This window comes from Mytilus trossulus, unplaced genomic scaffold (genome assembly GCF_036588685.1).
Source record: "Mytilus trossulus isolate FHL-02 unplaced genomic scaffold, PNRI_Mtr1.1.1.hap1 h1tg000211l__unscaffolded, whole genome shotgun sequence".
Taxonomy (NCBI): domain Eukaryota; kingdom Metazoa; phylum Mollusca; class Bivalvia; order Mytilida; family Mytilidae; genus Mytilus; species Mytilus trossulus.
The window spans coordinates 295,315-424,620 of record NW_026963311.1 but is presented as its reverse complement, the minus strand read 5'-3'; the positions used below and the strand labels follow the sequence as shown (position 1 = coordinate 424,620).

Sequence of the window (129,306 nt, the reverse complement as noted above, 5' to 3'; positions counted from 1 at the left end):
AAATCATAGATCACACATAATTTCCATCGTGTTTTTATTTTTTATTAATTCATCTTTAAATTTATTTAACTCATTTTATTTGGGATCTGTTCATTTATCTGTTGAGTAATGCATGTTTGATTAACATGGTTTTATTATTTAACAAAGCTATATTATTGCCAGTAATAACTTACTTTATCATGGTATTTTAATTTTGGATTGATATGTTAAAGGAAAATTACATTACTTTTCTACATGCTTTGTCTGAAAATTGTATATTGCGTACAACAATCATTGATCATTGCGGTGTTTGTCCTTTCGTACAAGCATAACATCATCGCATTAATATATGTTTTCACAGAACGTTTTGATTTTTTTTTCGAACTATTAACTGCAAATAAAACTAGATTTGTAATTGCTAGCAATAACGGATGGCACCCTTCCCCAATTGCCAGGACAACGGCAGCCATTTTTGAAATTCCAAAGTCAAAGAGCACATCAGCACATGCCATTTATCATTCTTGTAAAGTTTTAGAAAGATTGGAGCATTTTGAAAATTTTGAAAATTTTCACATTTTACCCGTTTCCATGGCAACGGCAGCCATCTTGACCATTCCAAAGTCAGAGGGACAACTTCACATGGTGGTCAACATTATAGCATAGTTCCATCAACTTTGGTCAATTCAATTCCGAGAACTGCTCCGGACAAAAAATAGTGGAAGAAAAATAATAATAAAAATAAAAACAAAAAGAAACGTAGAATAACAATATGTCACCCCAACTTCGTTGAGGGTGCCATAATGAAATTGTTTTCAAACTCAATTCGAATATGAATTCAAATCAGATCTTTAAAATATAATAGGTAATGCAAATGCATTTAACCAGAAGACGAAAAACAGGACAAAGTACATTTGAGGTGGTCATTATCATTACATGGATAAATGTGCTTTATTCATAATAAAATGAGAAATGAAGTTTATCGGTACGTGCATGGCCTATAAATTCAGCCACTATAAAACGTATAAAACATAATTTGTTGATTTTTTACCTTCAATTATTACAAACCTATAGTTTCAATATCAAATTTTCCTGTGGTTTACAAAAACTGGATTCTGAAAGTTTGTAGCATATTACAAAGGCTATGAACCTATTTTTTAGTTGTTTGATCGAAAACAAATTGTGAGTTTAACTCTATAGCTAATTCTGTGTAATGATTTGAGATCAATTTTCGAAATTGGCAAAATTTAAGACCTCAACTAATTTGACTGTGAGACAAGTCTTATTAAACATCATTAGAACTACAGTAAATTACTAAAATGGTGGGAGTTCTTCGTGTTATTGTGAGTGAAGTTTTATTCAAACATTTGCCTGTATTTTTAGTATTTTTGGAAGATATGTAGGAAGACTTACACAATTTTCTGACAGAAATAAGATTATCTATAGATATATAGATATATGAAGCAAAGATTGTACAGTGTATGTCGTCGTGAGTTTGATTGTCAGAAAGACTAAACAAAAAGTATGATATACATGTACTTACTAAACATATGAACTTTCGATTTCTAAACGAGTGTGTACTACATTGTACTATGAAAAACAAGACGAGTGTAACATAGGGAGTAGGTTACTTTTAATATATCGAATTCTGTAAAATTTAAGACCTCAACTTATTTGACTGTGAGACAAAAATGGCCGCAGTTCTTCATGTGTTTGTGAGTGAAGATCTATTCAAACATTTGCCTGCAATTTTGGTATTTTTTTAAAGATATGTACAAATAATTACACAACACAACTTTCTGACAGAAATAAGATTATCGATAGATATATAGATATATTAAGCGCAGTGTATGTCGTCGTGAGTATGATTATCATAAGGGCTAAACAAGACCTTTGAACTAATAAACAAGCTTGTTCTACTATGAGCAACACGAAGAGTGTCACATAGGGATCAGGATACGTTTAACCTTCTGGATTACATGAGATGGGTTTGTGTTGCTCAGTATTTATGTTATCTATGTTATGTTTTGTGTTCAAATATTTGTCTGTTAGTCTATTTCTGTCAGAATTATAAGTATTGTAATGCAAAACATACGTAATGTAAAAACAACAAACAGCCGCTAGTTCGTTTTGCTGTTCTGAAGACAAACAAAAATCAGAAGGATGAAAACTACCAAATAGACATCTCAACTCATTAGTCGAAAATAAACTGACATCATATAGCAAAAAGGAAAAAGATAAAAAGACAAACAAAAGTTCACAAAACAAACAAAAAACAACTGGTAGAAATTCCAGGTTCTCTGCAAGGATAAACAAATCTACTTTACACTCGTGTTGATTGTTAAAATCCAAATGATTTAAAGAAAATTATAACTTTTAAATCGTAGATCACACATAATTTCAATCGTGTTTTTATTTTTGTTTAATTCATCTTTAATTTTATTTAACTCACTTTATTTGAGATCTGTTCATTTATCTGTGGAGTAATGCATGTTTGGTTAACATGGTTTTGTTATTTAACAAAGCTGTATTATTATCATTTATAACGTATTTTATGTCAGAATTTATTTTAGCCATGGTGTGTCGATTTATTTTCGACTTATGAGTTTGCTTGTGCCTCTGGTATCTGTTGCCTCTCTTTTGAAATTGTTTTGGCAAACATTATTAAGTCAGGAGCCTGTAATTCAGTGGTTGTCGTTTGTTTATGTGTAACATATTTGTTTTTAGTTCATTTTTTTTAAATAAATAAGGCCGTTAGTTTTTCGTTTGAATTGTTTTACTTTGTCTTATCGGGACTTTTATAGCTGACTATGCGGTATGGGCTTTGCTCATTGTTGAAGGCCGTACGGTGACCTTTAGTGGTTAATATTTGTGTCATTTTGGTCTATTGTGGATAGTTGTCTCATTGGCAATCATATCACATCTTCTTTTTTATATGTAAATGACACTATCAAACATGCCCAATTAAATGTTAAGAAGTGGAAAATACTTTTGAATTGATTTTTTTCCTGAAAGGTGTTACCTAAAATATGTCAATAAAACTCTCTTGTAAACTGTTCTATCTTTTAATCATGAGGCTGATTTTATTAAAAATAATGTTTTCATGTACACTGAAACCATGATTTAATTTTCTATTAGAGAAAGGAAGTTTTAGTAATAAATGTGACTAGACACCGATTGAGCAATAAATAAGATGAGACTTTCTTTAGATTTACAAAAACGTTTTTAATTTCAAATTATGATCTCTCAATTGTAAGCTTAGTTTTTGCAGATAAGATTGAAAAGTGTCTTATTTTTTTTAACTGGATTCTTCAAGAATGGCAGGCACATACAGAATGTGGCGTGTATATTTTTTCCTTAGTATGTGACAATGGTATAACAGCATTACACAAGAAAACTATAAACATCTGTTTGAAAAGGCATGACTCATTAAAACACCAGAATTCATAATATCAACTCATTAACATTTATAAAAATAAAGTACACATTATTAATGAAATTTGATCAGACATGAATTTTAGTCAGTTCATCTATGAGAATTTATAAGTTTAAAACTTTGTCAACAGCTTAAAATAACGTGCTTCGCTGATTGCAGCTGAATTTGCCACACAGAGGTTTAACCCTGAACAGTCGGGGCAAAAGGCACACAATATTCACGCTTGATAATGGTCTGAATTTGAATTGTAATTACATAGTTGACATAATATAGGTTTCTGTATAAATATAGTCAAAGAATTTGAAATTGGTTATATGAATTGAATTTATATTCCATCAAAAATTTGTTGCTGTTGTGTAATACACTGTGATATTGCGCAATACTTGGTAAATCTGTTGTCAGACTATAAACAAAAACGGGAGTTTAAATCAATAGATTTATACTCGGAAACGTAAAATCAAAAATTTCTAAAATCAAAAAGGAGCTCATGTTTATAGATGTACACAATTCACAAAAATGTCTTGCAAGTTGGTGAAAGCATTCTTGAGGTAATGTCCGGAAAACTGGAAATCCAACAACTCGGAAACGTAAAATCTAAAATTTCTTTAAAACGAAATGGAGCTCAAGTGAATAGATATAAAACATTGATTTTAGCTTTTTTTAAGTGAATATCCGACAGACAAACTGACGGACATACAACGGTATACCACAAAATGTCCCGTAAACGGGAGTATTCATACTAAATGTAGGTTGTCTTAATACATATAAATCTATACTCAAAGTTTAATGAACACTGCTTTAAGTCTACCTCATTTCTTGAATACATCAAATTCTAGAAATTGAGTATTGACAATGAGTGTCGATTGAACACAAAACTTTACGACGTAAGAGATGATTTCAGATTCCAAATTGTGAAAGTTCCATTTCTATGTAGCGACATTTGAGCGGCACCTGCATACGGAGTATATATTTCCCAATGGACACGATATTTCCGGCCTTGTATTTCCAAATATGATTTTCTTGATAGGGTTGCTGCTCACAAGAAAGCTATTAAGCCAAGAGTTCAACAAGGTGTAGTTGAAATCATCCTTTCGTAAATTTTGCGGACGACTTCACGAGTCGGTTGACCGTTTTGGAAAAAAACGTTTTACATATGAAATAACATATGTACCTTATGTCCTTATTACAACCATCTTCTTGAATTTTACCGGATTTATAATATAATTAAAAACCAATTGTTCAAAGAACCATATATGGTCTTTCCACCAGTAACGAATTTTTTATATGAAAATATTAAAATTTGGGTTCAAATGTCAGTTGTAGTGTCAAATGACAGCTTGACGAACGCTGATACAAAAAAATTATGGTTTCTACGGAAAAAAATATGGATAAGGGAGATAACTGTTTTCTTTCGGTTCAAATGATGTTATTTCCGGTGTAGTTTGATAGTTAAATTGACACTGATTCCAAAAATATATGGTTCTACTTACTTTTACATAAATTTAGAACAAAAAATAGCTACTTCCGGTAAACAAAAAGTCACTTCCTGTTGCCTTTTACAAGTTCACATTGCTTACAACCTATTGCAAAAAGTCCCATGTCTGTATCATGTATACATATGAGGTAAAAGCAAAGGTCAAAATCTAGAACGTTTATTTTGTCTATGACCTTGAGCTCAATTTCAAGGTCAACAACCAAGAACCGAAAATCAAAAGACCCCAGTCCTCTTCTTTATATTGCTAATGAGTTATATTACCATAAAACTAATATAAATATAAAAGGGGGGAAAAGTCGCATCAAATGTTTACAAACCCTTTTAACTAAAATTTACGTGTTACGCCATGTCGCAACACACATTGTGTGAAAATATTTTGTCGATATCTTGTATGATTTCTGAAAATAAAAGATAACAAGCCAAAATCATATTTTTGAACATGACCTTGACCTTTGACCTTGACCTTCATAAAATGTAACATCCTGAGGATATAACGAGCAATTTGGAAAAATAAATTTGTCGCTTTCTTTTACGGTTACGGAGGAGATCTGATAACAAGAAAAACAGTGTTTGGGGGGATAACTCTTACAAAGAAAAGTGTTGGGTTAAACAGGGTCAGTTTCAAAGGCGTATAGACTGTATGATATCATATACAAAATAAATAAGAGACATCTTTTGAAACTTTTTTACACCGCAAGTAAAAAATAAGGCGGAAGAAAAAAAAAATAAAAACCAATTGTTCAAAGAACAATTGAAGGTCTTTCCACCAATAAGGATCTATTTTGATATGAAAATATTAAAATTCAGTTGTAATGTCAGTTCCTATGGCTAAATGGTATATAAATATGAATTTCAAGCAAAGGTCAAAATCTAGAACGTCCAATTAACCTATGACCTTGACCTCAATTTCAAGGTCATAAACCAAGGATCCCAAATTAAAAGACCCTAGGTCTGTATAATGTATGGTTCATGAGTAGTATCACTTTACGCATAATTCTAAATATAACGGCGGCAAAAATCCCATTTATTCTCTTCGCACCCTTCCAATCAAAATTTAAAAGTTACGACATGTCGCAACTAACAATTTAGTAAAAATAATATGTTGAAATCTTATAAGGTTAATGAAAAAGAGTGAAAATAAGCCAAAATCAAAATTTGTATTATCTATGGTTCATGAGTAATATGACTTTACGCATAATTCTAAATATAACGGGGGCAAAAATCCCATTTATTCTCTTCGCACCCTTCCAATCAAAATTTCGAAGTTACGACATGTCGCAACTCATAATTTAGTAAAAATAATTTGTTGAAATCTTATAAGGTTAATGAAAAAGAGTGAAAATAAGACAAAATCAAAATTTAGAATCTGACCTTGACCTTTGACCTTGACCTAATTTTCATTTTTTTGGACCAAGGATCTTAAATCAAAAGACCCTAAGCCTTTACTTATATAAGATATAAAAGGGGGAAAAGTCGCATCAAATGTTTACGTACCCTTTTAACTAAAATTTACGTGTTACGCCATGTCTAAACACACATTTTGTGAAAATATTTTGTCGATATCTTATAGGATTTCTGAAAATAAGAGAAAACAAGCCAAAATCATATTTTTGAACATGACCTTGACCTTTGATCTTGACCTCATTTTCATATTTTTGGACCAAGGACCTCAAATCAAAAGAGTCTAGGCCTCTATCACTAATGGTTTTCCAGTAACGCTTCCATGAAAATAAAACGTAACATCCTGAGGATATAACGAGCAATTTGGAAAAATAAATTTGTCGCTTTCTTTTACGTGTGCGAAGGAGATCTGATAACAAGAAAAACAGTGTTTGGGGAGATAACTCTTACAAAGAAAAGTGTTCGGTTAAACAGGGTCAGTTTCAAAATCGTATAGACTGAATGATATCATATACAAAAAAACTAAGCGACATCTTTTGAAACATTTTTACACCGCAAGAAAAAAATTAGGCGGAAGAAAAAAAAATAATCAGAACAAATTCAATAGGTCTTTCCACAAAAAAGGTGGAAAGACCTAATCAGAACAAATTCAATTGGTCCTTCCACAAGAAAGGTGGAAAGATCTAATAACATGATCAACAAAACTGGTGCTACATATAGAGCTAGATCTGCTTGCCCTTCCAGAGCACCTGAGATTACCCCAAGGTTTGGGTTGTGCTCGTATTGTTCAGTCTTTAGTTTCCATGTTGTGTCTTGTGTACTGTTATTTGTCTGTGTGTCTTTTTCTTTTTTAGTCATGGCGTTGTCAGTTCGTTTCGATTTATGAGTTTGACTGTCCCTTTAATATTTTTCTCCTCTCTTCTTTAAGGATATTGTCCAAAAACTGTAAAATCATCCCTTTTTATGAATAAAATCTCATAACTTGGACACGTTAGATATACAATTTATAAAAATCAAAAGGGAGCTAACAACAATACATGTAGATATTGTTACGGTTTAGGGTATAAGATGTAGTTTTGTACATACGACTGTTTCAGGCTACTCAGTAAACACTCTTTTCTATTTTCGCGTTCGTCGTTTACTGTTATCCAACGCGTATACAAAGACATTTGATGAACATTGTGTACACTTATATATTGTTATTGTATGTAAATAAGTTAGGTCTCTGGGAATAATAAAATAGAGTTCGTCTTCACTGTTTGACCATGGGGTCCCCTGACTGAACGACGGTTCCCACCTTCTGTTTAACCTTATTTTACATGTTCCCGCTTTATTACCTTGTCATTTTATTAGCGTAAACCATGAATATTGTAACCGGGGCCTATACATGCTAAGAGTAAGCTTAGATAAGTCCCGTTTGTCCATTTCCCGACCCGACAGAAGGTCATCATTCCAATCGCCGCCAATTGCATCATTATGTTTATTGACATCAGGGACCTAATGACATGAGATCAGCATCCAATCAGCATACCATAATCTGCCCACCATCTCCATAGTGGCACGAGACGTTGGTGGGACAGAGATATAAAAGCAAGTGCATAACAGTCTTCAGGTAGAATGCGGCCCACTACCAGGGCAGTACCTTCTAATACCAAGGTAACTTACCAAAGGCATACATTTGCATCCCCGTTGGATAAATGGACCATACCATAATTGACCTAGATGTTTTACTACACTTACTACGTTGCTGACAAAGGATTAACGTACCAAAAAGGGTAGTCTGTGTGTATTTTATTAAGTGCTCTGGTGGTTTTTCATGGGATTAATGCTTGTAATAGTATTGATTGTTTGTATATAACATGTATAATGAATTGTGAAGCTTAATTAATCTTGTTTTCTGTTGAACACTTAATTAGTGAATCAATGTTAGTGAGTTTCTGTGCTACCATATTTAGATCAGTGCCTTAACCGTTTTGCCTGCTACGCTACCATTTGCATTTACAATTTTGAAAGCTACGCTACCAGTATAACTTAGTTTGTAACTCGGCACCAGAGTAAACAGCTCTATATTAGAATTTACCAAGAATATAGTAACCAAAGTTTCTTGCAAATTGGTGAAATTGTTTTTCAGTTGACAAAATGTCAATTACATTAAAAGCAATACCAAAATGAATTTAGTGAATGAGGGGACATGAAAACGTAACTGGTTTGATAAAGTTAACATATAAACCCCTCCCACGTTATCGCTTTACGTATACTAACCACTATATGTTCTACAGAGTCTGTAAGCCTGATCAACTTCATGGCCATCTTTAATAATGACAACTTTCAATCATTATAGACGAGAATATGATTGTCTTTTTTTTTTATTTCCGCTTTTTATTTTTAGGTTTCAAGAAAATATGCGATAAAATAATAACTATAAAATTGTCTTTAAAACGCCATTATTCCTTCAACTCGTATACATAGTGTTATAATACTTTTGGTAATAAAGAACGGTGGGTAATTCTCATCATTTTGACACTTTCTAATCCTGTCAGAGTTCTAATATCTTTATTGATTTTTCTTAATTAAAGACAGAACTTGTATTTAACCGGTATTTTCTATTTTTTAAGCCTTAACGGCTATGTTGGATAAAAGACTAAACTTCTGTGCCCACTTTTTAAACTAAAATATCCAAGGTAATTGGAGCCCTATTTTGGTTATGGACGACATGTTTTAAAACGTAAACGTACGAAGAACGACGACGAATGACAAGCGACAGAAGATGGAAGACACTTAGTCATAGCAATAACTCGTATTGTTTCTTCGGACCAGGTGAGCAAAAATTACAACATATGTACTGTAATGGAAATAACATTATTGAAGGAAATGATATGAAGTGGTGCATTCGTGATAAAAAAAAAACGCCGTTCTAACTTCATATTACTTTAAGTATGTTAAAAAAGAAATAATAAAAACCTACCACGCCTGAAATCGGATGTAAGATAAGATGTAAACATCACTACCAAATAGTATATGTTTAAACATAAACTTGATGAATTTTATCATAGTCAACCGTTCGCTTAAACTGAATAAAAGTTATAGAAGATCGTGTTTTATTCATGCAGTCTTAAAATAGCATAGTTTCAAATTTGCTTATCCTGAAATAGTTCAAATAAAAAAAAGAAATGTTTTGTATAAACCTAAATGTATAAAAGAGGGACGAAAGATACCAGAGGGATAGTTAAACTAATGGATTGAAAATGTACTGACAACGCCATGGCGAAAAAAGACAAACAAACAAATAATACTACAGAAGACATAACATAGAAAACTATAGACTAAGCAACACGAACCTCACCAAAAAAACAGGAGGTGTTCACAGGTCCTTCGGAAGTTTAAGCAGATCCTGCTCAACATGTGGCACCCGTCGTGTTGATTATGTTATTGCAAATCCGGTAAACAGTCTAATTCGGTAGGTCACATTAGTCAAAGGGAAGAGTATTGAAGTTACGACATAAGAAACATATCAGATATCATCTGTGAAACGGTTATTCCATAAAGGTCAACCAACTCGTGATGGCGTCCGTAAAATTGACGAAGAAATGATTTAAACTTCACTATTAGTATTTGGAACTCTTCATTTACTAGCTTTCTTGTGAGCAGTTATCCTCTATCAAGGAAATCATGATAGAAAATACCAGCTAAGGAATATCGTGTCAATTGGGAGATATACTCCGTATTTTGTAAGCTGAAATCATCTCTTTTGTCTTTTAGTTTTGTTTTTAACCGACACAGTTAATTTCGAAATATAAGTCAAGATATGAGGCAGACGTATCTGTATCTGAAGTAGCCTTTATCTCTAGTTGGATTGGAAAGATTTGTTCAACATAGTCACCAAATGTTGTATTATTTAGTGAGAGAACATCCTCTATACAGCGGAACGTAAAGTTAAAGGACACTGCCAACTTGTTATCATTTTTCCTAAGAAGTTTTTGAATAAAGTCAGCCTCATAATAATAACATAAAATAGTCGCAAGAAAAGGGGCACAATTGGTTCCCAATAGCATTCCGACAGTCTGTTGAAAAGCACATCCTCCAAACGTAACAAATATGTTGTCAATCAAGAAATCAAACATCTTGATTATGTCAATTTCAGAGAATTAGAGTGATTCTTTACAAAGTAGGATGTTTAACTTCTCTTCTACTTGTATCTTCGTCCGCGAATTCTTTCTAATGAAACAAAGAAATACCAACTCTTTCAATGTCTTTTAGTTTTGTAAATCATACAACAAAATATTTTATCTAATCAATTTGCCATTAGCTTTTTGAAGCACAGTGAATTTAACCACAAAACGTCTTGTTAGTTAGTTCTTTTGGAATCGCACAGCACAAGTGCCAGAAAAAAAATAAAAAAATATAGAAGTGAACAAATCTGATCTCTAAAAAAAATCTTATCTTAATATAACCTCAAAAACAGTCCATCTTAATACAAATATAAGGGAAGTCGCTGAAGGATGTCCACATAAACTTAATCACCACGCATTGTGTATCTGTTGCAACAGATACTGAATATGTTTAAATTAATCTCAGTTGTGATAATAACGGATCTATTCCCACTATGAGAGCTTCAGAATATCTAATCAAAGTAGGTCAGGTAGGCGATAATCTAATAACAATTATATGTAAGGCCCTATCATTATTTCATGAAATATTGTTTAGCACATGTCATGTCAAGTCTTTTGTGAATGCCTGCCACAAAAACTACAAAGAAATGCAACATATATAAAACATGTGTCAACTAGGTGTTATAGACATGTCACTTGAAAACTACTAATTTTTAGGACAGTTCTAGAATGTATTTTCCATCTATAACTATTTTTGCGTAATAGGTTTTAGTAATGCTTGACATATGTTGTTTCTTTCTTAGTAATGCTTGACATGTATTGTTTCTTTCTTAGTAATGATTGACATATATTTGTAATGCAGATTTATTAAAAAAATCGGATTAAAATTTTTTAACCGAGTTTTACTGAGCGTATTGTTGTGAAAATAAAACTGAGAATGGCATCCAAGAGACAACAACATGACCAAAGGGCAGATAACAGCCAAAGGTGTGTCTGTATATTCTACATTGGTAAGTGGTACGGATGGAGGGTTGAATTCTAACAAAACATGTTTAAATCCACCGCATCATTTTTGCGCCAGTCCAAAAGTCGGGAGCTTCTTTTCTTTTTTATTCTTGTCTGAATTTTTTTTATTGATGGATTTATATGTTTCAGATTTTAATGTGTTTAAAACAATTTGGCGGTTAGCTGACAGAGGTCTGCATCCAGTGCAGGATTTTCACGCTGTGTTGCAGAACCATTGATAGCATCGGTCTGTTTTCTGATCGTTAGTCAGGTTGTTGTCTTTTCGTTGCCATATTACCGCTTTCCATTCTCATTTTTATTAATTTATTTTTTAGGAAAATCATTTTAAATTAAAAGGATATGTTTTTATTTTCCTTTTTGTAAGGGTCTTTTTAAAATTGGATTTGCTTACATTAAAACACTAAAGGAAATTCAGATTTCACATCTTTGAAATTTTATCGATGTTAATTTTGTCATTTTCTTTTAGTTGAGCACTTAAAATATAATTATATATATAAAGGAATATGATACAAACTTAAGGAAGTCTCTAAAAATATACCGCCCGTTTTATATCATCACACACGGAAGATTGAAAATTCTTCATATTGACACCGGATGCAACATCAGTTTCCTTCACATATACAAATTAGGACATGTTGATTTTATCACCCTTTAACATATTTTGAAGAAGGTAAGATAAATTTTAGTTCTAATAAAAAATGAGCTGGTAATGTAACTAAAAATTCAAAGGGACTTTTATTATCATGGCATCTTAAGATACGGAATATATATATATTTAGCTGATCTGTAACAATAACATCTTCATGCCTTATATATCATGCACTGTAGTACGCCGCTAGATTAAAACTGACGTGGAAAAGTAACACATGGCCAGCGAAAGCTCTTTTTTTTTAGAGCCCAGGTGGTCGTGTGGTCTAGCGGGACGGCTGCAGTGCAGCGAGGGAAGAACCAAAAATTTGCGAAAGCAAATTTACAGATCTAACATTGTTGGGTTGATGTTTAGACGAATTGTATATACATTATGTTCACAGCCATGTATCACCATCATTGATGGCGATCCGATGGATACATCTGTTGTAGGGTTGTCACTGACTCAGACGTACTTATGAATATAATTATTTTCTGTGACTGTATCTTACATTAATTTGTAGGATCCTTTACTATTGATAATTTAGCTGATCTGTAACAATAACATCTTCATGCCTTATATATCATGTACTGTAGTACGCCGCTAGATTAAAACTGACGTGGAAAGGTAACATATGGCCACCGAAAGCTCTTTATTTGAGAGCCCAGGTGGTCGTGTGGTCTAGCGGGACGGCTGCAGTGCAGGCGATTTGGTGTCACGATATCACAGTAGCATGGGTTCGAATCCCGGCGAGGGAAGAACCAAAAATTTGCGAAAGCAAATTTACAGATCTAACATTGTTGGGTTGATGTTTAGACGAATTGTATATATATTACAGATCTAACATTGTTGGGTTGATGTTTAGACGAGTTGTATATACATTATGTACACAGCCATGTATCACCATCATTGATGGCGATCCGATGGATACATCTGTTGTAGGGTTGTCACTGACTCAGACGTACTTATGAATATAATTATTTTCTGTGACTGTATCTTACATTAATTTGTAGGATCCTTTACTATAGATAATTTAGCTGATCTGTAACAATAACATCTTCATGCCTTATATATCATGTACTGTAGTACGCCGCTAGATTAAAACTGACGTGGAAAGGTAACATATGGCCACCGAAAGCTCTTTTTTGAGAGCCCAGGTGGTCGTGTGGTCTAGCGGGACGGCTGCAGTGCAGGCGATTTGGTGTCACGATATCACAGTAGCATGGGTTCGAATCCCGGCGAGGGAAGAACCAAAAATTTGCGAAAGCAAATTTACAGATCTAACATTGTTGGGTTGATGTTTAGACGAGTTGTATATACATTATGTACACAGCCATGTATCACCATCATTGATGGCGATCCGATGGATACATCTGTTGTAGGGTTGTCACTGACTCAGACGTACTTATGAATATAATTATTTTCTGTGACTGTATCTTACATTAATTTGTAGGATCCTTTACTATAGATAATTTAGCTGATCTGTAACAATAACATCTTCATGCCTTATATATCATGTACTGTAGTACGCCGCTAGATTAAAACTGACGTGGAAAGGTAACATATGGCCACCGAAAGCTCTTTTTTGAGAGCCCAGGTGGTCGTGTGGTCTAGCGGGACGGCTGCAGTGCAGGCGATTTGGTGTCACGATATCACAGTAGCATGGGTTCGAATCCCGGCGAGGGAAGAACCAAAAATTTGCGAAAGCAAATTTACAGATCTAACATTGTTGGGTTGATGTTTAGACGAGTTGTATATACATTATGTACACAGCCATGTATCACCATCATTGATGGCGATCCGATGGATACATCTGTTGTAGGGTTGTCACTGACTCAGACGTACTTATGAATATAATTATTTTCTGTGACTGTATCTTACATTAATTTGTAGGATCCTTTACTATAGATAATTTAGCTGATCTGTAACAATAACATCTTCATGCCTTATATATCATGTACTGTAGTACGCCGCTAGATTAAAACTGACGTGGAAAGGTAACATATGGCCACCGAAAGCTCTTTTTTGAGAGCCCAGGTGGTCGTGTGGTCTAGCGGGACGGCTGCAGTGCAGGCGATTTGGTGTCACGATATCACAGTAGCATGGGTTCGAATCCCGGCGAGGGAAGAACCAAAAATTTGCGAAAGCAAATTTACAGATCTAACATTGTTGGGTTGATGTTTAGACGAGTTGTATATACATTATGTACACAGCCATGTATCACCATCATTGATGGCGATCCGATGGATACATCTGTTGTAGGGTTGTCACTGACTCAGACGTACTTATGAATATAATTATTTTCTGTGACTGTATCTTACATTAATTTGTAGGATCCTTTACTATAGATAATTTAGCTGATCTGTAACAATAACATCTTCATGCCTTATATATCATGTACTGTAGTACGCCGCTAGATTAAAACTGACGTGGAAAGGTAACATATGGCCACCGAAAGCTCTTTTTTGAGAGCCCAGGTGGTCGTGTGGTCTAGCGGGACGGCTGCAGTGCAGGCGATTTGGTGTCACGATATCACAGTAGCATGGGTTCGAATCCCGGCGAGGGAAGAACCAAAAATTTGCGAAAGCAAATTTACAGATCTAACATTGTTGGGTTGATGTTTAGACGAGTTGTATATACATTATGTACACAGCCATGTATCACCATCATTGATGGCGATCCGATGGATACATCTGTTGTAGGGTTGTCACTGACTCAGACGTACTTATGAATATAATTATTTTCTGTGACTGTATCTTACATTAATTTGTAGGATCCTTTACTATAGATAATTTAGCTGATCTGTAACAATAACATCTTCATGCCTTATATATCATGTACTGTAGTACGCCGCTAGATTAAAACTGACGTGGAAAGGTAACATATGGCCACCGAAAGCTCTTTTTTGAGAGCCCAGGTGGTCGTGTGGTCTAGCGGGACGGCTGCAGTGCAGGCGATTTGGTGTCACGATATCACAGTAGCATGGGTTCGAATCCCGGCGAGGGAAGAACCAAAAATTTGCGAAAGCAAATTTACAGATCTAACATTGTTGGGTTGATGTTTAGACGAGTTGTATATACATTATGTACACAGCCATGTATCACCATCATTGATGGCGATCCGATGGATACATCTGTTGTAGGGTTGTCACTGACTCAGACGTACTTATGAATATAATTATTTTCTGTGACTGTATCTTACATTAATTTGTAGGATCCTTTACTATAGATAATTTAGCTGATCTGTAACAATAACATCTTCATGCCTTATATATCATGTACTGTAGTACGCCGCTAGATTAAAACTGACGTGGAAAGGTAACATATGGCCACCGAAAGCTCTTTTTTGAGAGCCCAGGTGGTCGTGTGGTCTAGCGGGACGGCTGCAGTGCAGGCGATTTGGTGTCACGATATCACAGTAGCATGGGTTCGAATCCCGGCGAGGGAAGAACCAAAAATTTGCGAAAGCAAATTTACAGATCTAACATTGTTGGGTTGATGTTTAGACGAGTTGTATATACATTATGTACACAGCCATGTATCACCATCATTGATGGCGATCCGATGGATACATCTGTTGTAGGGTTGTCACTGACTCAGACGTACTTATGAATATAATTATTTTCTGTGACTGTATCTTACATTAATTTGTAGGATCCTTTACTATAGATAATTTAGCTGATCTGTAACAATAACATCTTCATGCCTTATATATCATGTACTGTAGTACGCCGCTAGATTAAAACTGACGTGGAAAGGTAACATATGGCCACCGAAAGCTCTTTTTTGAGAGCCCAGGTGGTCGTGTGGTCTAGCGGGACGGCTGCAGTGCAGGCGATTTGGTGTCACGATATCACAGTAGCATGGGTTCGAATCCCGGCGAGGGAAGAACCAAAAATTTGCGAAAGCAAATTTACAGATCTAACATTGTTGGGTTGATGTTTAGACGAGTTGTATATACATTATGTACACAGCCATGTATCACCATCATTGATGGCGATCCGATGGATACATCTGTTGTAGGGTTGTCACTGACTCAGACGTACTTATGAATATAATTATTTTCTGTGACTGTATCTTACATTAATTTGTAGGATCCTTTACTATAGATAATTTAGCTGATCTGTAACAATAACATCTTCATGCCTTATATATCATGTACTGTAGTACGCCGCTAGATTAAAACTGACGTGGAAAGGTAACATATGGCCACCGAAAGCTCTTTTTTGAGAGCCCAGGTGGTCGTGTGGTCTAGCGGGACGGCTGCAGTGCAGGCGATTTGGTGTCACGATATCACAGTAGCATGGGTTCGAATCCCGGCGAGGGAAGAACCAAAAATTTGCGAAAGCAAATTTACAGATCTAACATTGTTGGGTTGATGTTTAGACGAGTTGTATATACATTATGTACACAGCCATGTATCACCATCATTGATGGCGATCCGATGGATACATCTGTTGTAGGGTTGTCACTGACTCAGACGTACTTATGAATATAATTATTTTCTGTGACTGTATCTTACATTAATTTGTAGGATCCTTTACTATAGATAATTTAGCTGATCTGTAACAATAACATCTTCATGCCTTATATATCATGTACTGTAGTACGCCGCTAGATTAAAACTGACGTGGAAAGGTAACATATGGCCACCGAAAGCTCTTTTTTGAGAGCCCAGGTGGTCGTGTGGTCTAGCGGGACGGCTGCAGTGCAGGCGATTTGGTGTCACGATATCACAGTAGCATGGGTTCGAATCCCGGCGAGGGAAGAACCAAAAATTTGCGAAAGCAAATTTACAGATCTAACATTGTTGGGTTGATGTTTAGACGAGTTGTATATACATTATGTACACAGCCATGTATCACCATCATTGATGGCGATCCGATGGATACATCTGTTGTAGGGTTGTCACTGACTCAGACGTACTTATGAATATAATTATTTTCTGTGACTGTATCTTACATTAATTTGTAGGATCCTTTACTATAGATAATTTAGCTGATCTGTAACAATAACATCTTCATGCCTTATATATCATGTACTGTAGTACGCCGCTAGATTAAAACTGACGTGGAAAGGTAACATATGGCCACCGAAAGCTCTTTTTTGAGAGCCCAGGTGGTCGTGTGGTCTAGCGGGACGGCTGCAGTGCAGGCGATTTGGTGTCACGATATCACAGTAGCATGGGTTCGAATCCCGGCGAGGGAAGAACCAAAAATTTGCGAAAGCAAATTTACAGATCTAACATTGTTGGGTTGATGTTTAGACGAGTTGTATATACATTATGTACACAGCCATGTATCACCATCATTGATGGCGATCCGATGGATACATCTGTTGTAGGGTTGTCACTGACTCAGACGTACTTATGAATATAATTATTTTCTGTGACTGTATCTTACATTAATTTGTAGGATCCTTTACTATAGATAATTTAGCTGATCTGTAACAATAACATCTTCATGCCTTATATATCATGTACTGTAGTACGCCGCTAGATTAAAACTGACGTGGAAAGGTAACATATGGCCACCGAAAGCTCTTTTTTGAGAGCCCAGGTGGTCGTGTGGTCTAGCGGGACGGCTGCAGTGCAGGCGATTTGGTGTCACGATATCACAGTAGCATGGGTTCGAATCCCGGCGAGGGAAGAACCAAAAATTTGCGAAAGCAAATTTACAGATCTAACATTGTTGGGTTGATGTTTAGACGAGTTGTATATACATTATGTACACAGCCATGTATCACCATCATTGATGGCGATCCGATGGATACATCTGTTGTAGGGTTGTCACTGACTCAGACGTACTTATGAATATAATTATTTTCTGTGACTGTATCTTACATTAATTTGTAGGATCCTTTACTATAGATAATTTAGCTGATCTGTAACAATAACATCTTCATGCCTTATATATCATGTACTGTAGTACGCCGCTAGATTAAAACTGACGTGGAAAGGTAACATATGGCCACCGAAAGCTCTTTTTTGAGAGCCCAGGTGGTCGTGTGGTCTAGCGGGACGGCTGCAGTGCAGGCGATTTGGTGTCACGATATCACAGTAGCATGGGTTCGAATCCCGGCGAGGGAAGAACCAAAAATTTGCGAAAGCAAATTTACAGATCTAACATTGTTGGGTTGATGTTTAGACGAGTTGTATATACATTATGTACACAGCCATGTATCACCATCATTGATGGCGATCCGATGGATACATCTGTTGTAGGGTTGTCACTGACTCAGACGTACTTATGAATATAATTATTTTCTGTGACTGTATCTTACATTAATTTGTAGGATCCTTTACTATAGATAATTTAGCTGATCTGTAACAATAACATCTTCATGCCTTATATATCATGTACTGTAGTACGCCGCTAGATTAAAACTGACGTGGAAAGGTAACATATGGCCACCGAAAGCTCTTTTTTGAGAGCCCAGGTGGTCGTGTGGTCTAGCGGGACGGCTGCAGTGCAGGCGATTTGGTGTCACGATATCACAGTAGCATGGGTTCGAATCCCGGCGAGGGAAGAACCAAAAATTTGCGAAAGCAAATTTACAGATCTAACATTGTTGGGTTGATGTTTAGACGAGTTGTATATACATTATGTACACAGCCATGTATCACCATCATTGATGGCGATCCGATGGATACATCTGTTGTAGGGTTGTCACTGACTCAGACGTACTTATGAATATAATTATTTTCTGTGACTGTATCTTACATTAATTTGTAGGATCCTTTACTATAGATAATTTAGCTGATCTGTAACAATAACATCTTCATGCCTTATATATCATGTACTGTAGTACGCCGCTAGATTAAAACTGACGTGGAAAGGTAACATATGGCCACCGAAAGCTCTTTTTTGAGAGCCCAGGTGGTCGTGTGGTCTAGCGGGACGGCTGCAGTGCAGGCGATTTGGTGTCACGATATCACAGTAGCATGGGTTCGAATCCCGGCGAGGGAAGAACCAAAAATTTGCGAAAGCAAATTTACAGATCTAACATTGTTGGGTTGATGTTTAGACGAGTTGTATATACATTATGTACACAGCCATGTATCACCATCATTGATGGCGATCCGATGGATACATCTGTTGTAGGGTTGTCACTGACTCAGACGTACTTATGAATATAATTATTTTCTGTGACTGTATCTTACATTAATTTGTAGGATCCTTTACTATAGATAATTTAGCTGATCTGTAACAATAACATCTTCATGCCTTATATATCATGTACTGTAGTACGCCGCTAGATTAAAACTGACGTGGAAAGGTAACATATGGCCACCGAAAGCTCTTTTTTGAGAGCCCAGGTGGTCGTGTGGTCTAGCGGGACGGCTGCAGTGCAGGCGATTTGGTGTCACGATATCACAGTAGCATGGGTTCGAATCCCGGCGAGGGAAGAACCAAAAATTTGCGAAAGCAAATTTACAGATCTAACATTGTTGGGTTGATGTTTAGACGAGTTGTATATACATTATGTACACAGCCATGTATCACCATCATTGATGGCGATCCGATGGATACATCTGTTGTAGGGTTGTCACTGACTCAGACGTACTTATGAATATAATTATTTTCTGTGACTGTATCTTACATTAATTTGTAGGATCCTTTACTATAGATAATTTAGCTGATCTGTAACAATAACATCTTCATGCCTTATATATCATGTACTGTAGTACGCCGCTAGATTAAAACTGACGTGGAAAGGTAACATATGGCCACCGAAAGCTCTTTTTTGAGAGCCCAGGTGGTCGTGTGGTCTAGCGGGACGGCTGCAGTGCAGGCGATTTGGTGTCACGATATCACAGTAGCATGGGTTCGAATCCCGGCGAGGGAAGAACCAAAAATTTGCGAAAGCAAATTTACAGATCTAACATTGTTGGGTTGATGTTTAGACGAGTTGTATATACATTATGTACACAGCCATGTATCACCATCATTGATGGCGATCCGATGGATACATCTGTTGTAGGGTTGTCACTGACTCAGACGTACTTATGAATATAATTATTTTCTGTGACTGTATCTTACATTAATTTGTAGGATCCTTTACTATAGATAATTTAGCTGATCTGTAACAATAACATCTTCATGCCTTATATATCATGTACTGTAGTACGCCGCTAGATTAAAACTGACGTGGAAAGGTAACATATGGCCACCGAAGGCTCTTTTTTGAGAGCCCAGGTGGTCGTGTGGTCTAGCGGGACGGCTGCAGTGCAGGCGATTTGGTGTCACGATATCACAGTAGCATGGGTTCGAATCCCGGCGAGGGAAGAACCAAAAATTTGCGAAAGCAAATTTACAGATCTAACATTGTTGGGTTGATGTTTAGACGAGTTGTATATACATTATGTACACAGCCATGTATCACCATCATTGATGGCGATCCGATGGATACATCTGTTGTAGGGTTGTCACTGACTCAGACGTACTTATGAATATAATTATTTTCTGTGACTGTATCTTACATTAATTTGTAGGATCCTTTACTATAGATAATTTAGCTGATCTGTAACAATAACATCTTCATGCCTTATATATCATGTACTGTAGTACGCCGCTAGATTAAAACTGACGTGGAAAGGTAACATATGGCCACCGAAAGCTCTTTTTTGAGAGCCCAGGTGGTCGTGTGGTCTAGCGGGACGGCTGCAGTGCAGGCGATTTGGTGTCACGATATCACAGTAGCATGGGTTCGAATCCCGGCGAGGGAAGAACCAAAAATTTGCGAAAGCAAATTTACAGATCTAACATTGTTGGGTTGATGTTTAGACGAGTTGTATATATATATATATATATATAAACATAAAAGTTTGTATTTTTTATTTCATTAGTGATACTAGATTATATGTGCACACAATATTTTCTGTTTATACATTAGGTGTTGTAAAAATATTTCGTTATCCTAACAACAAAAGTATATAGTTGTGTGTACGTTATTCAACTTGACGCCGTTTTGTCCTACGTAATAGTTTTTTTTCGTAGTTTTACATCCCTCTTTTTTATTAATACTAAATTTATATTGCGTCTTAGATAAGATTTATACATTCAGTTTATGTTTACTTGAGTTTGTAAGCATGTATTTTTGATGAGTCAAGCAATTTCAATTGAAGTTTTATTGTTTGTCTTTTTATGTTTTAATGTTACGACTGATTCAGTTAAGGGTGAAGGTTGGCGTCTGTTAATGGCATACGATACAGTTTTGATCCCGTATTTACAAGTTCATAACAATTTGCATATAAACTATTGTTTTCATGATTAAATCAAATATGTAATAAAAAATGTACCTTCATGTGCTGTTTTTTTTTATTTTAAATGAGGTCTAAATTTTGTAAATTTGCTAAAAATTCGGATTTCTGGCGGTATTTTCCCTTACGAAAAAGACATAACTTTTTTGTTTTAAAAGATAAACACAAATTGTTTTTGGTAAACAATTTGTAATATCTGTATTGTATTAGAATTCTAAAAATTTATGATTTTTTGTTCAGAAAAAACTCATATTTATCAAATAGTCAAGAATTGATAAAAATGTCATTTTTTGCTGTGTATTTTCCAAAATTAAAAAAATTGCACTATTTACAGTTTTATAAAATTTGGTCCACATAATCTCCCTACAAAATGAAACAAAATGTCGTTTCAAAAAATGGGGGTATATGCATTTGTTTTCAAATTAAACAAGTTTGAATGATAAAAAACAGTCGAAAAATGCATCTTTTCCCGATATGTCACAGTTTGACGTCGCGAAAATAACATTTTACGTTAGCGACGTCATTACCTCCCCCTGTAACTGTATGCCCGTTAAACGTTAACACCTGTTACATTATTTTGTTCCTGCCTAAGTCCTAAGTCAGGACCCTGTTGTTCAGTGATTCTTTTTTATTTATATGATTAAAATGTGTTTATATTTTCTCGTTTTCTATATGGATTAGACTGTTGGTTCCCTGTTTGCATCGTTTTTCAATAGTCATTTTTGGCCCTTTAAAGCTTGCTGATCAGTTTGATCCAAAGCTCGAGTTGAAGGCGGTACTTTGACCCATAATTGTTTACTTTTTACACATTGTGACGTTGATGGAGAGTTGTCTTATTGGCACTCATACCACATCGTCCGATATCCATTTGTATCAGTGCTGTGTTCATGTATAATACTGTACAATGGAGTTATGACCTTTTATAATGATAAACTACATGTGCATGAGAATAAATGTTCCTGCGTTTTCCATTCATATAAAGAGGTTCTGGTTACTTGAACAACAATTTGCGTTTCATCTACAAAAGACTTATCGCGACGCTCGAATATAAAAAACCCAAAATAAAATATGATTTTAGGATTATTGAGGACCAACAATTCGTTATTTATTGTATGTGTGCGCACGACACATCAAGCCTTTTGAACAAAACGTGATCAGTTTTAATTAAGTGATTAAACAACTTGGCTGCGCAATATGGCTTTACATTTATGTTAGCTTTTTTATAGACGAAATAACTTTAATACATCATTCAAACAAATCTGCTTCAATGTATGGCATTCGAAACAAAATTCATGCTTAAATAGTTTTTCAATTACTATGGCAAATAAACCGATATAAAGATACATTTTTCCATTAACATTCTAATTTATATGACATTTATGCACTATGAAGTGGTATCTAATGAGTACATGTGATTGTTTTCATATGATTAGGTACGTATGTAAGTATTTGTTTCCTCACTTTTAATGTATATATTACAAGTGTTTATTTGTTTCCTCTTTATTATGAAATGCCTCTTCGTTTTGCTTAGATTCATTAGATATTATTAGTATCATAAACACGACTTTTTACTTCCTTTGTAATCAAATGGTATCCATATATTTCCTCCCTTGCATATGATATATAAATGTTCTTTTCTTAACATTTTAGCACAGATGACACTATCTATACTACTGGTTTTAATTATTCAAACCACTGTGTTGTTGATAGTTGCAGCACAAAGTAAGTTTTTCAATGTTTGCAATAAAAACAATATAAAAAGCAATCCTATTTTTTAAGACATACGATTGGTTTGAACAATTCTACATCATAATCGTTTTCTACCGATTGATATATGATATTGAATTTAAATAATTTTAAAAGTAACTAAAGTTTCGACTTCTGTGGATATATAGACAATTAAATCCCTCATAGGAAATGCTAAGGCTGTATCAATTTTTATATGAAGCTTTGTTAAAAATATTTCCTAGAACAGAAAGTTGATATGGACTATTATTTTTTTTCTAATGTCTAAACATAGGGCAGTGTGGCATAATTTCTACAATTATATGTCTTAAAATTCTAAGAATTTAAACTTATACCTAAACATTCTGTACTATCCCTCCCTTCACTAAGGACCTTTTCATAATTCAGTTTGGCCGCTATGCATGTGCAGTTATACTCGTTTGGTAGCTCTTGATATGTGTGAGTTAAATCATATAGATGATATCTGGGAACCAGTGTGTTAACAAAACAAAAGAAAATATCTAATAATAGTAAATTTTCTTTTCTAAAGATGTGTGGTTTGCGACACAGTTGTAAAAGGCGAGTGTCTTATTTCAAAAGAACGCTTAGTTAACGACTTTAATGCACCCACCTAACACACGGCTGTATTATATATCAATCGAAAGCAAATAATCTGTACTTTCTGTTTTGCCCGGTCGTTAAAAAATCTTACGTTGCATTTTGTGTTAAATCAAGGTCAAAGGTCATGAATAAACATACCAACTTTTAGTGATTATTAAACAAAATGCCATTTTCTTATTCTTGTACCAGAAAATGTTCCAAAAGATCATATGAACGTTATATAACATAATACATTATTTAAAATCGAACAAAAAATAAGAGGTAAGATTGCAATATTTCCGGAAAATCGAAATTCATCACACACCTAAAAAAAATGAAAAATTGTTCCAAAAGCAAAATGAGTCTTGGGGGATCGTTATTTGTATGCTAAAAAAATAGATTATTGTATATGTTTTGGTCAAGGAATATTTGTTTCGTAATCTTAAGATGCAATTATTAATTATTGTTCATAGCTATATAGAACAACCTTATATTGAAGTGTTTACTACAGTTGCCCAACAATCTGTTATCTGCAAATAGCGGTCATTTTGTTTTTCTATGTTAAGATATAGCACATCGCTAATTGTCAATATCAGGCAGGAGAATGATTTTCCATAATTAAAGAAAGGATATTTAAAGTTCGAAAAGAATATATACGAGCTAATTGAGGTAAAAATATGGTTTTTACGAAGTCAAACTTATTTTCTTTATGTAATCATGTTTAAATGCAATGCTTGACTTTGCGACTAAATCGTAGGCAACTTTGAAATAAGTAACCTTGTTTAGAAACATTTGGTTGTCTAAACGGGATCTAAACGAACAAAATATAATGCTGCTGCTTCTTCTTGCGTTTTAAATCGTGTTTGACATATTAAATGTGTTTAGAAGTTTATTTTTTTAATTATTTGAATAAAAGGTACGTTTTTTGATTTAGTTAAGCCTGCCAATTGATAATTTACCGTGAGTTTTTCTATGTAGTGATGTTATGCTATTGCTTCAGAAAGAAGGAGAAGGTTTGGTACCTTTAAAACGTTTAATCCCGCTGCAAATGTTTGCACCTGTCCTAGCTCAGGAATCTGATGTACATTTGTTGTCTTTTGTTTATGTAATTTATACATGTTTCTCGTTTTTCGTGTTTTATATAGATTATACCGTTGGTTTCCCAGATTGAATGGTTTTACACTATTACTTTTGGGGCCCTTAATAGCTTTTTGTTCGGTGTTAGCCAAGGCTCCGTGTTGAAGGCCGTACATTGACCTATGATGGTTTACTTTTATAAATTTTTATTTGGATGAAGAGTTGTCTCATTGGCACTCACACCACATCTTCCTATATATCTATTGAAAATTTCAAACATAAGCTTGTAAAATACAAATGCAGGTTCTTGTGTATGTAAAACACTATAAGCAGTTTTGAAATAAAAAAAAAAATGAAAAAATGACATACCCTTCCTGCCTCATAGGATCATTCGCTGTTTTAGGCAGTGATTGTTTTCATACTGTACTGTGTTTTGTGAACTGATGTTTGTCTCTTGGACTTTAATTTTATTTTGTTCATGGTTTTAATTAAGTTTGTTTGATTCATGATTTAAGATGTAGATTGTCCCTTTGGTATTATTCATCTTTTAAGACATTAACTTGCAGTAATGAAAATCGGCAAAAAATCGCCTCGAAGTATATTGAAGGAGACTAACGCAATAAGACAAATATCTGCGAAAATGACTTTAAAATTTGCTCTCGGTGATATATATATAGAACCAAATTGTCATCATGATATATTTAACTACATTGATCTACTTTTTTTTTAAAACTTTCACTACTTGAAGAGTGACGAAACATATCAAAGGGACATCAACTAATAATTGAAAACAAAATGACAAAGCCGGGCAACAACAAAAATAGCAACAATATACAACACACAACATTTAAAACTACAGATTGAGTAATACAAACCCCAAAAATATTTAGGGTGAACTCAGGGGCTTCACACCCGTCTTGTGGCTCATGTTATTCCTAACTCTCATTCGGTAGGTGACATTCAAGTCGAAGATGACGATACTACATTACGTCAATAAGAATTTATCAGTTGTCATCTGGCGAAAAAGATATTCATGTTTATCAACCAACTCGTATTGGCGTCCATAAAATTTTAAAAGGGATGATTCTTACTTTGCATTTGAACTCTAGGTTAATCCATGTTCATGCAAACCACCATTTGTCTTCAAGGCATATGGCAGTTGGTTTCGAATAATCTGTTCCTTTGTATGTTAGCGGGTTTTTTATAGTAGTTCAGTGTTTTTTGTTGTTCCGTTACGTTCCTCTTATAGATGATTCGTTTACCTATGTTTTGGTTTGTGACCAAGATTTGTATCATTTAATTGTAAATCGGTTGATGACTATTAAATAGTGGTATACCATAGTTGTCTTTATTTAATATCTCCATTGTGAGCAGTTACGCACTATCACCAAAATCGTGAAAGTAAATACAAGCTCTGGAATCTTGTTTAAAGTGTGAGATGTATATTTTGTCGTAAAACTTATTCTCAACCAACTCTCATCGTCGATTTTAAAATACGTGATAGAGTATACTATGTGTGTTGAGTCTTTTATTTTCAATTCCAAAAGAAAAATTACGAGTCCAACATTGTCGCCAATTTGTCACTATTCATGTAATGAGATAAAATAATGTTTATAATGGAAAGTGAACTTGCAAGATACTTGTAGCTTCTTTTTAGTTGTCACCAGACGCTCTTGCATGAAGTCATCCTCGTATGAAAAATGAACTAGTCATTCAAGCTATTCAGGAAGTCTAGTTGTAGCTAGAATCGTTGCGTATTAATGGATTTTTTTTCTTTAAAATTATTCTTATTTGATGAATTAATGCATTTAAACTTTGAACTACGCAGTTTAAGCAAAAAAGAAGTCAAGTTAGATAATAAATTTACTGTTTTTTAAGTCTCTAAATTTTCAATTTTCATCAATATATTCTTCATTTTTTTTTTGGTCTAAATTTTCAATTTCTTTTTTTTTTATGGTTCACATCACATAAATACTAGGTCTTTTCACTTCATGAATATTTATAATGAAGCTACAAATCAAACAATTAGAAAAGTCGAAAGATGGTAATTTCAGTCTGGTAGTTACAATGCGGATTGCAATCTCTTAGTTTTCCCTCTTTATTTCAAGCCATAGTATTATTCGTTGATATTTTTTTTACTGTACATATTTCAGATTCTTAAGGAATAGTTTATTAATTCTTATAATGACCACTTAAAATGTTTGAATAGGAAGAAAAAATGCTTAAAAGCTGTTTTTCGCAGATGGCGGTATTTTGGGCAACTGTATGAGTTGTTATGTTTAGCTGATTGATCAGAAGTAAACATAATGTTCGAAAATTTATTTTGGCAAAAACTTTTTTGACAGTTATTACAGTGTTTTACTTAGTTTTGAGTAGTTACATGTACATCAAAAAGAAAAAAATAGGTTTTCACCCATTTTGTTAACTTTTACTCGGATATCAGTAAACAAGTGCTGTCTATCAAAAACAAGCTTTAGATATTTAAAAATGCATTTGATTGAAGACTGTTAATCTCTCTGCTATAAGTTTAAATTGTTTAAAGATTTGAATATAGTATATAAAAGTCATATTATGCACTCAAACTGAAATCTTAGAAAATATGAATTTATTCGTCCTTGAGCTTTGATCTTGATTTGACGGAAATTGCACCATACGATTTTTTTACGACCGGGCAAAACATATAGTACAGGTGTGTAGTTTTCAAATGATATATAATTTAGCTGTGTGTTAGGTGGGTACATTAAAAATTGAATTTTATGGTTAGAGTCACTCGCCTATAATAACAAAGTGCAATCTATAATGATTTTATCGTAAATATTCTGCAAACAGTACCTAAAAAGAAGACCACATCGAATATCATTAAACGGAGATCGTCAAATTATTTACAGTTATTGAACTAAGCTTGATATGCACATTTTTGTAGTTTTCTATTGTGAAACTGTCTCGCTGGCAATCATACAACTTGTTCTTATTTTTAAATTATAGTAATCAAAGTAACCAGGATTATAATTTAGTACGCCAGGCGCGCGTTTCGTCTACAAATCTCATCAGTAACGCTCATATTAAAATATTTATAAAGCCAAACAAATACAAAGATGAAGAGCATTGAGGATTCAAAATTTCAAAAAATTGTGCCAAATACATGTACGGTTAAGGTAATCTATGCCTAAGATAAGAAACTCCTTAGTTATATAATCTCATTATTATATATTTAAATCGACAAGAAACATCCATATTGTACGGCTTTTATAACTATTCGTTGTTTTTTCATGTTTTTATCAGAGGACCTTGGCAATTATGGCATAGCTACACAAATTTCAACGTATTATGAAGGTGGTCAACCAGAAAATGCTGTTAAACCGCCAATATCAAATAGTTTTAGTTTAAAAAACTGTTCACACACAAACATAATTTCGGAATATGCTTGGTGGATGTTTGAATTTTCTTTTGGTACCGCCTTCATCACAGATATAACAATATACTACAGAGAAAACCGTAAGTATACAGATACTGAAGTATTTTCACAAAACTCTAAATATTTCTCATAGTAATATCAAAATATCACAAACAAAGACGAAAAAATGCGTAGAACAATCGTTATTTCTTAAGCTGAAGATAACAAGATTTTGAAACCTAAATTGTACTCCATTGTTTCATTAGCATGATATTGCTGATAGTTTTTTTCACATGATAGACTATTACTGTTTATCAATTTTGACCATTTAATAGATATTAAATAGTGGTCTCACGTTTTATGTGATACTAGTTTGTTATTAGTTAATTTGGATATCACATTGGTTATATATTTGTAAGCATATTGTAAAACCGTTCAACTAATTCCAAATACTCAGGGTTTTCAACGTTCAACATCGGTGGTTTTAGCCATATGTTACCCAATGTTTTATTGTTTGTTTCAATACTTTACAAATTTGTGTTTGATTTGGCTTTCAACATGTCTAAAAAGAAAAATCACAAAAATACTAAATTCCGGGGAAAATTCAAACCGGAAAGTTCTTAATCAAATGTCTAAATTAAAAACTGTTTTACATCGAAAAAATGGACAACAACTTCATATTCCTGACTTGGTACAGGCATATTTAATGTAGAAAATGGTGGGTTAAACCTGGTTTTAAATCTAGCTTAACCTCTCGCTGGTATAATAGTTGCATACAACTCCACAATAATGACAACGATGTGTGAACAAAACAAAGAGACATATTTGGTAAAAATGTCAAAAATATAGGTACAGCAGTCAACATGTGGTGGGGTTCGTGCTGCTTAGTCTTCCGTTGTCTATATTGTGTCTTGTGTACTATTATTTGTCTGTTTGTCTTTTTCATATTTAACCATGGCGTTGTCAGTTTATTTGTTATCTTCGAGTTTGACTGTCCCTCTGGTATCTTTCGCCCCTTTTTTGTGTTATTATCTTAACCAATATGAGAACAAACAAATATGCAATCAAAACATTTACCATGGTGCAATAACACAATGACAGGATGTATAAGTACAAAGCCACGTCAAACAAAGAAACTCAAAAAAGGCATACAGACAAAGCGCATTAGCAAATATGAAAGACAAGAATACAGAAAATATCAAAGAACAGTAATACAATGACGGGATGTATATAAGTACAGAGCCACGTTAAATGGATAAAAGTTGGTATTTTGCTTCTAAGGTGGTGGAAATTGATAATTTCAAAATTTAAATGTTTTGATTTACGGTCATGGATGAGTCATATTCATCTCGTATTAGATTGTAATACTGGTAACTTTGATAAGGTTTTGTGACTGAATTACAGACATTTAGTATTATAAATACCATAAGCATAATAACAAGTAGTTTAAAGGGGTTATATATTGCCTACAATGTATTTGGTACAAGTGTGTCGTTCATTTAACAGTTACTGTTCATTTAAATGTTTTAAAAACAAAAACCTGACAAGTTTTATGCGCAATATATGAACCTAAATACAAAAGTTGCTTATAAGGATTTGGTTTTTGTTATGACAGAATCTTTTCATGCGGTTGATTTTATTTATCATTACCAGCTTTGGCGCCTCTCTATCGAGAACAAATGTCTTCAACGGTATCGAGTGGAGTTTGGTCCATTGTGACAGATGTTTCAAATAAGTTTCAATTGTTGTCCTTTATACATGTATATCCTTTTAATTAATTGATTTGAAAACAACCTTGACATAATTTGTTGATGTTGTTACAGATGCTGATCGTATGCATGGATTTGAGCTATATTTAAGCAATTCATCAAGTATTCCACCAGAAGGACCTAAAGGGTATCTCTGTTATAAAGATCTTGAACCAGGTCCCCCGAACATCAGCCAGACAATCCCTTGTAATCACCTCGGACAATATGTCATTTATTTCGATAGAAAAGGATCTGTAAAAAGAAATGAAAGCTTTAGTGTCATTGAGTTATGTTATGTTGGCATTCATGGTGAGTTTTGATTTAGGGTACAATGTACATGTACAAAAACAATGTACCTTCCCGTTTCTTTTTATTTTATTTAAGTCTACTCTCGCTGATTTTATATCCAATTCATTATAACTTTCACAGGAACACAATATTGATCTTTGAATGCACTTTGTGTAAAGTACAAAAAGAAAACAGGCATATTTAAAGCCCTTCTCATGGTGCCTGATTTTTTTGCTGTGATGAAGAAATAATTGGTCTTGTTGTTTTGTCTCTTTGACAACATCATCATTTCCATAATCAATTTGATTTTAATTCAAAAGTTAATATAGAACTTGCTGATTAGGGAGTTCGCATCATAAAATTTCAGACTGGTCAAACAAATTTGAAATATAAAGAAATTTGAACATAGCTGTTTGTAAAAACGACAACAATCTGCATATACGAAATAACAAATGATTGGAATGTGATTACAAATCAAAGTTAAGACTGATGTTAAAACCAGGCACAGCTTTTGAACAGTAACATTATAAATGCTACCTGGTATATAACTTGCAACGTGACACGCGCACATTAGTGGCGCTCATATGAAGGGAAAAAAGTCAAACCAAACACAAAGAAGAGGAGTATTCCAAACCAAATCTTCTTTCTTGTTTTAATATACACCATTGAACTTTTCATCCTATTTTTTTTTCAATTTTGACTTAATCAAAGCTTTATTTATTTTGGTTATAGGTTGTCAAACGACATTGTGGGGGAGTAATTGTGAGGTCGATTGTGCAGAAAATTGTATACACCAACATTGCTTTCCTGAAAACGGTTCCTGCATTTGGGGATGTAATGAAACGAATTGTTTGAAAGACATCTGCGATTCCGATACAGCAGTTTGCCCCGAAGGGTGTAAAGACGGACGGACGGGACCCTATTGTAACAAATGTTAGTAATTATTTATAAGTACTGTCAGTTCTTAATGCAGTTGTCTATCTGCAAATAGTAAAATAAAAATTAAAGCAACAACTTTTTATTCAATCAACCATAATTGATAACACATCTTTTTTATTTAAGTGATATTCTGCATTCTACTGAAACATGCAAATCAATTTGAATGACAAACATGGCAATATACGTTTTATTTTCACATCTAGGGTGGTATAACATTCAAAAGTCTATAGATATATTATTTTACGGATAATCGACTAATACATGTAGGTATTGATATAAGTTTACTTTTTCATTTCAAAGATATTAGCTTTATATTTTTCTTAAAGAATTATATCATTATTGTCCCATATATTTCCGTTTAATTGAGCTAATTGAAAATAAACATAACTTCAGTAATTGATTAACATGGCACATGTGTACATTGAAACAAATGTCATCATTGCATCACGTATTGCGGTATTACTCCTCTATGCTTTGTTTTATCACTTGATTTTATTAACAGGTACACACATCTCAAAAATAATTTAAGTTATTGGTAGTTCAATATCAGGAAAAACGATTTGCAGTCACTATCCTAAACTATTTGATCAAAACACTGTAATCATTTCTCGAGTCAATATTGACATTTAAACTCTAGAACTGATCAAATATTAAATGCAAGCCGCTTGGAAATTTGTACTAGTTTTGTAATTTAGCCATTTCTTTCGACACTTTTTACTGAAAGTGAGTTAGAAATACATATACACATCTATGAAAAACTCATAATAACACATAAAGCTACAATTCATTGCATATTAAAAAGAACAGCCTCAAATTTCATATTCGAATAGTGTCTTAAATTTAATAGACGTTTGTTTAAATAATCAAGACACAGTTATATTGTTTTGTACATTACAGATAACCTTGCATTTAACGGTTCGGTCATTTTTAATAAAAATGATACACAGCTGGCTAGTTTATCTGTAGATGGCGATAAGACGTCGTGTTTCACAATACCGCGGGCGTCCGAAATATGGGTACAGGTTGACATTAAAGAAATTAGTATCGTGACGGATATTTATCTCAATTTAAGTGGTAAGTGTTTTTTTATTTCTTTTGATTATATCATATTGAAATGATATATTTACAATAATATATGTTAAGCCCGCCTTTTATAATTAAAACTGACCACATCAAAAGTATACATATGGATGATACATGTACGGAGAATGAACATTGGAGTGACGATGAATGCACAGTGAATGATGCACTCATAATGAGTGTTGAGTTAAGAAATAGGATTAATAGATAATGAACAATAAGCGGTTAACTTACACAGACTATGAATGCACGAAGGGGATGAGCTTTACATGGATAATCATCACAACAAACATAGACGGTAAATAATCAGTTAACTACAAAATGCAATTTGAATTATATCACAATGTAACAACACACGAGCATGATACTTACTCAGTTTCAAACATTTGAGATATGTCCTTTTTTGTGATTAAAAAATGCTGTAAAATGATTCCAGTATAGATACTTCTTTGCTGAATTTTTACATTAAATCAGGCTGACAACCTGCTTTGTGACAAAATCTGGGGATTATCGTTACACGTCCCTGTCGTTTGCAAATCAGTTATAAAATGTATGTGTGAAGATATTATTTATGCCACTAATCGTTATACATCATCCAGTTATCATTTCATTCAGATAATTTCAGTTTGAAAAAATGAAATATGAAGCAAAATATTTATACAGTGTACGTCCTTATTCATTATCAGCCAATCCCGACACCTAATGCTATAAATGATATAATTTAGAATACACACATCTGGGCGATATCATCAGAAGCTAATTTAAGGACTTTCAATAAACTCATCATTTATACCAGGACTAAATTTAGTATATACGCCAGACGCGCGGTTCGTCTACAAAAGACTCATCAGTGACACTCGAATCCAAATTGTTAAAAAGGCCAAATAAAGTACGTAGTTGAAGAGCATTGAGGACCAAAATTCCTAAAAGTTTTGCCAAATTCAGCTAAGGTAATCTATGCCTAAGAAAGAAAAGCCTTAGTTTTTCAAAAAATTCAAAAAATTGTAAAAACAGTAAATTTATTAATATAACCATATCAATGAAAATTTATCTCAGCACAAAAAGTGCTGACTATTTGGCTTGGGATACCCTCGGGGAAATAAATTTTCACCAGCAGTGTCATCGACCCAGTGGTTGTAAATAAACTCATCATAGATACTTGGGCTAAATTTAGTATATACGCCAGACGTGCGTTTCGTCTACAAAAGACTCATCAGTGATGCTCGAACCCAAATTGTTAAAAAGGCCAAATAAGGTACAAAGTTGAAGAGCAGTGAGGACCCAAATTCCTAAAAGTTTTGCCAAATACAGCTAAGGTAATCAATGCCTGAGAAGAAAGCCTTAGTATTTAAAAAAAAATTCGAACATTTGTAAACAGTAAATTTATAAATATAACCATATCAATGACAATTCATGTCAGCACAAAAGGACTACTGGGCTTGTGATACTCGGGGAAATCCGAATCCTACTCTTAAAATCGAATTGACAAGGAAATGCAACAAACTGGTATTGTCTTAATGAATGATATCATTCTTTTCAAATAAACATTGAATTTCTATGCTTCTCTGTCGTAAAATTCAGATATTAATATATTTGGGAAACTTTTTGTTTGCGTCTTCATGATTTGATATGAAATAGAAAAGAAGTAAACAACCTTTTTAATATATGACAGATGACTTAATTACAATTTGTTTAGGCTGTTTTGCATGACATATGAATATCTGCAAATAAACGGTTTTTTTAAATTATTTTAGTGAACATTAAAGATGGAGGTAATCATACCATTTCCGTATCAAACGCAAGTGGTGTACAGGAAAATAGAACTATATATAGCAACGTATCGTTACCCTCAAACATCAAAGTCAATGACGTTTTCAGATACTTAACTTATGAATATCTACATACGAGCGAAAATGTTTCACTTGAAGTATGTGAAATTGGAATTGTTGGTGAGTATTTCAATCGGACCAAATTAATAATGAAATCGTAGAAGTCACTCATTTTTATGCAAGTTCGCATCCTCATAAAAAGATACCATATGACTAGCAATCTTCATCGTGTAACAAAATGTGAAAAGGGAAAGTACTTGATTTGGACTTTTTTAAGTCGTCATTTAAAAATTGATAGCAATGTAACTATCTAGCCCATTCTGAAGCTCTGTATCATTTGTTTTTGGGAAGGTTACAATGTAAACGAATTTTTTTTGCAAGGAATAAAATGATTTGCTCGATTTTGATTATATTCTCTTACATTATTTTAGAGGAATTGATTTAACATCTATATCAATTAGGGAGTACAGCACCGCATTATCGTTTAAAAATAGCAAGATTTACACACACAAAACAATTATCATATGAATGGTGAAGAGATTTTATATATATATTTAGATTTCTTAAGTTATTTTTTTAGGTTGTCCTCCTACAAACTATGGACCGCTTTGTAATAAATTGTGCCCAGTTAACTGTAGTGGTCCCTGTGACCTTGAAACAGGACACTGTTCATTTGGATGTGTTAATGGATGGATTGGTAATACATGTGAATTAGGTATGACAAACCTTTCAACTGTTATCATTAAAACAGATCACTTTAATGATGTTTACTTTTAGTGTAGTTTTATAGTTTTCTTATTCACGTATAATCAAAATTGTAAAAAGTCTAAAATAATCAATTTGAAGGATATAGGCTCGCTAATATGTAGTTTCGTTTTGTGTGAATTTTAGTCTAGACGCTGTCTAGTTAACTTTCGAGTTGAACTCAAAATAACTCCGATGTCAATATAAGCAATATACACATACATATAGATATAAATAGTAAACTGAACACGTGCAATTGTATTTGTTTTAGGTCTGCTTAATTTCGTATTACAGACCAAAAAAAAACATATGTTCACCATCGTTTTTTCCTGTATAAAAATCTCTAGGTAAGGGGTTAAATTGACGTTCATACGGATTCCATGAGGTCTAATTATTCACTCACAAGTGAATAAATCGTCATCAATTATTCTTACCCTATTTTTACAAAATTAAACCATACTAGCATGCTAAAAGCGAATAATTATTTCACTATTCCACTTTCAATAATGATTAAACAAAACAGATCGTATACAGAAAGGCAACTGCTGACAAGGTTCTATAGAATAAACATTTATGTATCATTATTTATAGGATAGGACAAACTAAATATTGCATCAACATTTACAAGACATTACTCTTATTGTTTTATTACAGATGCAGAATGTTTCGAAGACTTAGAGACACCAGTCTTGAAGTGTAGGCCAGACATTTATAAGGTATTACCTGATTATATAATTTATATTCATGTATAATTCAAATGTTGAATGAATTGTAGAATGTTTAGTGAACTTACTCATGTACATATCTAGTTTCTTTCCGGTATTTGTAAGATCCTATATAGCTAGGTACGTTTTAACTTTCAAAATATTTCCTTGACATGTGAACTCATTTAAAGTAAAAAGAAATTCGTTATCCCTTTTTTTTCAGTACACATCTGTGCATTGAAAGTTATCAACTAAGGCCGTGTTTATATTGACCTAAAGTCGATGTTGTGTTAGTGTAACTCACACGATAACTAAACATAATGGCGTTCCAATTGATGAAACTCAATGTTTACATGTATTGTCAATCATGTTTTGTCTACATGCAGCCAATAGTCAATGCAGGATTTGAGGGGGTAAAGTGTATACAAAACAATGTATTAAGGACATGAATTTTACCATGTATATTTAAAGAAGAAACGTTTTGAATAAAATTGATATGTATAACTATTATAAATAAAGTAAATTACCGATTTATGTGTGCAAACTCGAAATCAAGACTTAAAGCATCATCATTAACAATCACTTATTTTTTTTTTAAATGTCTTCCAGAATTGACTGCAGATACACATAAATATTTCCCACTGGTCATTTCTCAATTAATATACACTCATAAATGCATCACTAAAAAAAGGAGTGCGTAGTAAATTGTATTGTTGTGCTAGTTTCTCGCCTCTGGTAAAAATAAACGTAGAAATGAAAAACATTTATTTGCAGAGTACAAACTGTTATTTTGAAGCCTAATTTGTAGTTATTAAGACGTATTAGCATGGTATTATTTGGTTATTGCTCTTAGTTCAAACTCGAAACCGTTTTATTCATGCAAAACTGCTGAATTGAAGAAAAAAAGAAAAGAAAACATATTTCACAATATTATCAACTCGCTATAATATACATCTTTATAAACATTACATCTATGCGAATGTATGCGTATATATGCGAAATTTGCCCCACCTACGCAATGTACTTGTGGAAAACTGATTCGTCAAAAATGTCTTATATTTTCAATTAGCCTCTGACCTATTGGTCTAAGTAACAGTATCTACTTTGGCATTGAATGATCCATTATAGTATTTTTTATTGCGTAATCGATACATTTTGAGTATCTTCACAGTACTGCAAATCAACAAAATGGCTTTCATAAGAGAAATTGTTGTTCGAAAAATTTGAATTCGATTCTATGTAATGGACATTTAAATGGCAAGTTTACAAGAGATTGAAAGTGTAGCAAGTTTCATGTACAGGTAACTAAACCAGGTGTAAAGATTTGAACAAATTTAATGTGAAACCAGAGTACATTACGTTAAACTAGTTGTCACCATGTTTTCTGTACATGGTGATTGGTGTGAATACGGCCATATTCAAACATTTTTTCATTGAAATTGTTAACACATAATTCCACGACGCAACTAACATGACTAAGAGGCTAAATGAAAGTTCACTGACAAATTGCTTAGTCATTTTATCTGGAGTAGTAACTACATATTTATTAAAGAACTTTGTAATATCTTCTTTTTCATATTTATCTATTAGGAAGGCGATACAGATAAAACATGTGGTGTTAAGTCATGTTCTCACAAAAAAAACCATTATACCCTTAAATGCTTGCGTTAATTTTCTGTCTGAATTATTTTTTCTCGTATAGGTGTACCCATCTACTGGACCTGTTCAAGGTGGTACATTATTGACAATAACTGGAAAATACCTTGGAAATGTGAATGACAGTATTTCCGTTAGGTTTAACGGAGTAAGATGTGATAATGTAACAGTTCAATCGCCAAATTCTATATATACTAGGTACGGATGACTATTCATACGTAATAAATATAGATGATCTATAAAGAAAGAGTTGTATGAACATTTAGACATGCAATTGTAAAACGATGCTCTCTCATGTTTCAAATAAACCAAAATGAGTCAAACCATTCCAATTTGACTACTGGTTACAAGTTACGAACGCCATCACGAGTTGGTTGACCGTTATGAAATAACCGTTTCACAAATGATATCGGATATGTTCCTTACGTCGTAACTACAATCCCTTCCCTTTCATGAATGTGACCTACCGAATTAGACTATTTACCGGATTTGATATCACATAAGCAACACGACGTGTGCCACATGTGGAGCAGGATCTGCTTACCCTTCCGGAGCACCTGAGATCACCCCTAGTTTTTGGTGGGGTTCGTGTTGTTTATTCTTTGGCTTTCTATGTTATGTCATGTGTATTATTGTTTGTCTGTTTGTCTTTTTTCATTTTTAGCCATGGCGTTGTCGTCAGTTTGTTTTAGATTTATGAGTTTAACTGTCCCTTTGGTATCTTTCGTCCCTATTTACCAGTTAAAACTGTCATAAAAGCAAAAGTTTTTTCACAGGACGACGTTGTGCTTTATTCCATAGCTATAAGTTATTGATATCGTGGTAAATATGAATATCGTAGTACGACTATTGTGAGCAATGAGTGTAATGGGTTATTTGAAACACAAAATTATTTCGCTTGTGGCGTTATACATGTTATATTCATTCTGAAAATACACATGTTATAATTGTGAGACGACTGCAGATAATCGAAGAATACTTTTCAGAGCAACTTTTCCTGTATTAGTTATGTTTTCAATAAATAAATATATATTTTTATCTATCAAGTGTTAAACAATTAGCCGTTTTCACCGATCCAGGTAAATATTCCGACAGGACATATCAAATTATTCAGATTTTGATAAGCAATACCCCTATTTCTGAAAACATATGCAAAATTAAGATAAATAAGTAAACTTATCAAATGAAACAAATTTTGCCGTTGTTGCTATTCCAACTTTTTTTTCCAAGTCTTGGTCTGTTGTGTTGTTGATTGTTTGTATTTTGAATCTATCAGTTTATTTTTGACACTGGCTATTTATGTCATGTTATTCAATTTGGACAAGAAGAAATTGATATCAGGCACCTCGATAAATTGCTGCTGAATTGTAGTTTTTGTCATGAAAGTCAATGAGGCAAGCATATTGTGTTCTATAATGAATGGAAACAGACAACTCGACAAAATTACACTCATATATACGAAGACCTAGAGACATTTTTCTCTTAACATTTTCTTTTCTAGCATGTCATTTTCCCTTTCTTATTTTGTTTGAATTGATAATTATAAACTTAGAACTGATTAATATCAATGTAAAACTGATTAATATCAACTTAGAACAGAATAATATCAACTTAGAACTGATTAATGTCAAATGAATTATTTCAATCAAGTTAGACAATTGCAAATATAAATGAGATAGGTTAAAAATAAAACCTTTCTAAAGATAAGATATATGAGTAAATTTTGAATTGTTTACCACTAACTATTTTTATGATTGTGTGATGACTTCATCATGGAACATTTGTGTCGATCTCACTAAAAGTGCACGACTTCAACTCTGTTTAAATGAAGTAGTACCCATGCTTTGAATGACTGATATTTGAAGTCACCTTTTTGTATCTGTTTGAACAGTTTGACATGTGTAACTGCAAAATACAACGATCTCAAGACGAAGGGGATGATCGTTTCAGTGAATGAAAATAATTTCAGCGACTATAATAGTACACGCTTCAGTTATAAGGTATTTTAACGTATGTGTTTCATCACAAAATAGTCACGAGCTCTTTGAGTTGAAATAATATTCCCAACAATGATTAATGTTGAATGATAATTTTGATTCACACATTTGATATTGAGTGCGATTGACTACAGCTAGTTTTTAAAAGAATGAAATAGATAAAGAATAAGTTAAAGCGATGAGTCATATCGTTTTTCTACAAAGTCAACCATACGAATACTCCTAAGATGCCTACAATGACATTAAGATATTATTCTACTTTTGTTTGAAAATGTTTGAAAATGTTATTTATATTTACTTATAAATAAATGTGATAACAACAACAGAACAAACCACTTACATATTGTATATTGTTATTCACCTATTTGATGTTATCTTCATGAAATAGAAATAGGTCGTTTTGTAAATATTGCTTCAGGAACCGTCAATCTTTGAATTCTCACCAAAGAGAGGGATTGTTTCTGGTGACACAATTATTACAATCAGCGGTGACAATATTGGGTTCGAAGAATCTAATCGATACCATATTTCGTTTTGCGTTGATGGGGATTGTCGTCAACAATGCAGGTATATTAGTAATTTAAGAAGCTAGGAGTACTGTATACGTATCTCTAGTAACCAATTTAATATTTATCAGCATAGGCATATGCCAGAATGAATAATTTTGACACGAGAAAACTCACAGTTCGATTTGTTCAAAAAACAATGAACAAATACAAGGATGATCAAAAGCATTGGAAGTAAAACCACAAATCAGATTCAACAGGTCTGGGTATATTTTAAACACATACGAAAATAACCAATAAAAATACAGCATGCACTATGGTGTCCGCTCTTTTGATGAAAAAAAAACCGGTTTGTTTTTAAAATATAAGCATTTTATGTTTGATGTGATCACCTGTCGAGTGCATAATTTCGTGATAGTAACTGCGAGACAAAACTTGTGTGCCGTATTGGGTTTAATTATTAAAAAAAGACAAGTCATGGGAAGTTTAACTGCAGTTATGGATGACACAGTTATTCTACAACACACTTGAAGGGAGATGTTAAACTACACCGAAACTATTCGCACAAATAAGGACATTTTTTTATTTTTAGTATTGTAGATCTGCAATGGAGAATAAATGTTTCAATTAGATGATACTTAATATTAACAACAGAAAATTTATAAAAGAATGACAAAATGATGACTTAATTGGTGTAAATGCATCATCAAAAGAACCGGGCAAATAAGCGTTATATATCTATAGTCTTTTTACCATTTACAGTCATAAATAAATGACTAAATATGTTTAAAAGTTCTCCAATGATTCTTTGAAATAGGTCATAAAACATATACCAACCAAGCAGCTAAATCTTTCTGCTCATCTGAAAGATAATATTCCCTTCGAGACTTTATTAAAAATCAATAATACATGTGTAGATCTGGACAAAGCGTAATCAATTGTAAGTTGAATATTGCCTCGTATGACTTCAAGTCGCCAGCTGATTAGTGCAAACCTTTCATTTCGGAATTTTAAATGTTTGTGTTTTCAAATTTTCTATAGAAGTAAATTTGCACTGCATATATGATGTATCTCAATTTCATCAATAAACTTTTAATTCTGTATAATAAAATACGTTGTTTTCAATTTATAACAGAGCGTTTCAAAGTTCCTTAAGTACGCAGTATATAAAGTGCAAAACGAAAAAATCGGACCAACCTAGAAATATGACTCGGTTGGAGGTTGTAATTGATGGCTTGACAGTGTTGTCGTTAAACGAAACGTTTCAATATTTACCTGATCCAACATTTAATTTATCCAATAAAGCACGAAAGGCACAACAGAGGTAAGAGTACACAAAACATTTTGAAGAGTTTTCAGAAAGACAATTAAGGGTTGCTTTTAATTTCGTGTAGATTACATAATATTGTTAATTGCTGTTATTTTCAATTATATTTCATTTCTCCTTATTCTTCTATTGTAGAATATAAAATGATTGAACAATGTTATAAATTGTCGATTCCTTTATAGTTGTGGCCTGTTATATATTTCTTACATGTTATATATTTCTCGTATCAAATAATCTTATCATAGATATGAGGACATAATTTAGTATATACGCCAGTCGCGCGTTTCGTCTACAAAAGACTCACCAGTGACGCTCCAATCCAAAAAATGTTATAAAGGCCAAATAAAGTCCGAAGTTTGACGTTCAAAATTCCTAAAAGTTTTGCCAAATGCAGCTAAAGTAATACACGAAAAAGTAATACGAAAATCTGCGTTTATTTCAATGTTTAACCTGGCATCACAAGACGATATAACGGCATTTACATTGGCTATTCGTAAGATCATTGATTATTTTTTAAAGTGAAGACGATGTCTTCAATAATATACAAAACATTCTAACAATTCATCTGACAATCTTCATAAGGTCTTTCCACTACTCTATTGTAAAGCTTAGGCACTTTATTCGGGGTTTAAATTGAACTACGCTAATTAAAGTGATTGCTATTTGAATTATGAAGAATTACACACACTAAAATAAGTATTATTATATAATACTTCAAACGATGACAAACCGTCTAAGAAATTTTGGTCTCAAAATTAATTACTATACATACGATTATATTATAAATTGTAGAATATACCACTTCTTCGATATATTTGTACATTTTGGAATGATAAAATCATGTTATACATTTGTAACTTGTTGAATATTTCATAATTCTGTTTTATTCTTGCATTGGATAATGGTTAATGTTATGAATTAATTTTTAAATCATCATTCAATATGTTTCAGAATGTACTCAGGTGAAACTTAGAAAATTAAGAAATTAAAATTGCTACAGTAACTCCGTTTTGAAAGAGCACTAGTTATGGAACAAAATATGCTAAAAATATTGATAGGTCATAGACCTCCTATTCAAAATGTTCGAGATATTTGAGTTTTTAGGCTAACTCGGACTTTCACCTTACATTTGCATTGGTATAATTTTGGACTATGAAAGAACAAAAATTTAGGAATTGCTTACATTTTGGAAAATGGCCTTTTATGAGCTAATGAAGTCTTTTATACAATTGGAAATGGGTGTTATGGGGCAAAATATTTTACCCTGTATTGATGGGAAAATACCAAGGAGTCCGAACATTTAACACCAATTTCCAAAAAAAACACCTAAGTTCATCCTTTAAATATTTATTTTGTATTGTAAAACTGGCAAGATATTTCTTGTTGAGATTGCTTTTTTATTTAGTGGTGGCGCGACATTTACTATTCATGGCGAAGGTTTTAATAATGTGGGAGAGATAACGGTTGAAAGAGTGGTAAGTTATATATTACAACATTAAGATTATAATAATTTTCTGTTACTTTCAAAGTTAGGAATTTTTCGTTCAGCGAGATTAGGATTACGGTTAAAAGGGTAATTCATGTTGATATTAATTGTATTCTACACTTATTTTTTTTTGTTTTTGGTTTTTGTCATAATAACATTTTAATTGAAAAGTTTGTTTGATTTTTTGTAGTAAATAGTAAGACGTTTAGGTATCAGTGTCCGTATTCATTCTGAAGTTATGTTATTCAACTATATTGATAACAGCATATTCTGCTCCCATTCCCAGTAAAGATATATAACATATTCTGTAAAGAAACAAAAGGAGAAAAGAGACAAAGGCTATGATTTGCCCCACGTAATTAAATATCAAACAGTATGTTTCATCAATCAAATAACGCCGTTCATTTATTGAAAAATAATGTACTTAGACAAAAGTATTTGGAATAACAGTATTTTACTCTATGTTGCTGTAAGCGTTAGCGTGTCTGTATTTCATAAAAAATAAAACTAGAACAATTATCATCATTATTAATTTTGCAAGTTATGCAAGACCTAACATAAGGGCAACTTGTTATTATATGTCTTATACACATACCTTTACCATGTTGACGAAAGCGAGATAGCTTTTGAAGTAAACTATTTATTCTTTTTAGTAAACGTCAATGGGCATTAACATGACAAAATACTCTGGTGGGGTTTTTTTTACCTGTCAGCTATTTTTATATAGTTTTATAATTTAGCTTTTATTCTCAGTAAACCATCATTTTGATAAGATGTAGATAACTTCTTAACTTATTCATGTATCAATAAACTTTTTTTTGTATTCCGCACAAAACTGGGAAAGGTCCGTGTAACCTCGCTCTTCATGCTTCTCCGCCTCATACAAAAAAGGTCATATATTTTTTAATTGACCTAATTTTGTATGTTTATTAGGTCAATCCATGTGATGTTCCAGAAGATACCTCGGCAGTGTGTGAAACGCCTCCAAAACTAAAGAATCAATCTAACAGTCAAACTGTGTATGTTCATTTTGATGGCGTTAAAATTCCAGTCAATTTAGAATATGTGGACGATCCTACATTCGAAAAGTTCCAAGGCGTTTACAAATACGACAAGGAGTCTTCTATTAAAATCAAGGTTAGCATCGTGACGTTTGAAATGAAGTATTTTCTAGTAGATGAAATACTTTCTAAGTTTTCTTTTCAGTACAATCTAATTTAAAACTTTCATATGTTGCAATTAAATCGTTCATGTAGCAACCTTGATACAAATATGTTTTTTTAAAGCTTGTACATGGTAAACAAAATGTCAAAATTTGTTAAATGAAATATGTTAAGAGTCAAACAAGTATGATCCTGGCAAATTAACCAACAAACAACACACAGAAAACTTAAGATTGAGTTACACGAGGGAAATTCGGGTGTTTCGAATAGTAAGAATATGAAATAAAAACTGATACCATTCAAGAAACGACAACAAAGGGTTCAAGGTAGTCAACCTTGTTAATTTGAAAGGAAGGAACTAGTTCCTCAGGTATGGTATAGAAACTAGTCATGAACAACAGCCGATCAAGGTCATTGTTCACCATAATATGAACTATTGATTTGCAAGTATACGAAAACGTTAACTGGACAATTCAAGTCATGCAATTGTTTCGTATGATCTTCTTTATAGGGTAGAAATATTTTGAATGGCGCTCGCCTTGAAAACTACAGGATACATATTGGTTTGGACGGACGTTGTCTCATTGCAGATATCAATATGCAGTTTATCATATGTCTTCCTCCTAATTCAGTGCCTCGAACTAACAACACTGATTTCAACATGGCTCATGTTATTGTAAGTGTAATATATATTGGTATGCGTCCTTTGCATGGGGTAAGAGCAATGCTCGAACCCAAAATGAAATTTTTCTGACCCCGTCTATATCGTATTAGGTCGCTAGCCCACTATATAGCGAATTTATCTCACCGACTATCTTTATTTGTTGAATTCTGACTAGAGTTGCCTTATTTGCAATCATACCGCGTCTATTTATTGTTAAATTAAACTCTTCAATTGCTCAATTATAAGAACCTAATGTCATTGGTCTGCACAAAAAAAAACTAATGTCAAGAATAACAATTTAATATCAACGATCCTGATATAACAATAGTGAACAGTACTTTCATTACATTTAAGTATTCAAATAGTGCCAAAGTCGTAACTCAACTACTAACCGTGTATTGAGATAAGCCCCGCCTTCCTACTAACCTAATATCGAATATACACGGTCTCCACGCCTTCAACCAATCAAATTGCTAGACATTTATAGGAGGTAAGATAAATATTGATATGCGTAAATCTGTCAAAAATTCACTCACTATTATGGGTATATCATTTTTCGGAATATTAATACAACTTTAAAAAACGAGAATGCAATTATAAATGTATAAAAAGACAGCATCTGCTTTCAACATGATCAAAATGGTATTCTAAATAGTTGCTACAAGCCTGTACATCTTGAAGAAGCAATGTTATCACCATTTGACGCTTTCCTGTAACACTCATATTACGTCAAGCTTTTTAGCAGATCGTTTGTCCTGTGTTCGTTGTTTGCATTTTATTATAAACCTACGTCAAAAGAAAACCGATAAATCACAAAAATACTGAACTCCGAGGAAAATTCAAAACGGAAAGTCCATAATCAAATGGCAAAACCTATTAAACGAATGGACGACAACTGTCATTTTCTTGATTTTGTACAGGCAGTTTCAAATGTAGAAAATGGTGGATTGAACCCGTTTTCATAGCGCTAAACCTCTCACTTGTATGACAGTCGCATCAAATGCCATTATATTTAGAACGATGTGTGAAAAAATCCAGACACAATCGGTAGCATTGTCACAATATGGGTAACTTAATATAACTAAAGATAACTTTTAAAATTCAATCTTAATATGAGGTTTATTGACAGATTTCAACTGAAACTAATCATATTATACGTTTTACATGTTATATAGATATTGCGCTCAAATGCAACAGTTTTAAAACTGGAAAATCTATTTTAATTTTGAAACCAAATTAAAGAAATGGTTTTTAATTTTACAAATTTAAAAGATATGAAAACAATTGTCTACTGTAAATTCCTGTTAATCTTAACCTCAACTTATCTTCTTTCTTTTATACTGAAAGACAACCTATATTTTAAACTCTGCCAATTTACTTTTGATTTAGATACTTATGCTCACGGTAAACCAACATTGAAAAAAATTAAGCAACATTATGTTGTCGTTTCAAAGTCTTAATGAGTCCAAAATAATAACTTAACAAATTGGCTACAATTTGATAGGTATGTGGGTTGCATGATCACACTTTCGCCATTCACTTTGCAGTACCACCAGGTGTGTTAATTCATGAAATCTCTTGGGTAATCACATTTAGATATTTAAATAAACTCATCAAAGATGCCAGGGTTGAAATTTTATATTTACGCCAAACGCGAGTTTCTTCTACAAAAGACTCATCAGTGCTCTCGAATCAAAAAAGGTTAAAATGCCAAATAAAGTACGAAGTTGAAGAGCATTGAGGACCAAAAATTCCAAAACATTTTGCAAAATACAGCTACGGTAATCTATTCCTGAGGTAGAAAAGCCTTAGTTTTTCAAAGAATTTTAATTTTGTTAACAGTTAATTTATAATTATGTACAAAAAAGAGAGCAAATAAAATGTAGCATATACATGCATTATTGTGTATCTTGCATAATTCAAAGTAACTAAACATAAAAGATATTTGACTATTCCAACAATAAAGGGATAGGAATTTTTTTTGTAAAACACATATTGTCACGGTCAAAGATCTAGGTTATAGGTGATCATTGACCTTATAACCATTAAGTATACAATGCACCGCAAGGGTATTTCCAATTAAAGTATAAAAAGAAGATATTGGTCCCGTGCTCATAAGTGAAATCACTTGGTTGTTACGTAAAGGTAAAAGTTCCTTAAATATGAATACAGGTTGAAATATTGCTCAAATGTCCATTATGATTTCTAATCCGAGTATCCGAACTTGACATTTGTAATTCAGAACTTGAACATCGAAGTGCGTACTCTAGTATGCTAGTAATCGCTGCTTTTCTATTTGATGCACATCTTTCCTATCTGTTTGAAAATAGGTAACCGTTGGAAATATTGAGGCATACATAGGTGACCTACATTACAAAGAAGACATTAATACATTAGTCATCATAGCTGGTGTATTAGTTGCTGCATTGATTACAGCTATTGTAATTGGCGTATTGGCTGTAGTTATTTTACGAAAGCAAAAGAAGAGAGCCGTCAAAGAATTCAAAATAGAACTTATGACAAGGGAAGAAATGATACGAAAGGCTAGTAGAGAAGGTGAGTTGGTCTTAAACTACAGTGAATCCTGATTAAACCAAACCCTGAATAAACCGGAAACCTGTCTAATCCAAACTTGTTCTGAAGACCAATCATATCACATTTTGTGCATTGTGAACCTGATGAAACCGAATACCTGCCAAAACCGAACAAAATCTCAAGAACCGAAAGGGTTCGGTTTAGTCAGGTTTTAATTAACTGGTATATATTAATGAAAAATGGAAATTTAGATTCGTTAATCTGGCATGTATAGAAAAAAAATCAGAAATATAACAATATAATTGCCAATTAGACACCTTTATCAGAGAAAATATGACATAGAAGTTTAAAATTATATATCGCTGTACGGCCTCAAAAATGAGATTAACCCAAATCGCATATATAACTAAATACTCGAACTGATAAATGTATAGCAATTCAAAGTGAAAACTAACGGTTTAATTGATTTACAAAACAATGAAAAATATACAAAAATGATAGATAGTTACACACGACAAACACTGAATGGTGTATGCAATAAATATAAACAATCAATAATACTACTACTAGTCCTTAAATTAGTAAGAGAGAAAATGGATGTTTAGGAAGACACAAAACTAATACTCTGTAATTCTTTTAAGATTAAATAACGTCTTTCACCTCAAGAAAAATGTAAATTTTAATACTGCGTTTTTTTTTTTTAAATTTATTTTTGTGTTTTGAATAAACTTTCATTCATGTGAACTTGAACCAGGATTTGAAAGAAAAAAACCAAATGGCTGCAAAAACTACATAAAAATAAAAGGAGCCCATGTTTACGTTTCGTTTATGTATTGTCCATTAACGGGTTTACTATCGAATAGTTTTGTGGATATGTATTCATCGTTCAGATAAGTTCAGAGCCTGTACATTCTATTTAAACAGATATAATGTTTATAAATTTGGCTTTCTCAGTTGACAGCTACACTTAAAAATAAAGTTTGGACGATATCTTAATCGGAAAAGGTTTTCGAGGCAATTGGGAACTTTTAACAACCACTGATATTGCTCGGCCAATGTTGACTGATATTAAATCAATATTTTGCTCATGATTATTAATTTCTTATTATATTATATTATATTATATTATAACAGAATTTGCTGATGCTCAGATGAATATTAAAGATATAAAATCTAACCTGGTTACTTCAAGAATACCCTATTTCGACTACCAAACCTATGTTTGCCATCAACTCTTTCCAAACGAAGATAAGCTTTCTAATCCATTAACTAACGGTTCAGAGGTAACATTTAGTGAACTATATACGAAATCTTAATTAAATGGACTGACAGGTTCTCATAGTGTTTGAAGAATCAGTTAATAGTCTTCTTTTATAGTTAAAGCATGCATATGATTCCCTTTTTAGTTCATCAACAATCTTTTTAAAAAAACCAGGGTTGAACAGGGTTTTTACTGAAACTTTGCAGTCAATGTTTTCTTTCCTTTTCCAATCAATAGTTTGCTTTTCACAGATGTTGTCTCTTTTATCATTAAATGGGCATACACATGTCTGTTTAAGGATAATACTAGCTTGCAACTTATGATCCTATATTTTCAAATGTTCTTCTCAACATTAGGTTGATTTAGTCTCAAGACGAACAATTATTTGTAGGTTGGGTTACAATTACGGCTCCTATCACTTCCCAACGTTTGAATCCTTCGACAAAAACTATGTTACCTTTATGCTTGTATTTTTCTGGTTTACAGAAAAGTCAAATACAAACTGTGTTGTGTTTAAGTTAGAGATTTATAGTTTTATATTAGTATGTGATTTGTTTGAAACAATACTGATGCTAAGATATGAAATGTTATTTTAAAACGACAGATATGTATTATTTAACCTTTCTTCCAGTCTCAGACCACTCAATCTAATAATTCAACCAGGACATCTAAATTTTTGTAATTTCAGATAACAGACGACAGAAACACCATAATAAAAAGTGCAATGGAAAAATTTGAAATACTGTTGTCAAACAAGCTTTTCCTGAAGTCACTTGTTCAAACGTTAGATCGACCGAATATGCTTACAATGCAAGAAAAGTAAGTCAAATATACCAGACGTCCTGTTTTCAGAGACGATGGCATTGACAAACTATTAGTTTGTGATCAATGGGAATCACTAGTAAAACATTGATCATATTTGCTTCGCAGTCTCGTAAATCTCATAAAGTCACGGAGACGAGATAATAGTTATCAAAAATACCAGGATTATAATTTTATACGCCAGACGCGCGTTTCGTCTACATAAGACTCATCAGTGACGCTCAGATCAAAATAGTTAAAAAAGCCAAACAAATACAAAGTTGAAGAGCATTGAGGACCCAAAATTCCAAAAAGTTGTGCCAAATACGGCTAAGGTAATCTACTCCTGGGGTAAGAAAATCCTTAGTTTTTCGAAAAATTCAAAGTTTTGTATACAGAAAATTTATAAAAATGACCACAAAATTGATAATCATGTCAACACCGAAGTGCTGACTACTGGGCTGGTGATACCCTCGGGGACGAAACGTCCACCAGCAGTGGCATCGACCCAGTGGTGTAAATAGTTATCAAAAATACCAGGATTATAAAAGATGTGATGTGTCCGATGTATTCGATGCCAATAGTGCTCAATCTGTTAGACTGTTGTTTATCCTTTCGTAGTTACTGTTTCTGTGAAGACGGTATAACTTTGTTTTCGACGTGTTTTATTTTAAATATCCATTTTGTATCATCCGTCTGACTATATGTCATTTCGTTATACACTTAATCCATTCTAAATGATTTGCAATTTTTCAGATTTTGAATCGGCATTCTTTTTTAAATAAGTAAAAGTTTATATGCATTTTATTTTTAGTTACGGTCCATGATGGAAGAAAATGCTTTTGAGCCTGTCTATTCTAATATTTCGATTATGAATAATTATGCTGATCAATTGATGAGTAAAATTAAGAACACTGCTTATAATTTCCAAATATTGTTGTTTATTTCAATGCATATGTTTTGCCAACACATGTATTTTATCAACCATTATTGTATATATTTCAGGGCTCAATTTTCATCAGTTTTGTCGATTTCATTGCTTGGAAATATGAGACTCTTTTTCGAGTAAGTTAATAGTGAATAATATTTTTTCTTATAGTATAATGATATAATGTCCATTAAGAAGGTTCAACAGTTTTAGCAAGAATTCGCATCTTAAATATAAATGTAGATATGGTCCTTTGTTCAATAATAAAAATTAACTTAGGTCATACATTTTCATAACAGTAAGATTTGCAAGTGTGTTTGGATTCCTGTAATCTGTCATTTTTTCATAAATAGATAATTTTTTGGGGATTTCTGATGCTCAATCTTTATCTTTTTATTAAGTCCAGTAAAAATTGTAGACAATTTTGTCTCTTAACTGTCTTGTGTTTTGTCCTGATTTTACTTTTTGTCCGAGTATCTTTGATGAGTTGTGACTTGATATCTTTTCTACTCTTTTATTATCTCGCTTACTAGTTCCCCAAAGGTCAAATACTACTCACAATGTTTTGTATCTTTTTTTTTTCTTTTTTTTTTTTGCAGTTTGATTCATTGTTTGCTGGTTGATATGGTTCGGTCATCGACAAAAAAACAACAGAAAGTTTTATTCAGAAGGTAAATTCAATTTCTGTTTTAGAACAACTGACTGCCGATCAATGATTCCAAAGTTTAACCGACTTCTATGTTTAATTAAATGCTACATCTAAAATCTGTATAATTATTCTCAGTTATAAAAAATCATTTAGATGATTTGAATAAAATGTTCGTCCTTAATATTAAGTGCTGATTACTTGTTTTGTAGGTTTGACTCTATTACCCTGCGATTAATGGTTAACTGGTTACAGATTGCGATATATAAAGAATTATCGGTATGTAGTTATCTAAAGCATTGATAAAAATGTGATGATTTTTTGTGCTATCAGGTAGATAATATTTTAGTACAAGAAATGTATTTTTTATTAATTAAGGGTAGTCACATGTGTTATTTCATTTGCGTTGTTTTATTGTTTAAAACTAAGGAATTTCTTATCCCAGGCATAGATTACCTTAGCCGTATTTGGCACAACTTTTTTGAATTTTGGGTCCTCAATGCTCTTCAAATTTGTACTTGTTTGGCTTTATAAATATTTTGATATGAGCGTCACTGATGAGTCTTATGTAGACGAAACGCGCGTCTGGCGTACTTAATTATAATCCTCATACCTTTGATAACTATTATGATAATAATCAACAATAAGACTTTAACATGAGAAACTTCTTATATTTCTGAAAATGAGTTTGCGTTTCACATATGAATAACCGATTTTTGTTACAGCCACACAGTGGGTTGCAATTGTTTATGTTATACAAAGCAGTACAAACAATTACAGAAATGGGACCAATTGATGCTCTTACGGGTAATTCGAAGAACACCATTGCAGAAGAGAAGCTACTCAAAATCAGGATTGAACACCAAAATCTTGTAAGTCAAATAGATAATATATTAATGATACCACTGTCCATTACCTAGATAAACAGTTTATTTGTCCTTTAAAAGATTGTTCGACTAGTTTCAGACACTGTTCCTAATAGTGTCCAGCTTAAATCACAATCGTTGTTTCGGGATCACTGTTCTGAATTTGTGAGTATAATCATACGATAAAAATATGCTGGTATTCATTGTTAGATTTATCAACAAAATAAACTTCAGAGCGTTAAGAGTGACCGGAAAAGTCTTACGAAATTATTCATTCATCTATCAAATGTAATTTAAATGCATTAAATAACGTCCCGCTGATTGATTGACTGTCTGTTGGTTTTTTTTCGTATAGCGTTTTATATTAATGCCAATACAATGAAGGTCGCTTTTAATTTTTGTAATTTGAACAAGAAATTTGGTACAAAACTTTTTTTTGATAAACAATGTCACTTTTGAAAAAAAAAATGTGCATCAATTTTAACAAATTTATATATCTATATGCTATGATATGCTAGTCAAAATTCATTCTAATGTCAAAGTTTGAATTAGGATGAAATTGTCGGAATTGGGCGTAAAAGCGTTGTTTTCGTAAAAACACAAATTTGGAAATATATTATTTTGTGTACGGCTTTAAATGAACACCTAAATAAAGGTATAACTAATTGTTCCAATTTGATTGCAAAAAAAAATAAAACAATTGAACTATCAAATTACTTCATTTATTGCATTAGAATAAAATTATTCCCTATATCAAATATTATTGGTTTTACACCATTTAGGAATTGGAGCTGTTAAATAGCATATTGATTGGAATTAACATAATTTGGTATTCATCGAGAAAATATTCCTTGTATGAACATTTATACCTCATGAACATATTTGCATAGTTGGTACATTTTTGTACATGAATTAGTTATTTGATTATGTGTCTCTGTCATAAACGTGTTATTAATTAATATATATTATTACTGTGAAGTAACGCTTTCATTCCTTAATTAATTTAAGCATATATCCCTCAAAGTGATGTCTTATTTCAACTTATTCATAAAAAAACCTCATAAAACTCCTTGAGGTTTCTCCAGTATTATTAATAAATTATATGTTGATTCATCCAATTAATCACAATGTAATGGACAAGTTTTTTAGCATGTCATTATAAAGTGTTCATAAAAAAATGTTTTTGTTTTAGACATTACAAATAGATTTGAATGGTAATAGTGATCAGCATTTTCCTGTCAAAGTTCTTAATTGTGATACAATATCACAGGTGAAACAGAAATGTTGTGCTCAGGTTTATAAAAATAAACCTGCCTCAGAAATACCACAACATGATGAACTTTTTTTAGGTATGCATTTCTCATCACATTCATACATCTAAAATGCATTTCTGCATGCATATGATGTGCGTGTTAATTTAAACTTGATATTTTGATAACTTTCAATAAACTGGTACTGAGGCGTCCTTCAGCTGGCTTCACAAACTGAAATCCACAAAAAAAACTGAAAATGACCTACCAACAGTCTACAGCAAAGCAAACTAAAGACTGAGTAATACAAAAACAACCAAACACCGTTGGTTATTTTGGTAACTCCGTAATGTGATGTCGGCAATGATGCTCATTTGATTTCGAATACCTGATAGTTCGATGATGTCACATCCCAGCAAATACGTAATAGTGTAATGATGTAACATACAAGGAAAGATAACTGGATTGTTTGTTACGTCAATAAAAGATATCCATCGTCATTTGTGAAACAGAAATTCCCATATCGGGTTACCAGCTAATAAAAGCATCAGTTTAGTTGTCGAAGGAATGACCTCAATTTCACAACTTTTGTATGATAGCTTCCTTATCATTAGAAAACCCCTATAGTTGAGATCATAATAAAAAAAAATCAAGCTCTTTATAACAATTGGAATATATTCGTCGTCAACTGTGAACCTAACAACTCGTGTTGGCGTCCGTAAACTTTTCAAAGATATTCACCACTTAAAACTCTTGATTCAATAGCTTCCTTGTTACCTGCAAATCTTTATCAATGAAAACTCGGTATGAAATAGAAGCTCTTGAATATCGTAACAACTAGGAGATGGGAAGTCAATATACAGGCGATCTGCAATGTTGCTAGATAAAATTGTAAATTTACTGTTGGGAAGCTGAAATCCTTTATTTTTTCGTATTGTTTTGTTCTCAGCAGGAATTCATTGTCCATTCCTAGATGTTAGTCATGATACGGAGTAAATTTTTAACTGTATTTTTTGTATATTTTATCGTGAGTTCAAACAAATACGCATGTCTTCATAGTCCTATGTTATAATATTTAAGGCCATACAGAAATACACATTCAAATATTATATCTTAGAATGGCAAGAAGGAAAAGCTGGCAAACTAACATTGAATGATATTGACAACACCAGTGAGAGAAACAATGGATTGATTTGTTTGAATACATTAAAACATTATATGGTTAAAGACAACTGTAGAATGGCCCTTATGTACAAGCCTCGTGGCGAACAAGAGATATGTGGTAAATATGTTTCATCAACCTATATTTTTCAAACGAAATCAAATATTATGCATGACTAATTTCGAATTACACCTTATCTAGATAGAGTCAATATCAACAGAAGATTTGTTAAAAGTTATAGGTCATTTTACGGTCGTCATCAATATGAAAAAAAGTAACAATACGATTAAAGAAAAGCAAATACTGAATATGAACAAACGATCGCAACACCCACAAGTTTTATAATCCTGCTTCGGTACAGGGACCTAAATAGTGGGGAAGAAAACAATTTTGTAAGAGCTCAACCCTCCCCTTAAATGGGAAACAGCACAGCATAAGAACAAAAATTATAAACCAGTTGCAAATGCCTTATTTCAATATATCAAAAGGAAATGTCAATAGATCGGAAGGAAGCACAAAAAAGTAACATAAACAAAATAGACACAAGCACCGATATTAGAGTATTTGCAGTTACTGAAAGCTAGTGTAAAACCGCTTTCAACTAATTCGAAAGTGTCCTTAGACTTAAAATATCGATTATTGCAAATCCAATAAGTTAAGTTTAATTACGTCATAAACAGTTGACCTTGTGCAATACCATAATATAGGTAAATAATATCGACAGCATGTATGGTCATGATTACTTACAGCTATACATATAAAGCAGTATATATTTAGTGATGTTTTAATGAGTTCTGTTTATATTTTGTAGTGAATTCACAAGGTAAAGAAATAGAAAATGCGACGTCAGAGACTATATCATTGCTGCTGTCGAACGATGGTGAAGAGGATTCAAAACTGCAACAATGGCACTTGGTACATAATATATTAATTCACCTTAATTGTTTACAATACATATTAAATATTAATAAGCTATCATTCAAGTTTTCATTCTCATGTTTTCTTAAAGTACATATAAATTTGAATATCGTTAACCGTAAATTTTTTTCAATATTCCTCTCAGCCATTGATAGTGAATCAAAAGTATAACATTGGCTTTATTATATATGTGACCGTTTAAAATTATTTTGAATTATAAATTATAAAGGACAAGGTATGATTAGGGCCGTTTTTGGCCCCCTCTCCAAATAAGGAAGGCCGTACGGTGACCTATAGTTGTTAATGTCTGTGCCATTTTGGTCTCTTGTGGACAGTTGTCTCATTGGCAATCATACCACATCTTCGTTTTTTTATTTATACTGATATCATTGATAGTCGTAGTGTAGACACTTGAAAAAATTACGATTTTGTTGTGTTTTGGTGAAAGGGAGGTTGCCTAGCAAAGGTTTCTTTTATCAAGATTGAAAATTATCACAAATTAATTTCTTTATCAGTACAAATTTAAATATTTGCAAATAATATTGTTTGTCCAAGAAGAACCTGGAGTCATAAATGAAAAGTCCCTTTGATTTTGTTAACAATATGCCTAAAAACAACCTAGCAACGGTTTAAAAATTGGTGCTTGCCCCTCTAAAGTATGAATTAAGCAGTTGTTTGAAAATTTTTCTCTCCATATGGTGTTTCATTCCAATATTCTTTCATATACATCTTTTATTCTGAACAAATTTCGTATTGACCATAGCAACACAAGTGTTGCTTAGAAACAGCAAAACATGTTTGAATTAAAGCAAACTACAAATTAATTAGTATTTTTTTTGGAACAAATTGAATTGAATGCAATGCAGCTTGTCTGTTTATGAACAATTTTCAGTTAGAAATGAAAAGTTAGTTCAATTGTAAGTCATTAAGTCATTAAACGCTTATTAACAACTTAGCTACATAACAAGTGCATAGCAGCCGTTCAGTAAGAGGTTCTTTATGTTTTTTTAGAAATGAACCTAGTTATTTTTGAAGAATATACTTCTTTAAACGGTGTTACACTATAATATAAACATCTAGATTATTATAATTTTTTTGGACGAATTCTATATCGAGTATAGAAACCCGCATCTTGCTTAGCAACAGCAAACATTTTTTTTAAATGAAGACAACTACAAAACCTTTGTTTCAATTTGAAGGTCTCTTTATGAAAACAAGATTATAAAGGATTTACTCATTTGGGATGGGTTTGAACAGTTTTTAAAGATATTTAACAGTAAATGAAATGAAATAGACGTGACGTGTACTAATTACAGACATCGTGTGGAATAATGTTTAACAAAGGCAATTACAAATCAATATGATGTAGGGGTGGGAATGTTAATGTGTCCTCTGCATGGGTACAAAGCCAATGGTGAATTAGAAACGACTTATCACGGCAAGGGGTGGGGATATAAACCATTTTAAAGATAATTAGCGATGTATTATATAACAGGGATGTGACCTTAGGAGTTAATTATATTTTGCAGTAAAAAAATTACAGTAAACCTGTAAGAATATATATGTTTAAGTTTGGACAATCATTTAACCATGAAAGTTTAATGTCAAAAACAAAATAGCAATTGTTTTGACCTTGAGATCAACGGTAAATGTCATAATGTCAGATATTAGACTGTTATGATATCTGAGTCATGGCTATACACTGTTTGCCAAGTATAATAAACCAGTGTCTAAAACCTAAATAAGTGTCGACTCTGACAAGCGTGTATCAGAATAAAATCCCCATAAAAGAAGAAGAATACTTGTGTATCCGTTCATTTCATCTTGGAAGCCAGGGAAAAATGACAAAGACAAGTGAGAACTGAGTACAGAATAAACTGATGTTTCTTTCTAGATGCAATGAAATATGGAACTGTTTTGTTTTCTGTAATTATGATGTGTATAATGGCAATGACGAAAAATGGTTTATCTTTCCTGTCGTTGTCAAATGATTTGTGAAATATCATGTAAAATACATATTTGTGCTTATCTTGCATTTTGGGTTTTTTTTCGTTTTGTTTTTGTGTTTATATAATTTGTTTATCAAAATGAACAGTTATAATTGGACATGCAAGTTACTAATAAAAGTATATTAGTCCGGGTTAGGGTGACGGTTGTCGCCTTTTAAAACGTTTAAACATGCTGCATTTGTTTGCAACTAGTCAGGAACATGTTTTGCAATGTCGTGATTCTTAAGTGTTCCTCGTTTCTAGTTTTTTTTATTAGATTGTTGGTTTTCTTGTTTGAATTGATACATTAGTCATTGTTTGGTCCTTGATAGCTTGCTGTTCGGTGTTTGTTTACCTTTTACACGTTGTGACTTGGAGTGAGAGTAGTATCATTGGCACTCATACCACATCTTCTTATTTCTATATATGATGCAGAGGTTATTTCTTTTGAGTGGATGTGTATGTTCAAGCAAGGATTCATATAAGATAGATTCTTACAATATGCTCCCCACAATTAATCCATTGTACAATTAAATAAATATAATAAATGAATTAAAATGTCTGATATCGTGGGTTCTGACACCGGCCTGGTAAAACCTAAGACTTTAAAATCGGTATTTGCTGATTTTCCATTAATCAATTGGCATTTAGGGGTAAGAGCAAAGACTAGTTGGTTCGGAGTCAGAATAAAATTATAGTGTCAAGTTAGGGTAATATGTCTTCCTGCAGACTGTAACCTTTTTAGCTATCGCATTAAAAATTAATGACACAAACAACCCATGCAGCAAGACGATGTCCTTTGTGTAAACATGAATTATCATTGAAATGGTCAATTTAACAAATTAACTGTTAACAAAACTTTGAATTGTTTGAAAAACTACGGATAATCTATTCAGGAATAGATAACCTTTGGCGAAATTTTCAGAATTTTGAGCCTTTTATGATCTTTTGACATTTTTTTTATTCGACCGTCACTGATGAGTCTTTTGTACACTAAACACACGTCTAGCGTACGAAATTACAAGCAAGATATCTTTGACTATGATTTTTCCCTTTGATATTCAATATTCATTTTTTTTTTTGACGTGTGAATATCTGATTAAACAAAAATAAACGAATCTTTTATTCTTTTGAGTATGTTAAAAGTCAATATACTATTAGTACTGTTAATTTTGAGGAGATATGATTGATCAAATGTTGTTTTCTGCCCGTCCAGTGGCAAATACTTGCATGCATATATATATCGGACAGTTATGTAAAGTATTTGTAAACAAGAAATACGAAGTAGCACGCGTTGTCGTTGAAAAAGAGCAACGGGAAGGTGGGGGACAATAACAAATCATAAGTCCAATAAATAAATTCAACACCATGACTAAAAAATTACTCAAGATACATAATTTAGATCATAAAAGTGTAGGATAGTTTTGTTTGATCTTTATTATTGTAACACTGACACAATGATTAAAATTGTCACATGGTGTCTACTTATGTCATATGAACTACAATGTATGTTATTATTCACAGTTCTGTAATTTGTTTTCGCCATCTGTATTTATATTGAATGATTGCCTGAAATGTTAACTTCGCATGCCATACTTGATAGAAATGCAGACGTGAAAGAAAGCACTTTTCACAAAAGTGTCAACGGAGATTTATATAATAGGGCTCTTCACGGTTAGTTCGGCCATATTGGATAGGGGGCAGATTTTTATAATGAAGGTAAAAATGGTGTGAAAAATACGAAAAAACATCATTTAAACAGAGCAGTTGCTTGGAAACACACATAGGATTTCCCATACTATTTCCACCTCTTTCTAAAAAAAATCTGCTCCCTATACAATATGGCCGAACTAACCGTGAAAAGCCATATTTATACATTCCTGGACGACTCTTTCGTCAATTAAAAAACAAAATACGTATAGGCACTATTTGAGCACGAACCAGTTATGATATAACTTTGGTTTACAATTACGTTCCAGAAGTTTCTCTGAAGTTTTTCAAAGTTCCCTCTGATTTTTGGTCAAAATTCGACGGTCTTCTAAAATGTAACTTTAAATTCATGAATAATAAATATCCTGTTTTACTTTGTCAAATTATAATGTTCGTCCTAAAGAAACACGACATTATAGCGTAGCATGCATATATACAGTCTGTCGTCGAATTCAGTGAATACCGGAAATCATATACGGTCCGCAGATCGTTTACAAATTTCGATGATTCAATGAAAACAACGTCGATTTTTGTCACTTTTTTTAATTTTTAACTATGGGCGTAGCAACGGCCCACTAAAATATTTGAAAACGTTTATGTTGAATGTCTGATATAAATATGATCGTGGGCCGTAGGTACGCACCTAGTTTAAAATACAGAAAAAGGTTTAGAAACTGCCATTTTTCTGCCCTTTTCGCGAATCTTGAGGTGTTTACAGCAACAGAGCATGAATAATATCAGTGGAAGTTGAAAAATCTATTGATGTTTACTAAAATATAGGTTTTAAACTTTAAAGATATAGTATTTTAATTAATGGCAAGTCACTTTTAATTTGAACGAAATTAGGGGGCTGTTCTCTGATGCTTATCGTACCTTGTCCTTTGACACGATTTATCGAAATTTCCACTACATAGTGTAAAATAAAGAACGCTTTACTGGTTGTTGGTTATTCCTTATATAACACGTTTACATACAAATATTTGTCATAATTTACGACGACGAATTAGAGATAGCAATGTAGCATTGCAAAAGTCTAATCCAATTATTGCCATTTGCAAGCTTAAGTAGGTAAAAAAGACATTCAGTTTAAAAACTTTTTTTAAAGAATTGTAGTTTTTAATAGTCAATCGAGCTCGATTTTTTTTATCATTTTATCTTTTTACAGGAAACATTTTCGGTAAGTAATGAATTATGTTTTATACTCATTAGTTATAGAAATAATAATCTAATCAACTTAACCAATATCCAGTTAACAGTAATATAAATTATGTATTTGTTCTCGCTCTGTGCATTCACTTCATGGTCTTTATTTGTTTTTCTTTTCTTTGGATGTAGTCTGATTTTTTACTCACCTTAACTCATGAGTTATCATAGGAAACAATAATGGGTTCATATAGCCAAATTGTAGTTTGCCAAAGTATAGAATATCCTACTTAATATATATGAACCAATTAAAAATATCTATGTTTTTTTCTGGTATGTGCTTCCGTTCGATCCCAATTGCACAATCCACTGAACATAAGTATGATGCATCCGTGTACTATGGACACATTCTTGGTTTATTTTCTTGGAATGAAAAACAATTAGAACAGGGTCACTATGAAGAACGTTTCTATTCTGCATTAAATATGTATAACCGTCACCTTCAGGAATAACAGAATGCTCGTCTGATTATCAATGAATCAAGTATGTCCTAATCTCGGTTTTGACGTTTTCATTGAGAGTAATTAAAATGCTAGGTTATTCACGTACAGCATAGTCCGCTTATCCTGTAGACGAAACCTGTCTGGCTTAATGTGAAGTTTATGCGATACAATGATTTGTGCTTATCTTATGATTTATTTATCTTTTCAAGGTATTTATGTGATTTGAATATTGCTAAACTGTTAGCTTATACTTTTCACATTTTCAATTGCAAAAGTAAACACTGAATAATAGAAATTGAACAGTCGTCATTTATACTTAAAAGATGCTCTTAGAGGGATGACAGACAGCTGTTAGGAGCTTGATATGCTTCAATAGCATATGCATGTAGCATAATATTTGACAATGATATTGTCCAATTTTTGAAATAAGACATTGAAAACTTTTTTTTTATAATAAATATTTAAAAAAATGTTTCCGTGACCAGTGAAACGAGCTGATTATTATATACTTTTGGAAATTAAAAAAAAAATCATGGATTGTGTAGCCAAAGGATAAAAATATGTTTAGCAGCAGAAGTTTATCTTCGGATTTGGCTGCCGTCTGAATATTCTGGATAAGTTGCTTGCATGTAATGCTTCAATTGAACCTACAATGTAAAGATAATCAACAAGCTTAAATTACAGATATTACCTGAGTTAAAACAAATTATGGTCACAAATGTATTAAAATTCTGTTGATTTTATTAGAAATAAATGTTGTCAGAAATAAATCATGATTATCTCTTATATTGGCAAATAGCCTCCGTATTCAGTTATTTATGTAAGAAAATTGAGAATGGAAATGGGGAATGTTTCAAAAGGACAACAACCCGAACAAAGAGCAGACAACAGCCGAATGACATCGATGGGTCTCTAATGCAGCGAGAAACTCCGCATGCGGAGGCGTTTTTCAGCTGGCCAATAAACTTAAATGTATACTAGTTCAGTGATAATTAACGTCATACTAAACTACAAACTATACACAAGACACGAAAATTGAAAATAATACAAGACGACTAACAAAGGCAAGAGGCTACTGACTTGGGACAGGCGCAAACATGCAGCGGGGTTAAACACGTTTTTTGAAATCTCAACCCTTCCCCTATACCGTTAGCCAATGTAGAAAAAACAAACACACAACGATACGCACAGTAAAACTCAGTTCAAAAGAAGACCGAATCCGATGTCAGAATAGGAAACCACAGAAACTAAAGCAAATGACAATGATACATTAATTAACAAAGGACTACTGACATGCCAGCTCCAGACCTTAATAAAGCTGATTGACAGATTATGTCTTCATCATATGCAGATCAAGTACAATCCCCACCGTTATAGGTTTATCATTATACCATCATAAAATATATGAGACAAACATAATCCTTATAATGCCAACAACTGGTTTTAGAATAAATGTGTTTATGACAAGGGGACGTCACCATCTAAAAATGAATAATAACGGTAGGAAATGAATAATCATCTCTTTTATCGTAAATTTTGGTATTGAGTTTCACGTTGGTTATATAGATATCGAAATCGTGGAAAGGGCAGTGTTCAGTATTATATGTATTTAAAGTTATTTCAACAGAATAAATTTGATAGTATTGACTTATGAATAGTGATTTGTCTGTGTCTGATTTTATCATGTTTAATAATTAAAAAAAATATCATATTTTCCAGTCCAATCTTCCAGATGATGAAAATTCGAAAAGAGAACTTGGATTTGGGGATATATTTTTGAATAGATTATTTCATACGAAGGTATAATTAATTTCAAATGAATGAGTCTATCTTTATTTGGAATGTATTTAAATATATATATCAGTCTCTATAAGTCGACTCTCATTCAACAGAAACAATTAACTAAATTAAACGCATGAACTTCTTCTGTAAAGAAAATTAATGACCAAGGATTACATAAGTGGTATTCTGATTCGTAAAGGTAAAAAAAGAGTAGTGAACCAAACAAATAAGACAGTACAACAATTCACACTTACCTCAAGCAACATACTGTTATCACCACTCTATGTGTCGGATGGCTCGGATAGCCTAGATAAACCGACTTAGTACCGGCACACATTTTGATTAAGGTGCCGGTAAAGTGTTTGTCAAGATCAAACAAACAGTCTTTCCTCTTTGTATATTTATTAACGGATACGTGTATTGTTGATTATTGTTTTAAGAACAATTGAGTATATTGAATTAAAAATGTATGCATATCTATGTCCAGTTGCTTCTAACAGACTACATTGATTCGACATTTGAGGAACTAGTGGACCCACAAACGCTATCCAATTCTATTCGTTACTTCCTCTGCATGTTGGATAAAATTGGAGATGACTTTAACATTGATTCAGACGTACTACAATCATGGAAAAATGAGATGTAAGTTTGCCTGATATTTACATACCGTGGATTCATTTATTTTCGTGGGTATCAATTTTCGTGGATAAAGGAAAACTTGATTGTTCGTGGATATTTAATTTCGTGGTTTTGTCGAGGTCTGCATACAAGCCTATAGAAATTTATCATTCGTTAAACATTTAATTTCGTGGTTCCCATGTACCCACGAAATCCACGAAAATTGGTATCCAACGAATAATAATGAATCCACAGTATATGTATTGGTTTTTAACTGCGTTTATACATTCTCAGATTCAATGATCGGGGTAACTTGTTTTTATTCATGTTTTTGTTTCTAAAAATAAATTATTTCTCATATTGTGTTTACTATATTGTTTAATATAAACGCACGTTGTCGTCTCATTTACCATGTCTAGGATCTTTATACAAAATTCATCTTTCAATCTAATAATTTTGTTCTGAACCGTTCATATTTTTTTCTATATTTTAGGTATGCTACACGAATTTTGGCTCCATTGATTGGTAAACCAGACATACTGTTTGACGTTAATGTGCCTGGACATGTCGGGCCATGTTTGGACATTCTAAGACAAGTGTTTGTAGAAAGCTTCACGCAAACAGCTCACAAAGTAAACAAGGTCAGATTTAAAGTATATTTATTTATTTATTTTTGTTATATTTTTGTATATTGGTTTCTGTATTCCAGTTGTAAGTAGTATGTTGCCTAAATACGATAGATACAATCTGAAAGCATTGAATTCATTTGATTTATTTTTCATAAAGAAAAAATGCAATAATGCGATATATGACACCATGAACATCATGGGTACCCATTTTTCTGAAAAAGATGTGCATTTCGACATAATATATCTCTGCGTGATGCTTGTTGCCAAATATTTGAAAATTTAAATTTATAAAACAAAAACACAAAGAGGACAATGTTACGTTAAACCTGTGAAAACAGATATATCATGAAATGATATGATTTATATATTGGTTGTTGATGTAAAATCAATACTATATGTAAACGTTTATATTGCAATTTTCTTTGTAAATGGACAGGATTCACCAACACAGAAATTATTGTTCCATAAAGATGTACCAAGATACAGAAAACTCATAGGTCCTTTCTTTAAAGGGATAGAGCCAGTCAATGATCAGGCATTCTGGAGTGAAATATACGAACTATCAAATGTAAGTATTACTATCTTATCACATTTCAAACTCAGTAGATAAAAATCATGAATTATAACTCTGTATGAAGAAAAACACTAAGATAAATTATCGGATATAGAATTTGAAATGCATAATAATGTTTTTTTATCAATATTTTTTGGTTCATCAATAATGTGTATGTATTTGTATTCAAATTCTGTAGAAGAGGTTAAATTTATAGACTTGCAGTTATTGATAAAGAAATAAGTAAAACTTTTTGTTTGTGACTTATCGGAGCAGTGATAAACGTGAATATGACAGCAACAACAACAAAAACAAAATAAAATCCAGAGGAAAAGCAAGCATAATGCATGGGGTCATTCAATATTTTAAGCTCATGCAGTTTTTAAAAGTTTTAATGAATAAAGCAGAAACAATGAAACATCTGCCATTTTTACACAGTCATATGAAGAACATTTTGCTTCGCGGCGTGTAGATACAATTTGTCTGCAGCATGATGCGTTCACAACAAAAAGATCAAAACCTTCTAATAGATATTTAAAATATTCATTTCAGAAACAGAAAGCAGAATTGAAGTTCAATAGACAGTTGACTTTTCAACAGCTATATGATTTGTTCATTGGAAAGTACAGAAGTGAAGTATGAAAAATTAAACCTATTAGAATTTACATGTTTTATGAAAAACAGGAATCCTGTATTAATGAAAGTTAATATAATAAGACAAAGTAACACTGTCTTCATGCATACGTCATAATTGTTGTTAAATGCATCATATTTGATTTTTATGTAAGTTCTCATAAAACAAAATACTGTCAAAAAGATGTGACCATCATTATCGTGGACATGCTGTATTTGAAGTTGTAGCAAAAACACATTATACAATACATATTTTTAAAGTTCGTCCCAGGCCATTCTTTTAAATTCCTGCAGACTTGCACTAAATTGAGAATGAAAACGTGAATGCGTTACAGAGACAACAACCCGACTAAAAACCAGAAAAACAGCACCAAGACCAAAACAAGACCACCAATGGGCCTTCAACACAGGGAGAAAATATCGCACCCGGAGGCGGACTTCAGCTGCTTCTTACACAATAGTGTGTACTAGTTCAGCGAAAATGGAGATCACTAACTTTGAAACAAAAAAATGAACTATACTTAAAAACATATACTGTAAACCAACTTATTTTCGCGAGCGATTTATTTTCGCGACATTCGAGTGTAGAAAAATAACGCGAATATAAATCGTCGCGAATACGTATAGCTTGGATCTTTACTTATCAAACTAAATCAAGTAGATAGAAAATCGCGAAATTAAATAGCCGCGAAGTGGACTAGAAATCGTAAAACGCGAAATAAAGTATACGCGAAAATAAGTTGGTTTACAGTACACGACCAACAAAGGTCAGAGGTTCCTGACATGACATGCGCAAACTTGCGGCGAGGTTCAACCTGTTTTGTGAAATCTCAACCCTCCCCCTTTACTGTACCTCTTGTCAATGTGGAATAAACAAACACACTGCAATACACACAGTAAAATTCAGTTTAAAAGTCTAAGTTCCGTATTAGGTATCAAAAGAAACTACTAGTAAGTAAAACGACAATGATCAACATAAATTAATAAAGGACTAATAAATGACAGAGAGATGACGTCTTCATCATATGAATATCAAACACAATTCCTCCCGTTAGTGGTTTAGTATCTTACAATCATAGAATATACGATATAGATACCCGTATCATGCCAACAACTTGTTTAAGAATAAACGTGTTTATTTTCTATGCTAAGACCCTATGAGCGAATCAATATAAATTCTCAAAAATACCTTCTTTAATGACTTTACGATAGTATCGTAACTATATCCCTTCTGAAATCCGTTTAAAGGTTTGATTAGCATAAGAAGTTAATGACGACCTGTTTGTGCGTTGTAAAGAATATGAACATATAAGATGGGATGTGAAATAACGTCTTGTTTTTGGTTTTTTAATCAAACATGTTATCATTTAACAAATTTATTTAAAAACACGTATTCGTAGATGGGATCTTCATCAGAAATGCTCAAGACCAAATCAAACGGAAAGATAACAAAGCATATTACAAAGAAACAAGTTCTGCAGTTGTTTTTGATACCAGTTGATAAAGATAATATTTTTTTTAGATACTTGACGATTTTGAGGATATGGAAGAAAGCAGAGACCTCCAATTTGCCAAAAAGGTTGAAGAAATCATAGATTTGATGGAAGAATGTTCTAAAAATTCATAAATGAATATAGCAGAATATCGCAGAAACTGTAATTTTTCACGACATTTAAAACTAACTTAAATGATGACATTTAAGATATCTATGGACATAAATGCTTAAAGTTCGTCAGTAAATTTAATGAAATCAAAGGTTTTGTGAAGTAATTGTACATGCATGATAAATTTAATGACTGTAATAAATATTTTCCCAATAAAGATAACCAACTAGTTAAGTAAATGAATATGGTATGATATGTGGAATTCAATGTTTTATTCTGCATGTATTACTTTACATTTGTGTACTTCTTTTTTAATACATTATTACAATTATACTGCCATTTGTTATGAATAATAAGATTTTTATATTTCATTTTGGAAAAGAAGGTTGATATGATAAAAGCAGTGTAAAGAAAAGGCATCGCAATTTGATGTTTTAAGAAAGAATGACTTTAAGGAAGTGCATGTCTATAGAACCTTTATTTCATATGTGCTCATATTATTTTATTTTAAGTACTTAACTATTGTAATTATGCAAATCTTGTAAGCTAAGTCAAATAAATTCTTTCGGAATTTTTTTTTTAAATATATTTTTCTAAATTTACAGTTAAGCATGAACATTTAGAACTTTGTTTAACTTTATATTTTAGAACTTGTAAGTGAAAACCTAAATAGTATTCAGTCTGTTGCAATTCAAGAATGTCTTTAAGTTTGAAAGAAAAAACTTCGATTATAATCCCTAATAAATTCATGATTAATGTATTCAATGTGGACGGGTTTTAATCCCGCCTACGACAATACAGGTGTAAAATTGATACACAAATAGATGAATATTAAGAATAGTTCACGAACAGAGCGTGCAAGGGATTTAAAAGGAGCAGTAAAGTTTCATTTGTACAAAAATGTACCTTTTAACATGATTAATAATGTTGTATAACTTGAAACAGGTTTTGTTGTTCAGCTTGTTGATATTGAGGCAAATTCCACATTATTAGGTCTTTCCACTTTTCTGTGGAAAGACCTATTGTTTTTCTTCTGATTATTTTTTTTTTTTTTTTTTTACTTCCGCCTAATTTTGTTCTTGCGATAAACATTTGTTTCGCAATATGTCACTTTGATGTTTAGTATATGATATCGAACAGTTTATGCGCTTTTGAAATTTACCCTGCGTAACCGAATACTTTTCTTTGTAGGAGTTATCTCCCCAAACACTGTTTTCCTTGTGCTCACAACTCCTTCGCAACCGTAAAAGATAACGACAAATTTATTTTACAAAATTGCTCGTTATATCCTTTGCATGATTTGTCCTATTTTGACCGAAGCAATATGACCGCTCTATATGAGAGTTATTTCCCCTTATGCATCTGATATAAGTGATATGCATTTCTATCTTATAAACCATAAGTGATAGAGACCTAGGATCTTTTGATTTGAGGTCCTTGGTCCAAAAAAATGAAAATTAGGTCAAGGTCAAAGGTCAAGGTCATATTCTAATATTTGAATTTGGCTTATTTTCACTTATATCCAAAGACCGTATAAGATATCAACAAATTATTTTTACTAAATTGTTAGTTGCGACATGTCGTAACACATAAATTTTTATTGCAAGGGCACGTTGAACGTAAAAGGGAGCTTTCTCCCCTCTTGTATTTAAAAATACGTGTTTGGTGATATAAGTCATTAACCAAATATAATTAAGACCTATGGTCTTTTGATTTGAGGTCCTTAGTTCATGACCTTTAAATTTATCTCAAGATCATAGCTTAATTTGACGTTCTAGATTTTGACCTTTGCTTTTATTTTATATGTATACATGATAAAGCTATGAAAATTTTGAAAAAAAATATCAAACCATTTAACCTTGAAAGAAACAACCGGAAGTGACCTTTTGTAAACCGGAAGTAGCTATTTTTTGTACTTTATTAATATAAAAGTATATAGAACCAGATATTTTTGGAATCAGTGTCAAGTAAATATTCAAATATAATCGTAAGTGACATTTTTCAAACCGGAAGTAACAAATTATCTCCCTTATTTAAAAAAAAATGTATGGAAACCAAATATTTTTGGAATCAGCGTACTAGAAGCTATCATTTGACTATTTATAGACATTTTAAACTTAGTTTCACAACTTTCATATCAAAATACATTGTTTTGATGGAAAGACCTACAATTGTTCTCTGAACAATTGGTTTTTAATTGTTTTAGTGATGCGATTCATGTTTACTGTTGAATAATGATATTACACTTTCATTTTCACTGTAAAGCGATTCATTAATGTTGTATATGCGATGTATTTTCACAGAATAATATTAATTAATTGTCAACATATAAAATCGTAATTTAGGCGACTCTCTAACAAAATTTATGAAGTCAGGAGGATTGTGTATATATGCATACTTAGTGAGTGAAAGTGTTAGCTAATATATCAATAAATTCTGTAAATATGGCATTTATGGCTAATATTGTCAATTCTATTTGTCTGATAATTTGTTCCGACCAAGATATATACATGTATGTAGGATAATTCATACATCACTGTATACAAATATTTTGGACAACTAAGCCAATCCACGTCACCGAAAAAAGCAGTTTTCGATGTCGGTCTAAATAATCAATATACAGAACATACTTATAAAACGTCATTAGAGCTATTTTCCTAATGCTTGCAGTTTAATGGTGTAGTGAGCTTGTTTGCCAGCCAACCAAATCGTTTAACAACAAGCATTGTGAAAATAACTCTAATGGATGCATCATAGATTACAGAGAGAAGCCGCAAAACGATCTTCATTTCATGATTGAGTGAGTGTTAACAATTCTGTCTCGCACAAACAATTGCTTGACAATTTACGCATGGATAGCTGGATAATTGATTTTTAGTATGCCATGAACGACAATCGAGTCACCTTAATATATGTTTGAATTTCTCCCGAATCGTTGTTACATATAAGCAAAATCGTAATTGTAAGAATACAGGGATAATATATTTGATACAGTTTATTGTTACATGTTTAAATGGTTCTAAACAGCGGAGTATAAACGCCGTTCAATTAATTTCGAACTTTAATCGCTGATGTGCGAAGCAATATTGGTAGAAACATCGTCCCAAAATTTTCAACAAATAAAAAAAATAAGATGTGGTATGATTGTCAATGAGATAACTCTCCATAAGAGACTATATGACACAGAAATTAACAACTATAGGTCTTCAACTTCATCAAAAACTACCTTGACCAAAAACTTTAACCTGAAAAGGGACGAACGGACGGACGAATAGACGAACGAACGGTACGACAAACGAACGAACGGACCCACAGACCAGATAACATAATGCCCCTCTAATATCGTAGGTGGGGCATAAAAATGAACGACAAACAAATATATAACACATCAACAAACGACAGCCACTGAATTACAGGTTACTGACTTGGGACAGGCACATAAACACAGAATGTGGCGGGGTCAAATATGTAAGCTGGATCCCAACCATCCCCCTAACATGGGACAGTGGTGTAACAGTACAACATTAGTACGAACTATAAGAATCAGTTGAAAAAGGCTTAACTCATCAAATTGATACAAATAAATTGCATCTAACAAAAACACAGAGAGAAAGACTATTTGACGTACTGTTCAGTCAAGTATGCATTGCTTATGAAAACAAAGTGTACAGTTCCTGACAGCATTGGATATTTTTTATATTAAATTTACACCCTGTGACTATTTTAAAAAGACAGGTCTGTGAATAACTTGTAATTATCAAGCAACAAACTCTCTGTGTAACTTAAACTTGATTAAATACAAATAGAGAATAATTGGTTGGCTTTTACACTAAAGGCGACAGTGTATTTTGTGATTTGCTGTTGTTAAGAGTACATAATACGAATCAGAAACCCGTTGTTTTAATTTTTTTTGCAGTAGTTTCACTTATGAAAGGTGCAGATCTGTGACGGAAAAAAAAAACAGAAAACATACGAACAGAAAAAAAATATCGATTAAGAGTAAACAATGTCCGGAATCAACCATATTATAGATATGAGAAGATGTGGTGTGAGTGCCAATGAGACATCTCTCCATCCAAATAACAATTTATAAAAGTAAACCATTATAGGTCAATGTACGGCCTTCAACACGGAGCCTTGGCTCACATCGAACAAAAAGCTATAAAATTACTAGTGTAAAACCATTCAAACGGGAAAACCAACGGTATAATCTATATAAAAAACGAGAAACGAGAAACACGTGTAAATTACATAAACAAACGACAACTACTGCGCATGTACATCATATTCCTGACTTAGGACGGGTGCAAACATTTGCAGCGGGATTAAACGTTTTAATGATACCAAACCTTCTCTTTTTTTCTGAAACAATAGCATACCATCACAACATAGAAAACCACACGATAAGGTGTCAATTGGAAGGCGTAACTCAATCAAAAAACGTAACACTGCATGAAATGATTAGTTTAAGGAATCAATAAACTACTTGAAAATCAGTTGTAAGTTCCGAGTTTATTATTTTCCTGGTAGTTTATTGGTCAAGTAAACGCAATATTTAATAGTAGTTTACAAATGGTTTACTGGATGCAGTAAGTTCACGAATCGACAACTGATTTACTGTCCAGTATTTTTCAAATTTATTGAAGTTTAATAGACATACAACTTCAAATTTAATGTAGAGGATACATGTATAACATGATTTACTACACATTAAAGTCAAAGATATTCCAAACAGAAAGCTGTTTACTGTGGTTTTAATTCTGATTAAACATCGAGTTGCAAATTTAATACAACAATAAACTTTCATTTAATGCAAATTGAAATCAGATTCAACTCCAAGTTTAAAGATTTAATGTGTGATATAACTAGATTTACTTCAAATTGAAACTCATTTTGACTCCATATGCTATAAACAAATATGTGTATTATTCGTGTTTGTTGCACTAAATATATGCCAATTGATCTGCAAATGCACTACAGAAAACAGTTTTCATCAATATATCACCAATAACAGTTCTTACAAACTCTATCATAATGCATGACATATTTGTTTATGGAAAAATTCGCCAGTATTACAAATGAAGCCATAATTGTGCACTCTAAGTTGCCTCAACCAATAATTCGAATCAAAGACTCATGATTGCCTCAAAATATGAGATAATTACAGTGAGAGAAACAAGCTGTCTGTAATGGAGAATTCACTTTGCCTTACTAAAGCGAAAACCTGAATAAAAAAACACAATTGTATAACGTATTAACTAAATTTATTCTTTATTTTCAATTTACAAATACATGACATATCAAAGAACTAACATTCCTTTCTATAATAATTTGAAAACAAGAACAATATCTGCATACATATTGAATTATACAACTCTAATTTTGTGCGTTTTTGATTTTTTTGTTATACTGAGCGGTTTTAAGGAACAATAAAACATACATAAAACATAACATTTAAATATAATAAATATTACGATATTTGAAGAATCCTATTGTTGTGGTTTGGGAACAGTATATCTAACATATATATGTTCCTGTTGTGGTGGATTCTATTTTATGACCTAATTGATCCTAATTTTAAACTAACAATTGTTTTAATAGAAAGAGTTAGTTCCCTTTGAATACAAAAGTTTGAGCTGAATAATGAAATCCAACGTAATTTGGAGGGTTTAAAAAGCACCCAATTATATGCAACCGGTTACCCCGTTCTTATGAAAAATAATAATTATACGAAAATTATCATACTATGTTTTTATAAGAATCTAAATAATTATGAACGTATTTATAAAAATTTAAGTTAAACATGTTAAAACAAAACCTTCTAAATATCCCGCTGCTGTACCGTAATTATATTTTATTTCATTACAACACCCGATATCCCGAAGTGAATGTTGTTTATTCTCTTCTTTTGATTTAATTTGATTTTTTGTAATTGCTAATTACTTCACTCTTAATCTTCACATATATAATTATATTCAAAATATCCATCTTATCACTTTTCAACTGACATAACTTGTAAACTAATAAGTGTAAATCATTCGTTTATGTGAGTTTGTAACGTTTAAATAAGGTTACAATTAAAGCAAAATTCTGTTTATCTATGTCTGCACATTAAACATACCTTCATTAAACTTAAAAAAATTCTTCATTTTTTTTTAAGATACGAAAATTGTTCTTATTCTAACAAGAGTTGTTTCCCTTTTATTGTTCAATTGGTATAACGAATCACATAATATTACAGTACATGATATATAAGGCATGAAGATGTTATTGTTACAGATCAGCTAAATTATCTATAGTAAAGGATCCTACAAATTAATGTAAGATACAGTCACAGAAAATAATTATATTCATAAGTACGTCTGAGTCAGTGACAACCCTACAACAGATGTATCCATCGGATCGCCATCAATGATGGTGATACATGGCTGTGTACATAATGTATATACAACTCGTCTAAACATCAACCCAACAATGTTAGATCTGTAAATTTGCTTTCGCAAATTTTTGGTTCTTCCCTCGCCGGGATTCGAACCCATGCTACTGTGATATCGTGACACCAAATCGCCTGCACTGCAGACGTCCCGCTAGACCACACGACCACCTGGGCTCTCAAAAAAAGAGCTTTCGCTGGCCGTGTGTTACCTTTCCACGTCAGTTTTAATCTAGCGGCGTACTACAGTACATGATATATAAGGCATGAAGATGTTATTGTTACAGATCAGCTAAATTATCTATAGTAAAGGATCCTACAAATTAATGTAATATACAGTCACAGAAAATAATTATATTTATAAGACTCAGACGTACTTATATATATATACATATATCCATCAAAATTCAGATGAAGTGGATTTAAGTTATAGGCAACCGTACAGAACGTCCTTCAACCATGAGAAAACCCCTATACCGTATAGTCGGCTAGAATAAGCCCCGACATAAAAACTATGAAACAATTAAATTGAGAAAACCAAAAGCCTTATTTCTTAATAACCCCAAAATTGTTAAATTATGTACGAGGAAAATAGGAATTTGCAATGTAAAAGAAGTTATATGATAATGGAAAGGGGAGTAAAGAATTAGTATCAACTTCTTGAAATTTGACCCAAACATAGTCTTTTTTAATAAATGATTTATTAGCGATATATCCAACCTCAGATTAAATTTTTACTGTTGTCTCAAATGTCTGCACAAAAGTAATGTATAGTAACTTTCCTCGTTATCCGATAATTCAGTGAACAAATGCAAAGACGAAAAAAGAATAGAATAACTTGAATATAAAATTAATGCTATATTTTGCAAATTTGCTTTAAACCACTCCTAACTATATGTATACTATAAAAATAACTCTCATTAAGGATGGGGTCAAATGTAATTTAACTAGACTTTAAATTGCAAAAAAACATAACAAATTAAATTCTCATAAATTAGAAGTAGAAAATATTTTAAATTCGAGTTATTCGTTATTCAATTCCAACTAAAAAAAAAATTATATATTCTGATAAACTTGAAATATATTGTATTGTAAATTTACTTTAATGTGAATTAATTTACAAATCGAATCAATTCAGTATTTTCTGACAAACTTGTAGTATAATTTGCCTTAAATTTCAAGTATATTTCTAAACTTCAGTAGAAAGAAATTTATTGAAAAATTAAATGTTAGTAAACGCATGCGTTCATGCAGTGTAATTAACACACTATGAACGAATAAATTTGACAAGTTGGTTATAATCGTGTATACATATTCAAGTGAGATTCTACGACAAGATTGCATTGATTGTAAATATCATCAATATTAAAGTCATCTTGAGACTATTTTCATGTCGAATTATCATATCAAACAATAATGAAAATTCTTCGCACCTCCAAAAATTCCCCTCAGAAATGATTGCACTCACAGTGATAATTCATCGCATCTATAGTTAAAATGAATCTCCTCCAGTTAACAATATTATGGATTTAGCTGCTTTAATTGCACTTTTTTGTACTTTAATCATGTTAGTATATATACATTAGTAAGTTATATTCTTAAATTGTGTTAAAACATACATTCAAATAAAGTATTCGTATTTTCAAATAGTCAACAAACTCAGTTTTTCCCGTCATCCTTTATTCTACAAAAGACATACTCGCATACGATAGTGAAAATGAACAAACTGGATTCGCACTTGATATACACTGACACCCGATTTGCTAATATCTATGGAACTATTATAATAGATGTACATGTATTTAGCTGGCAACTGAAAACAGCAAAGATGACCAGTTATACAAAATAATACCAATGACTGAATTTATCCATATATGCTACTTCTTAGAATTACGGTCCTGAAATAACTATTACGATCTTTTTATGCGTGATTGCTTATAATAATAAAAACTTTTACTGATGATTCTTTTTAACCATTTTAATGGCCTTACATATTATTTTTATACTTTACCGTTGAAGTTAGTCGGTAAAAATATCGGCAATAGGGAATGTACAAGAAAAATACAAACACACTTAAAACGTTCATGTGACCGAAGCCCTTTTCTGACATTATTCTCATCATGAACGCTCAAAGCTGAATTTTTGAAAGCCAAGGATGTATAAGAATCTAACAGTCCAATAGCAATATAACCACAAAGCATTAAATACCAATACAAATGTGTTAATACTTCATAAGAATGAATGATTTTGACCCACTTTTACTCAGGATACAACAAACGATAAAGTTATAACTTATGCTTTGATTTTAAGCAGAAACTATCAAAAAATGGTTGGTTGAAAACCTAACAACTTTACGACAATAGGGATGGTTTAAGCAGTCCAATTGGGAACAATTCAAATATATATATATATATATATATATATATATGTCCCAAGCTAAGTAACAAAATTCAAGCAGACCCTGCATACGGAGTAGTTATATCCCAATTGATACAATATTCAAGAGATTTGCATTTCTATCATGATTTCCCTGGATTACGGGTTGAATGTTATAATTCCAAGTGATATTAACGTTGAAGTCATTTTGAAAGTTTAACGGACTTTATCACAAGTTGGATGACCATTATGGAATATCTCTGTTACAGAACACCACGGATATTGTCATTATTACAAGCCCGTCATCGTTTTGTAACTATTGATATTCCCGAATGAGACTTATCACAACAGTTGTACTTACTGTATGCTACATGATGGAAACAAGTTGTGGTGCAAATTTCTGCTACGTTTCCGGAGCACCCAATATTCACCGTATATTTTGGTTGGTTGTTTAGTTCTTTGGAGCATTTTGTAGTCTTGGTTGTTTTTAGCTTTTTTAGTTGCTTTTTTTGTCATTATTTTTTCCTTTTCTCTTAAATTTATAAGTATTAAATCGCCCTTTGTTTCATCCGTCTCTTTTTAAATGTGTGGTTAAAACCTTAAAAATAGAAATAAAAAGACATAAACTGTTTGTTGCAAAAGTTATAGGATATATAGTATCTTCAAAAATGCATGCATAACCGAAGTACCAGGACAGTCCTTAATGGAATTGTTATACTCCAAAGACAATTCTAGTATTATGTAGGGTGTATCGAAATGAATTATAAAAATGGACTGTGAACAGAAAACAAAATCAGCGTTATAAGATTTACAAGTAAAAGCCTTATAAATGATATGATCAATTGACTACTTTTGACTATTGGAGATATTGATGACTTTTGTTCAACACTTTAGTTTTCTTCTTATTTCCTAGGATAAAACCTCATCAAATATGATATTTAAGTCTTAGATGCATGCTTTTTTATAAGTTGTTAGTTGCTTTGAACTAGCTGTCAGTAACTGCGAGTACTCTCAGATCTGTACTCTGTGTTTTTTGTTGTTGGGATACACAAGTACCTGGACACGTCAAATCTGTGAAGTATTTCTATTTGTATCCATCTGATGTGTTTTCAACTGATTTTTATAGTTCGTTCTTATGTTGCAATGTTAAACCACTGTATCAGGTTAGGGGGTGGTTGGGATTCCGATAACTTGTTCAACCCCCGCCACATTCTGTGTGTAGGTGCCTGTCCCAAGTGAGGAGCCTGTAATCAAGTTGTTGTCGTTTGTTGATGTGTTAAATATTTGTTTTTCATTCATTTTTGTACATAAATTTGGCCATTTTTACTTGTTTGAATTGTTTTACATTTGTCATTTCGCAGACATTTATAGCCGACTATGCCGTATGGGTTTTGCTCATTGTTGACGGGCGTACGTTGACCTTTCGCTGTAAATTTCTGTCGCATTGACATTATACCACATCTTCTTTTTTGTAAATATACAAGCTAACGCCAGTGCCAGTGTCAGTTTAACATGACGCTCGGATCAAACAAAAATAAAAGACATAAAAAAGACGAAAATGAAGAGCACTGTGGAACCAGCCTTCGGAAAGACCAAATGCAGCTATGGTAATGGTTCCTTAAATAATCATAGAAAAACAAAAACTGCTCAAGATGAAAGAATTATGAATACAGGATCAACACAAATGTCATTATAACTGAAATAAATGTATTGCTCTTAAAAGATGTATTTTGATAAATTTTAGTGTTTGACCTATCATCCTGAAAACTAAATTAGACAAACAGGAAATGAACGTTTAGAAAATAATGCGTAAAATAAGATCATGAAATGTATTAAATGATCGAAACCATTTATTGATTCTTCAATGTCCCGTATAACTGTATAGATTGTAAAGTAACGTTATATTGTTATACATTTGAAATGTTTGGGGTTTTTTTTCTTTTTCTTACTGTATGCAAATTTATCAATACGATTTACAAATAAAATCCGATTAAATATTTCCAATTTTTATGATATACACATTATATATGTTGAATTGTTCACTCATATTAACTGAAAGTTACAGTTTTAAAATGTAATTCAATTCAAATCAAAATTAATTATTTCCTGGTTATAGTTTTGATATATCATACATGTATTTAAGTGTTTTTATTCCAGAGAAAACATATTAATTTGGATTACATGAAAACGTAAAACTAATTCCTATTCTATCTTTATATTTGCACTGGGATGGTTTATATATTATTCCAGATAAAAGGTATGCTTTTCATAACAGTAGTATTTATATTCTCTTTAGTTATGTTGCTCCTATACAATCAAATATATGTGTATTTATATATTATGAAGATATTGCATATTCATATAAGTGTTCTCGTGAAGCAAACAACAACCAATCAATCATAATCATATGGATGATCATATTGTTGTTTGCTGTCGAGTTATAATGACTAGTAAATGTTGTAATGGTGTTTAACTGAACATGGGTTAGTATTTGTCAACCAATATTTATATATCTATCAATTTTTTTACAGACATAAGAGGTCTCTGAACACATTAACTTCAAATGGAGTTTTCGTTAGTAGAAGCCATAGTAATTATGTGTATCAGAGGGGAAAACGGGGGGGGGGGGGGGGGGGGGGGTAAAGCATAAAAAAAAATATAATATATGCCAATACATATAATTAACAGCGCCTGGGGATGTTTCATAGCCTGACCGGTTTCGATCCAAAACGAACATTTATCAGAGGCAAAATGGTGGATTAATGTTTGCACCCTATTTATATAGATACAATAACCATGGTTACCGGCGGTTCAGAGTTAACTCGCGGTTTGGTGAACTGGCGGTTCAGTTTTCTGGTGGATCAGAGTTATCCAGTTGATAAATATTGTTACGGCCAGAAATCTCCTTTAAATTGTAGCCAACAAAAGACACAAATCAATAGTAAAATTTAACAATATTTATTATACAAAAGTTTACAAGAAGTATTACACAAATATTACTGTTAACTTAACTGTCAAAATATGAGTCCAATCTTTTATCTTTATCTGTATCCGGATATCTTTCGGAATCCAATCTGAATATTACGTTCACTACTACGGTCACAATCCAGTATGATGTTGTCTGTAGAATAAAAGTGTCAATCCAAATGCTATGAATATTAATGTCTATCAATGTCTAAGTCCAAGTGTTAGAGTGAGTTTAACTTTAGTGTCTGTATATATATAGTTGTCATGGAAGATTCTAGAACAGTCTATAATGGAACATCCTAGAAAGTTACAACGGAAGTTTCTAGTAAAATGTAGAAGTTTATATAAAGCATCTTTTATTAGGATCATTCTGGAAAGTTCCAATCATTCTGTAATTGTTCCAGTGATTTCTAAACTGCACAGTTCTAAGATTATTCTGTAAACAACTATCAGGCCATACAACACAAATTAGGCCAACATAAATAAATATAATAATTACAATATCATAACAATATGTATCTTGTTGTTATCTGAACAGGTTCAATTATCCTGTGAGTGAAAAATCCAAGTGGAATGTTCTATGGGTATAGCAAACTTTATTTAGCTAATGTAAATGTTACAGTGTACATTTTGAGTTTGTACAGTAAACATTTTGACATAATTTAATTTTGGATGTAACACGTCTTCTAATTGGCTAACGTTATTTTGTTATGAGCCCATAGACATAATTTAGCTATGTGACCGTGACGTCATCAACGTTTTTTCATGGTTTTCTACGGTTTAAAAATGGAATTTTAAACAGATATATCATGTTAAGGAGGGGTATTTGCGAAAAATACCAGTCGAAAGAATGTTAAATTTCGCGAGCCGCAAGGCGAGGGAAATTCATTCTCAAGACGTTAATTACACCGAATGTTAATGTTCAAAAACGTATTGATGATCGTGACGTTACAAGCGTCTAGTCGGATAGAGTATTTTTTGGCAAATACCACGGCAGAGAGTGTAAAAAAGGCATATCCTTTTGGCAAATACCCCGGCGGCGTTTAAAAATGAACGATATCATTTGATAACAGTAAATTGGTGAAAAATACACTAGCTACCAACCAATCAAAATCCATGATTCTTACAGAAGGTGTAATTAAGAATTAAATTATAAGAAATGACTGTAATATTTTTTCTGTCTATTCGAAATAACATAAAAAATGTGGTGCACACTGTGAAATAACCCGCGCGTTATTCAGTGTGCACCAAATTTTTTATGTTATTTCTTCATAGACAGAAAAAATATTATAGTCATTCCTTAAATGTTACGGTAAAATATTTTGATATGTTACGGTAAACATTTTGATATGTTACGGTTAACATTTTGACATGTTACGGTAAACATTTTGATATGTTACGGTTAACATTTTGATATGGTACGGTTAACATTTTGATATGTTACGGTTAACATTTTGATATGTTACGGTTTACATTTTGACATGTTACAGTAAACATGTGACCTGACGATATAACCCGACTTTGGGCTTTAGCATTATGTAATTGTGAATGAAGTATATAGTAGTCATTTAGTCTTGATCTTATTTCTTTTTTGTTTATTTTAACTACATTTCATGTAATATACTCAACTTCATTGTACGTTTCTATCCTACAATCGTTATAGACGACATGTTTATTTATAACTTTTTTTTATTATTGATATTTTGATGCAGAAATGGTCAAATATTGAAAGAAACATCTGGTAATATGTTGCCAGTATTACTTATCTACACAACTGTAGCGTTAAAAGTCACAGCACAGAGTAAGTCTTGCAAAATTTATAATTTTATTTTTGATAATTACCTTTTTATGATACAAATAATGCAATTACTTTTTTAATCTGCACAAGAATAGCATGCTTCTTTTTGTCGTTTAACTAAAGAAATAATTGATGCAAGCTATACTTTATTGTAGTTTTAACATGGGTAGGCATTATATTCGTGATTAATTTTGCCCGAGCGATAATGGGAGCTAAAATAACACGAATATAATGCCTACTTATGTTGAAACTACAGTAAAGTATAGTTTGCATCAATTTATTCAGTTCTGATTAGGACAATTAAGGTTATTTCATGTGATTTTTCAGAGGTATTGGGTTTGCACAGCCAACATGAACGGTTGTCCTATCTAGGTCAAATATGTCAATTTCGAATTGCAACCCATTACAGTCATAATAAATGAATTAGTAACAACATGTACATCATTTAAGAGTTTGGAAGTGTTTTAAGTTAATGAAATACATTAAATACATGACAATTTGATAAAATTCATTATTCTGCAATAGTCAATAGACGCATGTGCAAACACATTTTATTGGATTAAGAGCATGGGTTTATTCATAAAGCGAAAGAAGCACGTAATGTTAGAAAAAGTTCTTAAACGTGTTTTTTTATGTATTTCTAAGATATTTACCAAAATGTTTTCCCCACCGATTCATCCGGTGGCATTTTTAGAATATCATAAGAAGTAACGGACGCTTTGAGATAAAATGTACCGGAATTTAAAAAAAAAATTCCTACCGATCCATTGTTCTTTTCGTGAATTAGAGAATGAGAAGCTTTGTCTCCAAATTTTGTTGTAATAATCTTACTGGAATTCTGAATCAACGAGTAACTGCGATGAGACAACTGTATAAACGCATGAAAACGACTACGACAGTATATAAACAGAAGATTCACGAATAAAGTGAATTTTAGAAATTGTGTTCATATAATTTGGAAAGATTACTTCCCTACGACAATCTTTTTTGAAAGCTTATTCTAAGGAACATTTAATTTCAAATCTCATGCAAATGTGTCAATATATCGTTAACAGCAATAAAAACAACTTTTCATGGAATGAACTATTATGTTTGATACGTAGAGGTTGTCATGATTCAATTTTAACAGTGAACATCACCCCATTGGGAAATGCTACATCAAGTTCAGTGTATTACTGGGGTAAACCACAACATGCGATAGAGCCACCTGAATCAAACAAATGGAGTCCTCATAAATGTACACACACACTTAATGGTAAAACGGAAGCTTGGTGGATGTTCACATTTTCTTTTGGATATGCATACATTACAGATATAAAAATATACTACAGAGAACATTGTAAGTAAGAAGAAAAAATCATTAAATGACATAATTTCGTAATTGAACAACTAACGTCTTGCAAATGTATCATTTGTATTTGATAACCATTATGAATTATACCTTAAAAACGATATTGAAAAATCAGAATCAGTACTGCAATAGACAAACAAATAGTTCTTTTTAATTGTCCTAAAATTGACAGGCGAACCAGACAGTATGACACATATATGACGTGTTCAGCTACATTGACATATATGATTTCCATGTGTCAGGTATATGTGTTGAATATCTTAAGTTTGTTGTTCCAGCCTTTTCGATCAATAGTGTGTTGATAGAAAAATCACATTTTACATATTGCATGTAATCAATGTCAACCAAATGCGAAATACTTTTGTTTTTCCTTAAAGAATTGATACCTTGAATATATAACAGCACTATGAATAACCATTATCGCCGAGTGAAGTCGGGTGAAATATTCGATGCGTTGACCTACACGTCCTTTATATTCTAAATCGTAAACGTTAATTTTTAATCTGATATTACATATACACAACAGACATATCATGCATACGATTTTGAATTTGAATTTTATTTTGAATCGGTATGGTAGTCTATGTCTATTTGATTCAGTCGATCAGAGGTTTTTGAACTTAATTTTTGAAATTAAAATTGTGTTTGCAATTCTAAGAAAGTTAAATCTCAGATTTTGCCTTCATAACAGGCGACCAATATGAATTTTCTTTGGTGGACGTGCTTATTGTCATACAAAAAACATTGTTCTACTAATAACATATCTTTGTATTTTGAAATAATTTCAGTTGCTTACCGGATGGATGGATTCAAAATATACGTTACCAACACTTCAACTATTCCACCTGATGGTTATCTTTGTTATGAAGATCCTGATCCAGGTCTTCCAAACATCACTCAGACTATACCTTGTTTTCAACTTGGACAATATGTTATTTATTATGACACTAAAGGAGATGGAACATATGGAAACTGGGGGCCTACAGTTGAATTGTGCTACGTTGCAATTGAAGGTTGGTTTATACATGGTAGAATTATATGAAAAATTACTAATGGTCTTGAACCATTTAAGATTGTTTTAGTTATTCAAATTGTCATGTTTCTGAGAGGCGACGATCATTAAAATTACTGACATTTGATAGTTTTTTCCTATTGTGAAGTCATTAAAAAGGCGACCATTCCTAATGATGTCGCATATAAACAACACATCTTTCTGAAAATCTTTGAAAAAAGAAGAATAGAAATCATTAGGGAAACAGATTCCGACCCTAATACTCGTGTATTACGATATTTCTCTACTACAAACAGTTAAATTTCAATTATTTAAATAGTAAAATTTAACTGTCTCGAGTCAGGAACTATCGTAACACATTTGTTGCATTGTATGAATCTATATGTATTGAAGCCTACAATATCCATCAGCACACTTCCACGATATATCCATGTTTTAGTTTTAATACCGTTTAACAGCCATTAAACACATGCTTCAAGTATATTTGCGAATGTACAAACGTAAGTGTTTATAGTTGTAATCATTTATACGTAGTCATATTCTTATTAATTGATAAGAAAATCAGTGTTTGTACCTACGAAAAAAGTATTTGAAGATCTAGTCATAATGCATATTTGTTTTAATACAGTAAGTAGTTGTCAAATGTACCAGGATTATGATTTAATACGCCAGACGCGCGTTTCGTCTGCTTGAGCTTCGCAATAGTATATTTAATGCCAATTTTTGTACTGTGGCAGCATTGGTACAGAGATGGTATAACTCGGAACAAATAAAATAGTATAAACGCACAACATTGAAATAATGTGTGAATTGATTATAATTAATTTTTGACTATGTATAGAACTCAACTAAATTTAATAATGTTATACGTGTTAAAAAGGTGAAGATATCTTGTATGAAATGCATAAGACTTTGTGTCGTCAATGTATTCAATATTTCCATGTATATTTGTATTTTTTGTTTTAAGGTTGTCAGGAAACGTTTTGGGGTAGTAATTGCACGAGGTTGTGTCCTGAAAGTTGTATTCATCAACATTGCTATCCAGGAAATGGTTCCTGCATTTGGGGATGTAAAGATGAAAATTGTTTAAACGATGTTTGCGATAAAGACACTTTAGTTTGTAAAGGAGGTTGCAAAGGACGACTAACCGGACAATATTGTAATGGTATCATACATAACTGTAGTACTCTATTTTTCAATAAGATATAATATTTTACTATTCACGATCTCTTGAATCATTTCAAAGAAAACTTCTAGTTTTCAAATTAAGAACAAAATGTTTACCGTGACATGAAGATTAAGAAAAAGAATTAAAAAGGTCATATGCTATATAATTTATTAAATGTTTTCTATGAAATAATAAACTACCGCAAAACAAACTGCATTAACCTTCGTTTCAACTAACAGATTCTATGAAAGAATTAAAGGCATTAGATATTAAATATGAAGTGTAGCTGCCAAAAAAAAGTGATGAATACATATTTTCAATATACACTTCATAATAAAACGTGCATGATAAAATGATGCAAAGTCTCGTAACGTATTGTGTATGATGCAAGGGGAGTAGAGTATGGTGCATGCGAAACGTCTTTCTTATTTAAATATTAATCAAAAATGGAAAATACTAATTATAACTCTATATTTTTTGTGTGTCTGAAACGCTGCCCTTTTATGTTATTCATCCGAAATAATCAAAACCATATTATATAAAAGACAAGGATATACAAAATATGATAAAATATGTGACCAAAAGGGTCTCAAAGAGAATAGCAAAATTCATCTAGGGTCAAGTCCGTCTTATTGAGTTGGAATCATAGTCAGTGAATATCTTTTTTTACAAGCGGAGAATATAAAACCAACAAAAACTGTTCTTGATGATCAATCTGAAGTTTTCTATGTATGATTCTGATTTTGTAGTTTGTTTATTTATAAGTCCACTTATTTCTGTTTTTCTTGTCAGATTGATTTTCGAATTCTTTTAGATTCTTTAAGATACTGGTTGTTTTTTTGACAAATGCTCGCTGTATAAGTTCCAAAGTCTGCATGCGCGAATTTTATTGTAGGTGGGCCTTTCATCGCCGAGAGTATCACAATCTCAGAAGTAACAACTTTTCTGTTCGTGTGATAACGTTATTTTTCGATTGTTTCAATGTTTATCAAATTAAGATTTTTTTGTAGTATATTTTGTAAAACAATGGCTTGAAGACGAAATACATGTATATTTGTAAGGTGTTTTGTGCAGCCTTGGAAGCAAGTAGATAGTTATATTATTCGTGTTATCCGGTTCTGCTTGAAAGAGGTAGCTACAAGTTCATGCTCGTTATAGTTATCATTTGCCGAAAATAAAGTAATTTCGCATGCTGGTGAATTCGTGATTTTTATTTACAGAACCTTAATGCTATTGTGACTGTAGAAAGTAGTAAAGTGGTTTTTGAAATGTTTAATTCGAATATAAACTATGTTCTCTACTGAATTAAAAAAAAATCGATGGATTGTTTTTTTTTTTTTTTCGTGCAGTAAGTATGGAGTGAGTCGTAGATAATGTTACGACACTCATTCCAATTTATGGTTGACGGGGACTATATCAAAATCCTTTACTGAGGAATTATTTCAACTCTCGGTTATGGACGATGTTAAAATCTCTTGTTATAACACGGTAACTTGGGCGATAAATATATTTAGAATTACTGCAGCCTCTTAACGTAAGTGTATTTTCAATCATATTAGCAGCTCAGTATTATCAAAATAGCCTTCTGTACAAATAGCCATTATAAATACCAGCAATATCTATAAAATCAGTAACCTGTATAGACATATTTGATTTTTACAAGAAGATTTTTAATGATCTTCAGGGCGATCAATTTTGGAGAAACGTTTAGAAAACAATTTTCAATTATAATTTAATGTAATTGTGTCTCAATCCGCTAAAATGTGATGTAATTTATGGACAGGTAAAGAAGGTAAAGAGAAGAGCATAGCTAGTAGATCATGTCTGCCGTTGCTTTTAAAATACTAATTTTGTCCAAAATGTATGTATTATTGGTACGAAATTTTCCCTGATTGCGATCTATTCTACGCCCACGAGAACGGTTTTAACGAACAATTTAGAAACCATATCAAAAGCATGTTAACAGAATCGGTTCTTGATATTTAACATATCCCCATGATATTGACATTGAGACCGAGCGGATGATTTGTTAATCCAGTATAATTCAATTATTTTCTGTAATCGTACAAATTTCTAATGACATTCCCCGGGTTGCTTATATAAAACTTCTAAAGGTTTAAGTTATACTAGGACAAATATGCTTCTTACGTTTGATTGGTACGTTATATGTACTTTTAAATTATTGGTACTTTTAAAGGAGTAGGTCCGGTAAGGCCTGATTTCGGCCTCAATTTTCAAGTTCATCTAACGAAAAATTGTAGACGCTTTTTAAACACTTAAGTGTCTATTTCAATTGATTCAACTAGTTTATGGGAAAGATTTTAACTGATTACGTCATCAAAAACGCTCCGATTCAAGCTTAAATATGAAAAATCTATCAAATATGCCAAAAATAGTCACTTTTCAGATGTTTTTTGTCAAAAATGAATGTGGCCGCATCCGTGTTCATCCTCAACCTTTATATATATTATGTATTATCATAAAATACAACTTACATTTCAATATTATGGATGAACACGAATTCGGCCACTTTCATTTCAGACGGAAACCGTCTAAAATTTAACTAAAATGATCAAATTGTGAAGATTTCAGTAACTGAGCACGACTTAATGATGCTAGTACTCGATATATGTGCATTGTATTGTCAAAAACAGCCCATATTTATATGTAGCAGAAGCATTCGACTTTTCAATAAATATCTTAACGATTACATATTCACAATTTTCTAAAACTGCTATATTTTGGGGCCAAAAATGGGTCTTACTGAACCTACTCCTTTATTGGGTTTGCTTAAATAATAAAGGTATTCTTGTGAGCGTCTATATAAAGTTTGTTTAGTTTTACTTACAGAATACAGATTTTACTAGCTTTAAATAATTTTCATAGTTATCTGGTTATTTTTCCCTTGATATATAAAAACTAATTCTTCAGAAACACTAATTAACTTTCCGACGCACTTATCTTTCATACCGACGCTTCTGGGTCAAAGATTGGTCTCATGGGACTATTAAATTATCATTTTCCTCTAAAATCTTGAAGGTAGACTGATATAAATAGATAGATACTTGTGAATTAATTAAGACCTGAAGTTATTTATAATTTGTAACCTAAATCAATTACATATGTGCCTTAGATAAGTGTAATTGCTATTTTTTTCAAAAATGTTTAAAATAACTTATTCAAGTAATATTTTTGTTATTATTTTCAAAGTAACCCTTCATCTCTATACTTCTCTCAAATTTGATAAATTCTTTATTTTATGATATAAAATTTAGTTTAAAATCATGAAAACTACATTTAGTCTATGTTTCTATTGAAAATTAAAATAACTCTATTAAGTAATTTTATTGTATTTAAAATAAAAAATTATTTACATAAGTAATTAAAAAAAATAACTTGTTTAAGTAACGCCCCTGACTGCTGAATGTTTATCAGTTTCAAAATTTAACAACTTTAAGGGAGAATATACGACCCTTAAACGTGGACCTCGCTGTATTGCTAATGGAAAAGCCTGGATATGCACGTCATTGTTTTGGCATGACACTTATCAATGGAATTGTAACAACGATTTTTTGTATTAAGATATTAGCAATTGTAGTATATTTAGATAAGCAATGTTGAAGATTGCGACGTCAAAATACCATTTGAACGAGTTTGGTATTTGGAATTTTTTTCCTGCGTTTCATTTTGTTATTCGTATTATCAATTGAAAAAGAAAAAAACTGGCGTCTAAACTCAACCAGCACACATGAATTGAATCAAGTAAATATATAAAACTGTTCCTCTAAAGACATTAAACGCAATCCGACATTAAGAACCCGACAAAATACGTAAACTACAAAAAAGGACAGGATATATCAGAGTAGCACCTGACGCCCGGGTGAATGAATGGGGCTGAATAATGAAAACTAAGTATTTCTTTATATAAAAGTGATACACTTGTAAAAGGGGGGAAACAATGGGTGTTGCCCGAAAAAAAAATGGTATAATTACAATTATTTTAAGTTAATAGAAGAAAACTGCCTTGTAATAGAACTATACCTTTCTGATCTGCCTTATTGGTAGTGAAAGCATAAAATAATCACTGTTTTGGGGATTTTCGAACTGTTTCTCCTCATTTCTTACATTAAACTATAGGGTAAACTTTTTTATAGTAAATAAACAAATCGCAATAATTTTATTCACTGAAAGGGAACCGTTATGTTTTGATCTTTAGAACGCGCCTGAAACTTACGAAAGGGATTAATGCCATCGTCATGTATTCAGTAAACTGTTAAAGGCAGGTAATTTAGTTTTCACACTTCAAAGGCATACACACATTATAATTAATCAAGAATTAAAAAGGTACTGTATAGTAGTTTTCAATGGTTGATATTGTAATAACTATTCAAACGGTGTTTTTTTTTCGGAATTTAATGACAAATCTTCGTACATATATATGTTGTATGTTTACTTATTTGAACGTTTACCTAGAACATATTATTCGAAACAAGTTTTAGAAGTTAAATAAAAAAAAACAATCTTAGTTTAGTTACAGAATCAAAAATGAAATAAGACAATCATTGAAGCAATTGCGAAATAAATTCTTCACGTGTATTGCCTTTGTTTTTTAGAATGTCCGCCTTCATATTATGGCAATCTTTGTCAAAATAGATGTCCGGTGAACTGTAGTGGACCATGTGATCTTGAGACTGGACAATGTACTTATGGATGCATCAATGGAAGGTTTGGTGAAACATGTGAACTAGGTATGAAAAAAATCATCTCCTTTCAAACATACAATTTTGGATGTAATTTTGTTTTGTTTTGCTTGCCTCTTCGTTATTAAATACAATGTAAAATAATGAAAATATTAGGTATAATGAACAGATTTGTATCTATGTTGGGACCTTGTTTACTTGTTTCCATATCATTACTCAATAACCGGCATTAGTTTTACAATGTTATATATATGTAGGAATATGTGGTAGGAGTGCCAATGTGACACTCTTCATCCAAGTCACAATTTGTAAAAGAAAAACAATTATAGACCCAAATTAGCTTTATAATATAATCTCTCCTTTGACCCCTAGTTCTTGCATTATTAATATTAGGGCTATACAACGCATTTTGTGTCTTATCCAGCTGTTATGGGATTGTACAATAAAGCCCCTTTTCTCTTTTTTCCAATATACATTTCTTTTCAATTTTGGTGGATATTTGTCTCATTGGCATTCATACCACCTTTTCTAATTTTATATACACAGGTTTCATCCGCTTTTTAACGTTTGTAATATATTTTGGATCTCCAATCAGTTTGTCCTTGAGTATTGATGGCGATGCATCAACTGTTAAAATGTGAATTTGTCGCAAAACAAAATTGGTAAAATTAAATTGAAGACTGCATTTCAGAATGTTTATAATTCATTGCTGACAAGAAATATTTTGCATTAGCAATGAAAGAAAATCCACCATATATAGTTGGAGGCGTTAAACAAAAGAATATACTTGTAAGCCCAATGTTGTAAATTAAGTACTCTATCGTATACAACTAAGTATAATTTACTTATCGTTATGTACTATGTTACTGCTTTGCTTATTGTTTTATAGTTAATTAAATGTCATCAATAATAAAAATAACAAGAGTTCCGTATTTACACATCTTGTCTATATTACTATGGTCTTGCAGATATTCTACTTTGTCGGAAGCAAGTAGATAGTTATAACATTCATGTTATCCGGTTCTGCTTGAAAGAGGTATCTAAAAGTCCATGCTCGTTATAGATATCATTTGCCGAAAATAAAGTAATTTTGCATGCTGGTGAATTCTTTATTTTCATTTGCAGAACCTTAATGTTATTGTGGCTGTAGATAGTAGTAAAGTGGTTTTTGAAATGTTTAACTCGAATATCAACTATGTTCTCTACTGAATTAAAAAAAAATCGATGGATTTTGTGGTTAGTTTTTTCTGTTTGTTTTTATTTCGTGCTGTAGGTATGGAGTGAGTCGTAGATAATGTTACGACACTCATTCCAATTTATGGTTGACGGGGACTATATTAAAATCCTTTACTGAGGAATTATTTCAACTCTCGGTTATGGACGATGTTAAAATCTCTTGTTATAACACGGTAACTTGGGCGATAAATATATTTAGAATTACTGCAGCCTCTTAACGTAAATGTATTTTCAATCATATTAACATCTTTACACACTTCGCTATAATTAGACACATATTCCCGGGTAGATTTTTTGTAAACATAACAAATAAGGGGAGCTCCGTATTATCAAAATAGCCTTCTGTAAAAATGGCCATTAAAAATACCGGCAATATTTACAAAATCAGTTACCTGTATAGACATATTTGATTTTTACAAGAAGATTGTGAATGATCTTCAGGGCGATCAATTTTGGAGAAACGTTTAGAAAAACAATTTTCAATTATGATTTGATGTAATTGTGTCGCAATCCGCTAAAATGTGATGTAATTTATGGACAGGTAAAGAAAAGAGCATAGCTAGCAGATCATGTCTGCCGTTGTTTTTAAAATACTAATTTTGTCCAAAATATATGTATTATTGGTACGAAATTTTCCCTGATTGCGATTTATTCTACGCCTATGAGAACGGTTTTAACGAACAATTTAGAAACCATATCAAAAGCATGTTATCAGAATCGGTTCTTGATATATTACCAATCACCATGATATTAACATTAAGACCGAGCGGATGATTTGTTAATCCAGTATAATTCAATTATTTTCTGTAATCGTACAAATTTTTAATGAAATTCCCCGGGTTGCTTATTTAAAACTTTTAAAGGTTTAAGTTATACTAGGACGAATATGCTTCTTAAGTTGTTGATTATGGTACTTTTAAATTTAATGGGTTTGCTTAAATAATAAAGGTATTCTTGTGAGCGTCTATATAAAGTTGTTCAATTTTACTTACGTACTGAATGTTTATCAGTTTCAAACTTTAACAACTCTAAGGAAGAATCTGCGACCCTTAAACGTGGACCTCGCTGTATTGCTAATGGAAAAGTCTGGATATGCACGTCATTGTTTTGGCATGACACTTATCAATGGAATTGTAACAACGATTTTTTGTATTAAGATATTAGCAATTGTAGTATATTTAGATAAGCGATGTTGAAGATTGCGACGTCAAAATACCATTTGAACGAGTTTGGTATTTGGAATTTTTTTTCTGAGTTTCATTTTGTTATCCGTATTATCAATTGAAAAAGAAAAGACTGGCGTCCAAACTCAACCAGCACACATGAATTGAATCAAGTAAACATATAAAACTATTCCTCTAAAGACATCAAACGCAATCCGACATTAAGAACCCGACAAAATAAGTAAACTACAAAAAAAGACAGGATATATCAGGGTAGCACCTGACGTCCAGTTGAATGAATGGGGCTGAATAGTGAAAACTTTATTCTACTAAGTATTTCTTTATATATAAAGTGATACTCTGGTTAAAGGGGGGAAACAATGGGTGTTGCCCGAAAAAAAATGGTATAATTACAATTATTTTAAGTAAATAGAAGAAAACTGCATTGTAATAGAACTATACCTTTATGATCTGCCTTATTGGTAGTGAAAGCATAAAATAATCACTGTTTTGGGGATTTTCGAACTGTTTCTCCTCATTTCTTATATTAAACTATAGGGTAAACCTTTTTAAAGTAAAGGAATTAACAAATCGCAGAAATTCTATTCACTTAAAGAAAACCGTTATGGGTTGATCTTTAGAACGCGCCTGAAACTACGAAAGGGATTAATGCCATCGTCATGTATTCATTAAAATGTTAAAGGCAGGTAATTTGTAATTTAGTTTTCACACTTCAAAGGCATACATACATTATAATTAATCAAGAATTTAAAAGGTACTGTATAGTAGTTTTCAATGGTTGATATTGTAATAACTATTAAAACGGTGTTTTTTTTCGAAATTTAATGACAAATCTTCGTACATATATATGTTGTATTTTTACTCATTTAAACGTTTACCTAGAACATATTATTCGAAACAAGTTTCAGACGTTAATAAAAAAAACAACAATCTTAGTTTAGTTACAGAATCAAAAATGAAATTAGACAATCATTGAAGGAATTGCGAAATAAAATCTTCACGTGTATTGCCTTTGTTTTTTTAGAATGTCCGCCTTCATATTATGGCAATCTTTGTCAAAGTAGATGTCCATTGAACTGTAGTGGACCATGTGATCTTGAGACTGGACAATGTACTTATGGATGCATCAATGGAAGGTTTGGTGAAACATGTGAACTAGGTATAAAAAAAATCATCTCCTTTCAAACATACAATTTTGGATGTAATTTGGTGTGTAATGCTTGCTTGCCTCTTCGTTATTATATACAATGTAAAATAATGAAAATATTAGGTATAATGAACAGATTTGTATCTATGTTGGGACCTTGTTTACTTGTTTCCATACCATAACTCAATAACCGGCATTAGTTTTACAATGTTATATAGATATAAGAAGATGTGGTAGGAGTGCCAATGTGACACTCTTCATCCAAGAAAAACAATTATAGACCCCAAATTAGCTTTATAATATAATCTCTCCTTTGTCCCCTAGTTCTTGCCTTATTGATATTAGGACTATATACCGCAATATGTGTCTTATCCAGCTGTTATGGGATTGTACAATAAAGCCCCTGTTCCCTTTTTTCAATATAATTTTTTTTCAATTTTGGTGGATAGTTGTCTCATTGGCATTCATACCACTTTTTCTTATTTTATATACACAGGTTTCATCAGCTTTTTAACGTTTGTAATATATTTTGGATCTCCAATCAGTTTGTTCTTCAGTATTGATGGCGATGCATCAACTGTTAAAATTCGAAATTGGCGCAAAACAAAATTGGTAAAATTTAATTGAAGACTGCATTCCAGAATGTTTATCATTCATAGCTGACAAGAAATATTTTGCATTAGCAATGAAAGAAAATCCACCAGATATAGTTGGAGGCGTTAAAAACAAAAATAACATACTTGTAAGCCCAATGTTGTCAATTAAGTACTCTATCGTATACAACTAAGTATAATTTACTTATCTTTATGTACTATGTTACTGCTTTGCTTATTGTTTTATAGTTAATTAAATGTCATCAATAATAAAAATAACAAGAGTTCCGTATTTACACATCTTGTCTATATTACTATGGTCTTGCAGATATTTTAACTTGTCTCAAGGACGAGTTGTGTATGACTCGAATTAGAATTTTAAAGCACTGCCAGTTTTCATGCCGAGGGTGATCAATAGTTATTATGATACTCTGGCTTTCTTTCCAAAAATTACTGGAAGTAGAGAAAATGTTCTGCAAAATCTTCGTTACTGCATATTGTGTTCAAATTTCGTGCATTGTTCTCAGATAGTATTTTTGATTTAAAATATCTGAAGCTTTTTTAAAAGCATGAATCATTTATTATACTATTTCCAACTTTTTCTAGTGGTTTTGGAAGACACATTATTCAAATTAATGAAAATAATAAGCATTTTTTTGTATTTTAGATGAACAATGTTTTACCGACTCAAAGATGACAAATTGTACACCAGAAATTTATCAAGTATATTGTTTTTTATCGTATATTTACAAGTCAGATATTGATTTATCATTAAACATATTAGCAGACAGTTCCGGATAACCGAATTGATAGTATAATGGATTTAAACTTGCCTCTCTCGATATCAGTGAACATCTAAAATTTATTGTTTTGACTAAACTTTTAAATCCCTCCCAGAAGAATCAGTTATCTTTCCCCGTTTTTTTTATAATATAATACGTATCACAAGCCATTATAACTTATCAAAATATTTACTCTCTACTACTTCAGGAAACTTATTGAATGCAAAAGTCCAATCTCACTTATTATTTATTTCAAGAAAGTTTAACGTCAAAACAGATGAATATTCTTATAATATGTTCCTACAAAGGGCCTAGTTATAATAGCTTATACATTTGTCTAAACGAATTTGTTGAATTATTTCATACATGTAGACATAAATAAATAAGTGAATACTGTTATTTGCCCAAAAAATGCTGTATTTTGTTTCTAGGTTTTCAAACCTTATATTAAAAGTTCAAAAGGGATTCTAAATTATTTTGAGGAATCTGGTGTATTGTGGAGAATGCGAATGCTATTAACCCAATTAACAACAGAGCTATTCGAGCAGTGATCATAAGTTCATTTCACCGTTTACTCGAAATTTCAGGTACTTTCAATAAAAAAAACAGCCGTTTTAACACAAAAATAAAAAAGATAACACTATAACAACATAAATAATTTCATTTTTTTAAGAACCTGCGTTGAATACAGAACATGATAAAAAAAAAATTATGGATGTCATACAGTAATCCCTGTTTGATCAACAAATTATCAAATTAGACCGTACTATCTATTTTGATATCCCGTTGTATAAAAAAAACTGTAATTAATAAACGTTTTCGAATCTTTTGTGTCTATATGTAGCATCTTCTACATACAGGTAAATCCGTTGAGTGGACCTCTTGGTGGTGGTACCATTTTGACAATAAGGGGAAAATACATAGGAAGTGTAAATGATAGTATTTCTATCGATATCAGTGGAGTAAGATGTCGTAACGTAACAGTCGGAAAACCATATTTCAAGTAAGGTTAAAATATGCTGAAATATACCTTGTTATAGTTGATATGCACATCATTTGCATAAATTTCACCGTGATGTTGTTTATAAAATTCTGAAATATTGATACGATCCATAAAAACTTATTTGTCCTTTAAATAAACTAATTCTTACCGGTTTCAATTAAGCTTTGAATATTGTCTTTGTCGGCACTCTTGCTGACTTTATTTTGAATGTGTATTTTATACCTAACTAATGATGTAGTAAAATTAATGTATTTGGTCTTACACTGTTAGTACGCATATTGTGGTATTAAAACGGTAAATGCTTTATCAGACTGGTTATTAATTCGAAACACTAAATCCTATTAATGTATGTTTATATATATATGTCTTTGAAAAAATTGATATGCCTATGTCTAAACTGGACTTTGGACTAGCTTCCATTATCTTTGAGAACTGTTTGATCAGTCAACCCCTTTCGTACTTATTTAAACAGTTAGTTCCAATGTTGTTGTTTATTTGTATATCAACCACAAGACAGGATCAGCATGTATACATTTTTAAGAACTGTTCCTCAGAGCGTTAGACGGCGTAAAATTGAAATAAAACGTCAAGAGGATTTTGTTGAAAACAGCATCAACACATCATAACAAGTACCACAGCAGTATATCATATGCATATGTGTACATTTGTGATTCATTGGTTTATACTTGCTAGTTCATTATCTTGATAAAAAAGATAAAAGAATGTCATTAATGCATGCTTATTTTATCAATAATGAAATTAATGGCATTGTTATGTTTATTCTTTTGTTACATCTTTTTGAGCAGTTTGACTTGTGTAACTGGAAAAATCAACACTAACCAGACAAATGGAATATTTGTTTCAGTAAATGCAAAAACATTCAACGATTCAGATAACTCTTATTTCAGCTATAAGGTATTTTAACGTATATATGTATATGCATAGTTTACTGTTACCTTCATTAAATGTTATTTTCTCATCTTATGTAACAAGTCATCATTTCTAATGGTTTAATAAAAACAGTTTAAAGAATGTGAGATGTTATACATGTACGTAAGATACAGCAAATTTGCAAAACATGACGATACCGATTAATGCTTTTATTCAACCATATTTGAAAACATTATAACAAAATGGATAACTATCATTATTAAACTTATGTTCTTTCATCATTATAATCGTTATATAGATTTGATAACAAAAGTATGAAATGCTACAATAGTTCATAGAATCGATCAGATTTAATATTTCTCACAAATGGTGTATTTTGTTGTAAAATTTGTTTTTTCAGAACCCTACGATATTAGATTTCTCACCGACGAAAAGTTTTTTATCCGGGAACACAACTGTAACAATTAAAGGTCCCAATATTGGTTTCGAAGGACGTAATAGATACAATATTTCGTTTTGTGACATGTATAATTGTATTGCATGCAAGTAAGTTATATTCACAGTGTGGCATTCGTAGCCAATAGAAGTGATTTTAATCTAATAAGTAGTGTGACTATATATTTTCAGTGATCGATTTTGTTATATAAATGCGTTATTCACGCATCGTTGTCAATATAATGGAATTTGATGCGACTGTCATACAAGTGCAAGGTTTAGCACTATAAAACCAAGGTTCAATCCACCATTTTCTACATAAGAAAATGTCTGTACCAAGTCAAGAATATCACATTTGTTGTCCATTCATTTGATGTATTTTTGTTTTTGATTTTTGTCATTTGATTAAGGACTTTCCGTTTTCAATTTTCTTCGAAGTTCAGTATTTTTGTGATTTAACTTTTTATTGAACTGTTGATACAAAATTGAGAAGATGAATCTTTTTTTTAATCTATTATTATCACCTTCGGATCAGCAAACTTTCCATTTAAACTTTTATTGTTTTCTTTTATTATTGATTTCATCAGTTACATAAATATTTTTTTGATCTCGATAATTTATATATCTCGCCTGTATAACGAACAGATAGAACTTTAAACAAATTTTCTGTTTTACAGTACATTTCCAGATACTTTCAGTTCAAATTACATCAAGTGCAAAACTGGAAATTCATTAGAAACTCGAAAGATGACTCGATTACAGGTTATAATTGATGGCTTGACAATGTTAGAGTTCAAAGGAACGTTTAAATATTTACCGGATCCAAAATTTAATATATTTAATAGATCACCGAAAGCCCAACTGAGGTATGAGTATATACAAATATTAATAATTCACTTTACGATTTACGGTAACGGAAAAAGGTTATAACTAATGATTTACATTCAATTTGTGCTATTTTTTTACTTATGGATTATTCGTAGTCTTTATCGCGTGTTTTTTACTCGTTCTGATATAGGAGAAGGAAAAAATGTATTGAGCATGTTCCAGATCAGACTTTCTATGTTGAAATAAAAAAAAATCCAATCATTTGACTTATAAAAAAAATATGTTAAATGTTTTTTTTTCAATGTGTAAGGACGTCAAAACAATAAATAACTTATAATACCTTTATGCTATTCTATAGTGGAGGTGCAACATTTACAATTCGTGGAGAAGGCTTCTATAATGTAGAAAAAATAACTGTTGAAAGAGTGGTATGTACAAAATTTGTAGATTATGCAGTAAACACTTATAAATCATTTAAATACACGTCAGAAAAACAAATTTAAAAATGAATATGACTTATTTTTTTTTCTTAAGAGTTGCTTTTAAAAAGACGACACATTCAAGCTTAGTCCAATCCGTGACAGTTGTATTCAAAATAACTAAGATATGAATCATGTTATGCATACAGTGCTTGTTTAAGTAGATTTTATGGACATCATATAAACCATTTTAACGCCAAGAAAAAGTTTTCTCTTTATTTTTATAAATTTTGCTAAGCTATGAAATCAACCTCTGATAATTAAGTCGCCATGGTGATATAAATATTACATATTTAATCTTATAATCGGATTCTAGAAGGACGATAGGTTCTGAAATAGGAAAACATCCTACAAATCTAATTTAAGAAAATCATTTCTTTTTGCATTAGGATAAACATTGCGATGTACTCGAAGATACATCAGTTGTCTGTAAAACACCTCAAAACAGAAGGAATCAGCCAAGCAATCAAACTGTTCATGTTTATTTTGATGACGTGACTCTTCCGGTAAATGTAGAATATGTCGAGGATCCCACTTTTGAAAGGTTTCCAGTTGTATACGAGTATGATAAGGAGTCTTCTATTCAAATCAAGGTATTAATAATTGAAAAAAAAGTGTGGGTTTCTTTTTTCTAGTGACAGAATGCTAACATGTTGTCATTTAGTCGCTAAAAAAATCACTATACATTCCATGCGTAGAAAGCGCTTTTCTGGATTTATCCACTTCAGAAACCCCCACGTCTGAACATTTGAAATCCAGGTATGATTTAAGACCTAGTTAACGCATGGCGAGCTATCAGATTAAAATGGAAACATTAGATAAATATAGCAAAATCAATATAATTTAAAGTCTTCTATAGAAGTTGGAATTTTATTTTCTTTGTAATTTCGAAAGTTTTTAATGGAAATAGTCCACCAGTAATGGTTTCGACCTAGTACTAGGAAATGAAAATAACACTTTTAAAGCCGTGCGTCCGAAGCGGTTTTGTTGATTTATCAGATACATGTACGCTCAAACTCAAACTTTTAAAAGCCAGGAATTTATAAGACATCAACGCGTGTAGGAATACAACTTTGTCTAAATTTTTTTCCTAATTATTTATTAATTTATGAAAGTTTTTTCACAAATCAAGTCAGTACCAAATGACTGTAATGTAATATCAAAATGTGCTTTCACTTACTCTTATTGTGGTTTTCTATCAAATGGTAGATTTTTATAAAGATATAAAGAGTAAAAGAGTTAATTAACCATATTCATTGAAACAACCTTGTAATATAGTTCTCAAAACAAGACTCAGAATACCATACGTTCAGCAACAAGAATAACTCCAAAAACTCCGAAGGAAACTCATGTGTTTTCGTCGGGTAAGCTGGTCTACACTATGTTCCTCATAATTATCATGGAATGTTAAAATCAAAAAGAAATAAAGAAACTTCAACATTTTTTTTTTTTAACGTGGATAATATACTTTATTGCACTCTATTGCTGTTAACAATTTACTTAGTGTACATCATTGCACTAAGTATTCCTGATATATTAGTTATTAGGTATCCAGGGAGAATATCTAATAAAAGTAAATTGATGTTACATTACAATATTACAATATTTTAAATGATTTCATGTTTACCGGAGAATATTTCACTTCCGTCCGATAGTGTTTTTTAATATTAGATATATGTGCATCGTTTTGCCATCATCATCTTTGTGATTTCAACAATTTAACAGTTAAGACGGTTGCTGCCAAATAATAAAACATTTTTTAGTAAACAACTAAAAATAGCTGATTGCAATCTCCGTTAAAAGGTATGTATACATGTAGCCATTTTGGTCAACATGATAAACGGTTAATGTTCAAAATACAACCAGGGACAACAGATTTTAGAATAGACTAGTTCATAATGGCAAAAATCGAAATTGTTAAAAGAAAACCGTTTAAAGTATAAAAAGCATACAATTTATAAAGCATAATATTTCTTCTTGGAATTTCATTAAAGGGTAGAAATATTTTAAGTGGAGCCCGACTTGAAGATTACCGCATACATGTTGGATTGGATGGAAGTTGTCTCCTAACTGATATTGATATGCAATTAATCACATGTTTCCCACCTAAATCAGTACCTCGGACTAATAAAACAGATGTAAATACAGTTCATATCATTGTAAGGGTAATTTATAATTTATTTATGCTTAAATAAATGCATGAGATTGCGTATTTCATTCAGAAACTCTGTATGGGTAATGAAGCAATTTGCATTCAAAATTAAATATAGGGAACAATAGTATACTGCTATTCTAAAGTCACAAATCGATTGAAAGAAAACAAATCCGGACTACAAAGTAAATCCGAGTGAAACACATCAGTTATAAGAGGAAAAATATCGAAACAACAGAAACACTAACGTGCAACAACAACAAAACGACAATTTAACACACAAAAAAAAGAACTATAAGATAACAACTGCCTTTTTCTTGACTTGGTACAGGAAGTTTTAAGAAAAATTGTGAGTTGGATATGGTGTTGTGACTAGCCAAACCTCGCGCTTGTTGTATGGCAATGTTAAATATTACACTAAAAGGACCAAAATACATGACAGGGCTACAGAACAAATAAATGCAAGAACATTCAGGATTGAGAAATACACAAATAAACATTACAATAATACATTTCGACATACTTATAGGTATCAAAGGTACCCGGCTTATAATTTAATACGCCAGACGCGCGTTTGATCTACACAAGACTTATCAGTGACGCTTAAATTTAAATAGTCAAAAAGCTAAAGAGCACAATTGACCCTTAAATCCAAAACTTTATGCCAAATACGACTAAGGTTGTCTTCGCCTGGGATAAGATCATTCATAGTTTTTTAGAATAATTCATACTTTTGCAAACAGTAGATTTATAAAAGAATATTCATTGATATTCATGTCAACACCTAAGTGCTGACTAACCACAGAATAAAAGTAACAAAAACAATACAACAGGAATTGCCTGGCCTTAAATGTCAATTTTATTTATTAATCACTTTGATTTGGGTTCGTCTCATTTAATCTTAAGTCTCATATGTTGTTTTGACTTGTTTTATTTTGGTTTTTGATGGGGGTATGCTTTCTTTTGATTTATATTTTTTCGTCGATTATGTTTTTTTTTAACTTTTGTTTTCCTAATTCCATTACCAATTTGAACCTAAATTGTCTGACGCATTTTGAGAAACAATTGTTTAGACAACTGTTTATATATATGCTAAAATCAATATGATATCAACCTTTAAAAACTGATATAAGTTTAAGTATTTTAACGTTTATAAATAAATAGGTAGACGTTGGTAATATCAAAGCTTACATTGGTGACTTACACTATAAAGTAGACATCAACACATTAGCCATCACAGTTGGAATTATGACTGCTGCATTAATTACAGCTGTAGTCATCAGCGTGTTCGCTGTAACTATTATACGGAAGAAGAAAAAGAGAACTATCAAAGAATTCAAAATCGAACTTATGACACGTGAAGAAATGATACGAGAAGCTAGCAGAGAAGGTGACTATTTCTTTCTGTAATTTCCATGCTATTTCACTTGTCTCGATCGATGTCAGAACAATATTTCTCCTCTCAAGAGAAAACTTGTTCGCGGCAAATGATGTGTCGAAATTTCAACTGTTTCCTCAAATTTTCTTGACTTTTTCTGAATTGTGACGTCATGAAAAAAATGTCTGATGATCACATATTTCGATTTTTGTTTTTATGTTGCACTTCATTTTCTACATTTGAAAATGCCTGTATCAAGTCAGGATATGACAGTTCTTGTCCATTCGTTTTTTGATGCGTTTTGTTATTTGATTTTGCCATGTGATAATGGACTTTCCGAATTGATTTTCCTCTAAGTTCAGTATTTTTGTGATTTTACTTTTTCAGTGTTTCAATCGTTTTGTTGTTTTCCTCTTGATGTGTATACCTCGGTTTTGGTTTGTGGCTCGGATTTTTTTTCTCTCAATCGCTTTATGACTTTCGAATGGTGGTATACTACTGTTGTCTTTATGAAGACCACTTCTTTCTGCAAATTTTGACGAGAAAATATAAACTTGTTTTGACATTGTCTAAAAATAATTAGAGAAACATATTCCACCACTATATTTCGGGTAATATGATATTTATCCACTCACAACAATTAGAGTGTCAATATATATAAAAAGCTCGGAAAAATGTCGTAATATACCCATTGAAGTGATGGAATTTACATATTCACATCACATTAATACGAACATGAAATATTTATCAGTCAATAAAAAAAAATAAAAAAAATTCTACCAACCCTTTCTCGTATACAAAATTCTTTTTGGTAAAAGAAGACATACACATAAACATGTAGCCAAATATAAATGTCCTAGATACTGATAAAGTTGAAGCCATCCGTCAGAAAGAGTCACGGGCAGAATCATGAGTTTGGATAACTGTTATTAAATATCTTTTTCACAGATGGCCACTTCGCATTCGTCGTCCTTCGTCGTCGACTGCGGCTTCGTCCGTCGTTATAGACTTCGTTAACTTATTTTACATTTTTATCTTCTTCAAGAAAACCACGGAATCGAATGAAACCAAATGTTGCATGAATGTTTCTTATAAGATGCTGACTACATGTAAGTGTTGTTACTTTTTTTTTGTTGCTTATCTATCGCCCAAAATGGCAGGTAGAGGGAGAATCCGGTCAACAAAGGACCATATGGACAATACATACAAATGTTTTATTTAAGAAAACCACTATATAGAATGAAAACAATTATAGCATGAATGTTTCTTATAGGGGGCTGACTAAGTGTTATTATTTTGCAGCCGATTCATCGTCCAAGATTGCCGCCATAGGGGTACTTAGTTTATTATAAGACCCTATTGGTAATACGTGAAATTGTCTCCTTAATTAGAACCACTAAATGAAACCAAAAAAAACATGACAGGAATGTTCCTTATTTGGTGTTGACCAAGTGTTGTAACTTTTTTGGCGATCAATCATACAAGATAGCCACCAACGGGGACTTCGTTTAACATAGAACCCTATGGATAATACATTCAAATGACTTTGTTTAGAGTATCACTGAATTAAGTGGCACAAAACATAGCATAAATGTTCCTAATGAGGTGCTGATCAATTTTTGTTACTTTAAAGCCGATTCATTATCCAAGGTGGCTACCAGAAGGGGCCTACTTTAACATAGTACCCTATGCGAATTATATATACATGTCTCCTATTTGAGAAACACTAAATGAATAAAATAAAACAGTTCATGATTGTTCTTTATGAGGTGTTGACCAAGTGTTCTTTTAAACTAGATCCATCATCCAAGATGGCCGCCAGCGGGGGTCGCCGTTTAGTATAGGACCTTACGGACAATACATAAAAATTATACAAATTTCCTTTGTTAGAGAACCTCTTTGTGGAATGAAATAAAAAAATAGCTGGAGTAATCCGTATGACTTGATGGCCGTCTGTGGGTACTTAGAAAAAAGTAAAATCACAAAAATACTGAACTTAGAGGAAAATCAATTCGAAAAGTCCATAATCACATGGCAAAATCAAATAACAAAACGCATCAAAAACGAATGGTCACGATGAACACTGTGCCGGAAAAATTTGCCATTCCAGAATTGGCTAATCTGACTTTGCTGTTTTACAAGATAACAAATTTGTTTGGCCAAGTGATAGATAATTAAAGAAATTAAATTTCTTATATGTTGAAACATGTCACCGTTGTCAATGTTGTGACCACAGCTGATTAAAAGAACATTTCCCATTGGAAATTAAAAAAATCCAATGGAAATATTGGAAGTTCCCATTGGAACTACAATTTCCCATGGGAACATTAGTAAATACTTTTTTCCGAGGGATAATTCTCAATTTTTTTTGTTCCCAAAGGAAATTTATTTTTTCTTCCGATGGGAACACTTTTTTCCCTTGGAAAGATTTATTCTTCCAATGGGAAAATTAATGTTCGCAAAGAGAACATTAATTTTTCCTTTATCATTTTTTCATTATTTGTAAAAAGAGCTATGAAATATTGCAATGAACTGTCGGTTACTAATAGCCATGTCTGGTGCAGTTTCATTTGATAAAAAAATATGTATTTACAATAAATTAAAGTATTCATATCAATCTGATACGTTCAAATTAAGTCTTTTATTATCATTGAATGATTGGTAGAGACTCTAACGTCCACCGGCTGATTTTACAATTTGAATATAATCTCACCTTTGTTCACGATGAATAACATTGTACATTTCATGTAATATTGTTCTCTGAACTGCCAATTATCAGAGCCATGCCGTTGTATTCAGAATTTAATATAAGAATAAAAGTTATAAATCTGTTTTTATCTATTATATACAATGTACATGGGAATTCACGAGTCGTGTTTCAGATTGATTGCTACAATGTAGTTATAATCCTTGAATTTACCAAATTAACATCATAATTGTTTATTAACATACTCATTCTTTTTCAACTACGAAACTCGATATGCGTGTTTTTCACGAAACAACATGTGTATTGATTTTTTTTATACAGTCAATTTCATGCATTTGGTAAAATTTCCTACAACAGTGTGTTACTCGTCTTCACATAATCTTTTATTTGTTTCATTTTTCGCAAACAGCTTTGAAAGTCTTGTTACATTTTTTTTGGTGATCTCTCAGGTAAATATCAAAGTGATTACAGAGACGGGCGAGGATTTAATACTTTATGGTATTATATGCATTTGTATTTTACGCGTATACTGTCTTCGTGTTATTTATAGTTTATTAGGAATTGGAAACCTTTATTTCTCATAAAACTTCAATTACTAGTTATCGAGAACATACATAAACATAACTACATGTATTTACAAGAAGTACATGCATGTGTGAACGATACAATTACATTAACTTGGGGGACTGACTTCCACATTTATAACTATGATACATTTACATATTTTTTCTCATATTACAATATTTGCATCTTCGCTAGCCAAGGGTTACGATTCATTCCAGTTCTCTCCACCCTTGGCGGATTGAGTTATCATTTGTGATATCAATGTTGCGCCATCTATCGGAAAATTAAAGTCACGCCCATTCCGAATACATTATTCTTCACCAATGGAAGCACTTGAACTCTTCAATTAGGAGGTAAAAAGACGGTAGCGGTTTTAGATTCTACACACTTGGTAAAGCCGGAAACAAAAATATACGTTAACATTCATGCATTTGTGCATGAAACATACACAGGACATCTATTAGTTGATTAAAAGCATTCATTTTGTCACTAAATATAGTCGTATGTAAAGACTTGTTGCACAATACACACGTCGCAAATGTTTACAAAAACTGTCAACATCTACACGTGATCATGTTATAGGTGCGTTTTGATTGAATGCAGCGAGTTTCTACTGCAGTTAATAAAAATCCTTACCTTGTTTCTCCGAAATGTTAGCTCAGTCTGTCATGGCTGAAGAGAACAGGAGTGGATTGTAACCCTTGGCTAGCGAAGATGCAATATTTGATGAGTTGATCAAAACAGTAGTTCGGTAGGAAATTTTTTCTTTCTATTCTAAATGTTCCACAATTCACAATGTAATGGTACTTGCCAGTCGTCACCAATGTCGTTTGAGTCACATAGACAACGGATTCTGTCTTCTCTCTGTAAACCCTGCCACCTTTCAGGCGCAATCGGCAAATGAGGATACCCATATCTATATATTTGCATACATGTAATATATAAATGAATTTTTAAGGTAAAAATGAAAGTTTTCAAATTGTAATCTTTTTTTTTAAAACGATAACATAAAGTCTTATTGGATTCTGCATCAAAAATAAAGCATTCTTATTGAAACTGGTTTTGGCTCAATACATTTTGACACCCATTTATCAGCAAACTGTATATTCCATATATTGGTCATAATCATACCGCAATCATCAGAAATATTTTTATATATAATATCCACTTATAAAAAAGAAGTTGCGGTATGATTGACAATGAGACAACTCTCCAGAAAAGACCACAGTTTTTTATTCCGTTATTGAAAACACAAGTTTGTATAATTCAATACAAATTTTACTTTGTTTTCATTAAGAAGTCTTTTCTTGAAATGTATCATTCGCACTTGTTAGAGGATGGGTATTTGCCAAGCTCATCATACACTATTTGAAATTTGAATGTAAGGGGCATTGTCGTCATCTAGATCAAAGACTATCAAATGAATTAGTTTCCCGATTGTATACAGGTGGAAGAACTATTTGATTTTCTAATTAAAAATAATTGATGGTAATTTTTTGTAAGAAAAGACTGAGATTACTATAATACATAGTATTTTCAGGAATAGAGAACAAAACGAAATAGTTTTAATTTCAAATTTTAAAAAATTTTCCTCACTAAGTAGGTGAAAATGATGTATAAAATCTCTGTAATCTTATCAATGTTTTATTTAATATGTTTCTATCAAAGGCGGTTGATTGGGTATTAGTTTTAAGTAGGCGTGGTTTTCGGTAACTTTCTTCAAATCAACTAGCCTATTCGACATTCACAAACCTGTGTGCGCTGATGCGTGCAAACTGTCTATTAATAACATTGTTATGACACGTGTCTTACATCGGAATATGTCGAGCGTAACCAATGTTTACTGTAGTATTTTTTGCCGTGTGGCCAAATTTATCTGATATAAAAGTTTCAAAGATGGAAATTAAAATTTTCTTTTTGAAAGATTTTTTTAGGCAGTGCTCCCGTGATACAGTTGAATTTAAGAAAATAGACTTTTAAAGAAGGATGCATATTAATAAGGGGCGGATTCAGCCATTTTCTAAAGGGGGGTTTAAACACAGAATAAAAGGAGGGGGTTCAACATTTTAATGCATTGATCGTCCAAAATAAGGTTTCCAACACCCGGAACCATCCCCTGGATCCGCCTCTGTTAACAGAGTATAATTTATCATGTTATATACAATGTATGTCTCTTAAATTAACTTTAACGTGCTTTGAAAAATTTTGAGAATTTATATCATGCAATTAGCGCATCTCGATCACTTTCGATTAAATAATAATGTCTTATCGTTACATCGTTGACTTTTAGTATTCAGAAGTGATGTGTGACTCTTGACGCAGAGACATCTATAAACATTTTCGTTCTAGTTTACAATGAGCACACAATAATTCTTTTATTGAAATATCAATAATTTTTTAGCAGACTTGCTTTTTCTTTTTATTCTTAAAAATAATCCTATTTTTCATTTCATTTGAATGCTTAAAAATACTACAATATAAAAAAGAAGATGTGGTATGATTTCCAATGAGACAACTATCCACAAAAGACCAAAATGACACAAACATTAACAATTATAGGTCACCGTACGGCCTTCAACAATGAGCAAAGCCCATACCGCATATAGTCAGCTGTCAAAGGCCCCGATAAAACAATGTAAAACATTTCAAACGAGAAAACTAACGGCCTTATTTATGTAAAAAAAAATGAACGAAAAACAAATATGTAACACATAAACAAACGACAACCACTGAATTACAGGCTCCTGACATGGGACGGGCACATACATAAATAATGTGGCGGGGTTAAACATGTTAGCGGGATCCCAACCCTCCCCTAACCTGGGACAGTGGTATTACAGTACAACATAAGAACGATCTATAAAAATCAGTTGAAAAAGGCTTAACTCATCAGATAGACAAAAAATAAAAGTGGACGTGGCCGGGTATTATACATCCCGACACAAAAAGACACAATGAACAGACCTGAGAGTACTCGCAGTTATTTGACAGCTAGTTCAAAGCCATTAACAACTAAAAAAAAATCATGAGCCTGTATTGTTGCAATTTTTTTTGTTGGTGCATTGGTTCTCTGAATCACAATTTTGTAAATTTGAGCGTGTCAATCCCCTTATCTAGTAGTGGTTCAGTTTGGATAAACATACAAAAAAAGTCTTTGTTGGTATATTAATTTTTATTAGCTATTGTTTCGTAATACACCTGTACAATTGGTGACATCAAATAAAATGTTATGCATGTTGTACTACACCATATATGTTACTATTCGTCTCTGGTATGTAATTTGTATTTCAATTCTCAATTTTCTTAGTTTCATTGTGTGTTAGTGACCTAATACGATATATATGGAAATAACTGACCCCATATATATCGTATTAGGTCACTAGCACACCGTGTACCGAACTGATCTTACCTACTATCTTCACCTGAGGTATTTTGACAAGCAAAGTGATTTTAAAGTATTTAATACTAATTCAGTATTAATAAGAGTCTACTTCCATTTCTCTATACAGAAAACAAATGCCCAAAATAACAATTTTTTAGCTTCAAATTTGTTTAATGAATTTATTTCAATCAATCATTACATGTATCAATTTCGTCATCTGTTCAAACCTTTCAGATTTCTTTTTTGTTTTGAGAGGGAAGTCACTCCTTAATGCCAACCACAACAACTTGTTAGCTTTAAATTAGGTTTTTGAAATGTAAAATTTAACCTTTCATCATCAATTTCTTCGTCTGCGTTGGCCTTTCAGTTTTCCTCAACACTGGGTTTTTTTTTATAAAGGGTTGTGCTATCTTTTTGTTTTGAAAGGGAAGTAACTCCTAACTACCCCCATATGATAACTTACCATGTATGGTGAAAAGAATGTATACTTTGTAGTATATCCATTTGCAATTTGATTTGTTTTCCATGTAGGGAATGCATGGAAATAATTTGCACAATTGTTTGCCAAGACTATTTGTAACTTTAAATCAAAAGTGTATTTGCTACATATCAATACTGGGATGTTGATATATTCTTTATTTTTTCTCATTTGACAAGCTGCTTGTATCAACAGGAAATCGGTTTATTCCATAGAACAGCCAGTAAAAAAAAATATGTTTTTTGTTTTTTTTGTTGCTTTACTACCATTTTCAAGAACGTTTTATCTTGAGTTTATAATAACCAAATAAGTAACTTTGCAATAAATTAAAAGGTCAAATTCTCAATGTATGCATGTGAGGGAATTTTTGCTACTGCATTCTACATTTCATAAAACGATGTTAGACAATATTTCTCATAACTACTAAGCCTTTAAGTATCTCCCCTTAAAACAAGATGATATATCTTCATCTTTATATTTTTGTCCGGACAAATAGCAAAATACTGTGAAAACACTGGACAAAAAGACATTTTTATCCATTTGTCATGGGATGAAAAATTGTTCCCATGGGAAGATAACATGTTCCCATCGGAAAAGTTAAATTCTCATTGGAATTTTTAGTAATCTTCCTTCACCATGGGAACTGTAAAATTCCAATAGGAATATCAAAATTTCCATTGGAAAAGTAATTTTTCCGATGGGAACTTTAAATTTTCCCATGGAAACTTCTAGGCAATTTTCAAATTTCCCATGGAAAATGTATTTTTGATCAGCTGTGGTGACAAAAAGTGATATGTTGAGACGTATGGGAAAATTTAATTTTTTTTTAATTTTGTATCACCTGGCCAAAAATTTTTTTTTTTTTATATATTGTAAAACAACAAAGTCAGATTTGCCAAATGGCAAATTTTCCCGCAAAGTGTTGTATTGGACCCTTTCTGAAATACAAAAAAAAGTCATCTTTTGAAGAACCACTGATTGGTATAAAACCAAACAGGGTAGAAATTTTTCTTTTGAGGGGCTGACCAAGTGTTTTCATTTGTACATGTAACTGATTTGTCATTATCCATTTCAAATTATTGTCTACAATTTCGAGGAATTTATTGGACATTTCTGTTTACTCTACAAAATTCTGCTTTTCATTAAATTATGGGGACAATATAAAACCAAATTTGGCCTCGATTTTTATAAGGGTATCTGTTATTGTTTTAATCTATTTTTACATGATTTCAAAAACCCAAAGTAGAATCAAGTGAGTGGCACAGGCTCTGGGGAGCCTCTAGTTTGATTTTTTTTTGTGAATTTTTTCCCTACCAATTTATCGGTCTCTTTTCGACTTTTTATTCTCATTTTGGTATCTTCCGTCTTTGTTCTTCCTCTTATTAAGAATCATGTTCTAATCGAGATTCCATTTGCTTCATCTATATTATTTATTATTAAAACAAACTACAAAATTACTATATTGTCATATTATACATGTTTTTTTTAAGAATTTGCTGATGCTCAGATATATATCAAAATTTTTAAATCTGATCTGGTTACTTCAAGCGTACCATTTCGTGACTACCAGACGTATATTCTTCACCAGCTCTTTCCAAACGAAGATATAAGAGCCAATCATTTACTTCAGGATTTAAAGGTAACTTCTTGCTGCATGTATTATTTTGTTTTCATACATGAATATTTTCTATAAACAAGCTGTTTTTATTACAGCTTACTAACTTGAAGTGTGCGTAGTGTTTTTTAATGGTGAACCATGATTTCAATATTCATTTAAAAAATACATATATAATATATATATATATAAAATAACACAATAAGTGTTAAACAGGTATTCTAATACAAATCAATATTTTTGTTTTTGTTTCATAATTAAATTAAAAAAACAAGTTGTTCAGAAAACAATTGAAGGACTTTCCATCTAATAACTTTTAAATATGCTAACTGAATATTAAAATCGTGTTAAACCTGCCATTTCTAGTGTCTCATGAAAGCTTAATGTACGCTGGTTCGAAAAACATATGATTTCTGTACATTTTATTTGAAATAAGGGAGATAATTCGTTAGTTCCGGTTCACAAATTGTTATTTCCGGTGTGATTTTATTGTTGGCACTGATTCCAAAAATATATGTTTCTGTGCATTTTTTTTATTAAATGAGTACAAAAAAGAGCTACTTCGGGTTCACACAAGGTCACATCTGGATGGAATATTCAAGATTATATAACTTGCAAAATAATGCAAAAAGTTCCATTACGCTAAAATGTATAACTACATGACTTTTGTATACAGTCAAAGCAAAAATAGAACGTCAAATTTACCTATGACTTTGACCTTAATAGAACAAGGGCAGAAAGTAAGGATCTAAAGTCAAAAGACCCTAGGTCTCTACTATATATGGTTAGTTAGTTATGTCACCAGACAGCTAGTTGGAAATATGAGAAGGAGAACAACTCCCTTTTAATGTACCCGTTCAAACAAAATGTTTGTGTTACGACATTTCGTATCTAACAATCTAGTAACAGATATTTTGTAGAAACTAGTATTTTATAAGGCTTCAAGTGTGCAAAAGCAAATTTCGACCATGAACATGATTCTGACTTTTGAATTTGACCTCGTTAATCTTTTAGTGGACCATGGACTTCAAATCAAAACATTCTATGTCTCTTTCACTTCTGGTCTACAATTTCAAAAGCATATATCACTTATTTCAAGTACATAAGAGGAAATAACTCTCATATGGAGTTTTCGTAAAGTTGCGGGAAAAAACAGAACCTTACATTCTGAAGATATAACGGGCAAATTGGAAAAATAAATGTGTCGCTATCTTAAACGGTTGTAAAGGGGATCTCATAAACAAAAATCGTCCTGAGAGATAAGTCGTACAAAAAAAAATCTGAGCGACATGTTTTGAAACAACAATTATACATCGCAAGAAAAAAAAATAGGTTTACAAAAATATAATAATTGGATTAGATTCCCCAACGGAAAAAGAGAAAAGACATAATACTTTTGAGAGAACTGTGACGTTTCCGTTTTGTGATTGATCAGTGTTCGACGATCTCATTTTGACATAATTGATATGACTTTAGATTTACAAAATTCATGAACATACTATTAGCCATAAACATATCATGCTGACTTCCACTTTTAAAATAGTCTTGGTGATTATAAATGTTAATTCATTTTATTCCTATGTTTACAAGTCAAACGTGATCAAAATTACATTTGAATACCAATACATTTTAATCCATTTTGAATGCTATTATTGTCAAGTTGGAGAAACATCGAATTCATATTTTGTCTTTTGGTTAATTTCAAACTTCAGTTTTTGCAGGCAGAATTGAATAAAAAAAATTAAGAAATGGAAACCGGTATTATATATACATGTAATAACTAGAATATACTCGCGACATCCGATTTGATTTACTGAATTAAAGTACTAAAGTCTTATTTTTAGCCTGGATTTTAAGTTTTCATATTATTATCAGATAAATTCATGCTGAGATGTCAGGTGAAAAGTTTTCTCTCCTTTAAAATCTTTCTGTTTGAACTCGTCCTCGTTTTCCTACTTAGGATAAATTAATGTAAATTAAATAGAATTTTTCAACTAATTAAACAAAATAAAAAGAGAAGGAAGATACAACACTTGTTAAATAATGTATTATAATGTAAAAAAGAAACCAAATGAAATAATCCAGCTGAGGTTCTTCTGAAAGAGGGGAATTCATAGAAGATAACTACAACCAGGAAACTACACGTGTCATATAATATTTGCATCAGTATCGGATTCGACCCGAAGCTTGTAAACTATTGGTAATATTAATCATGTGGAAAACAAAAGAGCCTGGAATGGAGTATTGTTTTTAAAAACACAATTGTCCTATATTTATAACATATAAAGTTGCAATCTTTTATTAGTCGTTTTTAAACCATGGCGGCTTTATAAGTACTAGAATACACCCCAGAAATCGCGGGAATTTAGGGGTTGGTTGAAAGCATGAATATAAACTGTTTTTAAAAAAGGATTATTTTTTGTGAAAGATTTTATTTCGGGAGAATTTCAGGGGTCTGCTGGGAAACATACTGTTTAATTAGTTCTTCTCTTAATACCATTCCTGGTTTAATCACAATCGGATGTTAGTTGTTCAAATCTAGTATATTTTTAAGGAAGTAAATTCCAATATAAACAATAAACATGATTTTTGTATGGGCTTTGTTCATTGAAGGGCAGCACAAGTACAAGTATACATTGGAAACAGCGTTCAAATCTATGATTGCGTAGGTTAAAAACCGCAATTTTTTTTATATGTTCATGAAACAAATTTCGTTGTAGAATGGTTTAAACAGCACAAACAACACTTTCGAAAAAAAAAAAAAAATGAACCCTTCTGACAACCAGTGACGATTGCCAAATTGATCACAAGGTGTAACAAAATCATATATCTCTTTGTATTAATTTAATACCATGTAGAAAACAATAAACTTGCGGCAAAGATGGTAAACCACAACATGGGGTGTTAAATTTTTACACCATATCCGGATTTCGACAATTTATGTCTCTTCAGTGATGTTAGGGATCGAAATGTATTTGGAAGGCCATTAACAACTATATATTATAGTTGCTCGTTTCTGTGTCATTTGGTTTTATGTGAAGAGTTGTCTCATTGGCAATCCGTGTACCGCATCTTCTTTTTTTTAATGACAGAACTATACATTTATTCAGTTGATTGGTCTAATGGTAGAGTTGGTCCGGTAACTGAAAATACATATTTTTTATATACGTAATGGATGTATAAAAAAGGTCACATTCTATATATTGGATTAAACATTTATTTTATCAGTTTGCGATCGGACAGTCCAATTAAAAAACATTTCTTGGAATATTACAAGACTTCCGATTAGGATGGTTTAAAATTACCACAATTCTGAGTAATTTCAAACAGTCCTACAGGGCAGTCTTGCCTGTCTAAGTCTTAAAAGTCAGTCCGATGACGGAAACAATATCAAAACACATTTATTTTCGTTTTCCTCTCAAATAACCCAAACGTAATAATCATAAGCGAGGATGACAAATGCGACTATCAATGGTACCTATAGGGCACAGAGGCATGACGATTAATTTGGTGTGGAAGAAAGAGAAGCGACACACAAAATTATGTCTTCTCATTTAATAGTATAGATAGATTGTAATACTGTTTTATGGTTTATCCAAAGATTTGAACTGTGCTAACAAATTCATGCTATGCCATTTCTTATTAATTTCTACTACATGATACGGTTGACTCAGTTAGGGTCCTGAAAACATGATTTGATGAGAATACCTTTATAAGAGTAATCATCTAATACCAAACTGTTCATTATGATGTTACGACGTACATGTGTTACTGTTTTAATAGTCAACAGATATTTCATACATATGAAGAGGCGGCTTATTTTCAGTCTCGAAATAATCAAACAAATATTTTGTACCGGCAATTGTTGAAACTGAAAACAATTTGTTGTCATTTCAGATAACGGATGACAGAAAAAACATGATTAAAAGTGCTCTGGAAAAAATTGAAACATTGTTGACGAATAAGAGTTTCCTGATGTCACTCATCAAAACATTAGACCGACCAAATATGCTTACAATGCAAGAAAAGTAAAAAGGATAAGTCTTTGTTATAATATTGAAATGTACATTACAAATACACACTACAAGTTCAACCAATGAATTTTTCATATCTTGGTAGTGATAAAAGAGTGAAAAGCGTAAATTTACAGTTCTAATGATTAAATATATTCTAATAATGGAAATTAGATATAATCAACATACTGATCATGTATTAGTACAAAAATCCATATCATGTTGTTTCATTATACTTTTTTTTAAGTGTACTTTAACAACCGAGTTTTTCATGTAACGTTTTTAATTGTGTAGTGTTCATTAGTGTTTGTATGTAAACTATTATTATGAGTGTGTTTATATAATCAATCTCAATCATATACATTTCAGAGCTTATTTTTCTTCAGTGTTGTCGATTGTACTACTTGGAAATATGAGACTTTTCTTTGAGTAAGATACTTTTCATTATTAAACAATTGTACTTGTCTGATATTCTAATTGAAAAATATTAGCCGAGAATGTAGATGGCTGTAGTTAGAGTGTGCCACGTACAGATATATTCCTCTGCTGAATCATGCGATACGAATTGAGTCATACGATATCGATTCAGATCTAGATTATTGTTATTAGACTTGTGACCTGTTGGCACTTTTCTCGATAATTAAGCTGTAGGAAACACAACTACAGTATTAGTATCTATTTTGGTATCATTGTCAATGAGATAACTATCCATATGAGACCATAGGAAGCGTACATGTATGTAAACAACTAAAGGTCATGGTTGGTTTTTACCAATGAAGAAATACGATACCGTTTTGATTGGCTTCGGTATGACACAATGTGAATTAATTCGAAAGAGACAAGCAACTGCCTGCTTTATGCTAAAACAACACTTGACAAATAAATAGGACAAACACTAACCAACGATAACCACTAAATTATAGGTTTCTCACTTTGCTACAGAAACATTAAGATCTTGGCCTTGTGTAAACTCTTTGTGATTGCTGATAGCTGATAGCTCCCTTTATCTGGCAGAGTAGTGTAGCAGCACAACATTAAAACATACTGTAACAATCATATAGAAAGAGCTAAGAGCAAAACAAAACAAAAACTTCTCAAACAATTGAAAGGAATAACGAATTTTCAAGCTTTCAAAATAATGGAACAATAGTTTGAAAATTAACCTTTGTACAAAAAATGCGTTTGAAAAAGTAAGTGCTGAGAGATTTTGGAATGACTTTTTACATTTAAATAGTCCTGAAAGGTTTGATAAAAATGATTGAATGGAACAAAATAAATAGATTAAATAGTGAAGTTATAAGGTTTTAGTATATTTAAAAGCTATTGGTTAATATAGGTTAAACGTAACTGTTTATCTTTTGTTTTCAAATTTAAACGGCAATAGTCTAAAAGATATGATCTGAAAATCTATCATAGTACATGCATATACTAACATAAAACTTGAATTAGCACAAAGATATAACTTAGATAGTGTCAGATTGTCAAACATTCTGTCTGCTCGTCCAATGACAGGTGTAGTTTATGTTGATATGTAAATTCTCCCCAAGGGTAAATTCTGTAATAGTCCCATTCTGAATATTACTGGTTTTCTTTATAAAATTCACTTAGTTTATTGTTAGGACCATATACTTTTTACCTAAATATTAAAAAAATTATCCTAACTGGCAAGAATTATAGAATTATTCGCGAGTTTTTAACTAGATATATTTAACAATACGTTTCTACTACACATTTTAGCAGTCACAAAAGATATCTAAAATTAAGAACGTGCAAAAGAAACAATATATCTGTTAGATCTTTCGGTCGTCATTTTATGGGTACTCCAAAATTAGTCATAATCAATATACCATATACATAAAATGCAACAGTGATTTTCAACAAAATTGGCAAATGGCGTAGAAACTCCCACCCTTTTGATGGTTTAATCAAAAAAAAATTTAAACGACAGGAAAATTTTGGAATGATCAAGGCCTACCCTTTTTTTTTTTTTTTTTTTTTGTATCATTTCCATTTAATCTCAATCAATCATTTCTCACATTTTTACGTTCTATAGATTTTTACTTCATTTTGCAGGTTGGTCCATTGTTTGCTAATAGATATGATTCGGTCATCAACAAAAAAACAACAGAAACTCCTATTCAGAAGGTAAATTTGACAAGTTTTTTTTTTTTGCCATATCACCCCTAGTTTTTGGTAGGTTTCGTGTTGCTTAGTCTTTAGTTTTCTATGTTGTGTCTTCTGTACTGTTATTTGTCTGTTTGTCTTTTTATTTTTTAGCCATGGCGTTGTCAGTTCATTTTCAATCTATAAGTTTCACTCTCACTATGGTATCTTTTGTCCCTCTTTAATATATGTAATAAATTCACAAATTTTAACTATTCTACTGTGATTGTTATTTAGATCAATCATTTACTAGATGGTTTAAATAAAGTATTTACCATACAATACATTGTATATGATTGGCTGCTTGACTGTTTGTTTTGTAGGTTTGACTCTATTCCACTGCGATTAATAGTAAATTGGTTACAGATTGGACTGTACAGACAATTAACTGTATGTATTGTTCTCAACCATTGATTCCCATGCAATAAATTTGCTAATATCCATCTTGCAAGTATCTAACATGATCTAACAAGAATTTTGTTTTACGGATATGTACATTTTTGTTATTTTCCTTTCGTTTGAGTTCATATTATCAAACAGAAGCAGACGATTCAAACACGAAACTGATAATGGTGTCTTATTAACGTCATATATTGCTGAAAGAATTTTATTTATATAGATTATAAGTCTCGTAACTTAGTAGAAAATATTTTAGCTGAATTCCTCTGAATGATTAACACAAGCAACCGATTTGTTTTTTCATATTCACAGTCACATAGCGGTATGCAATTGTTCATGTTATATAAAGCCATACAAACAATCATTGAAATGGGACCAATTGATGCACTTACGGGTAATTCAAAGAACACAATTGCAGAAGAGAAGCTACTCAAAATGAAAATTGAAAATCGAGTTATGGTAAATAAAATCAGTTATATTTTTGATATTTGCATTGTATACTTAAACAGCCAAAGAAATTCTATTCGTTCAAAAACACAGATTTCTGCTATTGCTATTGGAAATCGTTTAGGCTGATGAAAGGTCAGCAAAATAAAAGGTAGAACACTATGGAATGTTTAGGTTTTGTTTAATAAAGAAAACACAATCTAGAATGAACGCCATTTGAAGTTTCAAAATCAGGACAATGAACAGTGTCAAAGGTACGTCACCGGTGTCTGTGAAGAAAGTTGATGTATCAGGGGTATGTCAAAGAACGTCTCGTCTCGTCCTTTTTCTAAAATAAAGTTCATAGGAAGGTACCAAGACCTTGTTGATGAATATTCCGTATCACAAATAGTACACGATGGTCTTGCAGTATAGATTCTGCATACTGACGTTTTTTATCATCTTAATACGTGTTTTATTGTTCTAATTTTTTTCTGTCTTTATTTATATTACATTAACTGTTCCGGTTTTTTTTGTTTTTTTTTATATCCATTTGATGGAGCTCTGTACTTATGCATCCCGTCACTGTATTCAGTTGCATTAACTGTCATATTTGCTTTGTCCGTGGGAACTTTTTTGTTTCTTTGCTACATATGACATGTTTGACATGTCTCTGCACCTAAACGTCCCTCTATTGTATTATTATTCTATTAAAAAAAAGACAGTCTGGTCTTTTATATTTGCTAATGCTTTGCCTATATGCCCTTTTGTGTTTCTTTTATACATAATTAATGATGTAGCTCTTTTGAGAAGAAATACACAATAAGCATATAGACCGGCGGCAGGAAAAAAGTAAAACTTCTAATTAATATTCTACAGAGGATATGCCTAAAGAACTGTAGACTAAATTATTTTCATACTTTGAACGACAAAATTATTTGATATCTCTAACTGTGTGACAATTACATTTTGACGCCAAGCGCGCGGTTCCACGTTAGAGTCAATATTAATCTGGCCATTCGATCCCAGTGTTTAATTAAGGTCTTTTGATCATTTATGGGTGGACATGGCATGCATAAATAAGAATTCAAAATAAGTAAGCACTCAATGAGGTTAATTTTATATATGCCTTTTTGTGCTTCTTTGTTAGTTTTTATTGCACATCCTGTCATTATTGTTTATGATATTCTCGTATTCTTGTCTTTTATTTTGATGTGAGCTTTGTCTATATGCCTTTTGGTATTACTTCGATACATATGGCGTGTCTCTGTGCTTCTGCATCCCGTGCTATTGTAAAACTTGTTTGTTGCTGGTCGTTCATTTTTTATATGTGCTTTGTCTATACGCCTTTTTATATTTCTTTGTTACATATATATATGAAGTGGCTCTGTTCTTATGCATCATGTAATTGTATTGTTGTGCTATGATAGATTTGTGTATTCTTGTCTTTAATATTTGCTAATGTACTTGGTCTATATGCTTCTGTGTTACACATTTATTTGTTTGGGTTTTCTTTGTGGTTGAGATTGTGACGCAGTGTTGACAGCTATGTTTTTGCCATTTTATCTATCATGTACCGTATGTTTGTTTTGTTCAGGCATCGTTGTCAATATAATGGAATTTCAGGCGACTGTCATACAAGTGAGATGTTTAGCTAGCTAGAAAACATAAGAAAAGGACAGTCTTAAGTCAGGAATATAACAGTTGTTATCCATTCGTTTGGTGTGTTTAAGCTTTTGAATTTGCCATTTGATAAGGAACTTCTCGTTTTGAATTTTTCTCGGAGGTCAGTTTTTTTGTTAATTTTATGTTTTACACGACGGCGCATATGGAATGTAACCCTCGTATAAGCAAATAAATAGCAGTTAATAATAAAGTTAAATTGAAGTTTTTTAGAGAAAAAAAATGATTTATTTTAACACACCATCATTTACAAACAACATCAATATATTTAATTCTATTTAGACATTACAGATAGATTTAAATGGAAACAGTGACCAGCGTTATCCTGTGAAAGTTCTTGACTGTGATACAATATCACAAGTGAAACAGAAATGTTGTTCGCAGATTTATAAAAATAAACCTGCCTCAGAAATACCACACATTAATGAACTTTCTTTAGGTATGTAATTATCATTACAGTACGTCGAACAATGCGCGTATGCATGCAGATTATTAAGAGTGGTAAATATTAATCTTTAGTTGTGTGTAAGAATTTTATACAATCATTTACCGCATGATCGCTTAAATTAAAAGGTTGCAAGTTTGAACGTAACGTTAATATTTCGAGTATCCCCGTTTCTAATCAGAGAACTTCAGAAATAGTATCCACACTTTTAATTAAAGATCAGAAATAAATCACATTTGTCAAAATATGTCACTATCATTTTTTTATTTATTAAAATAGAGATAGACACAAAAATCAAGAGCATAATGGTTCATAACCTTTTTAAAAGTAGTGTTTGATCCATCTGTTTGTGCTTTTTTGAAGCTATCCGGTTTTTTGAAAGGACGTTTGAACATTTGTCTTTACGGGACATTTTATAGTTGACCATGCGATATAGGTTTTGCTCATGTTTAAGATCGTATGGTACCCTATATATGTTAACGTCTGTGCCATTTGGTCTCTGGTGAAGAGTTGTCTCATTGGCAATTTTACCATATCTTCCTCATTTTATTTTTACAAAACAGTAAACAAAATTACCAAATATGATAAACAACAAAATGTTGACTTTCAGGCCCCAGCTTTATATTTCACTATTTTTTCATATGTTTCATATGTGTCTATGTAACTTTATATTTAAAAATTTGAATATTCTTGCGTAAAATCGATATATTTTTGAGAGCATAGTGCGTCTTCATTACTATTTTCATTCTATATTTCAAAGTTTAATTTGACAATAACGAAGTGCATTTGAAGTTTCACATTCCTTATTTATATCATAGAATGTCATGGAGGAAGAGCCGGCAAACTTACGTTAAATGATATTGACATCATTAGTGTAAGAAACAACGGATTTGTATCCCTGAATACCCTCAAACATTATATGGTAACCGACAACAGTAGCATGGCCCTAATGTACAAGCAACATGAACAAGATGACGTCTATAGTAAATACATTTCCTTTTCAATATGTTTAAGTTGTTATTTTTCAGGCCATACCTATACATAAGCCTATTGTTGATCATTTTATTAGCTAGTTTATTAGTTTCTGGACTGATAACCTTTTTATACATGTAAGAAAATAGTGTCCAAGCATTTGCTTACGCCTTTTGAAATCGTTTAATAACTTGTTTTTCATATTATTCGTTTTTCAAGGATATATAATCCTTATTAATAAAAGTTATTCTGAATGTGTATGAGTGAACAGTCTGTTATTTGTCGTAAGATAAAAAAGCCAATTTAAAAAAAATATGTAGACATTTGGATTACAATTGTAGTGGTTATTGTTATTTTCATTGTTTCCAATAGAAAGATAAGTTATCATGGCACCGTATTATTATATTGCTTTGGATGCGTATTTGTTTTTTTACTTTAATTTATTATCTTAATATATTAACTTATGTTGGAAGTGAGGCGACTACATAATGTGTACTTAACATCTGAGATGTTTCATATTTGTATGCAAGGAAATTAATCTGTACATTAGGGGATACATAAGATAATAAACCATTCTTTGATTTATCCGAAACATGTGGCCAGGGGTTGAAAAATTTTGAAATATGTGGAATAGCTCTCATAGATTGAGGTATGTGTTACAGTTGCTTATTAAACTGAAAGAACCCTTTGTTGATTCAAGTATTTATAGCATGCATGTCAGAGGATCAAAATGAAGTAAATGTATGGTTCTTGTATTATGTCAAACGTTGAAAATGACGTATATAGGACACACGCATCGTTTTTATTTTTCACTAGAGAATTCGCCAAGATTTCGAACAGAACGTGCAAGGAAAGAGAATATTGAATCACTGGCGCAGGAAATGGATGAACAAGAAGAACCAGAAACACAAAAATGGCACTTGGTAAATATCAGCAAGTTTGTTTTTTTTTATTTACACGGAATATTTCATAATTTTTTGTCTTCATATTATGAGTTCTAATAGACCAAAAACATATGTGGCTTTCAATATACTTTTATATGTGTATGTTTGCATGGATCCCTGAGATTGTGATTATGAGGCATACAAAAAAACAACCTTTATGAATGAGTTTGTAAGTAAAACATCACAAGAAAAGTTTTCACATTCGAAGATTACCAATGTGTATTGATTATGTCTCTACATGTATCTTCGATGAGTATGTTTGTTGTGTTTTTTTTCTATAAAAACTATCTGACATGACATTTATTTCTTTTCTAATTAGAATCATATTCAAAACAGTGTGGCTGTGGCCATTGATTGACGACCTAAATTATCCCATTGACTGGGACAGATGAGGTGAACTTTTGTCTGTAACGACCACTGCTCACTACTTACTTATTATAGAAATTAAACTGTGGGGGTCACCAAAGGTTCTTAACGCCTTTAATATTAAAATAATTCGAAAAATTAATCAGGAATAACTTTATGTTTTGATCTATATATTATTGATATAAATCAAAACATCGTGTTATTCCTGATTAGTTTTTCTAATTACTTTATTAAGGTGTTGAGAACCTTTTGTAACCCCACAGTTTAAGTGTCTTCAACAGTGCATAGTGAGCAGCGGTCGTTACAGACAAACGTTAACATAATCTGTCCCAGTCAATGGGATAATTTAGGTCGTCAATCAATGACCACAGCCACACTGTTTTGAATATGATTCTATCCTTAACTTTGTGGCCTAACAGTCTGGAAAATTTTATAATCATTCTGTTTCAACATAATCTTAAGACGCAATATTTTCTTAATTTATTAAGCACATTCTGAACAATCTTCAGCAACAACAAACAACAATAAAACCATCTTAACTTTATAAACATAATCAAAAAGCAAACAACAATCAACCAATCTTACAAGTTTTAACAATCTTATTAAGCAACCAACAATATATACATCTTAACTATCTCATAAGGCAACAAACAATCAATTTGACAAAGTGACATCATATAATGATGTTTGCAGATCATGTAAAGACCAGTGCACATCATAAACAGGTAAATGCACATCATATAATGAAATTGGCATAACAAGACAGTTTTGGCCTTCCATACAGTAAGATATTATAAATGTCGTCATTTTGCAAGAATAGTTTTTAAAGTATTAAAAACTATTCTTGCAAAATGACGACATTTATAATATCTTCCATACAGTAAGATATTATAAATGTCGTCATTTTGCAAGAATAGTTTTTAATACTTTAAAGTAATGTGTAACTAAATTAGATAAATTCACTTTACTCATGACTTTACTTTGTGATTGCCTTTCAAATTAGGTATTTGAAGAGTGTATAATTTATAAGTAAGTGATGCACAAGGGTTGTGCTTAAAACATACATTTTTATTGAATATTTGCCCATTATCTATGGACTATTTCATGTATTGATAGTTATTAAAGGATTATGACAAATGAAAAATGATTTGTCTATTTGTAATTAAGAATAGCAATAATCATGATATCTTGCAGAATGATTCAAATTTACCAGATGATGTAAAGTCAACTAGACAAGTTGACTATGGGGACATCTTTCTGAACAGATTATTTCATACAAAGGTATGAGAGTCGATCATAACTCGATAAGTAAACACGTCTGAGTCATTATATGTCAACTTATTATTGAAACCACATACAGAACAGTTTTTATATTATGATTTTTTATAATCTGAATGTAGAGTATTAGCCTTTTTGCAATCTGGAATGTACACATATTATAAAACAGGCATCACAATTTGGATACCGCTTGCTGTGTAATTAAGATTCGTAAGTAAATAAATATAGATTAAACAATGTAAAAAGTAAAACAGCGAAAAGAAAAAAAAAATTTCATAAGCAAAAAACTCCTAGTAAACTTGTGATGTCAGTATGGTAACCGGCTCATGTAGCTGCATATAAAGAAATGTAAATTACATGAAAGTACAAAATAAATATATGCTTACCTATCTATCTCCAGCTACTTCTTGCCGACTACATTGATTCTGCTTTTGAGGGATTAGTAGACCAGCAGTCATTATCCATTTCAATTCGTTACTTCTTTTGCATGTTAGATAGACTTGGAAAAGACTATAATATTGAGTCAGAAGTGTTGCAATCATGGAAACAGGAGTGGTAAGTATTCATTATATTCATTTACATGAATGTGTTGATTATAACTATTTTTTTACATTACTATAGTGATTGGTTTTGAGGGGGCTCGCGGGTCTAAATATATTTTTTTTATTTTATATAGGATATCGCTATATTTTTCTATAAACGAACTTTATAATATACTTAATAGAATAATAAAATAAGAAAATGGGGTCCCGTTCATTTACGCTCACAATCCGCCTTCGAAAGAAGCATACATTTTTGTAAAGGTACCTTTTTACAATAGTTTAGGTTAAGTACAGCTTAATTGAAAATAATAATAAAAAATATAGTTCACCGATGAGTTAAAAATGATATTTCAATTATAATGCCAACAAATGGCAGTTTTCAATGATATCTACATTTTAAAATTCATCTGGGGCCAACACGAATTGAGTTTTTTGAATTATTGTTGTACCATATGATAAAGTAACAACTACTAAAAGTAATAAATAAAATTTGTAATGAAAAATAAAGGTTTATTTTTTTGAAATTTTTATACCCTAGAGCCTCCTTAAGTTGTCCTATTTATTTCAAGTCTCATTTGATAGAAATATATCAGTTATCTTCAATGTTTTACTGTTGTAATGTATTACATTTCTACGTTGTCGTCTCGTCAACTTAGTTTTTTAATTTATCTTTATACCAAACCAATGTTCAGCCCTAGAACTTTTAGTGGATTTTAACTAATCATAATTGTAAACGTTTACTATATTTTAGTTATGCTACACGAATTTGGGCTCAATTGATCGGTAAACCGGATATACTGTTTGATGTAAATGTGCCTGGTCATGTAGGCCCATGCTTGGACATTTTGAGACAAGTTGTTGTGGAAAGCTTCACGCAAACAGACAATAAAGTTAACAAGGTCAGCTTTACGTTTTATATTATGGATGTTGTCATCACTAGTGTGATTCTGATAAAATATTTACTTCAACAGGGTTATAAGGAAGAATGGCTTAAATCGAAATTACATAAGTTACACTCACGTGCGACATATTTTCGTGTTTAGTATCCAAAATATTGTCTAATCTGTAGATTCACCAACAGTTTTTTTTTTCATTATGGGATATTTTTATCCACCATTTTCTTCATTTGAAAATGCCTGTACCAAGTCAGGAATATGACAGTTGTTATCCATTCGTTTGATGTGTTTTATCATTTGATTAGGGACTTTCCGTTTTGAATTTTCCTCGGAGTTCAGTATTTTTTTTTTATTTCTTTTTACCAAGTAAAGCAGGTGATGCATGCATAGCATATGACGCGGACCCTGTTCTTGTCCCTCGTCCCGCATCCTATGGTCTCAATGTTGTTGTTTTTTATGTTTATTCAAATATTCTGAAAGTAAATTTTAGATATGAACATCGGTTTCTTCTAATGTTCTGATTTGTCAAACTTGTTAGAGTCTATAAATTTTAAGTTATATGTGGGCGGTAATACTTTTGTATAACCATTACATTTGGGTTTTTTCATAAGTAAAGATGAAATAAAAACGTAGTTTACTCAAAATATATCCACTATAATTATAATGCAAATGAAATATTTTTATGGTATATATATTTATATATCTATGGGCATGGAAGTATTATATATCAATTTAGTTCTCTCATGACATAAAATAATTCTGGGATTTATGTAAAGGGCTTTGAACCGCGATGATTACGCTAATATTTGATGATTTGGCGCTGAAGTCAGTTTTTTATCACGCTGAAGTGCAGTGGTTGAATTGTGACGCTATCTGGTCGAAACATTGTAGCTTCACCGAAGTGCGATGGTGGTAACTCTGGAGTTTGATGGACTACATTAATTATATATTCAAATTCAATGTCTTTCATCATGTCGATGTACAAGTCATTTGTGTGTTGGAGTTAGTGTTTCGTATTTTTAAGTCAATTATGGCCTTGTAAACTTTTAGTACTACTTGGAACGGGGAGTTATTGGTGGAGATGGTGGAGATGGTGGAGTGATCTTCTGTAGTGGTTTTTCGTTACTTGAAATCTTCAAATGGTTCTATCTTACGTACAACGGAGCTTTGCATTCTTTAAATGAATCCAGATCCGCAGACAAACGTATAATGTTATGGTACGGCGAGATAAGATAGTATCGCAAAATTACTAAAAACTGTATGTTCACGTGCAGATAATCAAAGATGACGATCTATCATTTAGTAGTCAACTGTAGCTACGAACACACATAGGCAATAATGAATTGTTATAAACTAACTTTAAAACAACTGTTATATAAAAGTTACACATCTGTAGATTTTAAACAAGCCATCACGCGTGAAATAGACAATCGCATATCAGCGAACGGACCATCGCATTTTGGCGTATACCATCTCTCTTCAGCGTTTCCATTGCACTTCGGCGTCCCCATCATACCTCAGAGTCCTAAATATGTTTTTAAATTTACATTGTTATTTGTTTACTGCAGGAATCACCAACACAGAAATTGTTGTTCCATAAAGATATAGCAAGATACAGAGAGTTAATCGGTCCCTTCTTCGCTTCTGTTATGCCAGTGACTGATCAGGAATTTTTGAGTGAAATAGACGAAATGTCGAAGGTAATTATCATTCTTATCATCTTCATCGTTATTGTTATTAACATAAAAAAAAATCTAAGTCAGTTCATAGAAATGATTGACGTCAGAGTTAAACCCCATTTGTGGATGACCTATATATTAATACACTAAAACTAATTTGATTTTTTATTTTGAGTGTATCAAAAATTGTTAACATATACTAGTGGATCAACCATGAAAGTATCAATATTTAAAGCGTTCAAGAACATTGATTTTAACTTTATGTATATATTGTTTTGCGGGGAGGGTGAAAGTTATGTCGAAGTTGTTGTGAAAGGGTTTAATAATTCTGTTATTAACTCATACCTTATATCACCTTTCTTCACTTTTCAAAATTTGAGTGCACCTAGATCAACACAATTTATTGTCATTCGAATGATATTTAATATCGGTTATTTTATTTATTTTATTTGGCATTTGAATGTAGCTTGATAACTCAAAAAAGATGTATATATTTAGAGACAGAAGGAAGACCTGACGTTTAGCAGACAATCGACACTAGATCAGCTATACCAGTTGTTCATTGTAAAATACAGACGGGAAGTAAGCAAATATAGTTTAACATATTCTAAATAGCATAATATGTAATGATGCAATGCATGGCCTATTGGTTTTTGGTTATTGCCCTCAATGATTATAAAATCACTGTGATTTGAGCTTAGATTTAAGGTCTTTGATAAGATGTCTCATACAATTTCATTTTCAATTTCATGCTTTAAACAAACATTAGTTCATTGCACTCAATTTATTTTTCTCTTTTTTCAAGCTTTCTAACAAATTTGGTATTTCGTTCAAACTTTTAGATGCAATCTTAATATGGTTGTCTCGTTTAGTTTGAATTTAAGTGTCATTTTGGTTGATACTATCTAAACAAAAGCGAATGATATAATCCTGTGTAAAACACGTGTTCGTATCATCTGCATGACGTATGGTTGAGAGAAAATGAATGGGAACCAAAAATGACTATGGTACTCACTGGTAACAAATCATACTTAATACAACTGGATTTTAAGAATACTATGCGTTAGTTTTTATTCAAACGTACTTTTGTTGTTGATAGAGCCTTGAAATATTCTTTCCATCGTCAATTCGCACTGTAACTTTAGTTCAGTTAAAACTTTTCTTGCCCTTTTCAGATAATTGATGATTTAGAGGACATGGAAGAAAGTAAAGATCTACAATTCGTCAATACACTTGAAGAAGTCATAGATTTGATGGAAGAAGCTTCTACTAATTTTTAGGTTTATAAGTATTCATCTTATCACATGAATTGTGGTAAAGGTTTCTTTCATAATGACTGTATTTTTTTCTGTAGACTACGATGATTTCATTATGACATTAAATAAATATGAATGTATGGGCCTACAAATAACCAATACAGTATTATTAGAATGTGACAGCCTCATTCAATCATAGTGTTATGATTAATAAAGCAAAACAAAATTAATGAATGAATTGGGTATGCAATGTGCAATTTTAGTCTGCATTTATTTTGTTCTTACTTATTTGAAATTTCTTTTTCCAAGTTTATGGATTAATGTTTTATCATGAGTATATAAGACATATGTAATAAAACATAGATTGTAACAAACATCAAATGTCACAAACATTTCGAGAAATCTAAGACAGTACTGCGGACTACACAAACCATCTTATTTCATAGTCAAACGGTATATTCCATATCTTATATTTGTATATTGAAATATTTTACTTGTACGTTACAAAAGATCGTAACATAATTGATCACCGTTTGTCTATAACAAGTATAATAGAGTCTAGAAAGCAACGTAAAAATCTACATTTGCTGCTTTTATTTACTTTAAAAAGGCATACGATACTATAAATAGAGCATTGCTGTTAAGCAAATTAGAGTTACTTGGTGTTAGTTCTAAAATTATTAAGGCATTAAGCTTGAATTAAGTTAAATGGTATTTTATCTGACTGCTTCCCAGTTAATACTGGTTTCAAACAAGGGTGTCTAATTTCATCATTATTGTTTAACTTTTTCATTAACGATTTAATTGATGATGTCAAAAAGTTAAAATGTTGGTATTATGAAGAAAAAGTGTGTATATTGTTATATGTAGTTTTCTTAACAGAAAGTGAAAGTGAATAACAAATCAATCTAGAAAAATCAAAAGTTATGCATTTTATAGAACACCTTCTGTGCTATGTACTAATTTTAATTTTGTTTTTAATGGAAAATGTGTTTGATAAAGTATCAAATTATACATATTTCGGTTTATTATTAACCGAATATTTGAGTTAAGAGAATATGGCAAAAGCAGTTGCAAAATCTGCAAGTAGGGTATTAGGGTTATTAATAGCAAATGTAAAGCTCATGGTGGTTTTCAATATGATGTATTTACAAAACTGTTCAAATCAATTGCATGGTCAGTGATTGACTATGGTGCCTCTATTTGGGTTACTAAGGAATATTCATATATAAATGCTGTTAAACATAAGGCTATGAGATTTTATATGGGAGCGGGTAGATATACCTCTAACTTTAAACTTTATGGAGATATGGAATGGAAACCATGTATTGTTAAACAATGGTCTTCCATATTTAGAACATGGTCACGATTTAATAAGATGTCTAATTATAGGCTTGATAAGAAAACTTTTCTTTTGAGTGATAACATCAGTTTTAATAGAGTAAAAAAAAAATGTTGAGTGAATACAAAGTTTAAAGAACTTGATCATGTTGATCTTAATCAGTATTGTTATATTGAATGTATTTTAAGCAAGTCTGTTATTAATGATATTGAAGACAAACTATCTATAATGTACCAAAATAAATGGCCTTCAAATTTACTAGCTAATGAAAGCAGTAAATTGCGTACTTACAGGTTATTTAAATCAAATTATGGTACAGAAAAATAGTTAAGTATAACTATGCCCGGTAAATATAGAAGTGCATATGCTAAATTTAGAGCAGGTGTTGCTCCGATTAAAATTACAACTGGCAGATATGAAGGTAGAGATGTAAATGAAAGGTTTTGTTTTGACTGTAGAAAAAATTATTTGAATATAATTGAAGATAAAAAGCATGTTTTATTAAAATGCCCAGAATATGCAGATTTGCGAACGATATTTTTAACAGTGTATGTAATATAGAAAGTAGTTTTAGTAATTTAAGTAATAAGGAAACGTTTTTATTTATGTTTCGTGATGACAGAGTTTTTTATTTTACAACCAAAATCTACCATGAAGTACTTTTTAAGAGAAAGTGTATTTTATACTCGTAATAAGTGTATATAATATTGTTTATGTCTTTTGTATAATTGTTTTTAATAGTATGGTGTGTTATGCTAAGATATATTGATATATGTTATAGATGTAATATAAATGTATTTTAATGTGTGTTTTACAGTCTCTCATAACTCTTTTTAGAGTGGCTCTTTTGTAAATTGATTTGTTAATAAAATATTGTGTTTCATATCAAATGTTTTAAAGAGGTGAGACTCTTCTAATTTATTTGTTTAGAATCATATTCAAAACAGTGTGTCTGTGGCCATTGATTGACGACCCAAATTATCCCATTGACTGGGACAGATTAGGTGAACTTTTGTCTGTAACGACCACTGCTCACTACCTACTTATTATAGAATTTAAACTGTGGGGATCACCAAAGGTTCTTAACGCCTTTAATATTAAAATTATTCGAAAATAAATCAGGAATAACTTTATGTTTTGATTTATATTATTGATATAAATCAAAACATCGTGTTATTCCTGATTAGTTTTTCTATTAACTTTATTTAGGTGTTGAGAACCTTTTGTGACCCCACAGTTTAAGTGTCTTCAACAAGTCCATAGTGAGCAGCGGTCGTTATAGACAAACGTTCACATAATCTGTCCCAGTCAATGGGATAATTTAGTTCGTCAATCAATGACCACAGCCACACTGTTTTGAATATGATTCTATTTGTTTGTATTTTATTTCGATGGATCTCATACGATGGTTTGACATACTAGTAAGACTTTAACGTTGTCTTACTTATTAAAATTGGTGAACTTTTTTAGACAAAATATTCATAAATAACCATGACTGCAGATACCTACTTTGTTTTTAAACATCATTACAAAGATCTTTTTATTGTTGCCAACCAAAACATATTGAAAAGCAAAATGACCATGAATAATTGATTGTCATATTTTCTAAAATAAGAAAGTAAAGCTTTATCAGGAAAAGTAGCTTTATTAAGTAAGTGAACAAAATGTAAATCTATATTTCCGACTTCTACCAAAATACGTCATTCGGATGTTTATAAGTTTGCCAGAGATCAGTATCCATGGTTTTGAGTATTGTCTTCCATAATTGCATTAGGACTTCAAATGTCTTGCATTTAGAGTATAAAAAAAACCTGTCAAAATAGCTTCATTTAGAGATCTTGTTTAAGTAATTTAGATATGAGCCAAGGATAACTAAACAAAGATATGTTTCTACAAAAGTTGTGTTGAACTTACAAAGATGTTATTATGTTTTAACTATTCAAGTATATGTTTCGTACAAATTGTTTTGGTGAAATTCGATATAAGATTACATATGTCATGTTCTACATTTTAATGACATCAGGGGGACAACAGAAATGACTTTGTTGCAACATAGAGTCTGGATGAAAGTTATCTGTATCTGTCGTGACTTTACTCGTTTGCAAAGGGTTGATGCGGTGTGTGATATTATAATAATCTTTATTGTATTTTCCACGAGACATGGCGTTATACATATTAGGGATTTGATAAAGCGTTTGTAACCATGACTTATGTCGATATCATAAGAGATGGTTGAGACAGCATGATTGACTTCAATTTTATTACACAAACAATTTACCTATATTCACTACTTAATCACAGAATCCATTTTTAGGCAAAAACATAACAAACAAATAACTATTGTGGAAATAACGGCCACAGTTCACTTAGAATGACGAGGTCTGCCATGATTACAGAATGCCGACATGCTAGTTTTAACTGACAAATCTGTGCACCATTGGTAGCAATGGATGC

The 129,306-nt window shown here is 31.8% G+C and overlaps 5 protein-coding genes and 1 long non-coding RNA gene across 6 annotated transcripts; all 6 read left to right on the top strand.

Annotated features, from left to right (window-relative positions):
- Positions 1 to 12,003: 12,003 nt before the first annotated feature.
- Positions 12,004 to 60,129, top strand: LOC134701037 (plexin-B2-like). Its single transcript, XM_063562179.1, has 27 exons — positions 12,004 to 12,113; positions 22,983 to 23,054; positions 28,017 to 28,229; positions 29,952 to 30,185; positions 30,897 to 31,097; positions 32,001 to 32,177; positions 33,938 to 34,132; positions 34,593 to 34,727; positions 35,411 to 35,472; positions 37,163 to 37,314; positions 39,008 to 39,116; positions 39,532 to 39,680; positions 40,755 to 40,943; positions 42,352 to 42,421; positions 43,366 to 43,569; positions 44,107 to 44,271; positions 46,590 to 46,815; positions 47,929 to 48,077; positions 48,744 to 48,874; positions 49,862 to 49,921; positions 50,384 to 50,455; positions 50,643 to 50,709; positions 51,156 to 51,302; positions 52,489 to 52,645; positions 53,664 to 53,828; positions 54,520 to 54,623; positions 59,490 to 60,129. Exons 2-27 carry the CDS (start codon positions 22,988 to 22,990, stop codon positions 59,586 to 59,588), a joined length of 3,699 nt encoding a protein of 1,232 aa, XP_063418249.1. The 5' UTR covers positions 12,004 to 12,113; positions 22,983 to 22,987; the 3' UTR covers positions 59,589 to 60,129.
- A 1,523-nt stretch (positions 60,130 to 61,652) lies between these two features.
- Positions 61,653 to 66,317, top strand: LOC134701042 (plexin-B-like). The gene is made up of 6 exons (XM_063562184.1): positions 61,653 to 61,770; positions 62,240 to 62,394; positions 62,864 to 63,011; positions 63,436 to 63,567; positions 64,105 to 64,188; positions 65,708 to 66,317. Exons 2-6 carry the CDS (start codon positions 62,327 to 62,329, stop codon positions 65,810 to 65,812), a joined length of 537 nt encoding a protein of 178 aa, XP_063418254.1. The 5' UTR covers positions 61,653 to 61,770; positions 62,240 to 62,326; the 3' UTR covers positions 65,813 to 66,317.
- A 12,994-nt stretch (positions 66,318 to 79,311) lies between these two features.
- LOC134701035 (uncharacterized) lies at positions 79,312 to 92,451 on the top strand. The gene is made up of 7 exons (XM_063562177.1): positions 79,312 to 79,366; positions 80,493 to 80,702; positions 81,503 to 81,727; positions 87,508 to 87,642; positions 91,039 to 91,173; positions 91,803 to 91,903; positions 92,422 to 92,451. The coding sequence occupies exons 1-7, from the start codon at positions 79,312 to 79,314 to the stop codon at positions 92,449 to 92,451; spliced, it is 891 nt and encodes a 296-aa protein (XP_063418247.1).
- A 1,891-nt stretch (positions 92,452 to 94,342) lies between these two features.
- Positions 94,343 to 95,622, top strand: LOC134701069 (uncharacterized). Its single transcript, XR_010104029.1, has 3 exons — positions 94,343 to 94,454; positions 94,831 to 94,976; positions 95,543 to 95,622. It is a non-coding gene; the product is annotated as an uncharacterized LOC134701069 (long non-coding RNA).
- Positions 95,623 to 95,648: 26 nt separating this feature from the next.
- Positions 95,649 to 116,258, top strand: LOC134701033 (plexin-B1-like). The gene is made up of 12 exons (XM_063562176.1): positions 95,649 to 95,731; positions 96,052 to 96,121; positions 96,562 to 96,765; positions 98,167 to 98,331; positions 99,489 to 99,714; positions 108,324 to 108,472; positions 112,346 to 112,476; positions 112,831 to 112,890; positions 114,535 to 114,606; positions 114,948 to 115,014; positions 115,336 to 115,476; positions 116,250 to 116,258. Exons 1-12 carry the CDS (start codon positions 95,649 to 95,651, stop codon positions 116,256 to 116,258), a joined length of 1,377 nt encoding a protein of 458 aa, XP_063418246.1.
- A 3,148-nt stretch (positions 116,259 to 119,406) lies between these two features.
- LOC134701058 (plexin-A1-like) lies at positions 119,407 to 127,580 on the top strand. The gene is made up of 7 exons (XM_063562198.1): positions 119,407 to 119,472; positions 121,054 to 121,140; positions 121,538 to 121,692; positions 122,431 to 122,578; positions 124,144 to 124,275; positions 124,753 to 124,836; positions 125,430 to 127,580. Exons 1-7 carry the CDS (start codon positions 119,431 to 119,433, stop codon positions 125,532 to 125,534), a joined length of 753 nt encoding a protein of 250 aa, XP_063418268.1. The 5' UTR covers positions 119,407 to 119,430; the 3' UTR covers positions 125,535 to 127,580.
- The last annotated feature ends 1,726 nt before the right edge of the window (positions 127,581 to 129,306 follow it).

Excerpts from the sequence above, each read along its gene's own strand:
- LOC134701042 (XM_063562184.1), top strand. The coding sequence starts at position 62,327 with ATGTTGGATAAAATTGGAGATGACTTTAACATTGATTCAGACGTACTA. Across the intron at positions 63,568-64,104 it reads AAATATACGAACTATCAAAT|AAACAGAAAGCAGAATTGAA; the intron begins GTAAGTATTACT and ends TATTCATTTCAG. Across the intron at positions 64,189-65,707 it reads TTGGAAAGTACAGAAGTGAA|ATACTTGACGATTTTGAGGA; the intron begins GTATGAAAAATT and ends TATTTTTTTTAG.
- LOC134701058 (XM_063562198.1), top strand. The coding sequence starts at position 119,431 with ATGGATGAACAAGAAGAACCAGAAACACAAAAATGGCACTTG. Across the intron at positions 122,579-124,143 it reads CAGACAATAAAGTTAACAAG|GAATCACCAACACAGAAATT; the intron begins GTCAGCTTTACG and ends TGTTTACTGCAG. Across the intron at positions 124,837-125,429 it reads TTGTAAAATACAGACGGGAA|ATAATTGATGATTTAGAGGA; the intron begins GTAAGCAAATAT and ends TGCCCTTTTCAG.
- LOC134701035 (XM_063562177.1), top strand. The coding sequence starts at position 79,312 with ATGTTGCCAGTATTACTTATCTACACAACTGTAGCGTTAAAAGTCACA. Across the intron at positions 80,703-81,502 it reads AATATACTACAGAGAACATT|TTGCTTACCGGATGGATGGA; the intron begins GTAAGTAAGAAG and ends AAATAATTTCAG. Across the intron at positions 87,643-91,038 it reads TGGTGAAACATGTGAACTAG|AATGTCCGCCTTCATATTAT; the intron begins GTATGAAAAAAA and ends TTGTTTTTTTAG.
- LOC134701033 (XM_063562176.1), top strand. The coding sequence starts at position 95,649 with ATGTTAGAGTTCAAAGGAACGTTTAAATATTTACCGGATCCAAAATTT. Across the intron at positions 96,122-96,561 it reads AAATAACTGTTGAAAGAGTG|GATAAACATTGCGATGTACT; the intron begins GTATGTACAAAA and ends TTTTTGCATTAG. Across the intron at positions 112,477-112,830 it reads ATGCTTACAATGCAAGAAAA|AGCTTATTTTTCTTCAGTGT; the intron begins GTAAAAAGGATA and ends TATACATTTCAG.
- LOC134701037 (XM_063562179.1), top strand. The coding sequence starts at position 22,988 with ATGACACTATCTATACTACTGGTTTTAATTATTCAAACCACTGTGTTG. Across the intron at positions 32,178-33,937 it reads TATTTATCTCAATTTAAGTG|TGAACATTAAAGATGGAGGT; the intron begins GTAAGTGTTTTT and ends AAATTATTTTAG. Across the intron at positions 37,315-39,007 it reads CCAAATTCTATATATACTAG|TTTGACATGTGTAACTGCAA; the intron begins GTACGGATGACT and ends CTGTTTGAACAG.